At 43.1% G+C, this 144,179-nt stretch overlaps 1 long non-coding RNA gene across 1 annotated transcript; it reads right to left on the bottom strand.

Annotated features, from left to right (window-relative positions):
• Positions 1-110,572: 110,572 nt before the first annotated feature.
• On the bottom strand, positions 110,573-111,247 carry LOC142660311 (uncharacterized). Its single transcript, XR_012850457.1, has 3 exons — positions 111,013-111,247; positions 110,834-110,900; positions 110,573-110,616 (listed from the first exon to the last, which is right to left on the bottom strand). It is a non-coding gene; the product is annotated as an uncharacterized LOC142660311 (long non-coding RNA).
• Positions 111,248-144,179: the final 32,932 nt, after the last annotated feature.

Below are 144,179 nucleotides of genomic sequence, written 5' to 3' on the forward strand. Positions count from 1 at the left end.
GTATAAATAGACAGAGGGCGAGAGCTAGCTCCATCTGGCCAGGCTGTGGTAGGCTCTCCCACTCCTAAGCCTGCCATCCTGAGTGGTGGAAGATGGAGTCAGTCTCACAGACATAGAAGCAGGTGCAGACTGATTACCTATGGGCGTTGACACAGAAGCTGTGCCTGGCAGATCCTTTACAGAATCACACAGGAACTATTATCCACAAGATATATACAGTGAAGGAAATAAGTATTTGATCCCTTGCTGATTTTGTAAGTTTGCCCAGTGTCAAAGACATGAACAGTCTAGAATTTTTAGGCTAGGTTACTTTTACCAGTGAGAGATAGATTATATATGAAAAAAAAAAGAAAATCACATAGTCAAAATTATATATATTTATTTGCATTGTGCACAGAGAAATAAGTATTTGATCCCCTACCAACCATTAAGAGTTCAGCCTCCTCCAGACCAGTTACACGCTCCAAATCAACTTGGTGCCTGCATTAAAGACAGCTGTCTTAAATGGTCACCTGTATAAAAGACTCCTGTCCACAGACTCAATTAATCAGTCTGACTCTAACCTCTACAACATGGGCAAGACCAAAGAGCTTTCTAAGGATGTCAGGGACAAGATCATAGACCTGCACAAGGCTGGAATGGGCTACAAAACCATAAGTAAGACGCTGGGTGAGAAGGAGACAACTGTTGGTGCAATAGTAAGAAAATGGAAGACATACAAAATGACTGTCAATCGACATCGATCTGGGGCTCCATGCAAAATCTCACCTCGTGGGGTATCCTTGATCCTGAGGAAGGTGAGAGCTCAGCCGAAAACTACACGGGGGGAACTTGTTAATGATCTCAAGGCAGCTGGGACCACAGTCACCAAGAAAACCATTGGTAACACATTACACCGTAATGGATTAAAATCCTGCAGTGCCCACAAGGTCCCCCTGCTCAAGAAGGCACATGTACAGGCCCGTCTGAAGTTTGCAAATGAACATCTGGATGATTCTGAGAGTGATTGGGAGAAGGTGCTGTGGTCAGATGAGACTAAAATTGAGCTCTTTGGCATTAACTCAACTCGCCGTGTTTGGAGGAAGAGAAATGCTGCCTATGACCCAAAGAACACCGTCCCCACTGTCAAGCATGGAGGTGGAAACATTATGTTTTGGGGGTATTTCTCTGCTAAGGGCACAGGACTACTTCACCGCATCAATGGGAGAATGGATGGAGCAATGTACCGTCAAATCCTGAGTGACAACCTCCTTCCCTCCACCAGGACATTAAAAATGTCTCGTGGCTGGGTCTTCCAGCACGACAATGACCCGAAACAAACAGCCAAGGCAACAAAGGAGTGGCTAAAAAAGAAGCACATTAAGGTCATGGAGTGGCCTAGCCAGTCTCCAGACCTTAATCCCATCGAAAACTTATGGAGGGAGCTGAAGAGCCGAGTTGCCAAGTGACAGCCTCGAAATCTTAATGATTTACAGATGATCTGCAAAGAGGAGTGGGCCAGAATTCCATCTAACATGTGTGCAAACCTCATCATCAACCACAAAAAAAGTCTGACTGCTGTGCTTGCCAACAAGGGTTTTGCCACCAAGTCTTGTTTGCCAAAGGGATCAAATACTTATTTCTCTGTGCACAATGCAAATAAATATATATAATTTTGACAATTTGATTTTCTGTCTTTTTGTTAATATAATCTATCTCTCACTGGTAAAATTAACCTAGCCTAAAAATTCTAGACTGTTCATGTCTTTGACAGTGGGCAAACGTACAAAATCAGCAAGGGATCAAATACTTATTTCCTTCACTGTATATCTTTATTAGAAAATCATACAATTAAAAGCGGTCACATTACTCATAAAAAAGTGGATCCCCACATAAGTCGGGTCAAAACCTCAATATAATAAAGTGTAAATAATGCAAAAAAGTGGACTGATAACTATATTGAAAGCTGAGTATGGATGAAGGATCATCCAAAAATATGAGGCATAAACAGAAACACAGTCCAATAGTAAGGAGGTATACAGACCAGAGCTATGAGGGGATCCGACCCCAACACGTGTTTCACACGTAGCTTCTTCCAGGGGGCTATACCAAAAGGTCAGAGTAGGTGAGCAATATAAAGACCAGCTCACCAATAGGAGACATGACATACAGCTGGTAACAATAAGCATTACAAATTAACCTCAGTCCTATAGATTGCCATATAACGTGTGAGTAACCTCTTCATTATCATATATGGCTCCATGCCAAGTTAATGACGTGTGCTTGTTCATGATAGCGCAAACATGGGAAATCATCATCATCAACTGCCCATGCCTGAGCGTTGTTAGTTTTCCCATGTCAGTCTTGCAAATGGTCCCTTAGTGTTATCCTGTTCCTGTTATTATCCTGTATCCCCTGCTGTGTTCTTGTTCCTGAGCCTGTTAGTGTTGGAGCCGTGTCCTATTGCACCTGCTGTCGTCTGTCACGTCCAGTGTCGTCTGCCACGTCCAGTGTCATCTGCCACCTCCAGTGTCATCTGCCATGTCCAGTGTTATCCGCCACGTCTGGCGCAGCATGCTGCACCTGCTGTCATCCACCACGTCTGGCGTAACCTGCTGCACCCACCTCCATCCGTGCTAAAGCCTCGGCCACAGTCTGGACTATTCAGGTACCCTAGTGCGGGACCTTGTATTGCTTGGGTGATCTGTTGTTTGGTCAGCTGCCTCCCCGCTACAGTGGTGCGGCCTAGTGGGTCCACACACCCACAGACTAACCATACGGTCAGGCACTGGACCCCACTTGTCAACCTGAGGCCTTGATGACACAAGCCATGCTGGTAGAGATGCAAGATCTTCAGTCACGGCAAGACCAACTGCTCCTGTCGGTAAACACCACGGCACATGCTCTAGCCACAGTTGTCACCGCACCTATTCCTGCTGTTCCTCCTGCTACACGTCCTGTCTGTGCCAGTGCTGACCCCCTATGCTTCCTGCCGCTACCTCCTCGCTATGACGGAGACAAGAGGACCTGCAGGGGATTTCTGAATCAGTGCCAGATCCACTTCAGACTACATGCCAGGGCCCTCTTTTCTGATGACACCAGGATCGCCTTCATAATCTCTCTCCTTACTGGCAAAGCCCTGACATGGGCAAAATCTCTGTGGGAACATCCGGGACCAGAGACCTGTGACTTGCAGTGCTATTTACGGACGTTCCGTTTGATATTTGAAGAACCTGGCAGATTTTTTTCTGCTGCTGCATCCCTGCTGACCCTATACCAGGGAGACCTCTCCGTGGGCGAGTATGCCATACAATTTTGTACCTGAATTAACTTGGAACAATGAGGCTTTGGTGGCCACATTCTGGCAGGGACTGTCTTCTGGGATTAAAGACGAGCTGGCTGCTCGTGATCTGCCACCTACCCTGGACGATCTCATCCTACTAGCCACGCATGTTAACATGAGTATCCAGGAGTGTTCCCAAGAGGTTCTCCGGGAGAGGACTTCCTAGGCTGGCTTCTACATTCCAGCAATCCCTACTATCCTCTCCAGTTGTCCTACCAGATGGACCGATCCAAATTTTCTACCCAGGAGAGACCACGCAGACGCACTTCTGGACTTTGTACTTCGGCCTCGGAGGCCATATTGTGCGTTTGTGTACCCAGAGGCCATAGAAACCCCAGTGCCTAGGATTGGTTGGAGAGACAACCATAGGCAGAATGGTACCAAATAAAGAATTCAGTTCCAAGTTGACCATTCCTGTGACCATGGTATCCTTTGAGAAGACGCACTGGGTTTCTGCCTATCTGGACTCCGGGTCTGCAGCAAACTTCATCCAAAAGGAGCTAGTGGATCATCTCCAGTTGCCCACAATTCCCCTGGAGACATCTTTGGCTGTTGCCTCGGTGAATGAACTGCCTCTCCCCGATCCGATTTTATCTAAGACCAAGCCGCTGAAGCACCAAGTTGGAGCCCTTCATTCGGAACAAATGTTTTTGTTTGTTTTGCCTAAAGCCAACAATCCTGTTCTGCTGGGCCTGCCTTGGCTTCGACTGCATGCCCCAGTCCTGGACTAGAGTTCCGGAGAGGTTCTCCAATGGGGCTCCAAATGCCTTGGTCACTGTCTGTTGCAGATCCATCCTGTCCAGCCTCCTCTGCCTCAGTCATTGGCAGGATTGCCCCCCCCCCCATTTCTCTCAGTTTGCGGATGTCTTCAGCAAGAGGGACGCTGAGACGCTGCCTCCACATCGGACTTATGACTGCCCCATTGAACTGGTTCCAAATGCCTCTCTTCCCCTTGGATAGGTATATCAAGGAGAATTTGGGGTTTGATACGAAAGTCTCCCTCTCCGGCCGGGGCCAGGTTCTTCTTCGTTAAAAAGAAAGACGGATCTCTTCGACCCTGCATTGACTACCGTGGTCTCAACCAAATGACGGTCAAGAACAAAGAACCGTTGTCACTTATTTCCGAACTGTTTGACCGTATACGAGGAGCCAGGATTTTTTCAAAAGTAGACTTAAGTGGTGCTTATAATTTGATCCGAATCCGTCAAGGGGACGAGCGGAAGATGGCGTTCAACACCCGAGACGGGCACTACGAATACCTGGTGATGCCCTTCGGACTGTGTAATTCGTCAATGATATCCTCCGAGATCTCCTCTATGTCTGTGTTGTATATATCTCGATGATATTTTTATTTTCTGCCCAGATCCCACAACTCATTTGAGGCATGTCCGTCAGGTTCTACTGCGATTAAGGCGGGATTCACACGACCGGGTCGTTCCCGAGCCTGAGTGTCGGCCGGTAAAATCGGCCATTTTCCCGGCCGGTTTGCATTAAGTTTTGCATCCGTGCCGGGCAGGGCAGATCTGGACAGTGACATCAGCGGCAACTCCTGAAGGGGAATCCCCATGTGTTCGGGGTTTCCGCTTCAGGAGTTTCCCCTGATGTCATTGCCCAGATATGGACAGAGACATCAAGCGCTCTGTCCAGGAGCGGAATCCCCGAAAACACTGGGATTCCGCTCCTTCAAGGAGCTAAAGTGCGGCTAGCACATAGCAGAGCGGGGAGATACCTCCCTGCTCTGCTATAGTGGCGTCGCTACAGTAGTAGCAGCCGCAGCAGCCTCAGCTGCAGCTGCTAGCGGCGCCATCGAAGGTGTCGCCGGGCCAGGGTGCTTTTAAAACAAGCAGGGGAAGGGAGCCAGCGCAGCGCTCCCTTCCACCTGCTGTACACCCCGGCCCTGCTACACAGTGTACAGCGATGCCATTCGTCAGAATGGCATCAACTCCTCCTCCTCACATGCACTCTGCGCTGTGAGGAGGAGGAGATAGAGCGCAAGCTCCAGAAAACCCGGCCATCACTCGGGACACATCCCGGTGATGGCCGTGTATTACCCGGCCCCATAGACTTCTATGAGAGCCGGGCGGCCGGGTACCCGGGCGAAGATAGAGCATGTCCTATTTTTTGACGGCCGGTTCTCCCGGCCGTCAAAAAATCGGTCGTGTGAATAGCCCCATTAGGGGTCTATTATTCCTAATGCAGCCGGGTGCCGGCCGATTTATGAACGGCCGGCACCCGGCCGGGAAACCCTGCCGTGTGAATGAGGCCTAAGGGAGAATCGTTTATATGCCAAGCTGGAGAAGTGCGTCTTTGAAAAGAATTCTCTGCCCTTCCTGGGCTACATCATCTCGGATCAAGGTCTCAAGATGGATCCTGAGAAAGTAAAGTCTGTCCTGGAATGGCCACGTCCTCAAGGCCTGAGGTCCATACAGCATTTCCTGGTATTCGCCAATTTCTACCGGCAGTTTATCCCAAACTTCTCATCACGGACTGCTTCCATCTCTACCCTTACCAAGAAGAATGTGAACGCCAAGGTGTGGACTCCAGAGGCATATAGTTACATAGTTACATAGTTACATAGTTAGTACGGCTGAAAAAAGACACATGTCCATCAAGTTCAACCAAGGGAAGGGAAAAGGGAAGGAAAAATTTCTACACATAGGAGCTAATACTTTTTTGTTCTAGGAAATTATCTAACCCTTTTTTAAAGCCATCTACTGTCCCTGCTGTGACCAGCTCCTGCGGTAGGCTATTCCATAAATTCACAGTTCTCACTGTAAAGAAGCCTTGTCGCCTCTGCAGCTTGAACCTTTTTTTCTCCAGACGGAGGGAGTGCCCCCTTGTTTTTTGAGGGGGTTTTACAAGGAACAGGATTTCACCATATTTTTTGTATGTGCCATTAATATATTTATATAAGTTAATCATGTCCCCCCTTAGTCTTCTTTTTTCAAGGCTAAATAGGTTTAATTCTTTCAATCTTTCCTCATAACTTAAATTCTCCATGCCCCTTATTAGCTTCGTTGCTCTTCTTTGTATTTTTTCCAACTCCAGGGCATCCTTTCTATGAACTGGAGCCCAGAACTGAACTGCATATTCTAGATGAGGCCTCACTAATGCTTTGTAAAGTGGCATTATTACATCCCTGTCCCGCGAGTCCATGCCTCTTTTAATACACGACAATATCCTGCTGGCCTTTGAAGCAGCTGATTGACACTGCATGCTGTTATTGAGTTTATGATTTACAAGTACACCCAGATCCTTCTCAACAAGTGAATCCGCCAGTGTAGCGCCCCCTAGGACATATGATGCATGCAGGTTGTTGGTACCAAGATGCATAACTTTACATTTATCTACATTAAACTTCATTTGCCAAGTGGACGCCCAAACACTTAGTTTGTTTAAATCTGCCTGTAATTCATGAACATCTTCCATAGTCTGAACTATATTACATAGCTTGGTGTCATCTGCAAAAATGGAAATAGTGCTATTAATCCCTTCCTCTATATCATTAATAAATAAGTTGAATAATAGTGGTCCCAGCACTGAACCCTGGGGTACACCACTTATAACCGGGGACCATTCAGAGAAGGAATCATTGACCACAACCCTCTGGATACGGTCCTTGAGCCAATTCTCAATCCAATTACAAACTATATTTTCTAAACCTATAGTCCTTAATTTACCCATTAGGCGTCTATGGGGGACAGTGTCAAATGCCTTTGCAAAGTCCAAAAACACTAAATCCACAGCGGCCCCTCTGTCTAGACTTCTGCTCACCTCTTCATAAAAACAGATTAGGTTAGTTTGACAACTTCTGTCCTTAGTAAAACCGTGCTGGCTGTCACTTATAATGCTATTTATTGTCACATAATCCTGTATATAGTCCCTCAATAGCCCCTCAAACATTTTCCCCACGATGTTAAGCTTACTGGTCTATAATTACCCGGGGAAGACCTAGAGCCCTTTTTGAAAATAGGCACCACATTTGCCCTGCGCCAGTCCCTTGGCACTATACCAGTCACTAGAGATTCTCTGAATATTATGAAAAGGGGGACAGAAATAACTGAACTAAGCTCTTTAAGAATTCTAGGGTGTAACCCATCTGGTCCCAGAGCCTTGTGCACATTTATTTTATTTAATTTAGCTTGGACCATATCTACATTCATCCAATTCAGTATATCAACTGATATATTAACAGCACTGGCACCGGCTACATCAGCTGCTCTTTCTTCTGTTGTATATACAGAGCTAAAGAACCCATTTAGTAACTCTGCCTTCTCTTGATCCCCTGTGACCAACTCCCCATTACCATTATCTAGGGGTCCTACATGTTCAGACCTTGGCTTTTTTGCATTTATATGCTTGAAGAATTTTTTAGGATTTGTTTTACTATCCTTGGCCACCTGCCTTTCATTTTGTATTTTTGCTAATTTTATTCCATTTTTACAGATTTTATTAAGCTCTTTATATTTTACAAAGGCTACAGCTGTACCCTCAGATTTGTATTTTTTAAATGCCCTTTTTTTGTCATGTATTGCCCCTTTCACAGAAGGTGTAAGCCATGTGGGGTTTAATTTGAGTCGTTTATACTTATTACCTGTAGGAATAAATTTTGCACTATAATAACTCAAAGTAGATTTGAAAATCTCCCATTTATCATTTGTTCCATTATTTGACATTAGTTCTTCCCAGTCTATATCCTGAATTGCAGCCCTCATCCTGGGGAAATTGGCTTTCTTAAAATTAAATGTTTTTGCCCTCCCAGCCTGCGTTTGTTTTTTACAGTATAGGTAAAATGTAACTATATTATGATCACTGTTACCGAGGTTTTCACGAACATTGACATTCCCAACAAGATCTGCATTATTAGAAATGACCAGATCCAACAGAGCTTCACCTCTAGTCGGGTCTTCCACAAACTGGCCCATAAAATTTTCCTGCAACAGGTTGAGGAAATGTCTCCCCTTTGCAGTTGAAGCCGAACCATGACACCAATTAATATCCCGGAAATTAAAATCTCCCATTATCACTACAGTACCCGCCTGTGCAGCCCGCTCCATCTGTTTATATATCTGACCTTCCATCTCCTCAGTTATATTGGGGGGTCTATAGATTACACCAAAAGTAATTTTTTCAGTGTTTACCTCCCTTTCTAGTTCCACCCACAAGGTTTCAACCTCCTCACAGTCTTCACCCACTATTTCACACTCGCCTTCATATCACTTCTCACATACAGACATACACCACCACCTTTCCTATTTGTCCTGTCTTTACGAAAAAGTGTAAAACCCTGTAGATTTACAGCCCAGTCATGTGAAGAGTCCAGCCATGTTTCAGCAACACCAACTATATCTATATTTTCTTCCAGTATCAAGGCCTCCAGCTCCCCCATTTTGCTTGCTAGACTTCTGGCATTTGTGAACATACACTTTAACTTGCCTGTCAGTTTTTCACTTTTATTATCAGAAATGTGATTTGACATTAATCGGTCCTTTTTATTTACACTGATGTTTTGTAACGAAAGGATCTCCTTATCTTGTTGTCTAGTCCTCTCCCCACATTCTGTTTCTCCCCCCACCAATATAGTCTGACCCCTCTCTAACCTGGCTACCCCTTTTTTTTCTACATTGACCTCCCTCCTCAGCCCTAGTTTAAATACTCCGCCACCCCAGCTAGAATTCTCTCCCCCAGAATCTGCATTTATTAGCCTCAAGAAAGCCTTCACTTCAGCCATGATCCTCCATCATCCTGACGTGTCTCGGCAGTTCTCATTGGAGGTGGATGCTTCTTCTGGTGGTGCAGGTGCACTTCAGTTCCAGAGGAGCTCCAAAAGGAAAGGCAGTAGTATGTGGCTATTACTTGAGACTTTTTTCTTCTGCAGAGCGCAACTACTCTATTAGGGATCGGGAGCTACTGGCCATCAAATTGGCTCTGGAGGAGTGGAGACATCTGCTAGAGGGCACAGCTCACCCCATCCTGATCTAGACCGACCACGAGAACCTCGCCTATCTCCAGTCGGCTCAACGACCACACCCCCGTCAAGTCAGGTGGTCGCTGTTCTTCACCCGTCTCTAATTTGTGCTCCACTACTGTCCCGCTGACAAGAATGCGAGGGCCAATGCCCTGCCCAGGTCATTTGAGACGGATGACACGGTGAAGTCCCTTTAAAGTATCATAGACCTGTCCTGCATTGTCACTGCCAATCCTTTACAGGTTAAAGACATCCCTCCTTGTTCATTTGTCAGACAGGAGAATAATTCTCTGCTGGGGACACAGCTCTAAACTGGCTGGGCACGCTAGAGTTCGTAAGACCCGAGACCTGATTACTCGGCCCACGCTATGCAAAGATGCTGTGGACTTTGTTTCTTCCTGCACGGTGTGTGCTTCGAACAACGTTGCTCACTCCAAGCCTGCCGGCCTGCTCCAGCCTCTGCCTGTAACCAATGTCCCCTGGCAGCACATTGCGATGGACTTTGTCACATACCTTCCTCCCTCAGCAGGATGCAACACTGTCTGGGTGGTGGTGGACCGGTTCTCGAAGATGGCACATTTTATCCCGCTGACCGGCCTACCTTCTGCTCCCCGACTGGCAAGTCTCTTCATTCAGCACATCTTCCGCTTGCATGGCTTTCCCCTTCACATTGGGTCCGATCAGTTTACCTCAAAGTTCTGGAGAGCCCTCTGTAAGCTCCTGGATGTGGGATTGGACTTTTCCTCAGCCTATCACCCCCAGTCCAATGGGCAAGTCGAAAGGATTGACCAGATCATGGAGAATTATTTCCGCCACTTCATCTCCTTGCAGCATGATACCTGGGTACAGCTTCTTCCATGGGCCAAGTTCTCGTATAACAACCACACAAGTGAGTCCACCACTTCCACACCATTCTACATTGTGTACAGTCAACATCCTAGAGTCCCTCTTCCTGTGTCGACTACATCTCATGTACCCCCTGCTAAGTCTGCATTTGGGGATTTTCTGCAAACCTGGCAACAGACCCGGTCCTCTATTTTGCTGGCAGTCGATCGCATGCAGCGAAAAGCGGATATAAAAAGCAGAGAGCCTCCACAGTATCTTCCAGGTACTAAAGTCTGGCTGTCCTCACGGAACATTTGTTTAAAGGTGACTTCATACAAGTTTGCTCCCAGGTTCCTCGGACCTTTTGAGATATTGCAATTGATAAACTCTGTCTCCTATAAGCTTCGCCAGCCTCCTACCCCCAGAATCCCCAACTCCTTTAATGTGTCCCTCCTGAAACCAGTGGTCCTGAACCGATACAGTAAGACTTCCAGCTCCATAGTTGCTACCAGTGCTTCATCTGATGTGTTTGAGGTGAGGGAGATCCTGGACTGCAAAAGGGTAGGAGGAAGGACTTTCTATTTGGTGGACTGGAGAGGGTTTGGTCCTGAGGAGAGGTCCTGGGAGCCCCTGCTCTCATTAAAAAGTTCCTCTCTTGCTATGGCCCCAATAAGAGAGGGCCTAAGAGGGGTGATACTGTAGCGTCCATGGCCGTGGACCATCGGTTTTACTCACCTCCCGGCGCCCGCAGCCATGGATCTGTGAGCGCTGGCTCGCATCTCCTTCCCAGGAGACGCCAGTGCTCACTTCCACTCCGGTACGCTTTGTCCCGTAGGGTGCACGCGCACGCTCATGCCTTGCCTTAAAGGGCCAGCGCGCACACATGGGAAATCATCATCATCATCAACTGCCCATACTTTCCTGGACTATAAGAAGGGCCCCGCCCCCTTGCTTGTTGCCTGAGCGATGTTAGTTTTCCCATGTGAGTATTGCAAATGGTCCCTTAGTATTATCCTGTTCTTGTTGTTACCCGTGCCCTGTTACCTGTATCCCGTGCTGTGTTCTTGTTCCTGAGCCTGTTAGTGTTGGAGCCATGTCCTATTGCACCTGCTGTCGTGTGCCACGTCCAGTGTCGTCTGCCACGTCCAGTGTCGTCTGCCACGTCCAGTGTCGTCTGCCACGTCCAGTGTCATCCGCCACGTCTGACGCAACCTGCTGCACCTGCTTGTCATCCGCCACGTCTGCCGTAACCTGCTGCACCCACCTCCATCCGTGCTAAAGCCTCGGACACTGTCTGGACTATTCAGGTACCCTAGTGCGGGACTTTATATTGCTTGTTTGGCTAGCTGCCTCCCTGGTACGGCTAGTGGGTTCACACACCAACAGACCGTGACAGATTCATTGTATAGGCGTTGATAGTTCTAGTCACACAGTTCAAAGTAATTTTGCTATATGCATATATTGGCTCATTTGTCTTAGTAGGTGTAGTTCTATGCATTGTTTAGTTAACCCCTTGGCAATATTTCATGTTCTGTTACATCTTTGCCATCAAGGAGTTAGCGTATTGTCACGTAAATGTACGTGACAGTGATGGGGCTGGCTGAGAAGGTGAGCCCGCACCATCAGCAGCAGCAACATCAGCAGCGGGTGTCAGCTGTATATTACAGCTGACACTCTGCTGTAACAGCAGGAAACAGCACACGGTCCGGTTCCCTCCTATTAACACTTTAGATGCCGCAGTCATTAGCATCTGGGACATCTAGGTGGTTTGCAGCCAATCGGCACCCTCGTGACGCAATCGCGGGGGTGCCGATAATTGCTATGGCAACCGGAGGCCTAGCAATGGCCTCCTGGTCTGCCAAGTATGGAAGCCTATTAGTCCCTGCAAAAGGCAGGACCTAATAGGCTTGCTGTCAGTGTATAACTGACAGCTCCAATACATTGCACTACGTAGGTAGTGCAATGTACTAGAGTAGTGATCCGGACTTCATAACTTCAAGTCCCCTAGTGGGACAAAAAATGTTAAAAAAAGTTAATAAAAATGTATAAAAATTAGAATAATAAAGTTTCAAGGCAAGAAAACAGGAAACGCCTTTTTTCCCATAAAAAAAGCCCAAAATGGTACCAATAAAAATGACAGCTCATCCCACAAAAAGCAAGCCCCTACATAGCCTTGTCGACACACAAATAAAGTTATGGCTCTTAGAAAATGGCTACACAAAATAGAAATGATTTTTTTAAAAAGTGATTTTATTGTGCAAATGCTGTAAAACAAAAAAAAAACAACTATATACATATGGTATCGCCGTAATCGTATCAATCGGCAGAATAAAGTTAAGATGTCATTTATAGCGCACGGTGAAGGCCGTAAAAATAAGAATAAAAAATAATGCCAGAATTGCTGTTTTTTGGTCGCATTGCTTCTCAAAAAATTTAATAAAAAGTGATCAAGTAGTCGCATGTACCCCAAAATGGTACCAATGAAAATGACAAATTATCCCGCAAAAAAATAAACCCTCACATAGCTCTGTCGATGAAAAAATATAAAAAGTTATGTCTTTGAGAATATGGTGACACAAAAGGTGCAGAATGTGTTCCAAAAGGGAGATAAGATTGGGCACTATTTATCAGTGTGACACTGGCCACACATCTATAGATTATTATTTATTTATCCCATTACAATACCACCTTATTATGTCGTGATGTAGTCTGCCAAGCTTACTTATGCCCCAGCATTATAAACTGAAATACTAGTAAAACCCTAAACAAAGCTACTACCAAGCAAAATCCACGCTCCAGAAGCCAAATGGCGCTCCCTCCATTCTGAACCCTACAGCATGCCCAAACAGCAGTTTACACATATATGTCATCACCATACCCAGTAGAACATGCTTAACAGTTTATGAGCTATTTTTCTTCAGTGGCACAAACTGGGCACAGAAAATTGTGCACTAAAATGGCATCTTAGTGGTATATTGCAATTTTCACTTTACACCATCTGCTGCGCATTAATTTCTGGTAAAAAGCACCTGTATGGAAATAATGCTCACTACCCTTCTTGATGAATGCCTTGACTCTTGAGGATGTGATTTCCAAAATGGGGCCACTTCTTGGGAGTTTCTTTTATTATTTTACCTCAGAGCCTCTGTAATTGTTGACCAATGCTGCGTAAATCGCCAAAATTACTTCAAATGCGTATGGTGCTTTTTTACTCCTGAACCCTGTCGTATATCCAGACAAAAGATTAGGGCCACATGTAGGGTGTATTCAAATCCAGGAAATACGGTATAATAATAATTAGAAGCTGTCTTTTCATAGTAGAACAAGCTGGGCATCACATTTTGGATGCTGAAATGACATGTGTGGAAAAATTAAAAATGTTTGCTTTGCTCCATCTGCTGTGTATTAATTTCTAATAAAAAAAAAAACTTCTGTGGTGTTAAAATGCCTTGAGAGGGTGTATTTTCCAAAATGGGGTCACTTCTGGGGGGTTTGTTTCACTATTTGACCTCGAAGCCCTGCAGTTGTCGACCAATGCTGTGAAAATCCCCAAAAGAGGCCACGAATGGGCATGGTGCTCTTTCACTTCTGAATCCTGTTATATGTCCAGGCAAATGATATATCTTTGAGGGATGTAGTTTCCAAAATTGGGTAATTTCTCAGGGGTTTCCACTGGACACTGGTACCTCAGGGGCTTTACAAATGTGACATGGTGCTCGAACAACAATCCAGCAAAATCTGGGCTCCAAAAGCCAAATTGTGCCCTATCCTTTCTGAGCCCTGCAATGTGCCAAAACAGCAGTTTAGGATTACATATGTATAAAATCTATGGGGTGTAGTTTCCAAAATGGAGTCACTACTCAGGGATATGTACTGTACTCGTACCTCAGAGGCTCTGCAAATGCGACATGGAACCCAAAAAACAATCCAGCAAAATCTACATGCCAAATATTGCTCCTGCCATTCTAAGCCCTGGCGTGTATCCAAACAGCCGTTTATGACCTCATATGGGGTATTGCCGTACTTGCGAGAAATTGCTTTACAAATGTTGGGGTGCTTTTTCTCCTTTATCATTTGTAAAAATGTAGATTTTAATTTTCACTGCCTAATTCCAATAAATTCTGCAAAATATGTGTGGGGTCTAAATGCTCACTACACTCCTAGATAGATTCCTTAACCCCTTAAGGACGCAGCCTAGTTTGGGCCTTAAGGCTCAGAGCCCATTTTTCAAATCTGACATATTTCAATTTATGTGGTAATAACGTCGGAATGCTTAAACCTATCCAAGCGATTCTGAGATTGTTTTCTCGTGACACATTGGGCTTCATGTTCGTGGTAAAATTTGGTCGATATATTCAGTGTTTATTGGTGAAAAATTGCAAAATTTAGAGAAAATGTAGAAAAAATAGCATTTTTCAGAATTTAAATGCATCTGCTTGTAAAACAGACGGTTATACCACCCAAAATAGTTACTAGTTCACATTTCCCATATGTCTACTTTAGATTGGCATCGTTTTTTGAACATTCTTTTATTTTTCTTGGACGTTACAAGGCTTAGAACATAAACAGCAATTTCTCATATTTTTAAGAAAATTTCAAAAGCCTTTTTTTTAAGGTACCTCTTGAGTTCTGAAGTGGCTTTGAGGGGCCTATGTATTAGAAACCCTGATAAAACATCCCATTTTACAAACTAGACCCCTCAAAGTATTCAAAACAGCATTTAGAAAGTTTTTTAACCCTTCAGGCATTTCACAGGAATTAAAGCAAAGTGGAGGTGAAATTTGCAAATTTCATTTTTCTTGCTGAATTTCAATTGCATTCAATTTTTTTTCTGTAACACAGAAGGTTTTACCAGAGAAACACTACTAAATCCGTATTTTCCAGATTCTGCAGTTTTTAGAAATGTCCCACATGTGCCCCTACTGCGCTCGTGGAATAAAACACAAGCCCTAGAAGCAAAGAAGCACTTAGTGCATTTTGAGGCCTCTTTTTTATTAGAATATATTTTAGGCAGCATGCCAGGTTTGTGTAAAGGATCTGCCAGGTACTACGTCTGTGGATACTCCCAGGATTAATCAATCAATCGACACCTGAGGCCAGACCTCTTAGACTGACACCGGCTCCCACCAATCAGGGTGGTAGGCTCAGGAGTGGGAGAGCCTATCGCGGCCTGGTCAGTCGGAGTTAGCTCCGCCCCCTGTCCATTTATACCTGCCGTTTTCTCTTCCTCATTGCTTGTGATTCTTCTTGGTTTCCTGGCCCCACTGCTGCCTTGCTCCAGCCTGCTTCTGCCGTGCTTCAGCCTTGCTTCAGTTCCCGCTTATCCTGCTTCACTCTGCCCCTGGCTTGCTTCCTGCTCCGTGCTCTGCATTTGCATACTTCATTACATCCTGATCCTGACTGCTCGTTCACCACTCTGTTCCCTCACGGTGTTCCGTGGGCTACTGCCCCTTCCCTTGCTTGTTCCCTGTTTGTATCCCCTTGCACTTAGTCAGCGTAGGGACCGCCGCCAAGTTGTACCCCGTCGCCTAGGGCGGGTCGTTGCAAGTAGGCAGGGACAGGGCGGTGGGTAGATTAGGGCTCACTTGTTCCCTTCACCTCCTTCCGCCATTACATATTATTGTGGAGGTGGTCAGTCGGTCTGGCTCATTACAGTTTGAAAAGGTGTTGAGGTGCCAAAACAGTAGGAATCCCCCAATAGTGACCCCATTTTGGAAACTACACCCCTCAAGGAATTCATTTATGGTTGTTGTTACCATTTTGACCGCACAGTTTTTTCACAGCACGTATTTAAATTGGGCTGTGAAATGAAAAAAATGAAATTTTTTCCAACAAAATTTAATTTGTGATAATAATTTCTTATTTTCACAGGGAACAAAATACTCCATTTTGTTGCCCAATTTGTCCTTAGTGCGACAATACCCCATTTGTGGTGATAAACTGCCGTTTAGGCCTATGGGAGGGCTCAGAAGGAAAGGAGCGCTATGTGTTTGTTGGAGTCCAGATTTTGCTGCATTGTTTTGCGGGTGCCATGTCGCATTTGCAGAGCCTCAGAGGTATCAAAGCAATGGAAACCCACCAGAAGTGACCCCATTTTGGAAACTACACCCCTCAAGGAATTCAAATATGGTTGTTGTTACAATTTTGACCGCACAGTTTTTTCACAGCACCTATTTGTATTGGGCTGTGAAATGAAAAAAATGTCATTTTTTCCAATAAGATGTCATTTTTTAGCAAAATTTCTTATTTTTACAGGGAACAAAATACCCCATTTTGTTGCCCAATTGCTCCTGAGTGCAGCAATACCCCATTTGTGGCGATAAACTGCTGTTTGGGCCCATGGGAGGCCTCAGAAGGGAAGGAGCACTGTGTGTTCTTTGGAGTGCAGATTTTGCTGGTTTGGTTTTCGGGTGCCGTGCCATTTGCAGAGCCCCAGAGGTATCAAAGAAATGGAAACCCACCAGAAGTGACCCCATTTTGGAAACTGCACCCCTCAAGGAATTCATTTATGGGTAATGTGACCATTTAGACCCCATAGTTTCTTCACAGAACTTATTTGAATTTGGCTGGGAATTAAAAATATATATATTTATTCCAATAATATGTCGTTTTAGCTCAAAAATTCTTATTTTCACAAGAAATAAAATACTCCATTTTGTTGCCCAATTTGTCCTGAGTGCGGCAATACCCCATTTGTGGTGATAAACTGCCGTTTGGGCCCATGGGAGGGCTCAGAAAGAAAGGAGCGCTATTTGTTCTTTGGAGTCCAGATTTTGCTGGATTGGTTTTCGGGTGCCATGTCGCATTTGCAGAGCCCCAGAGGTATCAAAGCAATGGAAACCCACCAGAAGTGACCACATTTTGGAAACTACACCCCTCAAGGAATTCATTTATGGGTGTTGTGACCATTTTGACCCCATAGTTTTTTCACAGAACTTATTTGAATTGGGCTGGGAATTAAAACAAAATTATTTTTTTCAAATAATATGTAGTTTTGGCTGAAAATTTCTTATTTTCACAAGAAACAAAATACCCCATTCTGTTGCGCAATTTGTTCTGAGTGCAGCAATACCCCATTTGTGGTGATAAACTGCCGTTTGGGCCCATGGGAGGGCTCAGAAGGAAAGGACCACCATTTGGCCTACTGGGGATTTTCTAGTGCGAAGTCATGTATGCAGAAGCCCCTGAGGTACCAGTACAGTTGAAACGCGCAAGAAGTGACCCCGTTTTAAAAACTACACCCTTGAGGCATTCATCTAGAGGTGTAGTGAGCATTTTGACCGGAGACCTACACCCCATAAACTGTAATGTGTGTTCTCCCGGGTATGGCAATACCCTACATGTGGCTGTTATCACCTGCCTGGGCACACAGCAGGGCTCAGAAGGGAAAGACGAGGGGGGAAAAGCTGTGCGGAGTGCATCAGGGTAAGTAAAATTGGGGTAAATTATAAACCAAGGGATGTATGATAAATTTTAAAACACTCTTTCATACAGAGCTCTGGTTATTCGGGACACGTGTCACATTGATATATTGTGTCATCCCTTATCCCCCTCTTATAACAGACTTTGCACCTCTTTTGACTTTTTCCCTTCTTGCCAGTTTGGGGAACTTCTCCTGGAAAGTGTTGCCCTGGTACGATGTGTGTGGCCCCGCTTCCAGAAGTACTGGGTGCCCCCCCCTTCTTGGTCCCTAAAGATTAGGTTCTTGATAACCACCTCTTGAAATTCCAGGAAAGTTCCCCTCTGGCCTGTACATCGATGTAGCACGTACGCATTGTACAATGCCATCTGTATGATGTGCCCGGCCAACTTCTTATACCACACCGCATGGCGCTGTAGGGCTTGATCTGACAAGTCCCCCCCTCCCATGTACCTATTGTAGTCCAGGATGCAGTCTGGTTTGGGGGTGGCCTTTCCTTCATATATCCTAAACCTGTAGGTATACCCTGATGCTCTCTCGCACAGCTTATACATCTTCACGCCATACCTTGCCCTCTTACCCGGCAGGTACTCGCGGAATTGAACCCTCCCTTTAAAATGTACCAGGGACTCATCAATAGAAATACACTTCTCGGGGGTGTATGCTTGGGAAAACCGGGCACTGAAACGGTCTAATAGGGGTCTCCGTTTATACATACGGTTAAAACTGGGGTCATCACGGGGTGGGCACGGCTCATTATCAGTATAATGTAAGAAGCAAAGTATTGCCTAATTGATTTATTTTTTTAGGTTACAGTTCAGTTCTGAAGTTGCTTTGAGGGGCCCATATATTAGAAACCCCTATGAAATACCCCATTTTAGAAACTAGACCCCTCAAAGTATTCACAACAGCATTTAGAAAGTTTATGAACCCTTTAGGTGTTTCACAGAAATTTAGAGCAAAGTAGAGGTGAAATTTAAATTTTTTTTTGTCAGAAAATCCTCTTTATACCATTTTTTTTATAACCCAAAAGGATTTATCAGAGAAACGCAACTTAATCCGTATTGCCCAGATTCTGCAGTTTTGAAAAATATCCCACATGTGGCCCTAGCGCGGTAATGGACTGAAGCACCGGCCTCCGAAGCAAAGGCGCACCTAGTGGATTATGAGGCCTCCTTTTTATTAGGCACCATGTCCCGTTTGAAGAGGTCTTGTGGTGCCAAAACATTGGCAACCCCCCAAAAGTGACCCCAATTTGGAAACTAGACCCCTTGAGGAATCCATTGTAGTTTTCTTGGGGTGCATGCGGCTTTTTGATCAGTTTTATTCTATTTTTAGGTGGCGTGGTGACTAAAAAACAGCAATTCTACTATTGTTTTCTTATTCTATTTTTTTTACAGGATTCACCGTGCGCTATAAATGACATATTCACTTTATTCTGCGGGGCGATACGATTACGGCGATACCAGATGTTTATAGGTTTTTTTTATGTCTTATGGCGTTTGCACAATAAAATAAGTTTTGTAAAAAATCATTCACTTTTTGTGTTACCTTATTCTAAGCGCCAGAATTTTTTTATTTTTCAATCAATAAAGCCGTGCGAGGACTTATTTTTTGCGTAACGAACTGTAGTTTCGTTCAGTACCATTTTTAGGTACATGCGACTTTTTGATCTCTTTTTATTCCATTTTTTGGGAGGTGAAGTGACCAAACAATTGTGATTGTGGTACGGTTTATTATTATTTTCTTTTACGGCGTTCACCGTGCGGAATAAATAACGAAATAATTTTGTAGCTCAGGCCGTTACGGACGCGGCGATACCAATTATGTATAGTTTATTTGTTTGTTTATATGTTTTTATTAATAATAAATGACTGATAAGGGAAAAAGGGGTATTTTTACTTTTAATACTTTTAAACCTTTTATTTTCTTATTTTTACACATCTTTTTTTCACTTTTTTTTCACTTTATTACTTTGTCCCACTAGGGGACTTGAGGGCAGGAGACCCTGATCGCTATTCTAATACACTGCACTACATGTGTAGTGCAGTGTATTAGAACTGTCAGCTACTCACTGACAGCAAGCATAGTGGGTCCTGACTTAGCCGGACGCCATTGTTTGGTGTCCGGTTGCCATAGTCACCATCGCCGGCCGCTGTCGTGTAGCATGCTGGCGATGGCAGTTTAACCCCTAAAAAGCCGCGATCTCTATAGAACGCGGCTTTTAAGGGGTTAATCAGCGGGGGCACAGCGATCGGTCCCCGCTGTAGGAGCTGTGACAGCTGCTGTACGAGACAGCAGCTGTCACAGCTCCTGTATGTGTCGGGAGGACGGCCGTAACAGCCGTTACTCCCGAGACGTACTATTAGGTCATGGAGCGCGAACGATACAGCTGCCATGACCTAATAGTACATCCAGGAGCGGGAAGGGGTGTAGCTTCCCAAATGGAGTCACTTTTGGGGATTTCAACTGTTTCGGTCCTTCAGGAGCTCTGCAGATGCGACATGGCACCTGAAAACCATTCCAGAAAATTGTGCCCCTTCCCTTCAGCACCCTGCCATGTGTCCAAACAGCAGTTTACGACCGTGTATTGCCATACTCGGAAGAAATTACTTTACAAATGTTCGGGTGCTATTTCTCCTTATTTTTCCTTGTGTAAAATGAAACATTTCTCATTTTTCTCATTTCTCAATTTTTCATTTTCACTGCCTAATTCAAATGAATTCAGTGAAAAACCTGTGGGGTCAACATGTTCACTATACCCCTATATGAGTTAAATGGTGTAATTTGCCAATTGGAGTCACTTTTGGGGGTTTACACGGTTTTGGTATCTCAGGGCTTTGCAAATGTGACATGGCATCCGAAAACCATTCCAGCAAAATTTAAGCTTCAAAAGACAAATTACCTTCCTTTCTGAGCTCCACTGTGTGTCCAAACAGCAGTTTATGACCACATATGGGGTATTGCCATACTTGGGTGAAAATTTCTTTACAAATGTTGGGGTGCTTTTTATTCTTTATTACTTATGAAAATGAGCTAAAACTTCATTTTATGAGAAAAAAATATATATTTTGATTTTCACTGCCTAAGTCTAATAAATTTAGCAAAAAAAAAAAAAACTGGGGGGTAAAATTGCTCACTATACGCCTAGATCAATTCCTTGGGGGTCTAGTTTCCAAAATAGTGTTTTTTTGGGTGTGTTTCCTATGTTTTGGCACCACAAGACCTCTTCAAACTTGACATGGTGTCTAAATTATATTCTAATAAAAAGGAGGACCCAAAATCCGCTAGGTGCTTCTATGAATCTGATGCCTGTGTTTCAGTCCAATAGCAGACTAGGGCCACATGTGGGATATTTCTAAAAACTGCATAATCTGGGCAATACATATTGAGTTGTGTTTCTCTGGTTAAACCTTCTGTGTTATAGAAAGTAATGGATTGAAATTGAAATAGTCAATTTTACCTCCACTTTGCTTTAAATCCTGTGAAACACCTAAAGGATTAAGAAACTTTTTAAATACTGTTTTAAAGTATGCAGTTTTTAAAATTGGGTGATTTCTGGGGGGGTTCTAGTATATAGGCCCCTCAAAGTCACTTCAGAGCTGAACTGATCCCTACAAAAATAGGTTTTGGAAATCTTGAAAATTTGAGAAATTGCTGCTAAAGTTATAAGCCTTGTAACGTTCTAGAAAAATAAAAGGATATTCAAAAAACTATGCCAACATAAAGTAGACATCGTAAACGTAAACTAGTAATTATTTTGTGTGGTATTATTATCTGTCTTACAAGCAGATAAAGTTCAATTTAGAAAATGCTAATTTTTCAAAATTTTCTCCAAATGTTTGTATTTTTCACAAATAAACACTGAATGTGTTGACCAAATTTTACCAGTAACATAAAGTACAATGTGTCATGAGAAAAAAAAAATCTCAGAATCGCTTGGATAAGTAAAACCATTCCAAAGTTAATACCACATAAAGTGACACGTCAGATTTGAAATAATTGGCTGTGTCCACAAGACCAAAATTGTCTGTGCCTCCAAGGGGTTAAATGGTACACATAGCATCCAGATAAATATTGTCATATATTGACTAATCAAATAGTATCATACAGCAAACAGATAAAAATGCCATACATGCTCATTTAAATAGTGTAACACAGTAACCAGATAAAGTGTACACATTTCCCGGTAAATAGTGTCATATAGCATCCAGTAGTATAGTGCCATTTAAACAGTGTAACATGCTCAAGATAATGACTGACCTCTGACTAAAGAAACTGCTGAATTCATCCGGATGAATAGTGAACTCAGCGTCCAGATAAATAGTGTATACAGAAACAAAAAAAAAAAGAGTTTCATATAGTGTCCATATAAATAGTACATACAGCATACAGATATATAGTGTTGAATAGCGTCCATATAAATATTGCTGCAACTCTCTAGTACTGGGCATTTCAATTCCTCTTCATTTTCAAGATATTTTATGTGGTCAGTGGATGGAAATAACCCTGTTTACATTTAGAACCATCATTGTTTGCACAGTACACTTTGTTACAATGTATCAATATAGGCAAATTAAATCTGTCTGGCGTTCAGGGCAGGAGAGAAATTTGTGCCGATGTTGTATTTAGCTCACAGAAATGTAGCATTGAAGTACTTTGAAAGTGGAAGTTTGAGACTGCAACCAGTTTGGCGGTGACTAAAGCTTGGGACCGCCACAAGGAGGTTTGGATTTAGCCGGTTGGAACACCAGCTCAAAGTTTTCGGTGTAATCACTAGTTTGCAGCAAGAAGTAGACTGTCAGAACTCGAGAGTAGACAGATGAAGCTGTGGGACAGAACCAGAAGATCAATCAGATACGGCAATCTAGAAGGAGCAAACAAAGGCATAGTCAGAATTCAGGCCATGGTTCAAAACCAGGACATACACAGAAAAGCTTAAATCCGAAGGGAAAGGCAGTAGAAAAAGTCCAGGAACAGAGCAGGATGAGAACACAGGGGTCAATATGGAATCAAGCAGGCTAGAGGCAGTGGCCAGGCATGAAATAATGATGCTCAGACAATGGCCTCTTTCACATTGTATTATTTTGATCAGGATTTGCTTCAGTATTTGTAAGCCAAAACTAGGAGTGGAACCTTAACAGAGAAAAAAGTATAATGAAAAGACTTGCACCTTGTCCCTATATCAGACTCACTCCTGGCCTTGGCTTACAAATACTAATGCAAAATACTAGCCAACATACTGTCAGGTGAAAGTGGCCAATGAGTAAAAGACCTGACTGGCTTTAAATAGCAAGACTTAAAGGGCACCTGTCACTAGATTTTAGGGTGCTAAACCACCAGCAGTTTAGTATTCTAAACATTCCCCTCTCATAACAGTCCATTCTAGCTTTTTGTAAAAAAAAAAAAAAAAAGATTTAATACAGCGTATTCTGTATGTAAATTACCAGAGAGGAATTCTAAGATGATTGATGGTGTACTGGCCTTGGCTTCATCTGGGCATGTGCAGGATGCCGTTGGATTAATCTCTACCCTGGTAACTTATATACAGTTTACGCTGTATTATGACTTCTTTTTAGACAAAATGCTAAAATGGACAATATTGAGAGGGGCATGTTCAGAACGCTAAGCAGCAGTATAATGACATGCTGGTGGTTTAGTGCCCTAAAATCTAGTGAGAGCTTCCTTTTAATGGCATCCTTAGAAGTGGCCGAGGAATAGGTATTCTGTTGCATATAAACTGAACCAAGTAACAGGTGGCGATAGAAAACACTAAAGTAGATTTACTGTTCAAAAGGCGCCAGAATTCTGGCCCAAATTGAGACAGAAATCTGGCGTGTATGTCGTGCGGCACATTTATTAACTGTTTTACACACATATTTTGGCATGCTCAGTGGTTAAGGGGTGTGATATAGCAGAAAGTAGATGTGGCTTAAAATGCAACACCGTGCACCAAAATTTTGCCGCAAAAAAGTGGCACAAACTAAGAGATGGTATGAGGAAGAAAAAAGTGTTTAGCAAGTCTAGATAGATGCGCCAAATTTATCATACAGCATGCACCCCCTTGTTAAATTTGGCACATATCCTGACTGTCTTGTCAAAGCTTACACTGTCTAAAATGTAGACCGTATTAGTAAATATGCCCCACTATTTTGCTGCAGCAGTATGAAGCGATTTTGCAATAGAGACAGAATGACAGGATCCTGGGGAGGTATATAACTAGAAGATTGTCTACACTTACATTGTAAGGAACCCTCAGCTTTGAGACAGAAAAGATCAGGAAGATTTTTAGCCTCTGAATGTAAACAAGAATGTTCCGGTTTACTGTGAGAGACATAACACTTTTGGAAAGGTTGAGGAAGAAACGCCAAATATAGTATACTAAAAAGTTGCATAACTTTTTACTATATGACGTTTAAGCTTTATTTACAAAGAGTAAACAACACCCTTTAAATTGTGGTCACATTATTGCAACCTTAAAGGGTTATTCCCTTCTACATAAATCTAGCTCTTAAGCTCACCCTTCTAAAGATATTAATTTTTGTAATTTTATCCCAGCGATGAAGTTTTCTGGATATTATTTCTTCAAGTTGCTGTCAGTTCCTCTTTGTTTATAGCTCGTTATCTAGCGATTCGGCCACCACTATTTACCTTTAGCGGTGGCCGCGCTTGCGCAATGATATCCTCTCCGTCCTTAGGAGAGGATGTCATTTCTATCATGAACGTGCATATCGGCGCATGCGCATTAGATGCCGGGCCGGCCACCAGTCGTGAGGAGAAATCAGCGGTCCGCTCAAGGTACTACTGCATGTTAGACATGCACCACTGTATATTATGCTCAAATATTACATACAGTGGACAGTTTGAAAAACATCAGCTGTTCGGTGTATGTAAGCAGATAAAATGTCATGCTTAGATACATTTGCCAATGTGTGAAATATTATCAAGGCAAGTGTATCTAAGTATGAAAGCTTATACGCTTCCATACACGACCTGATTATCTGTTTTTGGGCCAATGGTGGCACACCTTTATCTTATAACCTGCTCTAACGTGTGTATGTGTGTGTGTGTGTGTGTGTGTATATATATATGTGTGTCTGTATATGTGTGTGTGTAAATGTGTGTGTATGTGTATATATATATATATATATGTGTGTATATATGTGTTTGTGTAAATATATGTGTACGAGTATGTATGTGTGTGTGTGTGTGTGTGTATATATATGTGTGTGTGTGTTATAAGGGGATTAGGTACGGGACAGTCGTCTCCTGGGGTAGACGGGCACTCGGTATCAAACACGCCAGTAAATTTCAGTCCGCACAGCAAAGATGTGGTACTACTGGCCTCAGCCATTTTTATTTACAGGTTGTACATGAATAAAAATAAAAAAAATAAAAGAAAACTCTATGCCTGTCCGGCACTAACTATACAATCAGGTATCCAAACTAACACAGTGCAGGCCTAATGCCTGGCACCATAAACCATGCAGACCATACAACCTGTTATGAATGCGGTCGGTTTGCTCTCACAAGCTCCTCTCCCCAGGCTGAGAGAAAGTGTGACTGAACTGCAGCCTTTTTAAAGGGCTATCACACCTGACCCCTGATTAATAGCTAGACAGCCCAAGACCAGGACTGTGTGGATGGAGTGAGGACCCACCCATCTCTCCACACTCCAACAACCAGGCCCTTTTCCAGGTTTTAGATAAAACATATTGTAGAGGGAGAACCACATTCGCTGCTGAATTTAGTCCCTGGCTGTTTTGAGATAGCAGAAGACAGAAATCTTGGGGAAAAATAGACCCCATCCACAACGTCTCCACTTGGTCTATCACAGTGTATATACACTACCGTTCAAAAGTTTAGGGTCACTTAGAAATGTCCTTATTTTTGCAAGAAAAGCACCGGTTTTTTTCAATGAAGAGAACATTAAATTAATCAGAAATACACTCTATACATTGTTAATGTGCTAAATGACTATTCTAGCTGCAAACGTCTGGTTTTTAATGCAATATCTACATAGGTGTATAGAGGCCCATTTCCAGCAACCATCACTCCAGTGTTCTAATGGTACATTGTGTTTACTAACTGTGTTAGAATGCTAATGGTAGATTAGAAAACACTTGAAAACCCTTGTGCAATTATGTTAGCACCGTTGTACACAGTTTTGCTGTTTAGAGGAGCTATAAAACTGACCTTCCTTTGAGCTGGTTGAGAATCTGGAGCATTACAATTGTGGGTTCGATTAAACTCTCAAAATGGCTAGAAAAAGAGAGCTTTCATGTGAAACTCGACAGTCTATTCTTGTTCTTAGAAACGAAGGCTATTCCATGCGAGAAATTGCCAAGAAACTGAAGATTTCCTACAACGGTGCGTACTACTCCCTTCAGAGGACAGCACAAACAGGCTCTAACCAGAGTAGAAAGAGAAGTGGGAGGCCCCGCTGCACAACTGAGCAACAAGACTAGTACATTAGAGTCTCTAGTTTGAGAAATAGACGTCTCACAGGCCCTCAACTGGCAGCTTCATTAAATAGTACCCGCAAAACGCCAGTGTCAACGTCTACAGTGAAGAGGCGACTCCGGGATGCTGGCCTTCAGGGCAGAGTGGCAAAGAAAAAGCCATATCTGAGACTGGCTAATAAAAGGAAAAGATTAATATGGGCAAAAGCACACAGACATTGGACAGAGGAAGATTGGAAAAAAATGTTATGGACAGACGAATCGAAGTTTGAGGTGTTTGGATCACACAGAAGAACATTTGTGAGATGCAGAACAGTAGAAAATATGCTGGAAGAGTGCCTGACGCCATCTGTCAAGCATGGTGGAGGTAATGTGATGGTCTGGGGTTGCTTTGGTGCTGGTAAAGTGGGAGATTTGTACAAGGTAAAAGGGATTTTGAATAAGGAAGGCTATCACTCCATTTTGCAACGCCATGCCATACCCTGTGGACAGCGCTTGATTGGAGCCAATTTCATCCTACAACAGGACAATGACCCAAAGCACACCTCCAAATTATGCAAGAACTATTTAGGGAAGAAGCAGGCAGCTGGTATTCTATCTGTAATGGAGTGGCCAAAGCAGTCACCAGATCTCAACCCCATAGGGCTGTTGTGGGAGCAGCTTGACCGTATGGTACGCAAGAAGTCCCCATCAAGCCAATCCAACTTGTGGGAGGGGCTTCTGGAAGCATGGGGTGAAATTTCTCCCGATTACCTCAGCAAATTAACAGCTAGAATGCCAAAGGTCTGCAATGCTGTGATTGCTGCAAATGGAGCATTCTTTGACGAAAGCAAAGTTTGAAGGAGAAAATTATTATTTCAAATAAAAATCATTATTTCTAACCTTGTCAATGTCTTGACTATATTTTCTAGTCATTTTGCAACTCATTTGATAAATATAAGTGTGAGTTTTCATGGAAAACAAAAAATTGTCTGGGTGACCCCAAACTTTTCAACGGTAGCGTATATATGTATATATATATATATATATATATATATATATATACACACACACACACACGCACATAGATGTATATCAGAGCTGTGTGTGCAGTGTGTGCAGTGTGCACGTGCATCGCTGATCCTTCAAAGCCGCTTATCAGCTGTTTTGAATATTCAGTGGCGAGCACCCCCCCACACACACCCGAATCCCCCTAAACATTCAACTGCGCAACACAAAACCCATCCCCCAAACACAATCCCCCACTCACAACCCCAACACCCTACATACCCTTCCCCTTTGGGAGTGTGTTGTGTGCCGGGTGCTTGGGTGGTGTCTGTGAGTGGGGGTTGTATGCAGGCTGCTTTTAGGGTGTGTGTGTGTGTGGGGGGGGTGTTGTGTAATGTTTTTCGTAGCCGTGTGTATGTGGGGGGGGGGTGTAAGTTGCTTGTTGGGATCTCTAGTGTTTATTGTGGCACATGGAGAAGACAGAAGTCGCGTCGTTGAGTATAAGTATTGGTATTTTTCACATTGCTAACTTTATTTTTATCTTGTTGCAGATTCCGCTAAACCGATTGGTCTACATCGTAGATTCGTTGGATTACTGCATAAATGTATAAAAAAATGTGTGTGTGTATATATATATATATATGTGTGCGTTTGTATATGTGTGTGTGTGTGTATATATGTCTGTGTGTGTGTGTGTGTGTGTGTGTGAATGATTGTGTATGTGTGTGTGTTGGTGTATGAATGTATGTATGTATGTGTGTGTGTGTGTATATATATATATATGTGTGTGTGTGTGTGTGTGTGTATATTTGCGTATGTGTGTATGTATGGGAGTGTGTGTGTGTGTGTGTGTGTGTGTATGAATGTGTATTTGTGTTTGTGTGTATCTGTGTGTATTTGTGTGTGTGTTTATATGTATGTGTGTGTGTGTGTGTTTGTATAGATGTGTGTTTGTATGTGTGTGTGTGTGTTTTTTGTCTGTGTGTGTGTGCGTAGCAGAGCTGTGTGTGCGTAGCAGTGCTGTGTGTGTGTGCGTGCGTAGCAGAGCTGTGTGTGTGCGTGCGTAGCAGAGCTTTGTGTGTGCATGCGTATTATAACGGTTCTCACCAGTTTGTTCGTGGATCCTCTGTGTCGTCTGTGAGATGGTGCTTGGAACCAAGGCAACACTTGGCACAGCGGGTAGAGGCGGTCGGATGGATAAGCAGAAGTCAGGACAGGCAGCAGACGTCGTAACGGGTATGGCAGCAATAGGTCAAGGCAGGCGGCAGACGTCGTAACGGGTATGGCAGCAATAGGTCAAGGCAGGCGGCAGACAAGGATAGTCAAGTTCAAGCAGAGGTCAGTAACGGGAAATCCAGAAAAAAGGCAGAAGGAACGGAATCAGGGAACTAGGGTACAGGGAACTCACGGGGAACTTGGTTGAACAAGCAGGGATGGAAGGGAGGAGGAACCTTAAATAGGAAGTTCTAGGAATTAAGGCGCGCGCTGACTCGTCCTGCCATAAAGGGCCAGCGCGAGCCTTAATTCCTAGAACTTCGGACCGGGTAAGTGGAGCTCGGGATGAGCAGCTGATGAGGGAGGGCGCCGGAACCGGAGCAGAGGCCGTGGGAACGGCGGGGAACGGCGCGGCAGCCGTTACACGTATCAGCTGTTTTGAATATTCAGCGGAGAACACCCCCACACACCCAAATCCCCCCCCAAACATGCAACTGCGCCACACAAAATCCACCCCCTATACACAATCCCCCCCACCCACACACAACCCCAACACTCTTAATACCCTTCCCCTTTGGGAGTGTGTTGTGTGCCCGGTGCTTGGGTGGTGTCTGTGAGTGGGTGTTGTGTGCAGGCTGTTGGCCAGCTGTCTTACCGCCAAGGCGGTACGGCCCAGTGGGTCCACAGACCCTTCGTGACAGTACGCTCAGGCCAAAGACCCCGCTGGTCGTTTTAAGACCATGACAGCGTCACAGGAGATGCGAGAGGATATGCTGGAACTCCGGTCTCGACAGGACCAACTCCTCCAGGCGTTAAACATCCTTGCACGTCGGCTGGAGGCACAAGCTGCTGTTCCACCTACTACACGTCCTGGCAGTGTTGATCCTCAGACTACACCTCTTGGCAGTGTTAACCCGCGTGTTTCTTTGCCACTTCCTGACCGCTATAATGGAGAAGCAAGTACCTGTCGTGGATTTCTTAATCAATGCCAGATAAACTTCAGCCTGCATAGTAGGACATTTTCGTCTGATGGCGCAAGGGTCGCTTTCATCATTTCTCTCCTCACTGGCAAGGCTCTTGCATGGGCGAACCCTATCTGGGAGAGACAAGGTCCAGAAACCTGTGACTTCCAATCCTTCCTCCGGACTTTTCGCATGGTGTTTGAGGAGCCTGGATGGGTCTCATCTGCAGCGGCATCTTTGATTAACCTATGCCAAGGAGACACCTCCGTGAGTGAGTACGCCATCCACTTCGAAACCCTGGCGGGAGAGCTGTTATGGAACAATGAGGCTCTGGTGGCTGCATTCTGGCATGGACTGGCTTCTAAAATTAAGGACGAACTTGCCACTCGAGATCTGCCGTCTACCCTGGACGACCTCATCCTTCTGTCTGCCCGGCTTAATAGACGGATCCGAGAACGCCTCCTACTTTGCAGCAACCCCTGCTGTCCACAGATGTCAATTCTCCTAAGGAGTCTGTGATAATGGACCAGTGTACGTTATCCACCCAGGAGAGACAACGCAGACGCACATCTGGACTCTGTCTTTATTGCGGCCTCGGTGGCCATCTTGTGAGTCTGTGTCCCTAAAGATCCCAAAACCTAGGGTTGCCAAGAGTGACAACCTTGGGTAAGAATGGACTTCCGTCTAGATTGTCCATACCTGTGACCATAGTGCCCGGCGAGAAAACGCATCAGGTCTCTGCGTATCTAGACTCTGGATCCGCTGCTAATTTCATCCGTAGAAACCTGGTGGACCTTCTGTAATTACCCACCACCCATCTGGAGAACACCTTGACAGTTGCTTCAGTGAATGGACTACCTCTGCCAGACCCAGTTATAGCTGTGACCAAGCCGCTGAGCCTCCAAGTCGGAGCCCTTCACTCTGAACTTCTGTCTATCTATGTGCTATCCAAAGCTGTTAACCCTGTGTTGCTGGGCCTGCCTTGGCTCCGACTGAATGCCCCAGTTCTGGACTGAAATTCTAGAGAGGTTCTCCAGTGGGGCCCTGAGTATCAAGGTCGTTGCCTGGTGCAAATTCGGTCGGCTCAGCCTTCACTGTCTCGGTCAGTGGCAGGATTGCCGAGTCATTACGCTGCATTTTCGGACGTCTGCAGCAAGAGGGAGGCGGAGACATTGCCTCCACATCGGGCATATGACTGCCCTATCGAGCTAATTCCTGGTGCATCCCTTCCCCGTGGTAGGGTATATCCTCTCTCCTTGCCAGAGACTATGTCCATGTCCGCCTATGTGAAAGAGAACTTGGAGAGGGGCTTCATACGAAAGGCTTCCTCCCCAGCAGGAGCCGGGTTCTTCTTCGTCAAAAAGAAAAATGGCTCTCTTCATCCTTGTATCAACTACCGAGGTCTCAACCAGATCACGGTGAAGAATAAATATCCGTTGCCACTGATCTCTGAACTGTTTGATCGTATACGTGATGCCAAGATTTTTTCTAAACTAGACCTGCGTGGGGCTTACAACCTAGTCCGGATTCGCCAGGGTGATGAATGGAAGACTGCATTTAACACCCGTGATGGACACTATGAGTATCTAGTAATGCCCTTCGGCTGTGTAATGCTCCCGCGGTCTTCCAGGAGTATGGGAATTAAATTTTCCGTGACCTCCTCTATGTTTGTTTAGTAGTCTACCTTGACAACATCTGGATTTTTTCTCCAGATCCTATAACGCACCAGAGACATGTCCGTCAAGTTCTGCTATGGTTAAGGGAGAATCGTCTGTATGCCAAGCTGGAGAAGTGCGTGTTTGACAAAGATGCTCTACCCTTCCTGGGGTTACATCGTCTCGAACCGAGGTCTCGAGATGGATCCTGAGAAGATAAAGTCTGTTCTGGAGTGGCCACGCCCTCAAGACTTGAGGGCCATACAGCGCTTTCTGGGATTCACTAATTTTTACGGGCAGTTTTTTCCACACTTCTCACTTCTCCCATCTCTAACCTTACTAAAAAGGGTATGAACGCCAAAGTCTGGACTCCCGAGGCAGAGTCCGCATTCAATAGCCTCAAGAGTGCCTTCACGTCAGCCTCTATCCTCCATCATCCGGTTGTCTCTCTGCATTTCTCGTTGGAGGTGGACGCATCCTCTGTCGGTGCTGGTGCACTCCTGTTCCAGAGAGGTCCGAGGGCAAGTCAAGGGTATGTGGATACTTTTCTAAGCTCTTCTCTTCCGCAGAACGCAACTACTCGATTGGGGATCGGGAGTTACTGGCCATCAAATTGGCCCTGTAAGAATAGAGAAATATACTAGAGGGTGCTGCTCATCCCACCCCTGATTTTTACAGACCACAAGAATCTGACCTACCTCCAGACGGCCCAACGGCAGAACCTTCGTCAGGCCTGGTGGTCACTGTTCTTTACAAGGTTCCAGTTTGAGCTCCATTATCTCCCGGCCGACAAGAATGTGAGGGCCGATGCCTTGTCCAGCTCTTTCGAGACGGAAGACACCTTGGAGAGTCCACAGAATATTATTGATCCGTCTTGCATTATCTCTGTCAATCCCCTGCAAGTTGGGGACATTCCGCCAGGGAAGACTTTTGTGCGCCTGGCTGATCGTGGAAGAATCCTCCACTGGGGACACTCCTCTAGACTGGCAGGTCACGTGGGGGTCCGTAAGACCCGGGATCTGATAGCTCGTCATTTCTGGTGGCCCACGCTGCCCAAGGATATTATGGACTTCGTATCTTCCTGTTCTGTATGTGCAGCCAATAAGGCCGCTCATTCCAGTACTGCTGGTCTGCTCCAGCCATTGCCTGTGCCCAATGTTCCCTGGCAGAATATAGCTATGGATTTTATTACGGATCTGCCTCTCTCTGTTGGATGCAGTGCTGTCTGGGTGGTGGTGGACCGATTTTCGAAGATGGCCCACTTCGTTCCTCTGACCGGTCTTCATTCTGCTCCTCAGCTGGCCAAGCTGTTCATCCAGCACATCTTCTGCCTGCACGGCTTGCGGCAGCATATTGTGTCTGATCGGGGGGTTCAGTTTACCTCGAAGTTCTGGAGAGCCCTCTGCGGACTCCTCGGTGTGAAGTTGGACTTTTCATCAGCCTACTATACTCAGTCCAATAGTCAGGTCGGGAGGATCAATCAGATTTTGGAGAACTACCTACGCCACTTCATTTCCAAGCAGCATGATGACTGGGTGCAGTTGCTCCCATGGGAAGAATTCTCCTACAATAATCACACCAGCGAGTCCACAAGGAATACGCCATTCTTCATTGTTTACGGCCAGCACCCACGAATTCCTCTCCCGGTGCCCGATACTTCCGAGGTTCCAGCGGCCGACTCCACCTTTAGAGACTTCCCACAGTTCTGGCAGCAAACTCGATCCCCCATCTTGATGGCAGTTGACCGCATGAAACGGAAGGCTGACACAAGGAGAAGAGAACCTCCTCAGTTTCTTCCTGGCACGAGGATCTGGCTGTCTTCCAGGAATATCCGACTAAGAGTGCCATCATGCAAATTTGCTCCCAGGTTCCTCGGACCCTTCGAGATCCTACAGCAGATCAACCCTGATGTCTATAAGATTCGACTGCCTTCTACCCTCAAGATCCCCAACTCCTTCCATGTCTCCCTCCTGAAGCCGGTGGTCCTGAACCGCTACACCAAGACTCCTAGCCGTGTGCTTGCCTCCAGCGGCCTTTCAGACACCTTTGAGGTTCAGGAAATCCTGGACACCAAAAAAGTGAGAGGAAAGACCTGAAGAAAGGTCTTGGGAGCCGGAGGAAAACCTCAATGCTCCTGCTCTTCTGAAGAAGTTTATCTCTCGCTCTGGTCCCAAGAAGAGGGGGCGTAAGTGGGGGGGATACTGTAATGTCCAGGGCTGCGGGCTGTTAGCTCCAATCCCCTCCTGACAGCAGCAGCCACGAGTCGGCAAGCGCTGGCCCCAGCCTCCTCTTCAGGAGACGCCAGCGCTCGCGTCCACTCACCTCAGCCGGATCCCGTGCACCGGACCTTTTGATGAACTTTGACCCGTGAGTACCCTGGACTATAAGAGGGATCCAGCCCCCGTGATGTTTCCTAGTTTGTCTATGTGATGGCCTCCTAGTGTTTCCTGTTCCTGTACCTGTTCCAGTTCCTGTTCCTGTACCTTTTCCTGTTCCTTGCATTCCATACCATCCTGGTCGAGTACTGTGCTGTGCCAAAGTCGTGTCGTGCTGTATCCACGCCTGACCTGCTTTACCTCGCCTGATGTCTACCTGCTGCCTAGTCCCAGCCGAGCCTGCCCTACTGCTGTCTCAGCTGCCACAGGTACCTATATGAACTATAGACTTTCACCTGCTCCCTGTTGGCCAGCTGCCTTACTGCCAAGGCGGTACAGCCCAGTGGGTCCACAGACCCTTCGTGACAATGCGCTAATAAAGTATTAAAAAACATAGATACAAAAAAGATTTTTTATTTCAATAAATACTCCCCCACACAGTCCTCTCTAACCATTTTATTTCAACAAAAAGCGTAGATCATCGCAGCAGACTAGAATCTACGACATAGTACAATAGGTCCAGCATAACCTGATAAAAAAAAATGAATTAGGCCTCAAGCATTTTTCTGTGAAATGCTTCCTTGTGCTAACACTTTTTTTAAAGCTTTTTTTTCAGAATACAGCAAAAAACTTAAAAAATATTTTTAACAAATCTTAGTTATGTAACAAAAAAAATTCACGACACTTACCCTTTAGAAACAAAAATGGCATCACTAAAGTAGTCCTCAAATCCAACTTAGTCAAGCAACCACACCATTCTAAAAACACAAACACACACAAATACAATATTTCTAACACATGGGGTAGGCTTACATACAGGGTACATGGGCGACACTGTCTGTTATATCAAGTATCTAAGCCAACAAAAAGTTAGGCTTAGATACAGGTGCACAGCAGACATAAATCTTATACTGTCTAACATTACTGTCTGCTGTGCCCCATTACATAAGGCTACTAAGGGGTATGTATGCCCCCCATACAATATAATGCCCAACATAGCTGCCCCATACACTATAATGCCCCATACAGTATAATGCCCCCAATAGCTGCCCTATATTGTATAATGCTCTCCATAGCTGCCCTATACTGTATAATTCTCTCCATAGCTGGCCCATACAGTATAATGCCCCCTATAGGTGCCCCATACAGTATTATTCCCCCATAGCTGCCACACAGTATAATGCCCTCCATAGCTGCCCCATACAGTATAATGCCCCCTATAGCTGCCCCATACAGTATTATGCCCCCATAGCTGCCACATACAGTATAATGTTCCCCTTAGCTGTCCTATACAGTATAATGCCCCCATATGTATGTACCTAATAGAAAAATAATAACATTACTTATTTATTCCCATTCCCACGACGGGTGGAGGATGCTTCTCCTCCTCTGCACTGTCCCGTGAGTGACTAAATGCAGACTGGCGCGATGACGTCACTATATCACGCCTGCCTGCGCCGAGCCATCATTGCAGAGTGAATGCTGGAGCGAGGCTCCAGCATTCAACCCAACTGAATCTGCGCCCTCAGGCTTTGGGGTTCCGGTCGCAACCACAACCGTTGTGACCCCTATAGATACACCACTCTCCACAGCGGCAGTTAGCAGCGTTGGAGCACTGCATAGTTTTTTAAGATTATGTGCGGTTTGGGCAGCCATGGGACTGCCCGAACAGCCCATATGATGATCCGCCATTGCATCTAGCTATACCATGTGTTACACTTAGATACAGGGTCGATGTGTGCTAACGTGTTAGACGCTGTATCTATGGCTACCCCAAGGCTTGCTCAGATAGAGGACCCTAGCAGACAGTAATATTACAGTTACCCTCCTCTGCATTGGCTGTAGGTGCAGTGGATGTCCTGACACCATGCAGCATTTTTACTTTGTGCATGGCGCACAGCGTCATGGCTTTTTGACAGAATTTACCGTTATAATTTGTATATAAAATATACTCTTCTTACATACATATCCCATTATATGGTTTGACACATTGGCACTATATTTGACATCTGCTCAGGTTAGTTACATTTATCAGCATATTGTTTCTCAACAGTCCACTATGTCTATGCCTTACATTTTCTTTGATTAGTTACACCAAAAAAAAATAATACATTTTGTTATAACCAATTTATAACTTCTACTTATAATTTTGTTCCATAATTTTTTTTCTTTTTCTCTAATAAGATGCCTTCGTGTATTATTAGAGAACGTGGAATGGAAGAACAAAGATAAAAATGTTATTATGCACGTTTTTTAAAAAAAACCTTCTCTCATAAGACGTTGGCTTGAACAAGCAGCAGGACATTTTCCAAACATAGATGAATGGGTTGAAAAAAAGTGAACATTATCGAATGTTCTCCAAAATTTTGATAATCTGCCATATCACCATGATGGCAAAAAACGAAAGCTACGTTTTGATGCTTTGCCAAGTATTTTTCCTAGTGTTTTGAGTAGCCATTCGCAAACAACATCAAGCGAAACGAATCTGCTAGCCAGTAACGAGGTAACAGATTCTAATCTTGATTTGATCAACACTTTTTGTGAAAGTAGAGCCCTAAAAAGAAAGAGACTGAGTGAGCATTCAGAATCTACAGTTAGAGAAGCCACTAGTAATAGTTTGGATACAATTTTTCTTCAACAAAGGGAGACAAGTAGGGTAGGAGACAGAATCATCAGAAATATTGTGTCCTATGACAAAATCACGAAAGATTCTAAGACGCTTACTAACAAGAAAGACATTGGAATAAACACGGATGTATTCACTGGCAAAAAACATCAAGCTATTTTGACGGATTCAAACTTAGGAAAGAAAAGTTTTGGAATACAAACAATGAAGCCAAGATGTAACACTAAAGGAATACAGTGTGACTTACTGAAAGACTCTCATATAATTAGCTCAGTTGTTTCGTCAGCTAACTTAGAGTCTGATATTTCATCTTTGCTAAGTAAACATATTTCAAATGAAGAAAAAAGTCAAAGCAATAATGAAGAAATACTACATTAAATTGGTATTTTGAATCAACCATCAGTATCTACTAATTTGGATAGAAATCTAATTACACCATCTAAATTTAATTTCAGTCCAGAATTCATGTCCCCAATAACCCCAAGCACTGTTGAAAGATCAATTTTCTTTTCACTACTTCCACGCCAATAATGAATTTGCAAAAAGAGTGTTCCCAAAAAAAAAAAAAAAGGATTGATTTAACAATGTCATCTAAGCAACAAACAGCTTGTAAAAAATTGTCTTTGGACAATAACATTACTGAGGAAGACTCAATGGAAGAATCAGAAGACAATGAAGAATCAGAATATATTCCTTTTGAATCAGAGGAGGAAGAGGATGAAGATTTAGACTCTATTCTAAATGAGATAGAATAGGATGTTGAGCCAGTTGTTGACGTTCCAATAGTTGCGGACAAATATAAAGAAATTTCAGGCCTCTGTGAAATTTCAATTGAAGATCCAAAATTTATAGTTTTTCCATCTTGTTTGGAAATACTCATATCTATGATACCTTGCCAATACCGTCATTTATGTCTGAAAAAATTGACTCATCAACAGATTAGGCAATATGGTACTGCTATCAATGTGTATGTCAAACGTGAGGATGGACATTCACAAAAACTGTGGTCAAATCAGCCAAAAGTAAACAAGATTCAAGCGGGTAACTTGATAATATCTAGTGGAAAAGTACTAAGCGGGAATAATTTCTTGAAAATAAAAAATTTCTTTGAGATCATAAATATGTTCATGATTTCTAAATCTGCACATTACCGAAATTAACCAAAATATGTCTTTCCGATGATATACGATCATTGGAAACAAGAAAAGAGGGAAATGATTTTGTCTATTGGTGCTAGTGCAATATGCTTGGCGGGGGATGGACAATCGGACAGCCCAGGTTTCTTGGCAAAATACTGCATATACACAATGATGGAATCTGAAGGCCAAAAAATTATAGATTTTATAGTGGAACAAATAATTTGACCCGCTACTTCAATAAGCCTTGTGAAAACCGCATTAAAAAAAACACTGGATAACATTTTAGAATCTAATGTCAATGTACGGATTATTACAACTGATCGACATGTAGGTATTCGAAAAATTGTCAAGAAGGAATATCCACAAATTAATCATCAGTTTGATGTGTGGCACCTTGCAAAGTCTGTTGAAATGAAAAAAATTGAATACACTTGTAACAATATAACAGAAATTATTATTTATTGGCAGACATCAATTCAAATTTAGAAACTAGAAATTGAAATCAAAGTTACTATTTGTAAGAGGAATATCCTGATAATATTGGAATCCAGTATACCTCCCATTTGGATCTGGAAATTTTTCTCCGATTTTTAAAACAACACAGGATGGTATAGTTATTCTATTATGTTTTCCAAGAAAACTGTAAACCCATGTAGTAAACACACGGTACGCTGCGAGTCTTAGACATCTGAATGACAAAAATAAAATAAAATGTTAGCTTATAGTAATTTGTTCAAATATAAATAATATAATGAACCTAAAAAATGTTTGAATTACTTTTACAATTTATTATTTATTTGGCTATATTTCAAAATTTTCATTTGCTACATTTTCTTCATTTATACATATTTATTATTTTAAAATTACATTATTTTTTTTAATACCAAACCATGGGTTAGAGTGATCCAAGGAACGAGCAGTATAGTTGGTAGTAATAGTTAGGATTCGAATGAGATTGACCTCATCAAGGCAAATAGAGTCAAAATTGTTATTTTGTGTTATGCATTCAAGATTTGTTTCCATCAAATCTTGTAAAACATCCACTTCACAACAACATAAACTTTCCGTAACAGTGTTCATTTGTCTGCAATTATGACAAGTACACCTTGATAAGTTGGTAAGCCTGTTTTCCGGATCTGGTTCAGAAGTTGGCCTTTATTCTCCTGGTGCCCATGTTGGATCATTCTGGAAATAATAATCCTCACCAGGATGGGCTTCTCTAACATGTTCTCTCAGCCTTTGTCTTAGTTCATGTATTTCCTATAAATTTTATTTTAGAAGATATATAATATCTTGATATAATTCAATTTAAAAAATATATCAAATAGCATTCTTCACTAGATTCTAAATAATGAAATAACTAATAAAGAAAATGAAAAATTTCAGTAAACACTACAATTCTAAAAAAAATTTTGGGGGGATTCTAAAAAAAAAACATACCTCATCATCGTGCTCCAATGATTCGATATCTAAACTCTCATCCTCTTCAATTTCCTCATTTGCAGAAATCTTTGTTTGGAGAAAATTAAAGAAAACTATTTTTGTTTCAACAATAATAAAGAAATATATTTTAGTAATAAAAAAATAATACCTGTAATGAGGACATTGTCTCGTCCAAATCCTGTAAATAATTTTCAAAATGTTCTTCATTGTAGTCTATTGAAGTAGGCTTTTAAAAAATAACAAATAAGAAACAATTCATTTTATTTTATTTAGATCATTTATAACATTTTAAAACAAAATCTTTCTTTAGATAGATAGATAGATAGATAGATAGATAGATAGATAGATAGATAGATAGATAGATAGATAGATATGAGATACATATCAGATACAGGACATATATGAGATTGATAGATATCTAATAGATAGATAGCTTGATAGATAGATATACTTGATAGATAGATATATTACATAGATAGATTAGATAGATGGATAGAAGGATAATAGATAGATAGATATCTTAGATAGATAGATGAAAGAGGTAGATAGTAAGACGCAAGTTGGGGCGGGTGTTTGTCAAAATTGGGAGGATGATGGTGTACCACGAGGGCAGAGGGAAACAAGGGGTTTACAAAGGGTTGTGGGGCAGGAGGTTGCAAAGAGGGGTGGCATTGTTGCAGCGCGACGGGTATTAGGAACTGATCAAGAGGGGGGGCAGTCAGGGGCGGCTCAAAGTTTATGTGGGCCCTTGGGCAACAGAAGTGGACCCCTTTGCGGTGCAACTCGAGCGGCGGCAGTATAAAGGCAGAAACATAATGCCAGAAGGATGTAACCATGAATAAATTACCATTCTCATGTAAGTCATGGGCCAAAGATTCCAGATAGTGCAGTTTCTGCGATGTGTGAATCTTGATGTAGCTTTTACACAGAGGTTGTGATTTCTGGAAGACCTGGTATCTGCAGGCTTCAGTATTTCAGTACCTGTAGGAATTAGAGGTAAACGTTACGTTAATAAACTGCCTCTACCAATACCACATATACTGTCCCTTACAGGGCGCGAAACACCCAAATAAAGTTTTAGTGCCACCTTTCAACGTTCAACCTCCCTATGTGCTCTCATAAAGTAGTAATGTCCCTCTTTTGCCCCTAAAGAATAGTAGTTTTCTTTCATGCCCCATATATTAGTTTTGTCAGTATATATTAGGAAGACACCATTTGTGTCCCTAGATATTGTTTAGGTCTCATTTGTTCCCCCCATATATTAGTTAGGCCCAGGGGCGCTGGTAGGGTCTTAAAACATCAGGAGCACAAACCTTGAGACATATATCCCCCCCCTAAAATATATAAACTTTTACATACATATCAGAGATAGTATATCTATAAGACTAAGGCTCCTATAGCTACACCACTGGATAGAATTGGATGCATTGTCTCCGCATACAGTATCATACATGATAGGCTTAGATACATGGCCCCAGCAGACAGTATCACACATGATAGACTTACACACAGAGCCCCGGCAGTAAGTATCCTTGTACTAACATATGTCCACCCACCAGAAAAATGTGCATGTACATATGTATGTATATATATATAATATAATGTGTATACATCTATGTGTGTGTGTATATATATACACTACCGTTGAAAAGATTGGTGGTTGCTTGACAACGGTGGACGATTTGCGAGGGAGGTGCTCGGGGCGGAGAATGCGTTGTCATCACTGCGCTCCTGAAGCATCCTGTTGCATGGCGACGTAAAACTTCCGGTCTTCCAACTGGATGTCGGCAACATATACACACACCCACATATTTTACAATACCACGCTTTGTGTACTGATTGCTGCTATATACATAGCCTGTACGCGATTTGGATGATGAAGGTTCTGAAGCTCTGATTGGTGAGGGGAACTAACGTGATTAGTTCTGACACAACTGTTGTATATATGATTATGTTGTAATCACGTATTGTTGCATGTTTATTATGCGATATTGTTGTTTATTATATATGTATTTGCACTTGCACTTTATGTATCAATGTCTTGACTGTATTTGATACCATTCATACACATAATGCTTTGTAATTTTGGCACTTTGCACTTTATTTGTATTTTAATGAGATAAATTATGTAAATGCTCTTTTGCTCTTTCCCATTTTAAATTTTTATTGATTTTTTCAGAAATACAGAATAAAGAAATAAGAACAACAGAACAAAATATATATATCAGTCCTTATCTACATTAGGTCCACGCAGGGACCTCCAAACCCATAAAACACTTATGTTAATAGCATATTTTGGACCACTAGTCCCATGACATTATATAAAAAGATGAATGCAAAGTGACTCAACAACCCCATGTCTCCTCCATTAAACAGCTATGCAAATATGTAGACATATTATATTGGAGCCTTATGTTGTCCAATTGATCCCTTGACATTAGTGGACCTGAGGGGAAGGTGTCCCTCCCCGAGATAATGCCAATCACATATATATAAATATTCCCCTTCCTCTTGTGAAGGAGGATTAGCAATCCCCATCATGCTCTTCATATTATTATATTCCATTTACCTGCAAAGAGTTACATCAATACCACTGAAATTACCTATACCATAAGTCATATCATACATCAAAGGAACATCTGATAGTACCCATGGCATGAGACTAGTAACCTAATTTAAGGACTCTAAGTATTAGTACCTTGTCCAATTTCTTCAAGTGACCTTTGAAATAAGAGGGAGCAAATGAACTCCTTGTGCAGAAGTGGACAGGTACCTGATCCATGGTTCCCACAATGTAAGGACGTGGGGAAGTCTATGAGATCTCAGAGCATACATGCGTTCCATGGTATAAGAAACATTAACCTGGTTGATCAATTCTGAAATGGAGAACTGATTGGGTAATTTCCAGTATTTAGCTAAAAGTAAACGTGTCGCTATAATAATATGGCTGGACACCACTTGAGAGGAGCTCGGGATATTGTGCATATTGAGAAAACATAAGGCCAGTGCCGGATCTGGTTTAACCATACAGGACGAAATTTGGGAAATGATATCAAATACCTGTCTCCAGAACTCATAGACTTCCGGACATTGCCACCACATATGAAAGTACGACCCTTTGCAACCGCACCCCTTCCAACAAACCTCCGGGTTAGAGTTGTCAGATTTCGCAAAATGTAAAGGTGTTAAGTACCAGCGTAGCAATAGTTTTTGGGAAGCTTCCCAATGTTTAACTCCCTTAGAAATTTTTTTGGGCCATGCAAAGGCTTTCTGCCACTCCATCAGAGAAAAGGAAGAGTTAAAATCTTCCTCCCATTTAGCGCAATAAGAAGGTATGTTGGGAAGAAGGTGTTCGCACAGATTTCCATAAAATTTTGAGATACCCTGTTTCCTACTTTCAGGATCAAAATATTGCTGGCGGGCCATGGAGGGGAATACTGAAGCGCTGACGTCTAAAGACGTGAATAAGTGTCTTATACATAAATATTTGTAGAAGTCTCTATTGGAGATACCATAAGTCTTCACTAATTCTGTAAAGGCTAGTAATGTGTGGCCATTAAATAGCAAGTGGATATGGGAGATCCCTGAATTTATCCAGTTATCCAACGATATCTCAGGTAAAAAGGTAAGTAAATATCGTAAGGGCAAATTTTTAAGTGGAGTGAGGGCCAAGGAGGGAAGCCGGTTGGCGTAATTTTTCCATACTTTCAGAGAGGCCGCGACAGTGGGGGACACGCAGTTATAGGTATTTGGAGAAGAATGTGAACCAACCCCTAACAATGAAATAAGCGGTCGACCTACCATTGCCTGTTCAATATGTATCCACCTCTTTGAGGTGAGGCGTGCACACCAATACTTCAGTTGGTCTAGTGACACTGCCCAATAGTACTTTTGGACATCTGGCATTCCCATACCACCCTGTCTCCAGTGTCGAAATAATGTATGCATCCTCACTCTAGGCTTTTTGTGCGCCCATATGAAATTATTAAGTATTCTTTGGAGACTCCTCAAAAAGGAACTAGGAAGAGGGATTATCAGTGCACGTATCATGTACAAAATAATCGGCAAAACCATCATTTTAATGATTGCTATTTTCCCCGCCCAGGAAGTACAAACTCCGCTATAGGTAGATAGCAGTTGGGGAATACTGGTTAAGAGAGGAGCAAAATTATGTTTGAATAGGAGATTCGTTGAGTTAGTGAGTTGTATACCCAGGTACGAAATTTTTAATGAGTTCCATTGGAAAGGGAAGGAGTTACGGATTGTATTCCTAACTTGCTCCGATATTCCCACCTCTAACAAATGCGATTTACTAGCATTAATTTTGTAGTAAGCCACTTTCCCAAATGAGTCTAAGGTGTGTTGCACTGCCGATAGGGACCTTAAAGGATTAGAGAGTGTGAGGATGACATCATCGGCATATAACCCTATCTTATGTTGAAGGGAGCCAATCGTGATACCTGTGATGGATGGGTTCTGCCTAATAGACATAGCTAGGGGTTCCATAACCATTGCAAAGATCAGGGGTGATAACGGGCACCCCTGACGGGTGCCATTGGAAATAGAAAATGATGCAGACATGAACCCAGAGGCCAATACTCTAGCTGACGGATTCGAATACAGTGCCATAATAGCGGATTTTATCCATCCATCAAATCCAAATTTGCTCAAATCAGCCTCCAGGTATCCCCAATGGACCCGGTCGAATGCCTTCTCCGCATCCAAAGCAAGAAGCACGGAAGGCACTCGACGGGTCCTCGCCCAATGAACCAGGTTTATCAGCCTTCTGGTGCCGTCCGGTGCCTGCCGTCCGGCAATAAATCCCACCTGGTCTTCATGTATCAATTCAGGAAGTAATGTATCTAACCGACCAGCCAATATTTTAGCATAAATTTTAACATCAGTATTCAAAAGAGATATTGGGCGAAAATTAGCAGGAGAATCAGGCGTTTTCCCAGGTTTCGGCAAAGTGACTACTGTGGCAGCAAGCATTTCCTGCGGAAAGGACCCCATCCCTGCAGCTTCAGTAAACACTTTAACTAAGTATGGAGCTAGAATCGTGTCATATCTTTTATAATATTGATTAGTAAATCCGTCTGGACCTGGGGCTTTGCCTGGCTTTAAACTTTTAATAGCTTGTGATACTTCAAGTATCGTAAAGGGGGATTGTAATTGAATACTATCTTCTACAGACAGGGAAGGAAGGTTCAGACCACTCAGGAAGTTATTAATGTCCGAAACTGAAGGTTGGTAGGTGGCTTTATCTTCTTTAAGGTTATACAGATTATGATAGAAACTCCGGAATTGCTCACTAATTTCTTGGGGGTGAGTAACTTTATTGCCATTTTTGTCCATCAAAAATGCTGTTCTCTGTTTAGCACTTTTCTTTTTGAGCATTTTAGCTAAGAGTGCTCCTGGTCTATTACCATGTAGATAAAATCCGAATTGTAATTTTTTAAATAAGGCCATATGTCCAGACATCAGCACCGCCTGCAGTTGGTCCCTAAGAACTTTGATTTTTTGCGAAGTGTCCGGAGTCACCTTAGATTTATTAAGGGATTCTAGATTATGTAATTGAGTGAGGATATCCTTTGTAGTTTTTTCCTTATCTTTTTTTAATCTGGAGGCAGCCTGAATCCCCATCCCCCGCATATATGCCTTATGGGCATTCCATAAAGAAAAGCAATTGGTTGAGGAAGGGGCATTAATTTCAAAGTATGTTTGGACGTGTGTATCCATCAAATCTTTTGTGAGAGGATGTTCTAATACTAGATCATTCAGTCTCCATGAGGAAAAAGGAGGTGTTGGCAATTGATCTAGGACCTTTATAGATATAGGAGCATGATCTGACCATGATATGTCCCCAATAGTGGATGTGGAGATGCATCGGAGACCAGGTTTACTCACCAGAAACATATCTATGCGAGAGTATACTTTGTGTGGTGCAGAAAAGTATGTAAAATCACGCTCATTCCCATGTTGACAACGCCACACATCATAAAGCTCTTCTAAGTGTACTGTGTGGTGTAGATTGGAGTGAGGTCTATGGGCATTTGAAGAATCAATTGAGGGATGCATGACTTCATTAAAATCCCCTCCTATAATCAACAACCCCTTCCTCACCTTATTTACCTTTCGGAGGATCTTGTGAAAGGCCTTAAGCTGATGTGAATTAGGGAGATAGATGTTAACCAACGTAAAAGTAATATTGTTTATATCACATATGAGTATCACAAATCTACCTTGTGGGTCTAACATGACCTGATGCATATGGAAGGCAACCGAATCCTTTATCGCAATCAATACACCCTTGGATTTACTGGAATGAGATGCTTGAAATATGTGGGGAAATCTAAAATGCGTACATTTCGGTGGATGAAGAGAGGAGAAGTGGGTCTCCTGGGCAAAGAGAACATCACTGTGAAGAGCCAAGGCTTCCTTCCACATCTGTCTCCTTTTAAAAGGGCTATTGAGCCCCTTTACATTTAAAGAGGATATATTAATCGGCATGAGGCAGTATAAAAGAACATACTATGTCTGACTGGGTAAGGAGCATGAATTCGAAACAGAGATATAGGATCTTGTGGACCATAAAATGTACAGAACCATATTACTAAATACAGAAATATTAACATAAGAACAGTGCAAAAAAGAAAAACATGGCGCCTACACTGCGCCGTACAGACCTCCGTGGGGGAGAGAGAATAAAGGTAACCACAACAAATAGCATTATTACATGACCATACTACCAGCAGAAAAATCAGGTGGCAGAGTGTCCCTGTGCCAATTCCCATTCCGGATGAAGACGTCTCGGTGGCTTGTTAGCTCACTCTGTTCCCAAAGACTGGACGGGAATATTCCACTTGCGTAGCAAATCAATCCCAGCAGAAGGAGTAGGGATCACATGTGTGGAACCATTCCTAGAGACCACTAACTTGACCGGGAAACCCCACTTTTATCTCAGATTCTGCTCCCTAAGAGCCAAAGTGATCGGGTGGAATTGCTTTCTTAGCATCAAGGTGGAAGCTGACAGATCCGGGTATATTGAAATATGAGCATATGGGGATGGGAGTTTCCCCAACTTTCTGGACTCCTGAAGGATACGATCCTTGGCTTGGTAAAAGTGTACCCTCGAGAGAACATCTCTGGGAGCATTTTCCGGAGCAGCCCTAGATTTAGGAATTCTGTGTGATCTGTCCAAAGTTATATCCAGTGGAGCAAACATTGGAACCAAGGCTTTAAACATGGTCTGCAGAAAATTGGGTAATTCAGAGGGTGAGATTTCTTCAGGGATCCCTCTGATTTTTAGATTATTTCGCCTCGACCTATCTTCTTGATCCATGAGCTTGTCTTTTAGCCATTTCACCTCATCCTTAAGCTCAGCATGTGCGTCGATAAGATCATTGTGGGCCTTGGCATGGTCTCCCATGCTGCGTTCTAAATGGTCCGTGCGGTATCCTAGATCATCCACCGTCGCATGTATTTGTGCCAGTACCCGATCCAGCACTCCAGAAATGGAAGTCTGCAATGTATGCATTAACCCCTTCATGACGGCAGTGGTCAGGGGAGCATCATCTGAAATCTCAGACAATCCGGACATATCAGAAGTCATGAGGTGAGTATCCTGTGATGGCAAGCTGTGAGGGAAGAGCGCCTTTTTAATAGCAGGGCCTTTACTGTTGGGCGAGGATGGGCCCGATCCAGTCGCTCCCCGTTTACCGGGGCCTGACACTTCTTCCATCCTGCCCTGTGTGTCTCCCTCTGCAGACTGACCTGATGCAGCCGATAGCTGCTTGTGATTTTGCCGCGCGTCCGGCTCGGACAGGGAGTCGGCGCCATCTTGTGACCGGCTCGTCGCAGAGAAATAATCCGGGAGTTTTTTGGGCTCCGCTTTGACCTGTCGTCTCCTGGTCATGTTCCACATCGATGTCGGCTGTATCAGGGATCTGGTCCGGTAAGTAAGACTTCCGTAGCAGGTCTTATGCCGCTGTGAGCCGCTATAATGCTATTGCTGAAGCGGGAGAAAGTGCACTACACCGCCATTCCAGTCAGCGGCTAGCTCCGCCCCCATGCTCTTTTGCTCTTTATAAACTGTTATCACTCAGTATGTCACCATGCTTGATAAAGGTCCTATTGTAGGACAGAAACATCGCTGTTTGTTGGCTGAATAAACCACTTATTTTTCACATTTTGGAGTGCTGCAAGATTTCTACTTTTATATACTACTTTGTCCTTGGATCTGGACGACTTGCTTGGCACCTACACATTTGTTTCTAGTGAGTGCTGCTGCTTTCTATTGTTATATATATTATATAGACACTACCGTTGAAAAGTTTGGGGTCACCCAGACAATTTTTTGTTTTCCATGAAAACTCACACTTATATTTATCGAATGAGTTGCAAAATGACTAGAAAATATAGTCAAGACATTGACAAGGTTAGAAATAATGATTTTTATTTGAAATAATAATTTTCTCCTTCAAACTTTGCTTTCGTCAAAGAATGCGCCATTTGCAGCAATTACAGCATTGCAGACCTTTGGCATTCTGGCCACTCCATTACAGATAGAATACCAGCTGCCTGCTTCTTCCCTAAATAGTTCTTGCATAATTTGGAGGTGTGCTTTGGGTCATTGTCCTGTTGTAGGATGAAATTGGCTCCAATCAAGCGCTGTCCGCAGGGTATGGCATGGCATTGCAAAATGGAGTGATAGCCTTCCTTATTCAAAATCCCTTTTACCTTGTACAAATCTCCCACTTTACCAGCACCAAAGCAACCCCAGACCATCACATTACCTCCACCATGCTTGGCAGATGGCGTCAGGCACTCTTCCAGCATCTTTTTAGTTGTTCTGCGTCTCACAAATGTTCTTCTGTGTGATCCAAACACCTCAAACTTCGATTCGTCTGTCCATAACACTTTTTTCCAATCTTCCTCTGTCCAATGTCTGTGTGCTTTTGCCCATATTAATCTTTTCCTTTTATTAGCCAGTCTCAGATATGGCTTTTTCTTTGCCACTCTGCCCTGAAGGCCAGCATCCTGGAGTCGCCTCTTCACTGTAGACATTGACACTGGCGTTTTGCGGGTACTATTTAATGAAGCTACCAGTTGAGGACCTGTGAGGCGTCTATTTCTCAAACTAGATACTCTAATGTACTTGTCTTGTTGCTCAGTTGTGCAGCGGGGCCTCCCACTTCTCTTTCTACTCTCTTTCTACTGGTTAGAGCCTGTGTGTGCTGTCCTCTGAAGGGAGTAGTACACACCGTTGTAGGAAATCTTCAGTTTCTTGGCAATTTCTCGCATGGAATAGCCTTCATTTCTAAGAACAAGAATAGACTGTCGAGTTTCACATGAAAGCTCTCTTTTCTAGCCATTTTGAGAGTTTAATTGAACCCACAAATGTAATGCTCCAGATTCTCAACTAGCTCAAAGGAAGGTCAGTTTTATAGCTCCTCTAAACAGCAAAACTGTTTACAGCGGTGCTAACATAATTGCACAAGGGTTTTCAAGTGTTTTCTAATCATCCATTAGCCTTCTAACACAGTTAGCAAACACAATGTACCATTAGAACACTGAAGTGATGGTTGCTGGAAATGGGCCTCTATACACCTATGTAGATATTGCATTAAAAACCAGACGCTTGCAGCTAGAATAGTCATTTAGCACATTAACAATGTATAGAGTGTATTTCTGATTAATTTAATGTTATCTTCATTGAAAAAAACTGTGCTTTTCTTTCAAAAATAAGGAAATTTCTAAGTGACCCTAAACTGTTGAACGGTAGTGTGTGTGTGTGTGTGTGTGTGTGTGTGTGTGTGTGTATATATATATGTATATATATATATATATATATATATATATATATATGTGTGTATATATGAGACAGCATACCTGTAGCACTCTGACCCTATAGCTATGGCTAGGATTGCTTAGATATAGGGTCCAGCTCGATGACATTGCGGCTCCAGTGCTGGACCCAGTAAAGGTAAGATAAAAGTATTTTCCTTTTTTTATAAGTTACAAATAGTTTTTTTTGTTTTATTTTACAGGTTCAGTTGTTGGACTACGTTGGATTCGAAGACTACTTAGATTACGGTGCTTTCTTCTAAAATAAAATGGTTAATAAGGGTTGGTTCGGGGGTGCTTTATTTAAATAAAATATTTTAACTATATCTTTGTATTTTCTTTCAAACTTTTATTACTACCACTTTAGTAATTGCCGCTGGCTGATTGACAACGTCCTTTACTAGGGCGGGACTTAGTGTTAGCTGGTGCAGAGGCTAAGACTAACCCCCATTATTACCCCGGTACTTACCGCCAACAGTGTTGCTTGGAAGAGATGAGTACGATCCAGTACCCCACCATCTGTAGCAATGGTTAGGAACTGGGGCGGCCGCAGGCTGGTATTATTAGACTGGGAAAAGAAAAAAACAGTGGACCTTCCCACCCTTGTAATGCTAGGCTGCTGCTGCTGTTTTGCATCTGGCTGGTTATGAGAAATTGGGTGGAACCCCACGGCTTTTTTTTTTTAATATTTAAAAATAAATAAATAATAAAAAAAAATTACATGGGGTCCCCCCCTTTTTCATAACCAGCCAGATACAACACAGCAGCAGCAGCAGCCTAGCATTACAAGGGTGGGAAGAGCCACTTTTTCTGGCCCTTCCCAGCCTAATAATACCAGCCTGCGGCCGAACCCAGTGCCCGACCATCACAGCAGATGGTCGGGTACTGGATCATACCTGGCTCTTCCCGACACCCCTGGTGGTGGTGGGTACTGGGGTAATAATGGGGGTTAGTGTTAGCCTCTGCACCAGATAACACTAAGCCCCGCCTTAGTAATGGACGTTGTCAATCAGACAGCAGCCATTACTAAAGCGGTAGTAATAAAAGTTTAAAAGAAAATACAAAGATATAGATAAAATATTTTATTGAAATAAAGCCCCCCTGAACACAATACTCATTAACCATTTTAGAAAAAAAAGAAAAGAATAGAAAAAAAGCCGTCATCGAAGTAGTCCTCGAAACCGACGTAGTCCAACGACCAAACCTCTAAAAAAAACACAAACACAAAAAAAGTGAGTAAAACATGTGTAAAGGATCTGCCAGACACAGCTTCTGTGTCGATGCCCGTGGTTAGTCAGTCTGCACCTGCTCCTAAGTCTGATAGAGTGACTCCTTCTTCTACCACTCAGGCTGGGAGGCTGAGGAGTGGGAGAGCCTATCACAGCCTGGCCAGACGGAGCTAGCTCCCGCTCTCTGTATATTTATACCTTCATTTCCTGCTTCTCCTTTGCCTGTGATTCTCCTTGTTTCCTGGCTCTGCTGCTGCTGCTTGTACTATTTGTCCTCTGCTTCATATTGACCCTGGCTTTACTGACTACTCTCTTGCTCTGCGTTTGGTACCTCGTACACTCCTGGTTTGACTCGACTCGTTCACTACTCTTGTAGCTCACGGTGTTGCCGTGGGCATCTGCCCCTTTTCCCTTAGCTTCTTTGTACCCTTGTCTGTCTGTCTGTCATGCACATAGTGAGAGTAGGGACCGTCGCCCAGTTGTACTCCGTCGCCTAGGACGGGCCGTTGCAAGTAGGCAGGGACTGAGTGGCGGGTAGATTAGGGCTCACCTGTCTGTCTCCCTACCCCGGCATTACAACATGTGGTAGGCTTAGATATAGGCCCATGTGTGATACTGACTGTGAGACCATGTATCGAAGCCTACCACAAGGTTGGCTTAGATACATAGCCCCCAGCATACACTAATCTTATACTGTATAACATCATAGTTTGTGCCCCCCAGGTTTGGTGCCTTCGCTCCAATAATTTTTTTTTTTTTTAAAAACTCACTTAAGATGTTCCCACGAATATCTGAACGGTCCTGTCACTTTCCTTCTTACTACTACTTGGCGCCACTCGCATCCACAATAACAAAGTGGTGGGCGCAGATGACGTAATCACGTCATGATTACGTCATCTGCGCCACAACGCATTGTTATTGTGGATGCAAGCGGCGCCAAGTAGCAGTAAGATGGAAAGTGACGGGACCGTTCAGATCTCCGTGGGAACGACTCAGGTGAGTTTTTTTTAAAATCATTTTTGTCGTCCGCCGGGTGCTTATGCCGAACCGGTGCGGCGACTACACATATTGCATGTGGGGGGGAGTGTTGCAACGAGTGGGGTTGCAGCTTAGCGAGTGGAGGAGAAGTGGCATGCCGCAAGGGGGGGGGGAATGTTGCAGAGAAGGGTGCTGTGGTGTTGCAATTCACAGTGTGTTCGTCTCAACCATGCTTACCATGCCTGGTTGAGATGAACATTCTCCCGATGCTGCTAGAACTACATTAGCTAGCAACGTCGAGAGCGAGCACACTGCAGAGCGGCTTGATTGACATCGAGCCGCTCTCGCCCCTTTTTATAAAAGATAACCAGCACTAGCTGAGTTATCAAGTTTTAAAAAAAAGGTAGTTAGGGAATGATTTTTTGAAAATTTTTAACAGCAATTGATTTTTAATTTCATTTCAGCTTCCAAAAAAACAAATTGGACTCAACTTGGGAATAACCCTTTAAGTTGTAATCACAAAACCTGGTATAAGTTTAAGAAGGCAAATGCTGTTTGCGTTTCATTATTGAGATAGGAAAAACAAGCCAATACAGTTTTTACATCATTAAAGTTCATGTTAAAATCAAAATAATTTTTATCATTGTAAATCTCTGCTAGATGAGCTTTTTTTTCTAACAGCAGTGCAGCAGTGCCTTGTAAACAATTTCCATACTGAAACTCCTTGCGTTGTTCCAATAGCAAACAAAGTATTATATTTAGGAGTGCCAATCCAAACGAAGCAGAACATCAAAGCTTTAAAAAAAATTCATAAGGTTCTCAAAGTCATTAAAGTTTTGCCAGACAAACAACACATTTATTTAGTGAACTGACATCTAGACATATTTAATCTGGCAGCACGTCCTGTCTTTCTGGCTTTCCTGCCTTAAGTTATAGTGCCTCTCTTTAGAGCTAGCCCTCAAGGCTGCTGGTTCTGGTAGTTTGTCAACATTTCTGGGAAACAGTAGAATCTGACTTCATTGTATGTAATTTTGAAGGGGGGTTATTTCACAATTTACAACATATGGAAAGTCACAAACAGCACAATAAATGGCCCCTGTCTATTAAATTAAATGGGCTGTCAGTTCAACAATGGGTCTGCTTTTTATTCCAGATTACAGCACCACTCTTGTCCATATGTTATGTCTGCCGCATTCTTCTTCATAGTATTAGGGTATGTTCACATGGCTTATTTTCAGGCGTATATCAGAGCATAAAACGCTTGTATTACCCTCCAAAATACACTTGAAATATGCCTGCCACAGTTTCCCATTGATTTCAATGGGAAATACACTGTCTAGTTCATATGAGGGGTATTTTTATGCTGCTGAATTCATAAAACGCCTCGTAAAAAAAGAAGCTGCATGTCACTACTTGAGGCATTTTTGGAGCTGATTTTCCATTAAGGCTGGGTTCACACGACCTATTTTCAGACGTATTATGCCTCGTTTTACGTCTGAAAATACGGCTCCAATACGTCAGCAAACATCTGCCCATTCATTTGAATGGGTTTGCCGACGTATTGTGCAGACGACCTGTAATTTACGCGTCGTCGTTTGACAGCTGTCAAACGACGACGCGTAAATTGACTGCCTCGGCAAAGAAGTGCAGGACACTTCTTTGCCACGTAATTTGAGCTGTTCTTCATTGAACTCAATGAAGCACAGCTCAAGATTTACGAGCGTCTCAGACGGCTCGCAAAATGCGAGGAGGAGCTTTTACGTGTGAAACGAGGCAGCTGTTAACAGTCTGTCTTTTCACACGTAAATGCCTCTCATCGTGTGAACATACCCTGACACTACAAAAAAAATGCATAGAAAAATGCACCTCAATATACAGTAGACCTCAAAAGAAACTTTAAAATATGCTTGCAAACACTAAAAAACACTTTCAAAATCAGCTCCAAAAACGCATGGATTCAGAGGCTGTTTTCTCTTTAAGGGTATGTTCACACGATGAGAGGCATTTACGTGTGAAAAGACAGACTGTTAACAGCTGCCTTGTTTCACACGTAAATGCTCCTCCTCGCATTTTGCGAGCCGTCTGAGACGCTCGTAAATCTTGAGCTGTGCTTCATTGAGTTCAATGAAGAACAGCTCAAATTACGTGGCAAAGAAGTGTCCTGCACTTCTTTGCCGAGGCAGTCCATTTTCGCGTCGTCGTTTGACAGCTGTCAAACGACGACGCGTAAATTACAAGTCGTCTGCACAATACGTCGGCAAACCCATTCAAATGAATGGGCAGATGTTTGCCGACGTATTGTAGCCCTATTTTCAGGCGTAAAACGAGGCATAATACGCCTCGTTTACGTCTGAAAATAGGTCGTGTGAACCCAGCCTGAATCAGTCTCGTATTTTTCTGCCTCAAACATTTGCCGTGTGAATATACCCTGAAAGATTGGAGTGGATGTGCCATCGTTGAGCCTGCCCTGCATGCATGTAAGATATCCGTGCAGTTGATGCAGATTTTTTTGTTGCAACTAAAGAGGGATATAACCAAATCCAAATAATACGGTGTATAATGTCTAGAGGTCCGAGTCATATAAATGGGCAATCTCGCAGCTCGCTTTTCATGTATTTATTTAATTATTTCATAAGTCAAATTCAGTAGTAACTAGTAAATACTGTAACACAGTTCATCATTGAATCATAAAAATATAATTAATTCTAATAATTATAATAATAATAATGATCTTTATATAGCACCAACATATTCTGCAATACTTTACAATTTAGAGGGAACTTGAACAGACAACATCAGACATTACATATTGACAAAAATGTACAATTCAATCAAGAGGAGTGACGACCCCCCCCCCCCCCCCATTGCTCGTAAAAGCTTACAATCTATGAGGAAATAAGGGAGACGCAAAATGTAAGAAATTGTTTGTTCAGTGCAACGGCCATCTTTCATACATATGGGGTAGTACACATAAAGCTGCATGAGCTGGTCAACAGCCAGTATCTGTATGTGACAGACATAAAGTGCATTAGGGACCAAGGAGAGTGGGGATACTGCTAAATGAGGGGGTGAAGTCCTCATGACTAATGTAAAAGGGGGGCCAGGGAAAGAAGTTAGATTAGGGAATGTAATAGGCCTGTCTAAAAATGTGTTTTCAGGGCACGTTTAAAACTGTGGGTGTTGGGAATTAATCTGATTGTCTTGGGTAGCACGTTCCAGAGAACTGGTGCAGCACGAAAAAAAATCTTGGAGACGGGAGTGGGAGGTTCAGATTATGAAAGATGTTAATCTAAGGTGTAATCTATAGACACCCCAATATAACTGAAGAGATGGAAGTTCAGCTATATAAACAGATGGAGCGGGCTGCACAGGTGTGTACAGTAGTGATAATAGGAAATTTTAATTACCAGGATATTAATTGGGGTCATGGTTCGAGCTTCAACTGCAAAGGGGAGACATTTCCTCAACCTGTTGCAGGAAAATTTTATGGGCCAGTTTGTGGAAGACCCGACTAGAGGTGAAGCACTGTTGGATCTGGTCATTTCTAATAATGCAGAGCTTGTTCGGAATGTCAATGTTCGTGAAAACCTCGCTAACAGTGATCACAATATAGTTACATTTTACCTATACTGTAAAAAACAAACACAGGCTGGGAGGGCAAAAACACTTAATTTTAAGAAAGCCAATTTCTCCAGGTTGAAGACTGCAATTCAAGATATAGACTTGGAAGAACTAATGTCAAATAATGGTACAAATGATAAATGGGAGATTTTCAAATCTACTTTGGGTAATTATAGTGCAAAATTTATTCCTATAGGTAACAAGTATAAACTACTAAAATTAAACCCCCCATGGCTTACACCTTCTGTAAAAAGGGCAATACATGACAAAAAAAGGGCATTTGAAAAATACAAATGTGAGGGTACAGCTGTAGCCTTTGTAAATTATAAACTGCTTAATAAAATTTGTAAAAAGGTAATAAAATCAGCAAAAATACAAAATGAAAGGCAGGTGGCCAAGGATAGTAAAACAAATCCCAAAAAATTCTTCAAGTATATAAATGCAAAAAAGCCAAGGTGTAATGACGGGGGTAGGGAAACGAACAAGTGAGCCCTAATCTACCCGCCACTCTGTCCCTGCCTACTTGCAATGACCCGCCCTAGGCGACGGGGTACAACTGGGCGGCGGTCCCTATGCTCAGTAAGTGCACGAGACAAACATACAAGGGAATACAAAGCAAAGGGAAAGGGGCAGTTGCCCACGGCAACACTGTGAGCAACCAGAGTGGTGAACGAGCCAAGTCAAACCAGGAGAGCACGAGGTACCAAACGCCGAGTAGGACAGTAGTCAGTAAGCCAGGGTCAGTATGGAGCAGGATCAAATAGTTAGGAGCTGTAGCTGGGCCAGGAAACCACACGAGAAGAATCACAAGCAAAGGAGGAACAGGAAAGGCAGGTATAAATAGACAGAGGGCGGGAGCTAGCTCCGTCTGGCCAGGCTGCGATAGGCTCTCCCACTCCTAAGCCTGCCATCCTGAGTGGTGGAAGATGGAGTCAGTCTCAGAGACGTAGATTCAGGTGCAGACTGATTACCTATGGGAGTTAACCCCGAAGCTGTGCCTGGCAGATCCTTTACACAAGGTCTGAACATGTAGGACCCCTACATAGTAGTAATTGGGAGTTGGTCACAGGGGATCAAGAGAAGGCGGAGTTACTAAATGGGTTTTTCAGCTCTGTATATACAACAGAAGAAAGAGCAGCTGATGTAGCCGGTGCCATTGCTGTTAATTTATCAGTTTATATATTGAATTGGAAGAATGTAGGTATGGTCCAAGCTAAATTAAACAAAATAAATGTACATAAGGCCCCGGGACCAGATGGGTTACGTCCTGGAGTTCTTAAAGAGCTTAGTTCAGTTATTTCTGTCCCCCTCTTCACAATATTTAGAGATTCTCTAGTGACTGGTATAGTGCCAAGGGATTCGCGCAGGGCAAATGTGGTGCCTATTTTCAAAAAAGGGCTCTAGGTCTTCCCCGGGTAATTATAGACCAGTAAGCTTAACATCCATCGTGGGGAAAATGTTTGAGGGGCTATTGACTATATACAGGATTATGTGACAAAAAATAGTATTACAAGTGACAGCCAGCACGGTTTTACTAAGTACAGAAGCTGTCAAACCAACCTGATTTGTTTTTATGAAGAGGTGAGCAGAAGCCTAGACAGAGGGGCCACTGTGGATATAGTGTTTTTGGACTTTGAAAAGGCATTTGACACTGACCCTCATAGACGTCTAATGGGTAAATTAAGGACTATAGGTTTAGAAAGTATCATTTGTAATTGGATTGAGAATTGGCTCAAGGACCGTATCCAGAGAGTTGTGGTCAATGATTCCTACTCTGAATGGTCCCCCGTTATGAGTGGTGTACCCCAGGGTTCCGTGCTGGGACCACTATTATTCAACTTATTTATTAATGATATAGAGGATAGAATTAATAGCACTATTTCTATTTTTGCAGATGACACCAAGCTATGTAGTAATGTTCAGTGTCACTTAATGGGTTAGTGGACCCACTAGGCCGTACCGCCTTAGCGGGGAGGCAGCTGGCCAAACAACAGGAAACCCCAGCAATACAATGTCCCGCACAAGGGTACCTGGATAGTGCAGACAGTGGCCGCATCTCTGGTAGAGATGGAGATGGGTGCAGCAGGTAACGCCAAACGTGGCGGATGACACAGGTGCCGCAGGTTGTGCCAGATGTGGCGAATTCCTCCGGATGTGGCAGATGACACAGGATGTGGCGGATTCCTCCAGACGTGGCAAATGACACAAGACGTGACACGACTCCGACACTAATAGGCACAGGAACAAGAACAGCACGGGATACAGGAACAGGTAACCAGGCATGGGTAACAACTGGAACGGGAAACACTAAGGGACCATTTGCAAGACAGACAGGGAAAACTAACAACGCTCAGGCAAGCATCAGAAGGCCTGGAGCCTTCTTATAGACCAGGAAATCGTGGCAGTTGATGATGATGACGATTTCCTTTGTGCGCGCGCTGGCCCTTTAAGGCCGGGCACAGCAGGCCGGAGCGGAAGTGAGCACTGGCATCTCCTAGGAAGGAGATGGGGACCAGCGCTCACGGATCCATGGCTGCGGGCGTCGGGAGGTGAGTAAACCCGACGGCCCGTGGCCATGGACGCTACATTCAGTCTATGGAAGATGTTTGTGAATTGCAAGCGGATTTAAACAAGTTAAGTGTTTGGGCGTCCACTTGGCAAATGAGGTTGAATGCAGATAAATGTAAAGTTATGCACCTGGGTATGAACAACCTGCGTGCATCATATGTCCTAGGAGGAGCTACACTGGGGTAGTCACTTGTTGAGAAGGATCTGTGTGTACTTGTAAATCATAAACTAAATAACAGCATGCACTGTCAATCAGCTGCTTCAAAGGCCAGCAAGATTGTCGGGTATTAAAAGAAGCATGGACACGTGGGACAGGGATGTAATATTACCACTTTACAAATCATTAGTGAGGTCTCATCTAGAATATGCAGTTCAGTTCTGGGCTCCAGTTCATAGAAAAGATGCCCCGGAGTTAGAAAAAATACAAAGAAGAGCAACACAGCTAATAAGGGACATGGAGAATCTAAGATATGAGGAAAGATTAAAATAACTAAACCTATTTAGCCCTGAAAAATACGTCTAAGAGGGGACATGATTAACTTATATAAATATATTAATGGCACATACAGAAAATATGGTGAAATCCAGTTCAATGTAAAACCCCCTCAAAAAAGAACGGCTCACTCCCTCCGTCTGGAAAAAAAAAGGTTCAACCTGCAGAGGCGACAAGCCTTCTTCACTGTGAGAACTGTGAATCTATGGAATAGGCACCGCAGGAGCTGGTCACAGGGACAGAAGATGGCTTTTAAAAAGGCATAGATCATTTCCTAGAACAAAAAAATATAAGCTCTTATGTGTAGAATTTTTTTTTTACTTTCCTTTTCCCATCCCTTGGTTGAACTTGATGGACATGTGTCTTTTTTCAACCGTACGAACTATGTAATACTATGTAATACTATGTATGTAAAGGTCATTGGCAGAACGTAGAGCATGGGGACGGTGGTAGACAGAGATGAGGGAGGAGATTTAAGGAGGTGCAGCACTGTGGAGACCTTTGTGGGTGAGAGTAATAAGTTTGAATTTAATTCTGAACGGTTTGGGCTACCAGTGCAGTGACTGGCACAGGGTAGAGACATTAGTGTAGCGGTTGGTCTGAAAGATGAGCCTGGCTGCTGCATTAAGGATATATTGTAGAGAGTTTAGTGAGTGGAAGACCGATTAGTAATGAGTTATAGTAGTCAAGACGAGAGTGAATCGGAGCAACAATGAGAGATTTGGCTGTTTCCAGAGTAAGAAAAGGGCGGATTCTGGAGATGTTTTTGAGGTAAAAGTGACAGGAGCGTGTAAGTGATTGAATGTGCAAAGTAAAGGAAAGATCTGAGTCAAAAATAACCCAGAGACAGCGGGCGTGCAGCCTAGGAGTTATGGTAGTGCCGCACGCTGTGATGGAGACATCAGGTTGTCACGTTGGGTTCGTGGATCCACTGGGCCGTACCGCCTTGATGGTATGGCAGCTAGCAAACAAGGCGCAGGTCACAGTCTATAGTCCGTATAGTATACCTATGGCAGCTCGGACAGTAGCAAGGCAGGCTCGGCTGGGACTAGGCAGCAGGCAGACCTCAGGCGTGGTGTAGCAGGATAGGCGTGGTATACAGCAGAGCACGACTACAGCTCAGCACAGCACTTGACCAGGATAGCACGGGATATAGGATACAGGTACGGGGACACTGGGAACTGGAAAACACTAGGAGACAATTTGCATAGACAAACTAGGATATGACAAACAACGCTCAGGCATTGCAGGGAGGGGCACAGCCCTTGTTATAGCCCAGGGTGCTCTGGGAGCAATTAGTTCAGTCTCCCACCTGCGTGCACTTTGGCTTCTTAAGTCTGGACTGAGCTCGCGAGCACACCCTGGTGGTCACTGTGGAACAGGACGGCCGTATGTGCAGACATCTCTGGAGAGAAGGGCGTCGACTGGTTGGAAAGAGTTCGTGGTCAGCGATTAGGTTAAAAAAAACTCTATGCGCTCTCTCAATTCCCACCTCGTTTTTCCGTCTTTCCCCAGTAATTCATTAAAGATCTGGCTAAGAACAGTAGAGATTTCTTTGTTTCTCCTTGACCTGTTTTCGAGGTGATCAATATGGAGCTTTTGTAAATAGACTTCTCTTTATTTACTCAGCAGAATGTCCGAAACTTTTTCAGAGTGTGAGATAATTTGAGAACAGGTATCTTCTAGCTTTTGAATTCTATTAAAAGCTTGGTTAACGTCATTTCGGATTCCGGTCAATTCTTCTTTCAAAGTTTGTGTAAATTCCTTGAACATATTTCAGATGCATTCTGTTGTGGGCAGAGCTTGAATGTATTTTTTAAGGTCAGGTGGGTGTTGTTGTGTAGGTTCATCATCCTCACTTTCCGACCATGTCCCAGAAAAAAAATTCTCATATAGTATATCAGTTTTTGGATTTTCGTTTGAGCAGAGTCCTTTGGTTCATTCAAAGGACAGTTTTTGATGTGATTTTCCCAATTGCTGACTTTTCTTAGGTGTTTTACTGCCTTTGGCTTGGTCGTCACCCAAATTCTTGGAAGGTTTACCCATTTTGTCCTGTTTCTTCATATAACTTGTTGAGAGGTTTTATTTGTTTTTATGTCATTCACAGTATTTCTACATTTGGGGTTTGAAAAAGAGGTGGCTAGGAGCTAATAAAATAAAAGCATTCTGTGTAGATCGTGAGGGAAGCAGTTTCTTTTATCTTAGTAATTGAAGGAGTGTTTATAGTGGACCGCTGGTGGTCTTAAGAAATTGGAGTAGTACTCTTTGTCTTAGTATTTAACCCCTTAATGACCGGGCCATTTTGCACGTTAATGACCAAGGATTATTTTTTGTTTTTTCACGGTCGCATTCCAAGAGTCGTAACTTTTTTTTTATTCCGTCGACATAGCCGTATAAGGGCTTGTTTTTTGCGGGACGAGTTGTATTTTGTAATTGTACCATTTTTAGATGCTTATAACATATTGATTAACTTTTATTAACTTTATTTTAGGAGAGAATTGAAAATAAGCAGCTATTCCAGCATTAATTTTCACGTTATAAATTTACACCGTTTACTATGCAGCGTAAATAACATGTTAACTTTATTCTATGGGTCGGCACGATTACGGGGATACCAAATATGTAAAGGTTTTATATGTTTTTTCTACGTTTGCACAATAAAAAGCCTTTTAGAAAAAAATTACTTGTTTTTGCATCGCCGCATTCCAAGAGCCGTAACGTTTTTATTTTTCCGTCGATGTGGTCGTATGTGGGCTTGATTTTGCGGGACAATGTGTAGTTTTCATTAGTACTATTTTGGGGTACATAGGACTTATAGATTAACTTTTATTTTATTTTTTATGGGGGGAATGGGAGAAAAGAGAGAATTTTGACGTTGTTTTTTGCGTTTTCTTTGGACGCCGTTCATCCGGCGGTTTAATTAATATGTTCATTTTATTGGTCAAGATGTTACGATCGCGGGGATACCATATATGTGTATGTGTGATTTGTTTTGACCGTTTTACTAAATAAAACCACTTTTTGGGCCAAAAAAGTAGTTTTATTTGACTTTGACTGTAATTTTTATTTTATTTTTTTTCACAAACTTTATTTAACTGTTTTACATTTTTTTTTTAGTCCCACCAGGGGACTTCACTATGCGATGTGCCGATCGCATATATAATGCTTTGGTATACTTCGTATACCAAAGCATTATTGCCTGTCAGTGTAAAACTGACAGGCAACCTGTTAGGTCATGCCTCCGGCATCGCCTAACAGGCAGATGCTGAAGACAGACCTGGGGGTCTTTGTTAGACCCCCGGCTGTCATGGAAACCCGACGGCGACCCGCGATTTGTTTGCGGGGGCGCCGATCGGGTGACAGAGGGAGCTCCCCCCTCTGTCAAACACATTAAATGCCGCTGTCACTATTGACAGCGGCATTTAATGGGTTAAACTGCCGGAATCGGCGCGCGCTTCGATTCCGGCAGTTGCAGCAGGAGCCAGGCTGTGTATAACAGCCGTGCTCCTGCCGCTGATCGCGTGGGTACAGTGTCAGTACCCGCGCGATCACAGGACGGATATATCCGTCCTCCTGCGCGAACTAGCAGCTGCTGAGGACGGATATATCCGTCCTTCGGCGTTAAGGAGTTAAAGAAATATTCATAGTAAACGATTGGCAGTCTTAAATAATTTTGGATGTGCCCTTTATCCGGGTAGCGTGGTGTTATGCAGAGAAACTGTGCGTGCTCTCCTTTAACCCCTTCCCGACATCCGCCGTACATGTACGGCGCTGTCGGGAGGTGCTTCCCGCAAAGCGCCGTATAGGTACTGCGCAGCGGGAAACGGTCATCGGTGCTAATTGCACCGTGACAAAGTAAAGATGGCTGCTGTCCATGACAGCAGGCCATCTCTACTACTAGCCCAGGGTGCAGTTTTGGCCCCCCCGCATTGGCGATCGCTGCTATTGGCCAGTCAATTCTGACCGGCCAATAGCAGGGATTTTTGTTAAAACTGCGCCCTGGAGTCACAGGGCACAGTTAGACAGTGGCGATTGGTGCTGTCTAAGACAACACCCATCGCCACCAACGTCACCTAGGGAGGTGGCAGTGATGCCACCTCCAGGAGCGATCTGATTGGTCGGTCTGTAATGACCGACCAATCAGTGCACCAGGCAGTGTGGTGAACATCGACACTGCTCTGCACGCCGCCATTCCAGTTTGAGGCAGCGTGCAGAGCGGTTGAGAGAGTGTCTGCTGCGGACACCCCCTGAGGAAGCGACATACGCGAAACGCGCGTCGGGGTGCCTCTGAACACTAGGCGGATCCTCTTACTTCTAAGTCCTCCATGGGTAAGCTGCCATTCCTTATGTACTGGTGTCTGTTATGCGGACTTTGGTTCTTTTGTTATATCGGGTCACTTTGGGTTACGTTTATTCCCTGTCCGGTATCCAAGACCATGCATTAAGCTGAGTTAGACGCTATCTTACTGTGACTATCCTATATGTGTCTTTTGGTGATGGGACCACGCACATGCTGTTGCAGTTATTCAGCATTGTCTGTATGGGACAGCGGTGCGTTTTCCCTTCCCCTATTTACTCTCAGCTAAACAGAACCGCTCTTTAGATAGTATCTTCAGCATACCTATGTGGAGGTGTTTTGGATGATTGATCCGCTGGCTTACTCTCAGTTTTAATACCTCGTTGTGTTTTTATACTTTGTGTGTTTGATGTAATAATAAAATTATATATTTTTTGTGTACTTTTGGCTTACGACTCCTTTTTCTCATGTTTCTTATGCAATTTTGGAGTTTCGCTAGTTTCTAGTGATATTCTTGGAGGTGTCTCAACACCACTGCGTGGGTGACATCTAGCCTAATTAATATACCTGTGAGACATTTTTTGTTAATTATAAAATATAATAGTAGTTAGGTGTAGCTAGTAGGTAGGGCGTTAGGGTAGCATACGCCAGCGTTAGAAACTTTCATTTAGTTTTAGACCTAGATAGATATATCTAGCAACTTTTTTCTGCAGTTTTAGTAGAAATTTACCGTAGTTCAGTTAGACTACAGTTTTTTTAGTAATAGATAGCGTCAGTTACTGACGGACGTTCAGTTGTTTTTTTACTGACGTTTGTCCAGTAAATTTTTAGAGCCTAATTTTACTGTAGCAAGTTAGTTATACTACAGGTTTTTTTTAGTAATACATAGCGTCAGTTACTGACGGACGTTCAGTTGTTTTTTTTACTGACGTTTGTCCAGTAAATTTTTAGAGCCTAATTTTACTGTAGCACGTTAGTTAGAATACAGGTTTTTTTTTAGTAATACATAGCGTCAGTTACTGACGGATGTTCAGTTGTTTTTTTACTGACGTTTGTCCAGTAAATTTTTAGAGCCTAATTTTACTGTAGCACGTTAGTTAGACTACAGGTTTTTTTTAGTAATACATAGCGTCAGTTACTGACGGACGTTCAGTTGTTTTTTTACTGACGTTTGTCCAGTAAATTTTTAGAGCCTAATTTTACTGTAGCACGTTAGTTAGACTACAGGTTTTTTTTAGTAATACATAGCGTCAGTTACTGACGGACGTTCAGTTGTTTTTTTACTGACGTTCGCCAAGTAAATTTTTAGAACCTAATTTTACTCTAGCACGTTAGTTAGACTACAGGTTTTTTTTAGTAATAGATAGCGTCAGTTACTGACGGACGTTCAGTTGTTTTTTTACTGACGTTCGCCAAGTAAATTTTTAGAACCTAATTTTTCTGTAGCACGTTAGTTAGACTACAGTTTTTTTTTAGTAATAGATAGCGTCAGTTACTGACGGACGTTCAGTTGTTTTGTTACTGACGTTCGTCCAGTAAATTTTTAGAACCTAGTTTTGCTGTAGCAAGTTAGTTAGACTACAGGTTTTTTTAGTAATAGATAGCGTCAGTTACTGACGGACGTTCAGTTGTTTTCTTCTAACTGACGATCGTACAGTAAATTCTATTATTTATTTTTTTTCCTTTCCTTTTCTTCTCTTCTTTCTTATCTTCTCATTTCTGTTCACTATACACGTGTAAAAACACCACACATACACACACCCCCCTGTGTAAAAATAAAAGTTGATTACACGTGTAAAAACACTACACGACCCCCTGTGATAAATCAAAATGTCTCAATCGTCCAGAAGGATGTATTCAGTCGAGGAGGCATATGCCATCATTGCCTCTGACACTGAGTCGGCCAGCGAGGGAGAGGAGGAAAATGCCCCACTCCTTTTAGTTTCCTCCTCTTCCTCCTCCTCCAGTGATGAGGAACCCCCCCAAAGGCGACCCAGGAGAGCAGCTGAGCCAACCCCAATTATTGATCCCATGTGGACTCCACTCCCTGAAAATGATGTGCCTCAAGTTCCTGATTTTATAGGCAGCTCAGGAATTCAGTTTGAGACTGAAGGCCTCACAGAAATGGACTTTTTCAAGGTCTTTTTCTCTGAGGAGTTTGTAAATTTAATGGTGGCCCAGACGAATCTGTTCGCCCAACAATTTTTAACCAGAAACCCCACTTCATCATTTGTTAGGTGGACCCCAGTAGATGCAGCGGAGATGATGACATTTTGGGGCCTTGTGCTGCATATGGGACTAGTGAGGAAGCCAGAGGTTAGGCAATTCTGGAGTGCGGATATTTTGTACAACACCCCAATTTACCGCATGGCCATGACCCGGACTCGCTTTGAAGCCATTTTAAAATTCTTGCATTATAATGATAATGCACAGTGCCCGCCCCAGGACGACCCCACATTTCACCGTCTTTTTAAAATCAGGCCACTCATTGATCATTTCTCCACCAAGTTTTCACAAGTGTACACCCCCGATAAATATATTTCCATAGACGAGTCCCTTGTTCATTTTAAGGGGAGGCTTAAATTCCGCCAATACCTGCCCAATAAGAGGGCAAGGTATGGAATTAAATTGTACAAACTGTGTGAGAGTACATCTGGGTATACACACAGGTTTAGGGTTTACGAAGGGAAGGACTCTATTATTGAACCCCCAGAATACCCCCCCACCCCGTCCTGGGAGTTAGTGGGAAAATAGTGTGGGATTTGATGCACCCATTGCTGGACAAGGGTTATCACCTTTACGTCGATAACTTCTATACCAGCATCCCACTATTTAAGTGCCTTTCTGCCAGAAGTACTGTAGCATGCGGTACTGTGCGCAAAAATCAGAGAGGCCTCCCTAAAACACTGCTTAGCCAAAGCCTCAGAAGGGGTGAGAGCAGGGAACTATGCAGCGAGAACATGCTGTTCGTCAAATATAAGGACAAGAGGGATGTCCTTATATTGACCACAATTGATAGCAGCGGCAGCACCCCTGTCCCTGAACGAGGTACCACCACAGTGACCCAGAAGCCAAATTGCATCCTGGGCTACAATAAGTACATGGGCGGGGTTAATCTCTCTGATCAAGTACTGAAGCCTTATAGTGCCCTACAGAAAACAAAGACATGGTACAAAAAGCTGGCCGTGCACAATGTACAGATGGCATTATATAACGCTTACGTACTATCCCGATGTGCAGGCCGGACAGGGACATTCCTTAACGTCCAAGAGGTGGTGATCAAGGCACTTCTATTTGGGAACCAGGCAGGGGAGGGCCCAAGCACATCTGCTGGTAGCGATACTCCACGTATTGTACCAGGGCAACATTTCCCCAATGAAGTGCCCCAAATTGCAAAGAAGCGAAGGACACAAAAAAGGTGCAGAGTGTGTTCCAAAAGGGGAATAAGAAAAGACACTATTTACCACTGTGAAACCTGCCCCGAAAAACCAGGCCTGTGTATCAAGGACTGCTTCAAAGTGTACCATACATCCATAAATTAGTAATTTCATGATTCATTAACCCCTTTATTATGCCAAAAGCAACAATGCGTCCACACACATATCCAGCTACATCCTAGTCCCAAAAGTCAAATGGAGCTTCTGAACCCTGCCGTGTGTCCAAACAGCCATTTATGACCACATGTGGGGTATTGTTTTACTCGGGAGAAATTGCTTTACAAATGTTGTGGAGCTTTTTCTCCTTTAGTCCTCGTGGAAATGAGAAAAAATTTGCTAAACCTACATTTTCTTTTAAAAAATGTAGATTTTCATTTTCACTGCCTACTTCCAGAAATTTCTGCAAATAACCTGTGGGGTCAAAATGCTCACTATACCCCTAGATAATGTCCTCAAGGGGTGTAGTTTCCAAAATGGGGTCACTTGTGGGGAGTTTCCACTGTTTTGGCCCCTCAGGTTCTTTGCACATGTGACATGGCCTCTGCTAACTATTCCTGCTAAATTTGAGCTCCAAATGGCGCACTTTCTCTTCTGACCCCTACCGTGTGTCCAAACAGCCATTTATGACCACATGTGGGGTACTGTTTTACTCGGGAGAAATTGCTTTACAAATGTTGTGGAGCTTTTTCTCCTTTAGTCCTCGTGGAAATGAGAAAAAAATAGCTAAACCTACATTTTCTTTGAAAAAATGTAGATTTTCATTTTCACTGCCTACTTCCAGAAATTTCTGCAAAAAACCTGTGGGGTCAAAATGCTCACTATACCCCTAGATAATTTCCTCAAGGGGTGTAGTTTCCAAAATGGCATCACTTGTGGGGGGGTTTTCACTGTTTTGGCCCCTCAGGTTCTTTGCACATGTGACATGGCCTCCCAAAACCAACCCTGTCAAATTTGAGCTCCAAATGGCGCTCTTTCTCTTCTGAGCCCTGCCGTGTGTCCAAACAGCCGTTTATGACCACATGTGGGGTACTGTTTTACTCGGGAGAAATTGCTTTACAAATGTTGTGGAACTTTTTCTCCTTTAGTCCTCGTGGAAATTAGAAAAAAATTGCTAAACCTACATTTTCTTTGAAAAAATGTAGATTTTCATTTTCACTGCCTAATTCCAGAAATTTCTGCAAAAAAACTGTGGCGTCAAAATGCTCACTATACCCCTAGATAATTTCCTCAAGGGGTGTAGTTTCCAAAATGGCATCACTTGTGGGGGGTTTCCACTGTTTTGGCCCCTCAGGTTCTTTGCACATGTGACATGGCCTACCAAAACCAACCCTGTCAAATTTGAGCTCCAAATGGTGCTCTTTCTCTTCTGAGCCCTGCCCTGTGTCCAAACAGCCGTTTATGACCACATGTGGGGTACTGTTTTACTCAAGAGAAATTGCTTTACAAATTTTGTTGAGCTTTTTCTCCTTTAGTCCTCGTGGAAATGAGAATAAAATAGCTAAACCTACATTTTCTTTGAAAAAATGTACATTTTCATTTTCACTGCCTACTTTCAGAAATTTCTGCAAAAAAACTGTGGGGTCAAAATGCTCACTATACCCCTAGATAATTTCCTCAAGGGGTGTAGTTTCCAAAATGGGGTCACTTGTAGGGGGTTTCCACTGTTTTGGCCCCTCAGGGGCTTTGCAAATGCGACATGGCCTCTGCTAACTATTCCTGCTAAATTTGAGCTCCAAAAGCCAAATGGCGCTCTTTCCCTTCTGAGCCCTGATGTGTGTCCAAACAGCCGTTTATGAGCACATGTGGGGTATTGTTTTACTCGGGAGAAATTGCTTTACAAATTTGGTGGAGCTTTTTCTCCTTTAGTCCTTGTGGAAATGAGAAAAAATAAGCTAAACCTACATTTTCTTTGAAAAAATGTAGATTTTCATGTTCACTGCCTACTTCCAATTGTTTCTGCAAAAAATCTGTGGGGTCAAAATGCTCACTATACCCCTAGATAATTTCCGCAAGGGGTGTAGTTTCCAAAATGGGGTCACTTGTGGGGGGTTTCCACTGTTTTGGCCCCTCAGGGGCTTTGCAAATGCGACATGGCCTCTGCTAACTATTCCTGCTAAATTTGAGCTCCAAAAGCCAAATGGCGCTCTTTCCCTTCTGAGCCCTGCTGTGTGTCCAAACAGCCGTTTATGACCACATGTGGGGTATTGTTTTACTCGGGAGAAATTGCTTTACAAATTTGGTGGAGCTTTTTCTCTTTTAGTCATCGTGGAATTGAGAAAAAATAAGCTAAACCTACATTTTCTTTTAAAAAATGTAGATTTTCATGTTCACTGCCTACTTCCAATTGTTTCTGCAAAAAATCTGTGGGGTCAAAATGCTCACTATACCCCTAGATAATTTCCTCAAGGGGTGTAGTTTCCAAAATGGCATCACTTGTGGGGGGTTTCCACTGTTTTGGCCCCTCAGGGGCTTTGCGAATGCGACATGGCCTCTGCTAACTATTCCTGCTAAATTTGAGCTCCAAAAGCCAAATGGCGCTCTTTCCCTTCTGAGCCCTGCTGTGTGTCCAAACAGCCGTTTATGAGCACATGTGGGGTATTGTTTTACTTGGGAGAAATTGCTTTACAAATTTGGTGGAGCTTTTTCTCCTTTAGTCCTCGTGGAAATGAGAAAAAATAAGCTAAACCTACATTTTCTTTGAAAAAATGTAGATTTTCATGTTCACTGCCTACTTCCAATTGTTTCTGCAAATAACCTGTGGGGTCAAAATGCTCACTATACCCCTAGATAATTTCCTCAAGGGGTGTAGTTTCCAAAATAGTGCCACTTGTGGGGGGTTTCCACTATTTTGGCACCGCAAGAGCCCTACAAACTTGACATGGTGCCTAAAATATTTTCTAATAAAAAGGAGGCCCCAAAATCCACTAGGTTCTCCTTTACTTCTGAGGCCTGTGCTTCAGTCCATAAGCACACCAGGGCCACATGTGGGATATTTCCTAAATCTGCAGAACCTGGGCAACAAATATTGAGTTGCGTTTCTCTGGTAAAACCTTCTGTGTTACAAAAAAAAGGGAATAAAAATGAATTTCTGCAAAAAAAAAAATTTTTTGTCAATTTCACCTCTACTTTGCTTTAATTCCTGTGAAACGTCTAAAGGGTTGGTAAACTTTCTAAATGCTGTTTTGAATACTTTGAGGGGTGCAGTTTTTAAAATGGGGTGACTTGGAGGGGTTTGTATTGTTTAGGCCCCTCAAAACCACATCAGAACTGAACTGTCCCCTGTAAAAATAGCCTTTTGAAATTTTCTTGAAAATGTGAGAAATTGCTGCTAAAGTTCTAAGCCTTGTAACGTCCTAGAAAATAAAAGGATGTTCAAAAAACGATGCCAATCTAAAGTAGACATATGGGGGATGTTAGTTAGCAACAATTTTGTCTGTTATAACTGCCTGTCTTACAAGTAGATACATTTAAATTGAGAAAAAAGCAAATTTTTGCAATTTTTCGCTAAATTTTGGTGTTTTCACAATTAAATATTGAATGTCTCGAGCAAATTTTGCCAGTAACATAAAGGCCAATGTGTCACGAGAAAACAATCTCAGAATCGCTTGGATAGGTAAAAAGCATTCCGACGTTATTACCACATAAAGTGAAACATGTCAGATTTGAAAAATGAGGCTCTGTCAGGAAGGTCAAAAGTGCCCAAAGAGGGAAGGGGTTAAGAAGTTATGTTGTATGAGCCACTCCTGCTTAAAATAGGTATGAAATGCTTTATATGAAAATGAATCACAATGCTTTAATCTTGTAAATGTGATTTAAGCTGGTTTGCTTTATATAGTGCCTTTTGTATTATATAATGCTTTACTCTCTGTAGCAACCCTGGGCCCTTCACTTTACTTCTCCCTCAGGGGGACAGCCAGATGCACACACCAGGATGTCACAGCAATGCAATGTATACTTCTGATGGGTTGCTCTGAATGAGGGTGGAAAGCAGGAAGAAGGTATGTCCAGCAAGCTATATATGTGGCTTGTCCCTCACCTACGTTTGCAATGTCCAGTGCTCTCCGGTTGGCTTTTAAAATCGAGGCCGCGGCTCCAGCGGTGATAGTAGGCCGCAGGCTGTAACCTGCATCAAAGCGGCCCAAAGCTGTTCCAAAGTGCCTCCAGCTGTAGCGTACGACCTCTGATGACAGTCAGTGCCGTTTTTTGTAAAAGGTGGGGCGAGATGCTCGGCCGCTTGCGCGGCAGAAGTTGCAAATTGAGGCCCCGGCTTCAGTCCAAATACTAGGCCGCGATTATAAAAATTAACCGAGAGAGACGATTTTAGGCTCTAAATGCTCAGTTGGTGCTGCTGGGTGCAGAAATGTCTGAGACACTGGGGTATCTGCTGTATAAAGGTTTGGATGGCCCTGGAAGTGGCGTGAGACTCAGGAGCTCACCCCAGATGCGTCTGTCCGGATCCGTTGCTAGCCCCACCCCCTAAATAAGGTCTTTTAAATTCCATTCATACAATGTGTTGGAAAACCAGGTGGTTTTAGGACATGCTGGGTTTTTTGGGTTATGTTTTTTATAACAACATGCCCTAGTTCTCTGTGTGGTAGTTTTTTTTCCATTGACTTAAATTATTCTTAAAACTTGTTCTTTTTTTTTAGTTGAATCTTTGCATAACAAGCTGATAAATGATGAGTTTAATATGTTAGAAGGCTTTTGATATTATCCCAGCGAAAATTTGTTATTAGGATGCAGGTGACTATCTTTGAGAAACCGCTGCTCTGAGAAAAAGGAAGAATCACGTATATATCACTCAGATTTAAAACATGATGTAAATCTCTCCTGAGTATAGAAAAACCCTCTGTTAGTGGCTCATTATTCTCCCTTCCCCTTGCCCCTAATTGTAGGATTTGTCAAAATGTGGGTATTTTCTATATTTTTTTATGTGACGATATAAATTTTTATTTCCAATTTCACACTACATAAACAATTGATGGACCCAGGTAGCTGGTGGGCTAAATTTATGAACAATAGACCAAACTGCCAATGGCAAAAAAACATGCCTTTGTTTCCCAGGTACCTAACATATATTAGTGTATATCATAAAACTTAACTTTTAATTGTATTAGAGAACAAACGAAATACACATAGTGATTAAAAACGATCAATGCAGACTAATGGTCCTAGTAGTTGTATATATCGTATCGATTTGACAATATATCACTTCTAATTCTAAGTTCTATTAATAGAAAAGAAGAGACACCTCTATTGAGACATATTATGGCAGTACATGATGGTGACACAAGATCCCTTCAATTTTGGGGGATCACTTTGGTTAAGTCAGGCCCCAGAGGGGGCAATTTAGATCATAAGCTGCTACAAGAAGAGGCACGTTGGATTCACCAACTTAGCAGCCTGAGCCCCAATGGCTTAAATGAAGGCTTCACTTTTGTGGCTTTCTTATAGTGGAGACATTCATAAAATATCCACTGTGCTGTCCTGCTAGATATTTGTCAAGTGATTATTTAATTTGACAGATATATCTATTTATTCTCCATTCAAGAGAAAGACTATTACTGATATTCACATATATATCTTTTGGTGGCTGTGATAAACCAGTCTTTGAGGGATGTAATATTCTTAATTTTCAGGTTGTGAATCAATCTCCCATACCATCTATAAAAAGGGAGAGGTGTTATGAGTTATGTTTTAAAACCCAGGCATCAGGTAAATCTCCCTGACTGTGGGGAATAATCAGGATGTCCTTTTCCAGAGACATAATCAAATTAGTTTGCATGTCAAAACAATGATTAAATTTGTCTCTGTGGGGCTCCCATCACACCTGGGTGCTAATAACGTCAATGCTTTGGAAGCCAGACAGCCAGACTCCAGTACCCACATGTCTAAGGAATGGCTGTATTGGACCAAAGAAATATAATCCTTCAAAGCCCCCTGTCATAATTCATCTTGTATATAACCCAGCTAGGGTAATATGATCCAGGAACTCAGACGCTCCTTGGGTCTCAAGCGCAGGGATTCTCGGCCATGAGAAACCCCAGAACTGAATGTTGGTTACACGTATTAATATTTCATAGTCATGTTTGGTATGCCAAGGTTGGTAAATATATGCCCGGGAACTTGTCGGACATAGTATCTCGCTACGAGATTCATATAAGGAGTTATGACCGATTAGAATTGTGTCCGGCAACTTTCCCTGTTTTGCATGTAATTAGCCATCCTCCTCCCACCTGACCAGGAGGAGGAGGTTAGGGGTCTTGTTTGGACCATTTATAATGGCATACCAAGAAATACACAGTGTCAGACCACAGGAGATGCGACCACATTGCAGTTCTGTCCACCTTCAAGCTGTTCTCCTCAGTGGGATCTCTAAACTATCAAATACGTAAGAGGTCTGTTATTCTTTGGTATTGGTAACAATACCAGTTACCCAGTGAGCAATGGACCAGGTACCTAACCCTAGGGTTAAGAGGTAAAGCCCCGGAAGTCATTGCAGCTCTTCTCCGAGACCAGGATGGGGATTATGATGCAATTAAACAAGCTTTGATCTGGAAATATAACCTCACCCCTGAGGTGTATTGCACAAGATTCAGGACTTTACAACGTGGACCTGACGACAGCTACTCTGATGTGGTAGATGGCCTGAGAATCAACCTCCAGCAGTGGAACCGAGGAGTTTCCATCACTACCTTTGAGGGCCTGGAGGCTCTGATTATTAAAGATCAATTGTTGCACATTTGCCCTGTGGAAGTGCTACAGTTTCTATTGGATCGGGAGCCCAAGTATGCAGCCTAGGCAGCGCAGATTGCGGATGCCTATTTTGCCAACCGGGAACCAGCAGTGCGGAAACCTGCTATTGCCAACTGGAAAGGGGTTAAGCCAACTACAAACACATTTTTGTTTGCCAACCGACCCTTAGGGGTTCCTGGCCCTGTTCCCCACCCCACAGGCCTGCATTTGATTCCCACAGGTGTTTTGTGTGTAACAAATTGGGCCACCTCAGCACTACCTGCCTTGAGAAAAAGAAGAATGCCCCTCTGCCCAAGCCACCTGGTTCATCTCCAGCTGTTTTGTGTGTGGGTGGGGTTGAGGGGAAACCCAGTGACAATCTACAGTTGGTTATTGTGGGCAATACCGTCACTGTGGGGCTGAGAGACAGCGGCGCTGAGCTGACCCTGGTCCGCCCTGAACTTGTGTCTTCGGAGGACATTATTCCTGAAAAAAACTTGACTGTCACAGGAATTGAGGAAGTCAACCCCGCTTTGCCCATGGCATGGGTGTACCTTGATTGGTGTGCTGGGAGGGGGTTAAAAGAAGTTGGGGTATCTGAAAATATTCCAAATAATGTCTTATTCGGTACTGACCTGGGACGGTTAGTATCTCAGTATGTTGCTTCAGATGTTGCTGATGACCCCCCAACCTCTGTTGAAATGTGTGATGTTGATGCTAAGGTAATATGCTCCCCTCTTGATCTCTCTGAACCCTGCCATGTAGAACTGTCTAATGATGTTAATGTGATATGTGACTAGGTGGAACCCTGTAATGCCATACTATTGGGTGGGGCTGCTAAGGTAATCGGTAAGAGTCGTGTAACCAGTCATGCTCCAGCGATATGTCCTGATAACTGTAATATGGTATACACTCAGAGTGACCCCCAGACCCTAGCTAGCCAGAAGCGGACCTACATACAGTGAAGGAAATAAGTATTTGATCCCTTGCTGATTTTGTAAGTTTGCCCACTGTCAAAGACATGATCAGTCTAGAATTTTTAGGCTAGGTTAATTTTACCAGTGAGAGATAGATTATATTAAAAAAAAACAAACTGAAAATCACATAGTCAAAATGATATATATTTATTTGCATTGTGCACAGAGAAATAAGTATTTGATCCCTTTGGCAAACAAGACTTAATACTTGGTGGCAAAACCCTTGTTGGCAAGCACAGCAGTCAGACGTTTTTTGTAGTTGATGATGAGGTTTGCACACATGTTAGATGGAATTTTGGCCCACTCCTCTTTGCAGATCATCTGTAAATCATTAAGATTTCGAGGCTCTTCAGCTCCCTTCATAAGTTTTCGATGGGATTAAGGTCTGGAGACTGGCTAGGCCACTCCATGACCTTAATGTGCTTCTTTTTGAGCCACTCATTTGTTGCCTTGGCTGTATGTTTCGGGTCATTGTCGTGCTGGAAGACCCAGCCACGAGCCATTTTTAATGTCCTGTGGAGGGAAGGAGGTTGTCACTCAGAATTTGACGGTATATGGCTCCATCCATTCTCCCATTGATGCGGTGAAGTAGTCCTGTGCCCTTAGCAGAGAAACACCCCCAAAACATAATGTTTCCACCTCCATGCTTGACAGTGGGGACGGTGTTCTTTGGGTCATAGGCAGCATTTCTCTTCCTCCAAACACGGCGAGTTGAGTTAATGCCAAAGAGCTCAATTTTAGTCTCATCTGACCACAGCACCCTCTCCCAATCACTCTCAGAATCATCCAGATGTTAATTTGCAAACTTCAGACGGGCCTGTACATGTGCCTTCTTGAGCAGGGGGACCTTGCTGCCACTGCAGGATTTTAATCCATTACGGCGTAATGTGTTACCAATGGTTTTCTTGGTGACTGTGGTCCCAGCTGCCTTGAGATCATTAACAAGTTCCCCCCGTGTAGTTTTCGGCTGAGCTCTCACCTTCCTCAGGATCAAGGATACCCACAAGGTGAGATTTTGCATGAAGCCCCAGATCGATGTCGATTGACAGTCATTTTGTATGTCTTCCATTTTCTTACTATTGCACCAACAGTTGTCTCCTTCTCACCCAGCGTCTTACTTATGGTTTTGTAGCCCATTCCAGCCTTGTGCAGGTCTATGATCTTGTCCCTGACATCCTTAGAAAGCTCTTTGGTCTTGCCCATGTTGTAGAGGTTAGAGTCAGACTGATTATTTGAGTCTGTGGACAGTAGTCTTTTATACAGGTGACCATTTAAGACAGCTGTCTTTAATGCAGGCACCAAGTTGATTTGGAGCGTGTAACTGGCCTGGAGGAGGCTGAACTCTTAATGGTTGGTAGGGGATCAAATACTTATTTCTCTGTGCACAATGCAAATAATTATATATAATTTTGACTATGTGATTTTCTGTTTGTTTTTTTTTATATAATCTATCTCTCACTGGTAAAATTAACCTAGCCTAAAAATTCTAGACTGTTCATGACTTTGACAGTGGGCAAACTTACAAAATCAGCAAGGGATCAAATACTTATTTCCTTCACTGTATCAGGCGTGACTTGCAGTCAAAATAGCCATAACTTAAGAGATCTGTCGGCCAGCTAACAGCCCAGAAAGTGTTGCAGAGGAGCCCAGCAAGACTGTCACTTTTACTTCCCTCCTAGCTACCCAGAGCCAAGAGTTCCAGGCCACTTTACATGATGATGCCAGCTTAGACAAGCTAAGGGACCTTGCTGGAAAAACACATGATGAATCTGACAAGGAGAGGATATTCTGGGATCAAGGCAGGCTGTATAGGAAGACTATTCCCTGTGATCACCAACAGGCATGGTTAAAAGAGCAACAGCTCATAGTACCCCACCGGTTTTGTAAACAATTAATGAGGGTTGCCCATGAGATCCCCCTAGCTGGACATTTAGGGGTACAGAAGACAAAAGCCAGGCTTGCTCATAACTTTTATTGGCCTAAAATGGGAACCGACATAGCAAACTACTGCCGTTCTTGTGTGACATGCCAGAGTGTGGGAAAGTCGGGATATATCCAAAAAGCACCATTAGCCCCTTTGCCAATCATTGATGAGCCCTTCCAGAGAATCGCTGTGGATATCAATGGGCCTCTAGCCATACCCAGCAGTTCCGGGAAATGCTTCATCTTAACGGTGGTAGATTATGCTACTTGGTAACCAGAAGCCATAGCCTCCATTCGGCCCGACACTACACTACAAGAAATACCCCCAGGTAATCTCTTAAAATCTCATTTATGAAATTCTGGAAGACCGCGGGAGCATTACACAACCCAAAGGGCATGACGAGGTATTCGAAATGACCTTCGGGCGTGTTAAACGCAGTCTTCCACTCATCCCCCTCTTTGATGCGGATAAGGTTATACGCCCCCCGTAGATCAAACTTAGAGAACCATTGGGCCCCCTGAACCTAATTAAAGAGATCAGGAATCAAAGGAAGGGGATACTGGTTCCTTACAGTGACCTTATTCAAGTTACGGTAGTCAATGCATGGCCTAAGACCACCATCCTTCTTCCCTACGAAGAAGAAGCCAGCACCTACCGGAGAAGTAGAGGGGCGAATGTAACCCTTGTCCAGGCATTCCCGGATATACTCTCTCATGGCTTCACGTTCGGGACAAGAGAGATTAAATATCCTACCCTTAGGGAGCTTAGCTCCTGGTACCAAATCGTATTCTCTATGAGGAGGTAATACTTCGGAGGCCTCCTTAGAGAAAACATCAGCGAAGTCCTGAACAAACTCAGGTAGCGTGTTCACCTCCTCAGGGGGAGAAATAGAATTAACAGAAAAACATGACGTCAAGCATTCATTACCCCATTTGGTAAGCTCCCCAGTATTCCAGTCAAACGTGGGATTATGCAACTGCAACCAGGGAAGGCCTTAAACCAAATCGGACGATAATCCCTGCATCAACAGTACAGAGCACTGCTCCAAATGCATGGAGCCAACAAGGAGTTCAAAAACAGGGGTATGCTGTGTAAAATAACCATTAGCAAGAGGAGTGGAGTCGATACCCTCTACCGGGACAGGTTTATGCAAATCAATCAAAGGCATAGCTAGAGACCTAGCAAATTCCACAGACATGATATTAGCAGAAGACCCTGAATCCACGAAGGCACTGCCGGTAGCAAACCTACCACCAAAAGAGACCTGAAAGGGAAGCAAGATTTTATTACGTTTCATATTTACGGGAAATACCTGTGCGCCCAAGTGACCTCCCCGATGATCACTTAGGCGTGGAAGTTTTCCGGCTGCTTATTCTTACGCCTAGGACAGGTGTTCACTTGATGCTTGTCATCCCCACAATAGAAGCAGAGACCATTCTTCCTGCGGAACTCTCTACGTTGTCGGGGGGACACGGAGGCCCCGAGTTGCATAGGTACCTCCGAGTCTTCCGTGGAAGAGCGAAGCAACGGGACCCCGGGAGGCATCATGGGGGAGTCAGAGGGGAAAACACAAAAACTTTCAAGTTGTCGTTCCCTGAGACGTCGGTCAAGTCGTACCGCTAAAGCCATAACCTGGTCTAGGGAGTCAAAAGAGGGATAGCTAACTAGCAGGTCTTTCAGGGCGTTCGACAGACCCAACCTAAACTGGCACCTTAAGGCAGGGTCATTCCACCGAGAAGCTACGCACCACTTCCTAAAGTCAGAACAATACTCCTCAACAGGTCTCTTACCCTGACGTAAGGTCAACAGCTGACTCTCGGCAAAGGCAATCCTGTCAGTCTCGTCATAAATGAGTCCGAGAGCAGTAAAGAAAAGATCAACGGAGGAAAGTTCAGGAGTGTCAGGAGCCAAGGAGAAGGCCCATTCTTGGGGCCCTTCCTGGAGCCGGGACATAATTATACCCACCCGCTGGCTCTCAGAACCTGAGGAGTGAGGCTTTAAGCGAAAGTAGAGCCTACAACTCTCCCGAAAGGAGAGAAAAGTCCTCCGGTCCCCTGAGAACCGGTCAGGCAACTTGAGGTGGGGTTCAAGAGGTGAGGTGAGGGGCACTACCATGGTAGCGTCAGGCTGGTTGACCCTCTGAGCCAGGGCCTGGACCTGTAGGGAGAGACCCTTCATTTGCTGAGTCAGGGTCTCAAGGGGGTCCATAGTAGTGTGAGGGACCAGGGTAGCCTAGGTATATGGGCTTGTGATTATGTAATGATGGGGGTAGGGAAACAGACAAGTGAGCCCTAATCTACCCGCCACTCAGTCCCTGCCTACTTGCAACGACCCGTCCTAGGCGACGGGGTACAACTGGGCGACGGTCCCTACGCTCAGTAAGTGCATGACAGACAAGCAGACAAGGGTACACAAAGCTAAGGGAAATGGGGCAGTTACCCACGGCAACACCGTGAGCAACAAGAGTGGTGAACGAGCCGAGTAAACCAGGAGTGTACGAGGTACCAAACGCTGAGCAGGAGAGTAGTGAACAAGCCGAGTCAAACCAGGAGTGTACGAGGTACCAAACGCAGGGCAGGAGAGTAGTCAGTAAGCCAGGGTCAGTATGAAGCAGGGTCAAATAGTTCAGAGCTGCAGCAGGGCCAGGAAACCACACGAGAAGAATCACAAGCAAGGAGGAACAGGAAAGGCAGGTATAAATAGACAGAGGGCGGGAGCTAGCTCCATCTGGCAAGGCTGTGATAGGCTCTCCCACTCCTAAGCCTGCCATCCTGAGTGGTGGAAGATGGAGTCAGTCTCACAGACATAGAAGCTGGTGCAGACTGATTACCTATGGGCGTATACACAGATGCTGTGCCTGGCAGATCCTTTACACTTATAAAATATTTCACGGACTTCCCGTGCTCTAAATTGATAATCCTATGCGTTTCACAGTATCTTAAATTATGAGATACATCATCAGGGATTACACTATCCTTTGGCCGGTTTGCACTGTTGTTGTGCTTGTTTGGTCTCCCGGCGTGTGTACGACTCTAATGTTTTGGCCGCATGTTTTGGCCTCCCACTGATTGATGTCATTTCGGCATCCGCCAATTCTGATTCAGAACGTCATTGATGACGTCCCCGGATGGCGGCCAAGCCTCCGTTGTGACCGCCAATCAGTGCACCATGACGACGAAGCGTCCTTTGTAAAACACAGGGGAGCTTCAAGTGGTTTCTAAGCATCACACCATCATAAACACAGCGGTGGATGTTAACGATGCTTATACAAATAGAGCCCCTTAGTTGGCATACATTTAATCGTAGCCAAACCTCTCATAGAATATGAGAATTAATTGATAGTCTATTTCCATAGGCCGGAACATCGGGAACTCACGCAGATAAACGGTACATGCCACCCATCTCACCCTACACTGAATTTAGACACAAATATGGGTGCAGGGTAAAGGAAAAGTATAATCGCTAGGAGTTTTTAAGAAATGAATAGGCATGTAATTGTGGATCATAGAAAGCAAGTATATGAGATTTGTTCATTTAGACCGTGGGGATTAATTGTCCGCATACGGAAAATCCACTGTGCTTCCTTCTGCAGAATTCTCTTGTCCAAATCCCCACCTCTCACTGATGGTCTAATTTGTTCAATTCCTTGAAATTTGAGGATCCTTGCATACCCCCTAACTAGTTCCCACACATGACGTGACACCGGGGTATCCACTTTTCTCCTGATGTCTCCTATGTGGTCCCGAAACCTTTACCTGAATTCCCTACTTGTCTTTCCAATGTATTGTAACTGACATTCACATGTAATTAGGTATACAATCCCCTTAGTTTTACAGTTGATATATTACCAGTTGTCAAAAGTCGCGCCAGTCTTTGAGCTCTTGAACTCTTTGCTACACAAAATGGAGTTGCAGGCTCTACAAGAGCCACATCTGAAGGTTCCTTTAAGTCCACTTCTTAACCAGGTGGTGGGTTTGACCTGTGGATTAAAGTAACTGTGTACCAGTCGATCTTTTATATTAAGTCCCCTCCTGTATGTAATCAAGGGGGATTCCCCTACCAAGTCGCCTACATCCGGGTCCACTCTTAATATCCCCCAGTATTATTGTAGGATTTCCCTGATCTCTCTATTTGCCAAGTCATAGGTCCCTATGACCTGGATACCTTCCTCACTCGGTTTCTTTGGTTTAGGATTCAACAGTTAATTTCTATTGCACCCATGGGCATTGTGGTACGCCCCCTTCAGAATCCCATGAGTATATCCCCTGCGCTTGAATCTGTCTCTTAATTCTCGTGCGGAGTGCTTAAAATCAGAGATGGTGGAGCAGTTGCGACGCGCCCTGAGGTATTGACACTTGGGTATACCTCGCCTCAGAGCCATCGGATGCCAACTTTCCCACCGTAACAGACTGTTGGTCACTCTATTCTTGCGATAAATATTCGTTTGAATAAGTCCTGTATCGGTTTTAGAGATACTAACATCCAAAAATCTGATGTTGTTTTCGTGAATTTTAGACGTGAGGAACAGCCCCATCTCGTTAACATTGAGAATGCCCACAAACTCATCAAAGTCCCCTTTCGTTCCTTTCCATAGGATCAGAACGTAATCAATAAATCTGATCCATAGGAGGATATGAGATGTCCACTTTTCCATAGTCTCATTGAAGACATACTCTTTCTTCAACCAGCCCAAATACAGGTTGGCATAGGTAGGAGAATTCAGTGTAGTTCACGCCTTGTTGGCTAACTACAGAGAATTACCATATTGAGCGCCTAAAGTACGGAGCATCATTACTCAGGAACGGGGGAGCAGAACAAAAAGAAAAACAGCGTTGGAAACAGGGAGGGAGCAGGCTAAAGGTAATATATGTGAGTTGGATGTTAGGACCTTGTGTCAGGTCCTCTAAGTCTAGTCTGGGATTAAATTAGTGGTCCAGTTTTGGGGTCTGATTTAATTTTGCAGAAGTGCTGGGTCAAAGATGTCTCGGCAGCAAACTCTGCAGTCAACAGGAGACAACGTCACAGCGGCCTGAACAGGATGAAGAATAAACGTAAAGAGAACGCCTCAGAAAAAAACGTCACCTGTTAGTCACTGAATGTAATAGGTATGAATTCTGTCTGTGAGTGCAGTTTTGGGTCCGTATTATGTTACACGGTTCCACACAGATCACCACAGAACTGATCAGACCCCATAAGGGCATGTTCAGACTTGGCGGAAATTTGCCACTACCTGGCCACAAAGGAATTCCGTAGCAAATCCGATAAGTCTAAACATGCCCTAATAAGAAATCAGGAAAACCACCCCAAATTACAAGTTTTGGGAAAGGCTGTCCTGCATACCTCTGATGGGTTATCAAGCTGTTTTTGATATAAAGTATACAGCATTTAGGCTGAGCAACAATACAATAGAGTGGAATACAGTCGTAATAAGATGTCAGGGGGAGTCAGGGGTCCATATGCTATAAATGAAAACTGCCAATAAATGAGATTGTACTATATGAGGAAAATATTTATATAAAACAAAATTTGGTTTTTAAACCATACCTCTTGCGTTGTGAAAAAATTATGAAAAATACTTTATTGAACTCTAAATAATTTTTAGAATATTAATATATGAAAAGGGAAAAGGACACAGTTATTAAAAAAATCTCCTGGCCAGGAAACAACCATATGTTCAATTATAAATTACCTCCTATACACTTGTTCTATAACTTGCAAGATAAATAATATATATATATATATATATCTCCCTAACAATAAGGTGAACTTTATAGATATATATATATACAGGGCCGCCATCAGGAATTTCAGGGCCCCCTACAGCTAAATTTTCTGGGCCCCCCTACCGTGGCACCGCCTGTTAACGGTACTCCGTCCAGCACTATATCATGGTACCCAGGGCCGCCATCAGGGGGGGTATTAGGGGTACTGATGTGAGCGGCCCGGCCAAACCTAATTGAAAGGGGGGCCCGGCAAACCGCCACGACTTGCCTTTGGTAGAAAAAAAACAGGCCCCTGCAATGGGGCCCGTTTTTTTCACCAAAAGAATGTCGTGAGCTGCGTGCCCCCCTTTCAATTAGGTTTGGCCGGGCCTCTCACATCAGTACCCCTAATACCCCCCCTGATGGCGGCCCTGGGTAGCATGGGGGTCGTCAAACACCGCTGCCCGTGCTTCCGATCGCGCGCACCCGCAAACTCCCGCGCATGCGCACCGGCGACCGCCTGGAACCGCGCACCGAATTTTGAGGCAGATTTTGACCTGCCCACACTATCTTGCCGCGTTTTTTGCCTGCGGCGATTGAGGACAGCAGACAAAAAACGCAGCGAATAATGCATTTTCTGCCTCCCATTGATTTAGATGGGAGGTCAGAGGCGGAACCGCGGCAAGAAAGGACGTGCTGCTTTTTATTTTTTCCGCGACTGGCTCCCATTGATTTCAGATTAAATCAATGGGAGGCGGTTTCGGAAGTTTTTTGGTGCTGATTCTGACGCAGTGTCCGAGTCAATATCAAGGCCCAAAAACTCTGTGAACTGGGCCTTATTGTTAGGGCTTATTCAGACGAACATGTAATACATCCGTGCAACGTGCGTGATTTTCACGCGCCTCGCACGGACCTATGTTACTCAGTGATTTTTACGCAGCGTGAGTCCGCTGCGTAAAACTCACGACATGTCCGATATTTGTGCATTGTTCGCGCATCACGCACCCATTGAAGTCAATGGGTGCATGAAAATCATGGCCAGCACTTCCGCAGCAGTATAAACTATGAATGAAAACAGAAAAGCACCACGAGCTACAAATATACAAACAGAGTGTCATAATGATGGCGGCTGCGCGAAAATCACACAGCCACGCATCATACGCTGCTGACACACGGAGCTGTTATGGACCTTTTGCATGCACAAAACGCCACGTTTTTTGCGCGCGCAAAAAGCACACGCTCGTGTGAATCCGGCCTTAGGGTAGGAACACACTAGGCATGAACACTGCGGATTTTATGCAACACATTTTATTGTGGACAATCCGCAGCGTATTACAGTCGCAGCCGAGTGGATGAGATTTGAACAAATCTCATCCACACTCTGCAAAAAAAAATGGACCAGCAGTGTGGCTTTTTAAGCCGTTAGAATTAGGCCGTGAAAATTAATATCAACATTATTTCCACTAAAATGTTGCATTTTTTCAATTTCACAAAGGATAAAGGAGAAAATGCACCCCAACATTTGTAAAGCAATTTCTCCTGAGTACGGCTATACCCCACATGTGGTCATAAATGTTTTTTCATTAGAAAGTAATTAACCCTTTCCAAACTGATACATGTTTTGCTTTTTCTTTTTCGTTTTTCCTCCCCGCTTTCCAAGAGCCACAAATTTTTTATTTTTCCGTCAATAGAGTGGTGTGAGGGCTTATTTTTTGCGGGATGAGCTGTAGTTTTTATTGGTAACATTTTTTGGTACATAAGACTTTTTGAGCACTTTTTATTACATTTTTTGGTAAAGCCAAGGTGACCAAAAAACTGCGATTTTGCCGTTTTAAATTCTTTATTTTTCACGGCGTTCACTGTGTGAATGAAATAATGGTATATTGTAACAGTTTGGACTTTTACAGACGCAGCGATACCAATTTTGTGTATTTATTTTTTTTTACATTACTTTAGAGAAAAAATTTGAAAAGGTTTTTTGTTTTTACTTTAAATATTTATTACATTTTTTCCACTAATAACTATTTACTTTTGTGATTACACATTTTATTAGTCCCCATAGGAGACGTGAACCAGCAATCATTAGATCACTGGTACAATACACTGCAATACTAATGTATTGCAGTATATTGTCATTTTTACAGGCTCCTGTAACAGCGCGATCGCGGTTTCTGTCCATTAGTCCCAGGTGTCAGCTGTAATACACAGCTGACACCCGCAGCGTATGGCACGGGCTCAGTGCGAGAGACGCTCCATACATCACCCCCACCACCACGACATGCTATTAAGTCATGGTGCGCGAAAGGTTTCATGCGCAGCGGATGGTGCAAAGTGAAAATTTAAATTTTCGATTAATGTGCCGTTTTAGTGCACTATATGTTGTGCCCAGTTTGTGCCACAAATACCTCATAAAATATTAACCGGGTTCTCCCGGGTATGGCGATGCCATATCAGTGGACGTAAACTGCTGTTTGGGCACGCTGTAGGACTCAGAATGGAGGGAGTGGCATTTGGCTTTAGGGAGCGTAGATTTTGCTTGGTAGTAGCTCTGGTGTTTTGCTGGTATTTCAGTTTATAATATGGGGGCAAATGTAATCTGTGAGGTGTACATCAGGGCATAATAAGAGGGTATAATAATGGGGTAAATAAATAATAATCCACAGATATGTGGCCAGTGTCGCACTTATAAATGGCGCCCGATCTTATCCGCTTTTGGAACACTGCACATTTTGCATCGTCATATTCTGGGAGCCAGAACTTTTTCATTTTTTTCACCACCGGAGCTGTGTGAGGGCTTATTCTTTGCGGGACAATCTGTAGTTTTCATTAGTACCATTTTGGGGTACATGCGATTGTTTTGATCACTTTTTATTTAATTTTTCGGCAAGCAAGGTGACCAAAAACCATAAATTCTGACAATGTTTTTTATTTATTTTTTACGGCGTTCACCCTGGGCTATAAATGACCATTATACTTTATTCTGCGGGTCGATATGATTACGGCAATACCATATGTATATAGTTTTTTTTACATTTTTTTACATTTTGCAGCGTTTGCGGAATAAAATCACTTATAAAATAAAACTATTTTTTGTGTCACCATGTTCTGAGAGCCATAACTTTTTTATTTTTCAGTCAAAAAAGCTGTGTAAGGGCTTGTCTTTTGCAGGACGGGTTGTGATTTGTAATGGTACCATTTTGGCGTACATGCGACTTTTTGATCCGATGGGCCGCTGATCGGCAATGGGGAATGCAGGGCAGACACCCTGCACTGTTAACCGCCACTGCAGTGTAGTGCCGTCAGGCGGTTAACTGTCAAAGCACAGACGTAACTGCACGTCAAGGAGCGCGAACTTACTGCACACATCGACATGCAGTTACGTCAAGGTGCGGGAAGGGGTTAAGGCCTAAAATAGGCTGGTCACTAAGGGGTTATCCAGGAAGTGAATTTTTTTCCTTAATTGCTGCAAATGAAATAAATAAAACAAAAAAGCAATACGTACCTATCCTTGCCCCCTGCGATCCAGCTAATCAGAGGGCTCAGTGGGGCTTTCTGGTGACGTGGCATAATTCCAAAAATACAACATATGGTGTCTGAGCCTTCTGATTGGCTGCAGCAGTCACTTGGTACATGCATGTAAACAACCACCGGGAAACCACCAGAAAAAGGGTGTAAATTATAGTGGAAACCTATGCCATCTCCCAGCTAGCATAGATTTCAATCTATGGGGTGTAGCATGTAGGCCAGCGCTGGGCCTTAATTCGTGCCCCCCCCCCACCTGATCAGACTAACCCCGCCACCCCATTGGACAGCTAAATAATTGTAAAAAAAATCTGACAAAAATTTTTATATTCACCCGCTCCTCTTCTCTCTTCCAAGTCCTAATCACGTTTGCACGTCTCATGACGTACAAGTGCTGTGTTGCATATAAGGCCCTTGTATGATTAGGTCTGCTGTGATCAGGGGGAGTAGAGGAGCGGTGAGGTGAGTATGTGTTTTTTTATGTTGTAGGAGACGTGGAGGAGGGTATGGTACATGGCCGCACGGCTTGACAGGAGGATGCAACAAATTTGTTAAGAGGTCTTTGCCTCATAATAAATGTGTCGCACTTTACTCCAATTTTTCTTTCTGTTAAGACTGGCGTATAAAACGCCATTCTTAATAAATTCCCCCAATAATGCTGCACAGCACTTATTGCACTATAGTAGATTGACAGTGTCAGCAAGTGAGGGAAATGAAGGGGAATCAGCGCTCGTATGAGCACTGCACCCCTTCAAAACAGCTGATGGGCGGAGGTCCCGGGAGTCGGACCCCAACCCGTCAGCTATTGATGGCCTATCCTGAGGATAGGCCATCAATGTTTAGGGACTGGACAACCCCTTTAACGTGTGTTAGGCTTAGATACAGGGCCCCAGCAGACAGTAATCTTATACTGTATAAGATTACTGTCTGCTGGACCCTGTATCTAAGCCTACGTTAGGCTTAGATACAGGGTCCAACAAACAGTATCACACATGCACATGGGCCCTGTATCTAAGTCCCTGTTCACATCACCGCTGCCCTTCTTTGAGGGGCCCTGTCGGGTTAACCCCTCAATGGAGAGGCAAACGGAAACCTTAGCTTCTGTTTGCATCATCATTGAAACTTTGCTAATGGTTTCCGTTTGTTCCGTTGTTTTGGTGGAATATATAGCACAGTCGACAATGCAAAATATCTGAATCCTGTCACAGAGGTGACAAACGGAAACCTTTAGCAGCGTTTCATTCACCATTGAGATCAATGGTGAGGGAAACGGAAGCGGAGGTTTCAGTTTGCCTCTCTGTTGAGGGGTTAACCCAACGGAACCCCTCAACGGAAGGGCAGCGGTGATGTGAAGAGGCCCTTACTAATATTTTTTTGTGGTTTTTTTACAGGTTCGGCAATTGAACTACGTCGGATTCGAGGACTACTTCGATGACGCCATTTTTATTCTCAATAAAATGATTAATGTGGGTTTTGTGTTTTTTTTTTTTATTTCAATATATCAATGTTTTGTATGTCTTTGTATTTTTTTTAAACTTTTTCGCTACCACCTTACTAATAATAATAATCTTTATTTATATAGCGCCAACATATTACGCAGCACTTTACAATTTAGAGGGAACATGAAACAAACAATATCAGACATTACATAGTGACAAAGTTAATTTACAATTCAAACCTGAGGAGTGAGGACCCGGCTCGCAAGAGCTTACAATCTATGAGGAAATAAGGGAGACACAAAGTGTAACAGTGTTTGTTCTGTACAATATTCCGGCCATTTTTATACACATGGGGTGGTAACATAAAGCTGCATGAGCCGGTCACCAGCCAGTATCCGTGTATGACGGACATGAAGAGAAGGAGTGTGAGGGAATCTTATTTTGATGACTAATCTAAAAGGAGGGCCATGGAAAGGAGTCAGATTAGGGAATGTTATAGGATTGTCTAAATAGATGTGTTTTCAGGGCACGTTTAAAACTGTGGATATTGGGAATGAATCTGATTGTCTGGGGTAGCGCATTCCAGAGGACTGATGCAGCTTGAGAAAAATCTCGGAGACGGGAGTGGGAAGTTCGGATTATAGAGAATTTTAATCTAAGGTCGTTGGCAGAACGTAGAGCCCGAGTAGGGTGGTAGACAGAGATGAGGGAGGAGATGTAAGGAGGTGCAGCAAAGTGGAGAGCTTTGTGGGTGAGAGTAATAAATTTGAATTTTATTCTGAAGGGGATGGGCAACCAGTGCAGTGACTGGCACCACAGATTAGAGGCGTTGGTGTAGCGGTTGGTCATAAATATGAGCCTGGCTGCTGCATTGAGGATAGATTGGAGAGGGGACAGTTTGGTGAGGGGAAGACCGACTAGTAATGAGTTACAGTAGTCATGACAAGAGTGAATCAGAGCAACAATGAGAGTTTTGGCGGTTTCCTCCTTAAGAAAAGGGCAGATTCTGGAGATGATTTGAGGTGAAAATGACAGGAGCGTGAAAGTGATTGAATGTGAGGAGTAAAGGAAAGATCTGAGTCAAAAATAACCAGAGACAGTGGGCGTGCTGCTTAGGAGTTATGATAGTGCCACATACAGAGAAGGAGACATTAGGTTTACGGAGGTTAGTAGATGGTGGGAACACAAGGAGCTCAGTTTTAGAAAGATTCCGTTTCAGATAGAGAGAGGACATGATGTTAGAGACAGCGGACAGACAATCACTGGTGTTTTGTATTAGAGCAGGGGTGATGTCATGGGAAGATGCATATAATTGAGTGTCATCAGCGTAGAGATGGTACTGGAAGCCAAATCTGCTGATGGTTTGTCCAATAGGAGCTGTGTAGGGAGAAAAGAGGAGCGGACCTAGGACTGAACCCTGAGGAACCCTGATAGTAAGGGGAAGAGGACAAGAAGTGGAACCTGCAAATGACACACTGAACGAGCGGTCAGAGAGATAGGAGGAAAGCCAAGAGAGAGCCGCGTCCTTGAAGCCAATAGAGTGGAGCATGTTAAGTAGGAGTTTGTGGTCTACAGTGTCAAAGGCTGCAGAGAGATCCAGAAGAATCAGTAGAGAGTATTTGCCGTTAGATTTAGCCGCCAAGAGATCATTTGAGACTTTAGTAAGGGCAGTTTCTGTGGAGTGTAGAGTGCGGAAACCAGATTGTAAGGGGTCTAGAATGGAGTTGGCAGAGGGAAAGCGAATAAGGCGGGAGTAGACCAAGCGTTCCAGGAGTTTGGAGATGAAGGGCAGATTAGAGACTGGTCGGTAGTTAGCAGGGCTGGATGGGTCAAGCGTTGGTTTTTCAGTAATGGGTATATAACAGCATGTTTAAAAGAGGAGGGAAAGATACCAGAGGAAAGAGAGAGGTTAAATATTTTAGTCAGGTGACCAGTGACAGCTGGGGAGAGGGACTGGAGGAAGTTTGAGGGGATAGGATCACTAGGACAGGTAGTAGGAAGAGAAGAAGAGAGGAGCCTAGAGACTTCTTCTTCTGTTATTGGGTCAAATGCTGAAAGTGAAGAAGAGGGAGTGTGGGAGGGAAGGGGATCGATGTTACTAGGGGACTGGGGGATAATATCATGGCGGATGTTGTCAATTTTAACTTTAAAATAAGTGGCCAGGTCTTCAGCACTGAGATCTGTGATTGGCGTCTGCACTTTAGGACTAAGGAGGGAGTGAAAAATATCAAAGAGGCATTTTGGATCATTAGATAGTGTGGAGATGAGAGAAGTGAAATAGACTTGTTTGGTGCAGTGAAGGGCAGAGTTGTAAGTTCTCAGCATAAATTTGTAATGGAGGAAATCGGCATCCAAATGCGATTTTCTCCACAGTCGTTCGGCACATCTCAAGCACCGCTGAAGAAAGCGGGATTGAGGCGTGTGCCAGGGTTGTCGTCATCTTTGTCGAGTGGTTCGGAGTATAGGGGGGGGGTTGCTTCATCCAATGCATTCTTGAGAGTGTTATTGTAAAGTTTGGCAGCCAGATTGGGACAGGAGAGGGAAGAAATAGGGGACAATGAGGACTGTAGATGGACTATGAGTTTCTGAGTGTTAATGGCATGTAGATTTCTGTATGTCTGATACGTAGGGATGACCTGAGAAGGCAGAGAATATTTGATAGTAAAGGAGAGAAGATTGTGGTCAGAGAGCGGGAGAGGAGAGTTAATAAATTCAGAAACTGAGCAGAGACGGAATAAGACCAGGTCAAGTGAATGCCCGTCTTCATGTGTAGGAGAGTTAGTAAGTTGTGACAGACCTAGGGATAAGGTTAAAGATAGAAACTGGGAGGCAGATGGGGAGATTGGGTTATCAATGGGGATGTTGAAGTCACCCATAATGAGAGTGGGTGTTTCAGAGGATAGAAATTGTGGAAGCCAGGCAGCAAAATGATCCAGGAATTGGCGGGGTGAGCCCCGGGGGAGGTAGACAACTGCCACTCGGAGGGAAAAAGGGTGAAAGAGTCTGAGGGTGTGGACTTCAAAAGAGGGAAATGTGAGTGAGGGGACTGGGGGAATGACCTGAAAAGTGCAGTGTGGGGAAAGAAGTATACCTACTCCTTCACCCTGCCTGTTCTCAGGTCTGGGGGCATGAGAGAACTGTAGACCACCATAAGATAGAGCAGCAGAGGAACCAGTTAAAAGAGACAGGAGAAGACGTACAAGGAATGGTAAGAAGATTTGCAAGGTTTCTATGTGTGGCAGGTAAGTGGTTGAGCTTGGCAGAAGAAAAGGGAGGACCAGGGTTGGGAGAGATGTCCCCTGCAGCTAGTAGCAGGAGAATGGACAGAGACAGCAGATGGTTCTGTGATTTATGAGAGCGTTTTTTATGTTGGGCAGTGGGATGAGATGGGTTAAGTTGACTGAGGAAAGTGAATAGTGCATGGGAGCTGTACATGGGCAAGGCAGGGATAGAGGGACTGATGTGGGCTGTTTTTTGCCAAGGCCTAAATGGGCAATAGGATTGTAAACCAAGAGCAGCTATAATGATGAGAGCGGTAGTGAACATGTTTGTTTGTAAATAGGTTAAAGATTGACTCTAATAATTAGAATGTGTGCTAGTTTGTTTGCTTTTGCAGCTTACCTGTCACTTACCCTGTCTAAGTGCCATGTATAACTGCCAGGACACTTTGACAATATGACACTTGGACAGAGATTACTTCTGCCTTTGTGCCCCCCTGCACGAGTGCCTTCCCCATATGCTACATCTAGATTTATAGGGGAGTAGATGCTCAGATCTAGGCCTAATTAAGCTAGTTCAGCTATTAATCAAATCAACTAGACACATAAGGTGAAAAGCTATGCAGAGATAAATAAACAAACTAGCTGGTCTGGATGAACATAAAACTTAACGACGATCAAACCCTTTGACAAAAGTTAGAGATAACATTAGACTATATAGGAAGACAGGAAAGCAGAGTACCATAAAATAAAAGTTTCAGCTTTTTGAAATGCAGGTACAGCAGAGATGTAGTTCATGCAGGAATGAAATGGATTATATACCATAAAATAAAAGTTTCAGCTTTTTGAAATGCAGGTACAGCAGAGATGTAGTTCATGAAGGAATGAAATGGATTATATACCATAAAATAAAAGTTTCAGCTTTTCGAAATGCAGATACAGCAGAGATGTAGATGTAGTTCATACAGGAATGAAATGGATTATATACCTGTATGAAGAGAAGAGAGATGGATGTTAGATCTGTGCCATGTATAACTGCCAGGACCCTTTGACAATATGACACTTGGACAGAGATGACTTCTGCCGTCGTGCCCCCCTGCACCAGTACTAATGGCCGCTGACTGATTTAACCCGGTACCCACCGCCACCAGGGGTGCCAAGAAGAGCCGGGTACGATCCAGTACCCGACCATCTGCAGTGATGGTCGGGCACTGGGGCGGCAGCAGGCTGGTATTATTAGGCTGGGAAAGGCCAAAAACAGCAGCCCTTCCCACCCTGGTAATGATAGGCTGCTGCTGCATTGTATCTGGCTGGTTAGGAAAAATGGGGGGGGCCCCACGTCATTTTTTTTTATAAATAATTGAACAGCACAATGTGGGGTTCCCCCATTTTTATAACCAGACAGATACAACACAGCAGCAGCAGGCTAGTATTACCAGGGTGGGAAGGGCCACTGAGTTTGGGCTTTCCCAGCCTCGTGATACCAGCCTGCGGCCGCCCCGGTGCCCCTCCGTCAATACAGATGGTCGGGTACTGCATCGTACCCGGCTCTTCCCGGTACCCCTGGTGGCAGTGGATACCAGGGTAATAATGGTGGTTAGTGTTAGCCTCTACATGTCTAACATTAAAGACCAGCCTTAGTAATGGGCGTTGTCAATCAGCCAGCAGTCATTACTAAGGTGATAGTAATAAAGTTTCAAAAAATACAAAGACATAGAAAAAATACTTTATTGAAATAAAAATCCCACACACAACCCTCGTTATCCATTTTATTGAGAATAAAAAAAACGCAGTTATCATAGTCCTCGAATCCAAAACAACAACCGAACTTGTAAAAAAACACAAACACAAAAATAATTAGTAACACATAAAAAAGGAAAATAATTCTTATATTTACCTTTCCTAGGTCCAGCGCTTGAGCTACAATGTCAGCGAGCTGGGCCCTATATCTAATCCTATCATGTGTGATACAGTCTGCTGGGCCACTGTATCTAATCATATAATGTGTGATACTGTCTACTGAGCCGCTGTATGTAATCCTATCCATAGCTATAGGGTCGTATTGCTATATGTCACGGAGCGGGTTAGTGGACCCACTAGGCCGTACCGCCGCAGCGGGGAGGCAGCTGGCCAAACAACAGGACACCCCAGAAATACAATGTCCCGCACAAGGGTACCTGAATAGTCCAGATGGTGGCCGCAGCTCTGGCACAGATGAGATGGGTGCAGCAGATGGCGCCACATGTGGTGGAGGACACAGGAGCCGCAAGTTGCGCCAGACGTGGCGGATTCCTCCGGACGTGGCAGATAACACAGGACGTGGCGGATTCCTCCAGACGTGGAGATGACACAGGACGTGGCGGATTCCTCTGGACGTGGCAGATTCCTCTGGACGTGGCAGATGACACAGGACGTGGCGGATTCCTCCAGACATGGCAGATGACACAGGACGTGGCGGATTCCTCCAGACGTGGCGGATTCCTCCAGACGTGGCAGATGACACAGGACGTGGCAGATTCCTCCGGACGTGGCAGATGACACAGGATGTGGCAGATTCCTCTGGACGTGGCAGATGACACAGGACGTGGCACGACTTGAAACTAGGGCAAAGCACGGGAAACAGGAACGGGGAACAAGGTACGGGTAACAACAGGAACGGGAAACACTAAGGGATCATTTGCAAGACAGACTCGGAAAACTAACAACGCTCAGACATCGAACTAGGGGGCTGGACCCCTCTTATAGCCCAGGGTACTCACGGGCCAAAGGTCGTTCAAGATGTCCGGTGCGCGCGCTGCCCCTTTAAGAGCGGGGACGAGCGTGCGTGCGCACCCTGCGGGCTCCGGCGGAGGTGAGTGGATGCAAGCGCTGGCGTCTCCTGAGGAGGAGGCTGGGGCCAGCGCTTGCCGACTCATGGCTGCGGCTGTCAGCGGGAGGCTGGAGCTGACAGCCCGCAGCCACGGACATTACACTATAGATATGCTGTCTCATATATATGTATGTATATATATATATATATATATATATATATATATATATATATATATATACATATATATACATATATTCGTGTATATATACACAATTAGTTTATGCTAAAATGACAAAACAATGTAACAAATGTAACCACATTTAGATGGTAATATATACAATACATCCTTTGAGATACAAAACACAGTGAATTTTGCTCTAGCTTCAAGGGAAAACGACAAGGAATTTGTTTTTTATAGTGAATTATTTGCTAAAGAAATTGTTTCTGTGCATTGAGAAATATGGCAGCTTTTTTATCTAAAGATATTAATACACAACAATGGTTGACTGATGCCAAAGAGGTTTTTTCGGATAATATGACCTTAACCAATACAAGTGCCCCTACTCTCAAGTCAGCATTTAATACCTTATCAAACACCTATAAGGATAATATTAGATCCTGGTGGGAGGTCCAAAGCCTGTAAAACTAGATACAATATAACATAGACCCCAATTGCTTAAGAATAAACATTATTCCAGCTAGAAGAGCTAGATCACCAGAATTATTGGAGAAATGGGTAATGGAGGCAACTGCAAGGTCAATACGCTTCATGTGAATCCTTTTGAAGCAAGAAAATAAAACTCTAGAGAAATCATCTGTATCTTTAAAAGAACAGATAGAAAAATTTTTAATCTTTAAGAATGAGGTAGCCTTCGAACAGCAGGAGGCTCAATTGCAACAGACAATAGAGAAGCTACAAATATCAATTAAGGAAAGGAAGCATGCCCAATTCACCAGGGATTTACAGGCATTTAGAGAACACAGAGCCTACAACCTTGAGGGCCCAATCCAAGGCGCAGATTCCAATTCGGAGAGATCCTCTTTGGATATGGAACAATCAGATTCGGATAGTGCAATCAAAACAAATGGGGCCAAGCTATCGTAATCAACGATTTGGATCTACATATAGGGGCCCTATGCAGGGGAGAGGTAGGCGCCCTAGGAGAGGCTACCCCAATAACAGGGATTTTTTAGGGACCAACTACCTGACAACCAACTATACCTTACGGACCAGATCCAAACAATAATGAACAATAAATGTGTTAAAGGGACATCACCTCCCCAGATAGAGGTTGCTGATTCAAACACTAATATATCAGACAGAAGTAACGTTGATGATATCCAAACCATTAATCATTAATCTCTGATATATATCTCAAGTAAACCGGTAGAGGACATTACACTACTTACTAAAGGATTATCGTATGTCCCTACTACACGTTTTGAATAATTTTACTGGATTAAGAATCTTAACCTGTTTGCGCGGTAGCTGAAATGGGTTAAGTTCTATAAAAATCATGACCTCAAACAGTGCAGAGAATTGGGAATAGAGGAGTCAGATTATCCTGACTTCCTAAACCTGATGGACCTACTGAAAGAAAATGAAGGTGAAGAGTACGAAGTCCGTACCTTTATCAGACACACATAATATTGATTTGTTTGTAGATCTGGTGATAAAACCAGCGGACACATCAGCATATAAGATCATGTGCCAACGTATACTACTCGACAGGGAGACATACTGTAAGTTTGACAATAATCCACTTATGGAAGATGCAACTGAGCTTAATAACATTTTACTTAAAGCTCTGAGAGAGAAACTCATTAGTACTCAGGAATATGAGCTTATGTGCCCCAGGTACCCGCAGATCCCCACCTTCTATAGTGTACCCACAATTCACAAAGGGATGAGCCCCCTGAAGGGACGGCCGATAGTATCAGGCATCGACAGTCTATATTTACATAGACAATATTCTACGAAACTTCGTGGAGGGGCTCCCATCGTATGTTCAGGACACAACAGACGTTCTGAAGAGAATAGAAGGGATCGAGATTCCGCCAGGAGCACTATTGGCAAGTCTTGACGTGGAGGCCCTGTACAGCTCCATACCCCGCGATCGAGTGTGTGAAGCTGTACGGTGCTTCGTGGAAACGAGAGGGACCCAATATGGGGCACATAACGAGTTAACTCTAACTCTTTTAAAATTTGTCCTGTCTAGAAATGTCTTCCTATTTGGAGGCCAACGCTTCCACCAGCTGAAGGGAACGGCGATGGGGAGCCCATGTGCCCCAAGCTATGCTAACTTATACCTAGGCTGGTGGGAAGATCAAGTCGTCTTTTCAGATGGTCTTGCATCATATACCTCGCCCATATTGTTGTGGGCGAGGTATATAGATTATATTTTGATCATCTGGGACGACTCTATAAAGCGGTTCAACCAATTTGTCAGGGTCCTGAATATCAATGGATTGGGGTTGTATTTCACCTCAGAGATCCACCAGACATCCATCAACTTTTTGGACATAACCATCACCAAGACAGAACTGGGAAATTTGACAACATCCCTATTTCGTAAACTAACGACGACAAATAGTCTCCTGGCATGGGATAGTCATCAACCGACGAGCTTAAAAAGAGGAATCCCTAAGGGACAATATCTTACACTTAGGAGGAATTGCTTGAACCTAGGAGACTTTATGGATAAGTCCAAACATCTACGTCAAAGGTTTGGAAGGAGGGGATACCCTGACAAGGTGCTAAGGGAGGCATATCATCATGCACTCTCTGAAAATAGAACCGGTCTATTAGTACCAGATAAGACCAAAGAGACAGATACATCTACCTCTATGAGAATTGTGGGAACCTATGGCAATAGATAGAGATGAGCGAACCGGGACAACCGAACCCGGTTTCGGTCCGAACTTCCGGAAAAGTTCGGTTCGCAGCGAATCCGAACTTCACCGGGTTCGGCCGAACCCGTTTTGACCGAACCCGGTCAAAAATATTATACAAATCGGCAGCCACTTGTCTCTATCAATCACTGATAGAGAAAAGAGGCTGCTGATTAAAAATAAAATAAAAAGATTTCATACATACCTGGTCGTTGTCTTGGTGACGAGTCCCTCTTCTTCCTCCAGTCCGACCTTCTTTTCTGACGCGGCAGCATGTGATTGGATGCAGAGGCCTCTGCAGCCTGTGATTGGCTGCTGCGCTCACATGGGCTGCATCGTCATCAAGGAATGTCGGGCCGGATGTCGAGAGGGACGCGTCACCAAGGCAACGGCCAGGAGACCGGACTGGAGGAAGCAGAAAGTTCTCGGTAAGTATGAACGTCTTTTTTTTTTACAGGTTACTCTATATTGTGATCGGTAGTCACTGTCCAGGGTGCTGAAACAGTTACTGCCGATCAGTTAACTCTTTCAGCACCCTGGACAGTGACTACTTACTGACGTCGCCTAGCAACGCTGCCGTAATGACGGGTGCACACACGTAGTCACCCATCATTACGGGACCTCATGCACACGACCGTAAAAACACACGTTATTACGGGTCGTAATTACGACCCTAAATAGCGGGCCCATAGACTTCTGTTAGCCACGGGTACCTTCCCGTTTTTTCACGGGAAGGTGCCCACGCCGTTAAAAAGATAGAACATGTTCTATTTTTTTATTTTACGGGCCGTGCTCGTAATTACGACTCGTAATTACGATCACGGCCAGGCACGGCCGGCCACGGGCAGCCGGTCGCTTTTGCGAGCCGTGCTGTCATTATAATTATAGCAGCACGGGCCGTAAAATAGAAAAATAGAACATGTTCTATTTTTTTAACGGCACGGGCACCTTCCCGTGAGAAAACGGGAAGGTACCCGTGGGTAACAGAAGTCTATGAGCCCGTTATTGCGGGTCGTAATTACGACCCGCAATAACGGGTGTTTTTACGGTCGTGTGCATAATGGGAGCACGGCTCGGAAAAACTACCGGCTGCCCGTGGCCGGCCGTGCTCATCTCCTGAAATACTCTGTGCTGCCTTAAACTCTGTGGACAGGTCAGGATCCTGTTTCTTTTAAATGCTGCTAGGGAACCCGCTCGATCCACTATATAAGGCTGCGCTACAGTGCAGCATTTAAAAGAAACAGGATCCTGACCTGTCCACAGAGTTTAAGGCAGCACAGAGTATTTCAGGAGATGAGCGTGCAGATTCAGTGCTGCTGTGAACTCTGCTCTTACCATTACGTAGCTCTCAGTCTGTTACCTCTCCTCCACTACTGTCCTCAATAACACCTTCATGATTGGCAAGTCACCACGTAACGGTAAGAGCAGAGTTCACAGCAGCACAGAGTATTTCAGGAGATGAGCGTGCGGATCTTGTGCGCGGTGGTGACTTGCCAATCATGTGAAGGTGTTATTGAGGACAGGAGTGGAGGAGAGGTAACAGACTGAGTTACGTAATGTTAAGAACAGAGTTCACAGCAGCACAGAGTATTTCAGGAGATGAGCGTGCAGATTCAGTGCTGCTGTGAACTCTGCTCTTACCATTACGTAGCTCTCAGTCTGTTACCTCTCCTCCACTCCTGTCCTCAATAACACCTTCACATGATTGTTAAGTCACCACGTAATGGTAAGAGCAGAGTTCACAGCAGCACAGAGTATTTCAGGAGATGAGCGTGCGGATCTTGTGCGGGGTGGTGACTTGCCAATCATGTGAAGGTGTTCTTGAGGACAGGAGTGGAGGAGAGGTAACAGACTGAGAGCTACGTAATGGTAAGAGCAGAGTTCACAGCAGCACAGAATATTTCAGGAGAGGAGCGTGCAGATTCTGTGCTGCTGTGAACTCTGCTCTTACCATTACGTAGCTCAGTCTGTTACCTCTCCTCCACTCCTGTCCTCAATAACACCTTCACATGATTGGCAAGTCACCACCCCACCCAAGATCCGCACGCTCATCTCCTGAAATACTCTGTGCTGCTGTGAACTCTGCTCTTACCATTACGTGGTGACTTGCCAATCATGTGAAGGTGTTCTTGAGGACAGGAGTGGAGGAGAGGTAACAGACTGAGAGCTACGTAATGGTAAGAGCAGAGTTCACAGCAGCACTGAATCTGCACGCTCATCTCCTGAAATACTCTGTGCTGCCTTAAACTCTATGGACAGGTCAGGATCCTGTTTCTTTTAAATGCTGCACTGTAGCGCAGCCTTATATAGTGGATCGAGCGGGTTCCCCAGCAGCATTTAAAAGAAACAGTGTGTGTGTTTGTGTATGTGTGTGTTTGTGTATATATGTGTGTTTGGGTATGTGTCTTTATCTGTTTTTGTTTTTATATGTGTGTTTGTGTATATGTGTGTGTGTGTTTATGTGTGTTTGTGTATATATGGGTGTGTTTGTGTATATGTGTTTGTGTATATGTTTGTGTATATGTGGGTGTATATATGGGTGTATTTGTGTATATGTTTGTTTGTAGATGTTTGTGTGTGTGTGTTTTTGTATATGTGTGTGTTTGTGTATATGTGTGTGTGTTTGTGTATATATGGATGTGTTTGTGTATATGTGTTTGTGTATATGTGTGTGTCTGTGTTTATGTGTGTGTTTGGGTATGTGTGTTTTTGTTTGTATATGTGTTTGTGTATATGTGTTAGTTCGTGTATATCTTGTTGTGTTTGTGTATAACTGTGTATATGTGTTTGTGTGTGTGTTTGTGTATATGTGTGTGTTCGTGTATATGTGTGTGTTTGGATATGTGTGTTTGTGTTTGTATATGTGTGAGTTCGTGTATATGTGTGTGTTTGTCTGTTTATGTGTGTGTGTGTGTGTGTGTGTGTGTGTATATCTTGTTGTGTTTGTGTATATATGTGTGTGTTTGTGTATGGTTGTTTGTTTGTGTGTGCGTGTATATATGTGTGTAGGTGAGTAGAAGTATTGGTATTGTTCACATTGATAACTGTTTTTTTATGTTGTTGCAGATTTTGATGTACCGATTGGACTACATCTTCGATTCGTTGGACTACTGCGTGGATCTACGTTTTTTCAAATTTTAATAAAATGGTTAACGAGGGTTTTGTTGGGGATTTCTTATTTCAATAAAAAAGAATTGTCTTTGTGTTTTTTTTAAAACTTTATTAGTGCCTAGATAATGGCAGTTGGCTGATTGACAGCATCCATTATTAAGGCGGTACTTAGTGTTAGCCGGTGCAGAGGCTAGCACTAACCACCCATTATTACCCCGGTACCCACCACCACCAGGGGTGCCGGGAAGAGCTTGGTACGATCCAGTACCCGACCATCTGTTGTGATGGTCGTGTACTGGGGCGGCCGTAGCCTGGTATTATGAGGCTGGGAAGGGCCAAAAACAGTGGACCTTCCCACCCTTGTAATGCTAGGCTGCTGCTGCTGTGTTGTATCGGGCTGGTTATAAAAATGGGGGGGACCCCCACGTCGTTTTTTTTTTAAATTTAACAAATTTAACAATAGACGGGTCCCCCACATTTTTAATAACCAGCCATATACAAGGCCGCAGCAGGCTAACAACACTGTGTTGTATGTGGCTAATTATGATAAATTGGGTGGAACCCCATGTCTTTTTTAAAAAAAATAAAAAATTAATAAATAAATAATTTAAAAAAATGACGTGGGGTCCCCCCCACTTTTATAACCAGCCAGATACAACACAGCAGCAGCAGCCTAGCATTACAAGGGTGGGAAGGTCCACTGTTTTTGGCCCTTCCCAGCCTCATAATACCAGCCTGCGGCCGCCCCAGAGCCGGCACCCCTGGTGGTGATGGGTACCGGGGTAAAAATGGTGGTTAGTGTTAGCCTCTGCACCGGCTAACACTAAGCCTCGCCTTAGTAATGGATGTTGACACTCAGACAGCGGCCATTACTAAAGTGGTAGTAATAAAATTTGAAAAGAAAAAGACAAAGATATAGATAAAATATTTTATTGAAATAAAGCACCCCCAACACAACCCTCATTAACCATTTTATTGTAGAAAAAAAACCGTCATCTAAGTAGTCCTCGAAACCGACGTAGTCAAAACACCAAACCTGTAAAAAAATAAATTAAAAAAAAATGAAATAAAACATGTCGTAGGCTTAGATTCAGTTTAATGTGTGATACTGACTGTTATACCATGTATAGAAGCCTGCCGCGAAGTTGACTTAGATACAGGGCGCCAGCAGACAGTATCATACATGGCCATACAGACATATATACAAACAAACAAACAAACAAACATACATGCAAACATACATACATACATAGATACATACATACATATATACAAACATACATACATATATACAAGCATGCACATATATACATGCAAATATACATACATGTAAACATACACACATACATACATGCAAACTATCATACATACATACATGCATACACACACACACATGAAAACATACATACAAACAAACATGCAAAGATACATACATACATATATATAAGCATGCACAAATATACATGCAAACATAAATACATGCAAACATAATTACATACATGCACATATATATAAACATACATGCAAACATACATGCAAAAATAAAAACATGCAAACATACATACATGCACATATATACATACATGCCAACATACATACATGCCAACATACATGCAAACATACATACATGCAAACATACATACATACAAACATACATGCAAACATACATACATACATACATACATGCAAATGTATACATGCAAATATATACATGCAAATATACATACAAACATGCACATATATACATACATGCCAACATACATGCAAACATACATGCACATATATACATACATACATACATGACAACATACATACATACATACATACATGCAAACTATCATACATACATACATGCATACACACACACACACATGAAAACATACATACAAACAAACATGCAAAGATACATACATACATATATATAAGCATGCACAAATATACATGCAAACATAAATACATGCAAACATAATTACATACATGCACATATATATAAACATACATGCAAACATACATGCAAAAATAAAAACATGCAAACATACATACATGCACATATATACATACATGCCAACATACATACATGCCAACATACATGCAAACATACATACATGCAAACATACATACATACATACAAACATACATGCAAACATACATACATACATACATGCAAATGTATACATGCAAATATATACATGCAAATATACATACAAACATGCACATATATACATACATGCCAACATACATGCAAACATACATGCACATATATACATACATACATACATGACAACATACATACATACATACATGCCAACATACATACATGCAAACATACATACATGCAAACATACATACAAACATACATACATGCAAACATACATACATACATGCAAATATATACATGCAAATATATACATGCAAATATACATACAAACATGCACATATATACATACATGCCAACATACATGCAAACATACATGCACATATATACATACATACATACATGACTACATACATAAATACATACATACATACATGCCAACATACATACATGCAAACATACATACATGCAAACATACATACAAACATACATACATGCAAACATACATACATACATGCAAATATATACATGCAAATATATACATACATGCCAACATACATGCAAACATACATGCACATACATACATACATACATACATACATACATGACAACATACATACATACATGACAACATACATACATGCCAACATACATACATGCAAACATACATGCACATATACACATACATACATGACAACATACATACATGACAACATACATACATACATACATGACTACATACATGCAAACATACATACATGCAAACATACATACATAAATAAACTCACCTAAGACGTTCCCACGAAGATTTGTAATGTAGTGTAATGTAGTGTAGTGTAGTGTAGTGTAGAGTGCGCTGCAGCCTGTGATTGGCTGCAGAGGCGGTCACGTGGGATCAAGCGTCATCCCTGGAGGCCGGCCTTCTGACGTCATCCTGACGTGCGTGACCGCCACTACAGCCTGTCATTGGCTGCAGCGGCGAAAGGGATGAAACGTCATCGCTGGAGGCCGGACAGGAGGAAAATAAGTATGAACGTATTATTATTATTTTTTTATTACATTAAAATTGTATTTTCCGCGCGCCGAGCATGTACTGTCAAGGTTGCTGAAAGAGTTAGTGCAGCCCATTAACTCTATCAGCACCCTGGACAGTACTATGCTCGGCGCACGGAAATGACAGGTTCGGTCCGAATCGAACTTTTCAGTGAAATTCGGCGAACTAGCCGAACCGAACTTTTGATGAGTTCGCTCATCTCTAGCAATAGACATAGGGAGATCAGAAACATCTTCCAAAAGTTCTGGGGAATACTCACGGCAGATACGGATATGGATAAGGCTGTTTCCCCGTATCCATTAATTACCTTCAGAAGGGGTAGGAACCTCAAGGACCGCCTAGTCCACAGCCATTTTGACGAGTGTATACCACTGTCAGGTTGGCTCCCTGATGTACCACCGGGGACATATAAATGTGGCTCATGCAGCACATGTAAATATGTTGTTAAAAGTAAGACCTTTCAGAGTGCAAAGACGGCAAATTTTCAAAAACAGAGAATTTGCAAACTGTAAATCAAGAGGCGTTATTTATATGGCCACATGTACTTGCCCACTGAATTATGTGGGGAAAACCATTAGGGAGTTTCGGAGGAGGATCTTTGAGCATATTGGCAATATCAGAAGAGAGGAGGACACATGCCTAGCGAGACATATGCGAAAAATACATAACAACAGAATGATTGAGGTCACTTTTCAGACTATTGAAGTAATAAGATCGACAAATCGTGCGGGCAATATAGATAGACTGCTGCTTCAAAAAGAATGCAGGTGGATCTATCGACTTAAAACACTGCATCCGGCTTGCATTAATGACTATATCTCATTTACAAGTTTCATTTAGAAGTCCTCGTAAATCATTATCCCTGATATATAGCTTAATAATATCTATAATTTTGAGCCGAATAGTCTCAGGAACCCGCATATACCTAATGCCTAATTTATATACATGGGCACTAGGTTTCCCCATCATTGTGTTTCGAATTGAAGTCCACGTAAGTCATTATCTCTGATATACAGCTTAATAATATCTATAATTTTGAGCCGAATAGTCTCAGGAACCCGCATATACCTAATGCCTAATTTATATACATGGGCACTAGGTTTCCCCATCATTGTGTTTCGAATTGAAGTCCACGTAAGTCATTATCTCTGATATACAGCTTAATAATATCTATAATTTTGAGCCGAATAGTCTCAGGAACCCGCATATACCTAATGCCTAATTTATATACATGGGCACTAGGTTTCCCCATCATTGTGTTTCGAATTGAAGTCCACGTAAGTCATTATCTCTGATATACAGCTTAATAATATCTATAATTTTGAGCCGAATAGTCTCAGGAACCCGCATATACCTAATGCCTAATTTATATACATGGGCACTAGGTTTCTCCATCATTGTGTTTCGAATTGAAGTCCACGTAAGTCATTATCTCTGATATATAGCTTAATAATATCTATAATTTTGAGCCAAATAGTCTCAGGAATACGCATATACCTAATGCCTAATTTATATACATGGGCACTAGGTTTCCCAATCAATGTGTTTCGAATTGAAGTCCACGTAAGTCTTTATCTCTGATATATAGCTTAATAATATCTATAATTTTGAGCCGAATAGTCCCAGGAACCCGCATATACCTAATGCCTAATTTATATACATGGGCACTAGGTTCCCCATCACCGTATTTTGAATTCCTTTGTCAACTCATCAGGTGGATCATATCATCGCAATGCATTATTTCTTAGACCAGCTAAAAGATTATGTATAGTGTCCCTGCTATGGTTACATGATGGATGTGAGTCTTATCTTTCTGATTACCAGGCACCTGTCTGTATCAAGGTTCCCCACTTTATGTACATTAGTTCACTAGATGACTAAGATGGGGGATTTTGGTTGCGAACACTGTTAGGGATTTTTCCCTAAACCACTAAGGCATTGGTCTGTCTAACAAACAGAACCTGCTCACACCGATATATATATTTGTAATACATCCCCTCCAAATAGCACACTGAGACGGTAATCCAAGGTTTGGGAGCCGCCTCAGTGCAATCCTGGATGTGCCCGGACTTCTCATTTTCCACTACTCTGGGGCGAAGATGATGTACGTGCAATCCTATCTGAGCCGAACACAGGAGCAGTACACAGTCAACGGTGCAGTCTAGCTCCTGTGTTTACTTCCCTATGTCATCAAGGGAGGGTGGGTGGGTGTCGGATCGCAGGTCGGCTTCCCATTCGCTCAGACGGATGAGCCCGTTTCCAACTGGGCGAGACAAACCCTCTGGGCGGCGTCTCCCATTGGCTGTAGCTGACAGTGATGCTGGAAGGGGGTGGAGACTTCACCTATGTAAGATGGTGGCTGGCATTGTTACTCCACGCCACATTTTTTCAGTACATTGCACTTCTAGAATGCTAGAAGCTATAACATTATGACTCTGCAAGCCCCTGACGATTTACAACAGAAAAATAACTTCGTAAAGAAACGCGTAGGGCTAGTAGTAGGTAGATAGGGATAACTCTGCCTGAATGCAGGAGTGTTATATTTCCTGAGCTCAGCCACCTCTGAGGATAAGCATCAGAAAGGCTGATAGAAGGTAGACAGGGATAACACTTCCTGAATGCAGGAGTGTTAGGGCATGACCACACATGGCGGAATTCCTCCGCAACTGTCCGCATCGATGCCGCACAGAATCTGCGTTGCAGATTCTGCAGCGGATCTGCACAAAATGTGCAGTACATTGATGCGGACTAGCTGCTGCAGACTGCGGGAAAAGTGCTTCCCTTCTCCCTATCAGTGCAGGATAGAGAGAAGGGACAGCACTTTCCCTAGTGAAAGTAAACGATTTTCATACTTACCGGCCGTTGTCTTGGTGACGCGTCCCTCTTTCGGCATCCAGCCCGACCTCCCTGGATGACGCGCCAGTCCATGTGACCGCTGCAGCCTGTGCTTGGCCTGTGATTGGCTGCAGCCGTCACTTACACTGAAACGTCATCCTGGGAGGCCGGACTGGAGACAGACGAAGGGAGTTCTCGGTAAGTATGAACTTATATGTTTTTTTACAGATACATGTATATTGGGATCGGTAGTCACTGTCCCGGGTGCAGAAACAGTTACTGCCGATCGCTTAACTCTTTCAGCACCCTGGACAGTGACTATTTACAGACGTCTCCTAGCAACGCTCCCGTCATTACGGGAGCCCCATTGACTTCCTCAGTCTGGCTGTAGACCTAGAAATACCTAGGTCCAGCCAGAATGAAGAAATGTCAAGTTAAAAAAGCAAGACGCATCCGCAGCACACATGACATGTGCATGACAGCTGCGGACTTCATTGCGGAACTTAGAATCTCCATTGAAGTCAATGGAGAAATTCCGCCATGAGTCCGCCACTGCTCCGCAACAGACAGAGCATGCTGCGGACACCAAATTCCGCTCCGCAGCCTATGCTCCGCAGCGGAATTGTACGCATCGTGTAAACGAACACTGCTAAATTAAAGTGAAAGTCAATGGAGAAACGGCTCCGCTGCGGATTAACGCTGCGGAGTGTCCGCAGCGGAATTTAAGTGGAATTCCGCCATGTGTGAACCCGCCCTTATACTTCCTGATCTCAGTTACCTCTGATTGATAAGCATCAGAAACGGAGTGGAAGAAACAGATATATCCACTACACTGACATAAGTTCACCTAATAATAATAAATAATTAAAAAAATATATATATACACTACCGTTCAAAAGTTTAGGGTCACTTAGAAATGTCCTTATTTTTGAAAGAAAAGCACAGTTTTTTTCAATGAAGATAACATTAAATTAATCATAAATACACTCTATACATTGTTAATGTGCTAAATGACTATTCTAGCTGTAAAAGTCTGGTTTTTAATGCAATATCAACATAGGTGTATAGAGGCCCATTTCCAGCAACCATCACTCTAGTGTTCTAATGGTACATTGTGTTTGCTAACTGTGTTAGAAGGCTAATGGATGATTAGAAAACACTTGAAACCCTTGTGCAATTATGTTAGCACCGCTGTAAACAGTTTTGCTGTTTAGAGGAGCTATAAAACTGACCTTCCTTTGAGCTAGTTGAGAATCTGGAGCATTACATTTGTGGGTTCGATTAAACTCTCAAAATGGCTAGAAAAAGAGAGCTTTCATGTGAAACTCGACAGTCTATTCTTGTTCTTAGAAATGAAGGCTATTCCATGTGAGAAATTGCCAAGAAACTGAAGATTTCCTACAACGGTGTGTACTACTCCCTTCAGAGGACAGCACAAACAGGCTCTTTTTCCAGAGTAGAAAGAGAAGTGGGAGGCCCCGCTGCACAACTGAGCAACAAGACAAGTACATTAGAGTCTCTAGTTTGAGAAATAGACACCTCACAGGTCCTCAACTGGCAGCTTCATTAAATAGTACCCGCAAAACGCCAGTGTGAACGTCTACAGTGAAGAGGCGACTCCGGGATGCTGGCCTTCAGGGCAGAGTGGCAAAGAAAAAGCCATATCTGAGACTGGCTAATAAAAGGAAAAGATCAATATGGGCAAAAGCACACAGACATTGGATAGAGGAAGATTGGAAAAAAGTGTTATGGACAGACGAATCGAAGTTTGAGGTGTTTGGATCACACAGAAGAACATTTGTGAGACGCAGAACAACAGAAAAGATGCTGGAAGAGTGCCTGACGCCATCTGTCAAGCATGGTGGAGGTAATGTGATGGTCTGGGGTTGCTTTGGTGCTGGTAAAGTGGGAGATTTGTACAAGGTGAAAGGGATTTTGAATAAGGAAGGCTATCACTCCATTTTGCAACGCCATGCCATACCCTGTGGACAGCGCTTGATTGGAGCCAATTTCATCCTACAACAGGATAATGACCCAAAGCACACCTCCAAATTATGCAAGAACTATTTAGGGAAGAAGCAGGCAGCTGGTATTCTATCTGTAATGGAGTGGCCAGCGCAGTCACCAGATCTCAACCCCATAGAGCTGTTGTGGGAGCAGCTTGACCGTATGGTAGGCAAGAAGTGCCCATCAAGCGAATCCAACTTGTGGGAGGGCCTTCTGGAAGCATGGGGAGAAATTTCTCCCGATTACCTCAGCAAATTAACAGCTAGAATGCCAAAGATCTGCAATGCTGTAATTGCTGCAAATGTAGCATTCTTTGACGAAAGCATAGTTTGAAGGAGAAAATTATTATTTCAAATAAAAATCATTATTTCTAACCTTGTCAATGTCTTGACTATATTTTCTAGTCATTTTGCAACTCATTTGATAAATATAAGTGTGAGTTTTTATGGAAAACACAAAATTGTCTGGGAGACCCCAAACTTTTGAACGGTAGTATATATATATATATATATATATATATATATATATATATATATATATATATATATATATATAAATAACAAAAACTAAAATATCAAGAATATAATAACAATATCAAAATAAAAATATTAAAAGCGTGAAAAAGAAAAGTATGAAAATCTAAAAAAATAAGAATGAAAACTGGGAGGAGGAAAAAATAGAAATATTATATAGAGATGCTTGCATCCGCATAGGTAGTATCTGTATTCCTTACCTACCGCACTACATCTAAGGCCGGATACACACGAGCGTGTGCGTTTTGAGCGCGCAAACAACGCAGCGTTTTGCGCGCGCAAAAGGTCCATAAAAGCTCCGTGTGTCAGCAGCATATGATGCATAGCTGCGTGATTTTCGCGCAGCCGCCATCATTATGACACTCTGTTTTTATGTTTGTAAACAGAAAAGCACGTGGTGTTTTCTATTTTCATTCATAGTTTTGACTACTGTAGTGCGCATCACGCGCGGCACACGGAACTTAAATGGGTGCGTGATGCACGAAAAACGGGCAAATATAGGACATGTTGCGAGTTCAATGCAGCGGACATACGTTGCGTGAAAATCACGGACAGTCTGAATGGCCCCATTGACTAACAGGTCTGTGCGACGCGCGTGATTTTCACGGACGTATTATACTTTCGTCTGAATAAGCCCTAAGGTGTTAATGTAATGTGCACAGGCACTAGTTAAATAAGGCAGATTGTTGCCACAATTCAGCCCAAGGGTACACAGAAAGTCCAAATCACAAAGCTAGTGGATATCAGGGATTGCAGAGGTCAAAATCAGACAGGAGCAGAAAGTCCAAATCAGTAAGCAAAGGGTAATCCAGAGAAAAACGGAGGTCCAGTTCCAAAAGTGCATATAGTCAAAGGTACAGGGTATAGACAGTAGCTTGATCAAACACATGGAAACAAGGAAAATCACAAGCAAGGAAAACAGAACCAACCCAGATTTAAATATTCCACCCTTCAATCTGATAGGAAGAAAGACAGAGAAGTGGAATAGGCTCAACAACTAAAACCAGAACTGCCCAAAACCAAGACTAGTAGTCATAGTAATCTTAAAGGGACAGATGTTTCCTAACAGTACCCCCCTTGCTACGAGGGGCAACCGGACCCTTAAACCACGGTCTAGGTTTCAAAGGAAACTTCAAATGAAAGACTTTAATTAAACGGTTTGCATGTACTGAATAGTCAGGAACCCAAGTTCGTTCTTTTGGCCCATACCCCTTCCAGTGTACCAAGTACTGGAGAGTACCCCTGACCCTTCTGAAATCCGCAATCCTCTGTACCTCAAACTCAATATCTCCTTGGAAACAATATTTTCCGGAATACCATGCAGATGGACTACATGATCAATAAATAATTTAGACAGAGTTTTGTAATCAGGAAGTTGAAGCAAAGGAATGAAATGGCACATTTTACTGAACCAGTCCACCACAACCCAAATGACAGTTTCCCCTTCAGAGGGAGGCCAATCGGTGATAAAATCCATAGACTGATGAGACCAAGGTTTCTGCGGAACAGACAATGGAAGTAGTTCACCCACAGGACGAACTCGAGAAGTCTTAGCGCGAGCGCAGACATCACAAATAGAAACATAGGAACTCACATTACAAGACAAAGATGGCCACCAGTACCAGTTATCCCTGGATGACCACACAAAACCGAATCATGTAACTTATTGAGCAAACTAAATCTGAACTGAGGAGGGACAAATAATCTTCCAAGCAGGAATGTTTTGCAGAGCGAGTTGCTCACATCATATATCAGGCGATATTGCAGAAACCACTATCTCCTTAGATAAAATAGTTTCAGGATGAATGTCGGGGACTGTGAGGAACAGAAACTTCAAGATAAGACGGCGGCCCTGACATTTTTAGACCCAGGTCTGTAGGTTACAATAAAGTCAAATTTGGTAAAGAACAAGGCCCACCTAGCCTGCCCTACTGCTTTTGTAATCACACGTATCCGAGCATGCCCTGTCAAAATTTAGCCTGGAATAATAACCACTTTTGCGGTCATTGCATGCGTGTTGTTGCAGTGTTACAACAAACGGCGTCACCAAGATTGATTTTAAAAAGTTGTGTCTATCTAAATTTTGTTCCCAATACTTTTAATTTATTTGACAATGCAGATGCCAAAGTAAATGAAAATTTTTATATTTTAGTTAGATTGGTTGAAACTACGACTTCAGTCTAAATATGGAACCATGGATGACTCCGGAGTTTGTTTTCCTCAGGATCCTCTTCAAGAAATTAGAACGGAAGATATGGATGAATGTGATGGCACTGAAAGAATTTCGAATTCAACTTGTTGTTTGTGCAACTACTGCATTGCTATGCCAACTAATATAGAGAGCATCTGCTGCAAAGAAATTAAAAATGTGGAACCATTTATGGACAACATTACATGCATTACTGGCCATGATTACTTTCAACAGTTCTGTGGGGACAGAGAACATGTTCACATCTCCATGCGTGCCATTGGGGAAATTAGGCTTCCACCTCCTGACAAGGATTTGAATAGGTATGTTTTTATAAAAGAAAAAATAAATGAAGAATGCACTCCGTACATTCTATTTAATTACAATCCCTTTTGGTGGTTCTACAGACTTTTACGAAAAACAGCATATCGAGGATTCATTTCTTGGATACATGGGTACCTGGGTAAGGGGAACAGGAGACCCATACCCTCTTGCGCAGTTAAAATGATAAGGGACGTCTTCTCTGATCCAGTAGACGAATATTGTGGATTTCTAATGTTCAGGAAAGCACCTGCGGAATATTTGGCCTTGGACTAGTGTTTTGAAAATTTATGATATATCAATTGAAGATTAAAAGTGGAGTTACAAATTTGAGTCTTATCATTTATTTTAAAATAAAATATAACTTTCTATCTTGCCTTGAGATATGTAATAACGCAGCTTCAGTTTGCTACCAAAATCTAGTAACGCTGCATTCACACGACTGATAAACTGCCTTGTGGTGGTGACACACGACCTATTTTCAGGCGTAATGGAGGCGTTTTACGCCTCTAATTACGCCTGAAAACACTGCTCCAATACATCGTCAAACATCTGCCCATTCATTTCAATGGGTTTGTCGATGGGTTTGTCAAAAGACGGCGCGTAAAATAACAGCCTCGTCAAATAAGTGCAGGACACTTCTTGGGACATAATAGGAGCCGTTTTTCATTGAATCCAATGAACAGCTCCAAATTATAACCGTAATTGACGCCTCGCAAAACGCGAGTACGAGCAATTACGTCTGAAATGCAGGAGCTGTTTTCTAATGAAAACAGCTCTGTAATTTCAGCCATAATTGACGTTATCGTGTGCACATACCCTTACAGAACATTGATGTTTTATGTTTGTATTCACACGGACGTGAATATTGGCCGTCAAAAAATAGGACATGTCCTATTTTTTCAGACGGCCACCATAAAAGCCAATGTGTACGTTTGTAACAGCTGTCAATACATGTATAACAGTTAAACTGATCTGTGACATTGGGAGTGGAAATGGAACTACTGTTTTCCTTGTCGGCTCGATGATCTACTCCATCGATGCAATGCCGTCTTCTTCTGGTGTGCTTGCAAATACCGCAAAGATGAGACAACATGTGAACACGAGTGGTGGTGAAGCATCTTTCAGTGTGATGCCGTCGCATTCGCAGAAGTGAAGACAAGACACCTTACCTGAAAGACCACACTGCATTGTTGAGTATGTAGGGCATTAATGTTTGGCTGTGTGGCGTCATCTTAATCGGGGCCTGTGTGGTAGAATATACAGGAGGGCTGGGTTTCATCATATATAAGGACAGGAAAGCCATGGCAAATGGAATCCTATTATTTTTTTGGGATGGAAATCCAAAACTTGATGTCAAAGGACTGTTTTGAAGACACACTGATGCAAAATGGCAATTAAAAAAATTATAGTTCAGCATTTATTAATGGCCATTATTCACGGTGAATATTGTGTGATTCTTTCCAAAATAGGTATTGCACTATTTGTAATTTTTGATTTAAAAAAAAAGTATATTCAAATAAAAACACTTTTATTTAGCATACAAAGATTACACAAATAAAAAAATCAAATCATAAGTTAGGAACATCATGACACCTGGAATATATCATCCATTAGATCATCATAAATTGATATAGTTGACTTTGTTAAAAAAAATTTACAATATCTCAAATAATATTTCATTGTCTCCAGCGTTATCACTATATTAAAAAGGCCTCCTCCAAATCCCCTAATAGCCTTTTCCAGTCCTCGCACTTTAGGTAACATATTTTTCAGACTATACAAGTGTTTAGTTATGATAGCAACTACATGTAATGTACCACCGATTTATAAAATGGTTATTTATATATTTTTAGGCGCATAAACAACTTGGAAAAGTACAGTAAAAACAAATGTACAGTAATATATATGGTAGATGGAGGGTTTTATTTTCTCAAAGCGCAAAAATTAGCTAACTTCACTTTCCTTTATGGAAAAAGTGTCAGCAGTGTCCTATTGAGTTAAATGTAATTTGGTTACAACGCCGCTTCAATGCATGCCAGTAAATATCTATATTCAGTAATATATTTCAGCATTGCCAAAACTCTAGAGTGCACAGGCCCTTAGTGAACCTGACATCTTCACCTACTATATGTATTTATAAATCATACCAAAGTTGTATAGTCTGAAAGATACATTATATTTTTATAAATAGAAAACATAAATAGTTTTTAATCGATTATGCTGGTTTAACAAAAGGTTGACACAAATTATTTACATCTTATACATTTCAATATACTTTTGAGTAACTTTAAAAACTCTTACATATATATACAGTTGGTATAAAACTACAATAATGTGGGAAAAAGAAAGAACAGTCTAACATGCGGAGAACAAAGGACTCCTGTGAAGAAAAAAGAAATAAAATTCAGCAAGCACACATCACAATAGAAGACTCATAACTTATCCAGCAGGAAGCATCAACCGTCAAACGTGGGGAATGGAGTGTCTGTGGATACAAAGTAGGAAATGTCGACAAGTAGGAGTAGACTGCGACTACTGTGTACCATGAGCACACTAAACAGTAGAAGACTCATTACATTGACAGTGTCAACACTTACCCTGCAAAGAAGCAGTCCTCCTTATCCAGCAGGAAGCATCAACCGTCAAACGTGGGGAATGGAGTGTCTGTGGATACAAAGTAGGAAATGTCGACAAGTAGGAGTAGACTGCGACTACTGTGTACCATGAGCACACTAAACAGTAGAAGACTCATTACATTGACAGTGTCAAAACTTACCCTGCAAAGAAGCAATCCTCCTTATCCAGCAGGAAGCATCAACCGTCAAACAGGGACTAGTGAGCCTGTTGAGCAAAGGTGAGTAATGTATGAGAATCTACATATGAGGTTGGGTCTACACTGTGCTTGCCGTTTCGTCTTACCCACGAAGACTTACACAACTGTAATCGAGGAACATCTGAGTAGACCCGCGTAGCGACTTTTTCTTCAAAGTGTCCTGTAATTTCTTGTGAAAAAAACTCAAAACTGCCAAACTAACAAACCACTTACAGCTCTATAGCAATATAAACAATTTTTTTAACATTTTGACAAGAAAAGCATTAATCATATCACTTTCCAAACCTAGTCCAGTGCTCCTCCAAAACATCTTGTTTGCTTGGCCTTTCAACATTGGCAATGTTGGGTGGAAGCGTTGGAGCTCTGCTTTGCCAAGTATGACTTACCTCACCCAGTGCGATTTTTATACAATCATCCAGTATTTTATCTGTATGTTCATTGCTCATGGGTTCAAACACATTTTTGATCACCCACCTCTTCTTCCCTTTTGGTAGGATTAACTTTGTTCTTTCAGTACCAATAGAGTCACAATGTGGCTTTTGCACATGAACAACAGCTTTTTTTCTACCTACATTGTTATTATGCGCCAATATAGCAAATGTGGTCCGAGCCTCCATTCCATCAATGCCAAAGTGAATGCGTTTTGATCTATATTTCAAGACTAAACTCTGGAAGGCCTCCAACGGTCCACTGTGGCAATTTCTGATGAGGTGTGGAATATCCTTCAAGAGCTGTGGATTGCAGACAACTTCTTCCACTCTTTGATAAGCAATGCTCCAGTCCCAAGGGTAAGCCACAGCACTGAAGTTTGTTGTGAGGTGGACAATTCTTGATGAGTACATTTTTGGAAGTGAACGCCATCTTCCCATTGGTGACAGTTGATGATGTGCTTCAGGACAGACTTCCAACGTTCCTTGAAAAACTCCTCATTGTGATCGCATGTCTTTACACTCCACCAGAAATGGTTCACAATTTGGTCAATCCATGGTATGATGGGTCTTCCGGGGATTCCACTACTTACCTTCAGCAGTTTCTTTCGAAGTGTCTTCGCATAATGCCAGATGTCATAGTGATGGTCTATGTCAGGGTACACCTCACGAAGCAATTTTTGGATGCTGACATGACGGTCAGAGGCAAAAATGCAAACATCAAATCCTTGTGTCAAAATTCGATCCATAACTATTGAAAATCCGAATTTCTCCATTGCAACGGAAGAAGTACACTGGCTCCTCTGTACAACTTCAAAATCCATGATTTTTTCGGTGAACAAATCCATTACTGTGTATGTACAGTATTTCGCAGAGTGTCCAGGACTGTCACACTGGCCATCTCCAGCCAAATAGATCGGAATAGTTGATAGTTCGTTTTCAAGTTTATTCTGCTCTTCAAGCCAAGCAATTTGAATAGCAGGAAAAATAAATGAGGACTGTACCTGTAGAAGGTCTTCTCGGAAAAAATTGCAAGCCGTAAAATCTTAGAAAGCTCTGCAACTTTGTGGAAATTGAGCCCACTGCACAAAATGGAAGAGGCCAACAAAATATTTCCACTGTAGAATCTGCCGGCTTTGGGTTGAGTATTCCAAAGCAGCGAATTATGTCCTTGTTTGCATCTTCAACGAATGATTAAGGAGTTTCCTTTTCTTTCCTTGACAATTGTGGTTACAGTGAAAGGGCATCCATCTTTTTCTTGGCACTTCACTTTCCGGATTAGGACATATAGGCAATTTTCAAAAACTATGAATTTAATCTGATCTAACATGGCTGCGGAATCTAAGCTATACAAAAAGGAAGACGAGTCAACAAGGGATTCATTGATGGAGCGCGTGTCAGTATTTTGCAAAGAGCACTCACTTACCAGGAATGGATTGTATGAGGCATCCTTTGAATTGTAAACGGCTCCATCATCCTCATACACCACGCATGAAGCATGGTTGGACTCTTCTTCTAGACTGTCAACTGTGAAAGGCAAAACACCACTTACCTTGTCTTCCTCTAGATCAGGGGTCTCAAACTCGGCCGGGTAAGTGGGCCGCATATAGAAAATATGGGAAGTTGACGGGCCGCATTACTTTCAAATTTGATACAATACAAAATTATTGTTCATCAATTAGTTATTTGAACTACTATAACACTATATTACTAGAATAATAATACTACATTACTATAATAATAGCACTAGGTTTAAAATTTGAGATATTTCTCCACGTGCTTATTTCAACAATCCAGCTTTCCAGTTTAAGTGTCGCTAAATGCAGTCCGGCGGCTCAGTTAGCACACATGTCAAGATTGGGCAGCCCCTTTTTAGATAGTGCCGCAGTGCCCTCTGTGGATGCTGCCACAGTGCCCTCTGTGGATAATGCAACACACCCTAGATAAGGACACAGTGCCCTCTGTAGATAAGGCCACAGTGCCCTCTGTAGATAAGGCCACAGTGCCCTCTGTAGATAAGGCCACAGTGCCCTCTGTAGATAAGGCCACAGTGCCCTCTGTAGATAAGGCCACAGTGCCCTCTGTAGATAAGGCCACAGTGCCCTCTGTAGATAAGGCCACAGTGCCCTCTGTAGATAATGCAACACACCCCTAGATAATGCCAGTGTCCTCTTCAGATACTGTCACACACCCACTTGTAGATAACGCCACAGTGCCCTCTGTAGAGGCTGCCGCAGTGCCCTCTGTAGAGGCTGCCACAGTGCCCTCTGTAGAGGCTGCCACAGTGCCCTCTGCATAGGCTGCCACAGTGCCCTCTGTAGAGGCTGCCCCAGTGCCCTCTGTAGAGGCTGCCCCAGTGCCCTCTGTAGAGGCTGCCCCAGTGCCCTCTGTAGAGGCTGCCCCAGTGCCCTCTGTAGAGGCTGCCCCAGTGATGTCAGGGGCTTGCCCAGAGCTGGAGTCCCAGGCAGAGCGCTAGTAGGCTCTTCCTGGGACTCCAGCTGTGCTCCTGACATCACTGGGACTCCTGCTCTGGGGAAGCCCCTGACATCATTGTCGATGTATGGACAGCGATGTCAGAAGCTTCCCCAGAGTCCCGGAGCAGAGCCGATAATAGCGCTCTGCCCGGGACTCCGCTCTGGGGAAGACCCTGACACACTGTCCATATATGGGCAGCGATGTCAGGGAATTCCACAGAGTCCCGGAGCAGAGCCGACACCAGCGCTCTGCTCGGGACTCCGGCTCTGGGGAAGCCCCAGACATCGCTGTTCATATGTGGACAGCGATGTCAGGGAATTCCACAGAGTCCAGGAGCAGAGCCGACACCAGCGCTCTGCTCCGCTCTGGGGAAGACCCTGACACACTGTCCATATATAGGCAGCGATGTCAGGGAATTCCACAGAGTCCCGGAGCAGAGCCGACACCAGCGCTCTGCTCGGGACTCCAGCTCTGGGGAAGCCCCAGACATCGCTGTTCATATGTGGACAGCGATGTCAGGGAATTCCACAGAGTCCAGGAGCAGAGCCGACACCAGCGCTCTGCTCCGCTCTGGGCAAGACCCTGACACACTGTCCATATATGGGCAGCGATGTCAGGGAATTCCACAGAGTCCAAGGAGCAGAGCCGACACCAACGCTCTGCTCGGGACTCCGGCTCTGGGGAAGCCCCAGACATCGCTGTTCATATGTGGACAGCGATGTCAGGGAATTCCACAGAGTCCAGGAGCAGAGCCGACACCAGCGCTCTGCTCCGCTCTGGGGAAGACCCTGACACACTGTCCATATATGGGCAGCGATGTCAGGGAATTCCACAGAGTCCCGGAGCAGAGCCGACACCAGCGCTCTGCTCGGGACTCCAGCTCTGGGGAAGCCCCAGACATCGCTGTTCATATGTGGACAGCGATGTCAGGGAATTCCACAGAGTCCAGGAGCAGAGCCGACACCAGCGCTCTGCTCCGCTCTGGGCAAGACCCTGACACACTGTCCATATATGGGCAGCGATGTCAGGGAATTCCACAGAGTCCCGGAGCAGAGCCGACGCTCCGCTCTGGGCAAGACCCTGACACACTGTCCATATATGGGCAGCGATGTCAGGGAATTCCACAGAGTCCCGGAGCAGAGCCGACACCAACGCTCTGCTCGGGACTCCGGCTCTGGGGAAGCCCCAGACATTGCTGTTCATATGAGGACAGCGATGTCAGGGAATTCCACAGAGTCCAGGAGCAGAGCCGACACCAGCGCTCTGCTCCGCTCTGGGGAAGACCCTGACACACTGTCCATATATGGGCAGCGATGTCAGGGAGTTCCACAGAGTCCCGGAGCAGAGCCGACACCAGCGCTCTGCTCGGGACTCCGGCTCTGGGGAAGCCCCAGACATCGCTGTTCATATGTGGACAGCGATGTCAGGGAATTCCAGAGTCTCGGAGCAGAGCCGATACTAGCAGCTCTGTGTCCCGCGGGCCGCAGATGACAGCCCCAGGGGCCGCATGCGGCCCGCGGGCCGCGTGCTTGAGACCCCTGCTCTAGATCTTCAAGTTCAGTCAAATTTTCGCAGGGCAATTGAACACTTTGGATGGGAGAAGGGAATGGCTCCACATTTTCTCTACCTTCGGTTGAAAAATCTGCTGCCTGATGGAATGGAGTGGAATGTAATACTTTTGTAATTTCTGTTTGCTGAACATTACCTTTATTTATTATTGAATGGTATTCTTCATTGGAAAGGATCACCAAGGAATTTCCAATAGTGAAGTCTGTCTGCGTCTCCACATCTCGGAATGATTTCAAGCCAATAATCATTAATGATTCTGAAGTATTGTTTTCTCTTGAAGTAGAACTGGATGCATGTGGTGTTGAGAAGGAAGTAGTTGTGTTGTTGTCAGGAGTAGACATGGCTTCTAACACAATCTCCTGATTTGGGTTTTCTGATGTAGCTGTTCTTCTCTTCTTCCTCGATAAAGATTCATCAACAATAGATGAAGAATTGGATGAATTTTGAAATAATGTTGGAACTGCATTTTGACGCAGAACACGGCCTGTTGCGTTAACAATAAAACTGTCATCCGTGAAATGAAGAGAACAAAGTCTACACTTGTTTCTTTTGTGGTTTTTTTCCCTCCAAAATTTTTTGACCTAGCAGCTCGATATTTTCAAATTGATGGCCCATATGTTGAAGCCATTCTATAATCTTGGCTAAGGAATTTGGAAAACAGTGCAATTTTAATTCATGTTCGTTCTGAAAACGTCCTGGAGTAAACCAGCATCCAGAAACCCAGCATACAGGCATTCTTGCCAAATCTGGGAAAAGAACAACAAAATACATCATTGATCTCTGCAAAGCACTTTGATTGATTAAAACTAATATAAACCAAAACAAACTCACCTCTAACTAGAAAATTGTTCAACGTGAACAAAAACTTTAACTGTTGAACTTGAAGAAACACCATTGCAACGGCAAATGGAAACCTTGAACTTGAAAAACTGAAACGTAAACGCCCTTCTCCTCAGATCATGGAACCTGTATGGGTCACTTACCTGTAGTCTACTTACCAAAGCACAAAATAGAATATAGAAAAAATAGCTGCAAAACAAACAAAAGTAAATATATGCAACTTATATGCTCGTTGTCAATGGGGTATGGGCAATGCTGCTAATATGCCCCTTATATGGTCGTTGTCAGGGGGTATGGGCAATGCTGCTAATAAGCCCCTTTTATGCTCGTTGTCAAGGGGATATGGGCAATGCTGCTAATATGCCCCTTATATGCACGTTGTCAGGGGGTATGGGCAATGCTGCTAATATGCCCCTTATATGGTCGTTGTCAAGGGGGTATGGGCAATGCTGCTAATATGCCCCTTATATGGTCGTTGTCAAGGGGGTATGGGCAATGCTGCTAATATGCCCCTTATATGGTCGCTGTCAGGGGGTATGGGCAATGCTGCTAATATGCCCCTTTTATGCTCGTTGTCAGGGGGTATGGGCAATGCTGCTAATAAGCCCCTTTTATGCTCGTTGTCAAGGGGGTATGGGCAATGCTGCTAATAAGCCCCTTATATGGTCGTTGTCAGGGGGTATGGGCAATGCTGCTAATATGCCCCTTATATGCTCGTTGTCAGGGGGTATGGGCAATGCTGCTGTGAAGGATGATTTATTTGCTTATATTCTCTGTATGAAATTACATTGTGAATTATCAAGCAGGATGCCGAATTACTAAGATATGTATTACGTGAAAGTGATTCTAATAATGTTTAAATGATTTCGTTTCGTGCAGCAGTCATCTTGTCTGGAGTTCCCATCTTGGTTTTATTGTAGTGAATAGAAAAGTCATGGTTCCTTTAATACAAGTAATGTTGATTTCGAATGTTTTATCTTTGACCTTGGTTCCCATGCGAAGTTGGTAGAGAATGGACAGGGAGTAAGAAGGGAGGGTGGCAAGTATGCGTGAAGAAAGGTCTCCCCCCCCCCATATCCACGAGAACATTCTGTCCAAAAGAGATAAGGCCACCTGCAAACCTAATGTGTGAAGAATTATAATGATGTATCTGGGATGTATTTTATTGTATGCTTTTTACTGAATAACAAATATTGTTATATTGTCTCTGATTGGTTAACCTCAAGCCTACACCCCTTCTGAATTTCAGTTTAACAGTTTGAGTTTGGTAATAAATCCTTCAGAGGAGTATTTTTTAACATATCAGCAGCGTCTGTGTGTTTTCTTCTCCTCTCTCGATATATATCGGTGAAATATCCTAATTAGGATACTGACTAATGGGGTATGGCCTTGAGAGTCTGTTTGGACTCGTATAAATTTCAGTCTAATATATTTTGAGCGATGGATTTCCACGACACTGCTAATATGCCCCTTATATGCTCGTTGTCAGGGGGTATGGGCAATGCTGCTAATATGCCCCTTATATGCTCGTTGTCAAGGGGGTATGGGCAATGCTGCTAATATGCCCCTTATATGGTCGTTGTCAGGGGGTATGGGCAATGCTGCTAATAAGCCCCTTATATGGTCGTTGTCAGGGTATGGGCAATGCTGCTAATAAGCCGCTTATATGGTCGTTGTCAGGGGGTATGGGCAATGTTGCTAATAAGCCCCTTATATGGTCGTTGTCAGGGGGTATGGGCAAAGCTGCTAATAAGCCCCTTTTATGCTCGTTGTCAAGGGGGTATGGGCAATGCTGCTAATAAGCCCCTTTTATGCTCGTTGTCAAGGGGGTATGGGCAATGCTGTTAATATGACCCTTATATGCTCGTTGTCAATGGGGTATGGGCAATGCTGCTAATATGCCCCTTATATGGTCGTTGTCAAGGGGGTATGGGCAATGCTGCTAATAAGCCCCTTTTATGCTCGTTGTCAAGGGGGTATGGGCAATGCTGTTAATATGACCCTTATATGCTCGTTGTCAATGGGGTATGGGCAATGCTGCTAATATGCCACTTATATGGTCGTTGTCAGGGGGTATGGGCAATGCTACTAATATGCCCCTTATATGGTGGTTGTCAAGGGGGTATGGGCAAAGCTGCTAATATGCCCCTTTTATGCTCATTGTCAAGGGGGTATGGGCAATGCTGCTAATAAGCCCCTTTTATGCTCATTGTCAGGGGGTATGGGCAATGCTGCTAATAAGCCCGTTTTATGCTCGTTGTCAGGGGGTATGGGCAATGCTGATAATAATGGCCACCATTTATGCTCGTTGTCATGGGGGTTCTGGGCAATGCTGGTAATAATGGCCACCTTGTATGCTCGTTGCCAAGGGGGTAATGCTACTCACGCATGTGGCATGCTCGTTGCCGAAGGGTGATGTCCGGTCTTTTCAATAAAAATGCAATGCTCGTTGCAAATCGGGGACACCATTAACAAAAAGAATATGCTCGTCTCTGGGGAGTTCACTAGGCTTACCTGCAAACGGCGATGCTGCTGCAGATTCAACTGTAGCCTCTGACTCCTGGTGCCGATGTGTCCTCACTCGTCCGACGCGATGAAGGACCTGTGGCAGGAAGTGATGTCACAGCTTGATCTCGCGAGAACACGCTGTGTGTCTGTGCACTGCCAGAAGCCGGGTGGTAACGAAGAGAAGTGTATGATGCTGATTCGTCAGCATCATACACTTCTATTCACAACGCCCAGCTAGTAAAACAAGTAAACACGCCCAGATGTAACAAACACAATACACGCCCAGTTGGAAATAACAGTAAACACGCCCAGTTGTCCATTAGAAAGGCTAATTTGCATAAATATAAAATTGCTCATAACTTGGGCAAAAATGCTCGTTAAAAAAAAAACAAAAAAAACTTTACTGTTATCTACATTGCAGCTCCGATCACATGCAATAGGAGATAGGGATTTGATAATCTGGTGACAGAGCCTCTTTAAATCCTTCCAGAACTTCACTTGGTCAAACGCCTTTTCCTGGCTCACGTGCGATGTCGTGTTGCTGTACTCTTGTATCCCCCACGATCTCGCATGTTATGCTGTTCAATTTCATCTCAATAAATATAATACCTATACTTCACAATTACAGGAGTATTGATGTCCATAGAATACCTGTTGAGTCACAATTTTTTCAGCTTTGACAATCAGTTTTTCATTCAAATCGAATTTTCCCCTTCCCTAGCCAATCTGTTCATGTCTTGGTGGGAAGAAAAATACATTTTCTTTGAAATTAACCCGTATAGCAAAGCAATCATGTGGTATGGACGCTATATTGACGACCTGCTTCTGGCCTGGGCTGGAGACACAATTTTAATACCACATTTCAGTAATGATAACAATTTGAACTTAAAATTTACTTACAATACTTCCAGTTCTAAAACTCTATTTTTGGATTTACTTCTAAGTGGGGATCAAAAAATAAATGTGTTTCTACTTCTTTATACCATAAAACCCTTAGCAGGAAATACTATTTTGCATGCATCTAGATGTCACCCTAGTCACACTGTGAAAGCGATACCTCTAGGTGAACTAGAAGAGCCTGTTCAGACAATCTTTCTTTTTCTATACAATGCAAGGATCTAGAGCAGAGACTCTCACATAGGGGCTACAAAAAGTGGATGTGGAGAAAAGGCTGGAATGTTGTTAAAAATAAATCACAACAATCCCTGTTGGATAACAGTAGGAAAATAGATTCCTCACCAACATCTCCTAAGGTCTTCACTACTGCACACAGCTCGAACAACACCCAGATCACTAATATCATTAAAAAATATATTCCTATGATAAATCAAGACAATATATTGTCAGAAATCTTGAACCAGGGCTGTAAATATGTGGCTAAAAAAGGCAAAAGTCTGGGTGACATACTTTCACCAAGCCATTTTTACTTCCAATATTACCAATAAGATATGGCTTTCTCAATAAGGTTTTTTCAAATGTGGTGGTAACAGATGTAATGTATACAAATATAGTATAAAAACGAAAGAATTTAATTTACCCAATAATAAAATCTAGCATATAAACTCTTTTATAAACTGTGATACACATCATGTAATTTACATCATTACATGCGTCTCGTGCAACCTCAAATATATAGGCTATACTACTAGAAAATTAAAAACACGCATTGCAGAACACATATCAGATATCTTAAAAATTTCTGTCAAAACATCTGGAGCAACCAAACACTTTATTGATGCACATAGCAGCTCTTTGGAATACTTCAGATTTTATGGTATAGAACAAGTAACAAGGCCAGTCAGAGGAGGTGATTGGAAAAATCATCTCCACAATAGGGAAGCCATTTGGATTCTCCAAATGGAAACTCGTTATCCAAAGGGATAAAACTGGAGGGGAGATCTTTTATATTTATATTGAGCTATTCTGTCCTTTAGCTACATTTTTCTTCTAGTTTTCCTAGTTTGTCCCTTTAGTTCAAGGTGTATAGATAGTCCCCAAATACACTATGAGCAAATGCATACACACATGCAGTGTTTATAATTTTAGTTTCAAATCATGTAAAGAAAATTACATAATTGCAGTTGTTCAACTATGATATACTGTATAAATGTGTGTACGTAGCGTTCCTGTACGCTGGTTTCATGAGGGACACATGAAAGGAGTTGGGGATTCTGAGGGTACGAGGCAGCCGAAGCTTATAGGAGACAGCGTTTATCTGTTGCAATATCTCAAAAGGTCCGATGAACCTGGGAGCAAACTTGTATGAAGGCACCTTTAAACAAATGTTTAGGACAGCCAAACTTTGGTACCTGGAAGATACTGAGGCAGCTCTCTTCTTTTTATATCCGCTTTTTGCTTCATGCAATTGACTGCAAGCAAAATAGAGGACCGGGTCTGTTTCCAGATTTGCAGAAAGTCACCAAATGCAAAGTCAGTAGCGGGTACCTGAGATGCAGTCGACACAGGAAGAGGGACTCTAGGATGTTGACTGTGCACAATGTGGAATCGTGTGGAAGTGGTGGACTCACTTGTGTGGTTGCTATACGAGAACTTGGCCCATGGAAGAAGCTGTACCCAGGTATCATGCTGCAAGGAGATGAAGTGGCGGAGATAACTCTCCATGATCTGGTTAATCCTCTCGATTTGCCCATTGGACTGGGCGTGATAGGCTGATGAAAAGTCCAATCTCACATCCAGGAGTTTACAGAGGGCTCTCCAGAACTTTGAGGTAAATTAAACCCCCTGATTGGACACGATGTGAAGGGGCAAGCAATGCAAGCGGAAGATTTGCTAAATGAAGAGATTTGCCAGTCGCGAGCAGAAGGTAGGCCGGTTAGCGGGATACAATGTGCCATCTCCGAGAACCGGTTCACCACCACACAAAAAGTGTTGTATCCTGCTGTGGGAGGAAGGTCTGTGACAAAGTCCATCACAATGTGCTGCCAGGGGACAATGGGTACAGGCAGAGGTTGGAGCAGGCCGGCAGGCTTGGTGTGAGCAACCTTGCTAGAAGCTCATACCGGCAGGGCTTAGTAGAGAAAGAGCGCCATTTGGCTTTTGGAGCTGAAATTTATCAGGAATGGTTTGCGGAGGCCATGTCGCATTTGCAGAGCCCCTGAGGGGACAAAACAATGAAAACGCCAAAAAAGTGACTCCATTTAGGAAACTACACCCCTTGAGGAATCCTTATATGTATAGTGATTATTTTGACCCCACAGGTATTTCATAGAATTTATTAGAATTGGGCAGTGAAAATAAAAACAATCCTTTTTCTTCAATAAGACGTAGGTTTAGCTCAAAATTTTTAATTTTCTCAACAAATAAAGGAAAAAAAGAACCCAACATTTGTAAAGCAAGTTCTCTGGAGTACGGCAATACCCCATATGTGGTCATAAACTGCTGTTTGGGCACATGGCAAGGATCAGAAGAGAAGAAGCAGCATTTGGCTTTTGGAGCACAGATTTTGCTGGATTGGTTTCTTGACACCATGTCGCTTTTACAAAGCCCCTAAGGTACCAGTAAAGTGTAAACTACCCAAAAAAAATCTCCATTTGTGATACTACACCCTTGAGGAATTAATTTAGGGGTGTAGTGACCCCACAGGTGTTTCATAGATTTTATTTGAATTGGGCAGTGAAAATAAAAATGAATTTTTTTCCAATAAGATGCAGCTTTAGCGCAAAATTTTTCATTTTATCAAAAAATAAAGCAGAAAAAGAATCCCAACATTTGTCAAGCAATTTCTCCCGAGTATGGCAATACCCCATATGTGGTTATAAACTCATTTTTGGGCACACGGCAGGGCTCAGAAGGGAAGAAGAGCCATTTGGCTTTCGGAGTACAGATTTTGCTGGATTGGTTTCTGGTCGCTATGTAGCATTTGCAAAACCCCTGTGGGACCAAAACTGTGCAAACCCCCTAAAAGTGACCCCATTTTGGAAACTACACCCCTCAAGGTATTCACCTAGGGGTGTAGTGAGCATGTTAACCCCGCAGGTGTTTTGCATAAATTAGTGTGCACTCGATATTGCAGCATGAAAATGGGACTTTTCAATATATATGCCAATATGTGGTGCCCAGCTTGTGCCACCATAACAAGACGGCTCTCTAAGGGTATGTGCACACGACCTCTTTTCAGACGTAATGGAGGCGTTTTACGCCTTCGAATTACGCCTGAAAAGACGGCTCCAATACGTTGGCAAACATCTGCCCATTGCTTGCAATGGGTCTTACGATGGTCTGTGCAGACGAGCTGTCATTGTACGTGTCGCTGTCAAAATACGGCGCGTAAAATGACAGCTCGTCAAAAGAAGTGCAGGACACTTCTTGGGACGTTTTTGGAGCCGTTTTCTCATTGAAAACAGCTCCAAAAACGGCCGTAAAAAACGCAGTGAAAAACGCAGCGAAAACTGCAGCGAAAAACACGAGTTGCTCAAAAAACGCGAGTTGCTCAAAAAACGTCTGAAAATCAGGAGCTGTTTTCCCCTGAAAACAGCTCCGTATTTTCAGACGTTTTTTGTTAACCCCTTCCCGCTATTGGGCGTAACTGTACGTCCGAAAACCAAGTGACTTGCCACAGACGGGCGTACAGTTACGCCCGGCAGATAAAGCGAGCACAGGAGCTGTGCGCGCTTTATCTTCAGCGGCTGTCAGCTGTTATACACAGCTGATATGCCGCTGCAATTGCTGCGATGGCTGTTACCGCCGATCGCAGCCATTTAACCCCTTCAATGCGGCTGTCAATGACGTCCGCCGCATTGAAGTGGTTGACATAGGGAGGGAGCTCCCTCTGTAACCCCTGGGCCCCCCCGCGATGGATCGCGGGTGGTGATTGTTGATATGGCAACCAGGAAGCCGTTACTAGGGTTCCTGGTTGCCAAGGTACGGTAGCCTATTAGGTCCTGCCCGAGGCAGGACCTAATCGGCTAACTGTCAAATGAAAAATGACAGTTACGATCCACTGCACTACATAAGTAGTACAGTGTATTGTACCGGGGATCAGAAGTCCCCAGGTCAGTGTAAAAGAAAAAGTAAAAAATGTAAAAAAAAAAATGTGAAAGAAAAATAAATAAATAAAAGTTAATAAATAATAAATAAATAATAAAAACAACACTTGCCCTGTTTCCCTGATCAACTCCTTTATTATTAGAAAAAAAATGAAAATATGAAAAAAAACTATACATAATAGGTATCGCCGCGTTCGTAACGGCCTGATCTATAAAAATATCACCGTAAATTTTTTTAATAAAAAACAATTACAGCATTTTATTTTTTGGTCATCTTGTCTCCCAAAAAAATTTCATAAAAAGTGATCAAAAAGTTGCAAGTAACGCAAAATGGTACCAATAGAAACTACAGTTCGTCACGCATAAAACAAGCCCTCCCGCAGCGATATCAACGGAAAAAAAAAAAGTTATGGCTGTCAGAAAATGGCGACACTAAAACATAATTTTTTTAGAAAAGAGTATTTTTATTGCAGGAACGTAGTGAAATGTAAAAAACGATATAAATTTGGTGTCGCTGTAATCGTATCGCCCCGCAGAATAAAGTTACCATGTTGTTTATACTGCACGGTGAACACTGTAAAAAAAACAAAAAGAAAACGTGCTGGAATGGCTGTGTTTTGGTTTCCTCATCTCCCAAAAAATGGAATAAATAGTGATAAAAAAAATTGCATGTACCCCAAAATGGAACCAATAAAAATTACATCTCGTTCCACAAAAAACGCGCCCTCACACAGCTCCGTCAACGGAAAAATAACACGTTATGACTCTCAAAACGCAATGATGCTAAATGATTCTAAATGATGGCCCAGACTAATTTTTTATATCCAGTAGAATTTCACTAAATACCCCACATCATCATTTGCTGGACCCCACAGGTGGACCCTGTAGATGCAGCGGAGATGAGGAAACTTTAGGGCCTTGTGTGGCTTATAGGGCTAGTGAAGAAGTCAAATATAAGGCAATACTGGAGCGCAGATATTCTGTATAATACCCAATAAACCCGGCCTGTGTATAAAGGATTGGTTCAAAGCGCACCACACCAATCCATGGATTATTCATTCACCCCATTATTACATCATCCTATTATGACCTGATGCACTCCGCCCAGTTTACATATACCCTGATGTACTCCGCCCAGATTACATATACCCTGATGTACTCCGCACAGTTTACATATACCCTGATGTACTCCGCCCAGCTTATATATACCCTGTTGCACTCCGCCCAGCTTACATATAGCCTGATGTACCCGCACATATTACATATACCCTGATGTACTCCGCCCAGCTTACATATACCCTGATGTACACGCACAGATTACATATACCCTGATGTACTCTGCCCAGCTTACATATACCCTGATGTACTCCTCACAGCTTACATATACCCTGATGTACTCCGCACATATTACATATACCCTGATGTACTCATAACATCTTACATATACCCTGATGTACTCCGCCCAGCTTACATATACCCTGATGTACTCCGCACAGCTTACATATAGCCTGATGTACCCGCACATATTACATATACCCCGATGTACTCCACACAGATTACATATACCCTGATGTACTCCTCACAGCTTACATATACCCTGATGTACTCCGCCCAGCTTACATATACCCTGATGTACTCCGCACAGCTTACATATACCCTGATGTACTCCGCACAGCTTACATATAGCCTGATGTACACGCACATATTACATATACCCTGATGTACTCCACACAGATTACATATACCCTGATGTACTCCTCACAGCTTACATATACCCTGATGTACTCCGCCCAGCTTACATATGCCCGGATGTACTCCTCACAGCTTACATATACCCTGATGTGCTCCTCACATATTACATATACCCTGATGTACTCCGCAGAGCTTACATATAGCCTGATGTACATGCACATATTACATATACCCTGATGTATTCCACACAGCTTACATATAGCCTGATGTACCCGCACATATTACATATACCCTGATGTACTCCTCACATATTACATATATCCTGATGTACCCGCGCATATTACATATATCCTGATGTACTCCGCCCAGCTTACATATACCCTGATGTACTCTGCCCAGTTTACATATAGCCTGATGTACTCCGCCCAGCTTACATATACCCTGATGTACTCCGCCCAGCTTACATATACCCTGATGTACTCCGCCCAGCTTACATATACCCTTGATGTACTCCGCCCAGCTCACATATGCCCCCACATTATAAGCTGAAATACCACTAATACACCAGGTAAAATCTGCCCTTCAAAAGCCAAATGGTGGTCCAACTGAGCCTGGCAGTGTACCCAAACGGCAATTTATGACCACATATGGGGTATTCTGGAGAACCCGCTTAACAATTTATGGGATGTGTGTCTACGGTGGTACAAGCTGGGCACAACACATTGGGCACTGAAATGGCATATTTGTTGAAAACAGCCATTTTCAATCTGCAACATCTATTGTTTACTCATTTGTGCAAAACACTTGTGCGGTCAAAATGCTCACTACACCCATAGATCAATTCTTTGAGGGATCTAGTTTCCAAAATGGGGTAATTTTTTTGGGGGTACCACTGTACTGGTACTATAGCTCAATGCAACATGGTGTCAAAAAACAAATCTTATAAAATCTCCACTCCAAATACTAAATGGCGCTCCTTCCCTTTAGAGCCTTGCTGTGTGTCCAAATAGCAGTTTATGACCACATGTGGGGTATTTCCGTACTCTGAAGATGTTGCTTTACAAATGTTATGGTGCTTTTTCTCCTTTATTGGTTGAGAAAATGAAAATTTTTTAACTAATGCTACGTCTTATTGGAAAATAATGTAATTTTTCATTTTCACTGCCCATTTCTAATAAAATCTATGAGACACCTGTGGGGTCAAAATGCTCACTACACCCCTAGATGAATTCCTCAATGGGTGTAGTTTGCCAAATGGAGTCACTTTTGGGTAGCTTCCACTGTACTGCTACCTAAGGGGCTTTGCAAATGCGACATGGTGCAGAAAAACCAATCCAGCAAAATCTGCTCTCCAAAAGCCAAATGGCACTCCTTCCCTTCTGAGCCCTGATGTGTATTCATACAGTACTTTATTACCACATATGGGGTATTTCCGTACTCTGGAGAAGTTGCTTTACAAATGTTACGGTGATTTTTCTCCTTTATTTAATGAGAAAATGAAACATTTTTACCTAAAGCTACGTCTTAGTGGAAAAAAAATGAAATTTTTCATGTTTACTGCCCAATTCTAATGAAATCTATGAAACACCTGGGGGGTCAAAATGCTCACTACACCCCTAGTTGAATTCCTCAAGGGGTGTAGTTTCCTAAATGGAGTCAATTTTGGGGGGTTTCCACTGTACTGGTACCTTAGGAGCTTTACAAATGCGACATGGTGCCGAGAAATCAAACCAGCAAAATCTGTACTTCAAAAGCTAAATGGCGTGCCTTCCCTTCTGAGTCCTGCTGCTTCCCCAAACAGCCGTTTATGACCACATGTTTGGTATTTCCGTACTCTGGAGAAGTTGCTTTACAAATGTTGGGGTGCTTTTCATCATTTATTTGTTGAAAAAAATAAAAATTTTGAGGTAAAGCTACATCTTATTGGAAAATAATGTAATTTTTCAATTTCACTGCCCAATTCTAATGAAATCTATGAAACACCTGTGGGGTCAAAATGCTCATTACACCCCTAGATGAATTCCTCAAGGGGTGTAGTTTCCTAAATGGAGTCACTTTTGGGGGGTTTCCACTGTACTGGTACCTTAGGAGCTTTACAAATGCGACATGGTGCAGAGAAATAAATCCAGCAAAATCAGCGCTCGAAAAGCTAAATGGCGTGCCTTCCCTTCTGAGTCCTGCCGCTTCCCCAAACAGCCGTTTATGACCACATGTTGGGTATTTCCGTACTCTGGAGAAGTTGCTTTACAAATGTTGGGGTGCTTTTCATAATTTATTTGTTGAAAAAATTACAAATTTTGAGGTAAAGCTACATGGTATTGGAAAATAATGTCATTTTTCATTTTCACTGCCCAATTCTAATGAAATCTATGAAACACCTGTGGGGTCAAAATGCTCACTACACCCCTAGATGAATTCCTCAAGGCGTGTAGTTTCCAAAATTGGGTATTTTTGGGGGTTTCCTTTGTTTCGGCACCACAAGACCTCTTCTAACCTGACATGGTGCCTGAAATATAATCTAAGAAAAGGAAGGCCCTAAAATCCTCTATGTGCTCCTTTGCTTCTGAGGCCGGTATTTCAGTCCAGTAGCGCACTAGGGCCACATGTGGAATATTTCTTTAAACTGCAGAATCAGGGCAATAAATATTCAGTTGTGCTTCTCCGGTAAAAACCTTCATTATTACAGGAAAAATGGATTAAAATGGAATTTCTGCAAAAAAAATGAAATTTGTAAATTTCCCCGCTACTTTGCTTTAATTCCTGTGAAATGCCTAAAGGGTTAAAAAAAACTTTCTGAATGCTGTTTTGAATACTTTGAGAGGTGCAGTTTTTAAAGTGGGTGATTTGTGGGGGTTTCTAATATATAAGGCCCTCAAAGCCACTTGACAACTGAACTGTTCCCTAAAAAAATGGGTTTTTGAAATTTTCTTGAAAATGTGAGAAATTGCTGCTAAACTTATAAGCCTTGTAACGTCCTAGAAAAATAAAAGCATGTTAAAAAAATGATGCCAATCTAAAGTAGACATATTGGAAAAGTTAGCTAGTAACTATTTTGTGTGGTATAACTATCTGTCTTACAAGCAGATACATTTGAATTTAGAAAATGCAAATTTTGTGCAAATTTTCTCTAAATTTTGTTTTTCACACAAAAATATTGAATATATCGACCAAATTTTTTCACTAACATAAAGTACAATATGTCACGAGAAAACAATCTCAGAATCGCTTGGATAGGTAAAAGCATTCCAGAGTTATTACCACATAAAGTGACACATGTCAGATTTAAAAAATGAGGCTCTGTCATTTGGTCCAAAAGTGGCTCAGTCCTGAAGGGGTTAAGCGTGTGAACATACCCTAATTATTATGCTGTGTTTCCCGGTTTTAGAACCACCCTACATGGGGCCCTAATCTTTTGTCTGAACATTTGACAGGGCTCAGGAATGAGAGAGTACCATGCGAAATTGAGGCCTAATTTGGCGATTTACACAGAATTGGTTCACAATTGCAGAGGCTCAGATGGAAAATAATAAAAGAAGCCCCTGAGAAGTGACCACATTTTAGAAACTACACCCCTTAAGGCATTTATTAAGGGGTGTAGTGAGCATTTTCACCCCACAGGTCTTTTTTTCCATAAATGAATGCGCTGCAGATGGTGCAAAGTAAAAATTAAAATTTTCCCCAGATATGCCAATTCAGTGGCAAGTATGTCATGCCCAGCTTATGCCACTGAAGACACACACCCCAAAATTTTTTAAAAGGGTTCTCCCGGGTATGGTGGTGTCATATATGTGGAAGTAAACTGTTGTTTGGGCACACTGTAGGGCTCAGATTTTGCTTGGTAGTTTTGTTTGAGTATTGCTGGTGTTTCCGTTTATAATGTGGGGGCATATGTAAACTGGGCAGAGTACATCAGGGGCATAGTCAGGTGGTATAATAATGGGGTAAACAATAAAATAATCCATAGATGTGTGTTACGCTGTGAAGCAATCCTTTCTGCACAGGATGGTGTCGCACTGATAAATGGTGTCTTTACTTATCCCCCTTTTGGTCAACACTCCGCACCTTTGCAGTTTGGGGAATTTTGCTAGGAAGTGTTGTCCTGGTATAATACTGGCACCGTCGCTTTTAGTAGATATTTTTGGGCCCTCCCCTTTCTGGTTCCATAATTATAGGGCCCCCGATAAATCGCCTCTTGAAAGAGAAGAAATGTTTCCCTCTGATCTGATCACAACTGCATATTTTATATTTCCTGACTTATGGAAGCCTTAACTAATTTTATTTTTTTCATAGACGTAGTGGTATAAGGGCTGTTTTGTTGCGGGACGAGCTGTAGTTATTATTGGTACCATTTTGAGGTACATGCGACTTTTTGATCACTTTTTATCCTATTTTTTGAAAGGCAAGGTGACCAAAAAAACAGCAATTCTGGCATAGTTTTTTTTAGGGGTTTTTATACAGCATTCACCATGCGTTATAAATGACATGTTAACTTTATTCTGCGAGTCAGTACGATAACGGCGATACCAAATTTATGGCACTTTTTAATGTTTTACAACTTTTTGCACAATAAAATTACTTTTGTAAAAATAATGTCTTTTTTCTTTCGCCATGTTGTGAGTACCATAACTTTTTTGTCGATGGAGCTGTATGAGGGCTTGTTTTTTGCGAGATGAGCTATAGTTTTTATAGCCACTTTTTTATCACTCTTTATTTCAATTTTTGTAGTGCAAAGTGACCAAAAACCAGAATATTTTTTTTTACGCCATTCACCACTCGGAATAAATAACATAATATTTTTATAGTTTAGGTTGTTACGGTTGCGGCGATACCAAATATGTATGGTTTATTTATTTTTTTCAATAATAAAGGACTTGATAAGGGAAAAAGGGCGATTGTGTTTTAATTTTATTACTAAAAATTTTAATTTAATTTTTTACAACTTTTTTTTCAAATTTTTTTTTTCTCTTTGATTTACACTTTACATTAGTCCCACTAGGGGACTTGAAAGTCCAACTGTCAGATTTTGTTTCTAATACATTGCACTACCTACGTAGTGCAATGTATTAGATCTGGCAGTCATTCACTGACAGCAAGCCAAATAGGCATCGCCTCCGAACGGGGCCTAATCGGCTTCCGTAATGGCAAACAGGAGGCAGTTGAGCGATTGCAGGGCACAGCTGGCGATCTGCTAGCAACCACAAAGATGCAGCGATCGCATCCGATCGCTGCATCTGAGGGGTTAATGGCAGGGCTAGCTCCGGTTCCTGCCGTTACAGGTGAATGTCAACTGTAACATACAGCTGATATCCACCGCTGATGACGCCGACTCATCTCCTGAGCCGGCGCCATCTTGCCGGCAGCCACGGAAGCCTTTCAGGCCCAGCCTCCGGGAGGGGGCTGGAAGGTTTCTGTGCTAGGCACACCGGGAGGCCAGTATTAGGCCTCCGGTTGCCATTGCAGCCACCGACACCCCGGCGATTTCATTGCTGGGGTGTCGATGAGCTGCAAACACCTTAAATGCAGCGATCGCTTTTGATGGCTGCATTTAAACGGTTAATGGCGGGGATCTTAGCTAACTTCAGTCCCCGCTGTTACAGCAGGATGTCAGCTGTATGATACAGCTGACATCCGCGGATCATGGCACCGACTCAGCTTCTGTCGTATACTTACGACATATTTCGGGAAGGGGTTAATGTATTTTATTCCCCCCTACAACGGTATATTGATTTTTTGATCTCCATTAGACACAATGAACTTGTAATAGCTGCGGTCTCGGACCATCGCCTTCCCTTACTTCCCGAAGGCCGTGACCACAGACCTCTGTCTACTCGCTAGCATCTCCCTCCCCGGAGATGCTAGCACACGTGGCCGTACTGCTCTGCAGTGTCCTCTAGGGTGGGCGCACGCCACATCTGGGTCATCTGCCACGTCAAGCATCATCTATGCCACGAACCATCTGTGCCAAAGCGTCTGCTACACCTCGTGTCTGTCTGGACTATTACAGGTACTCTTGTGCTATATACTTTTGCATAGACTGTTGTTTTGCCAGCTGCCACTCCGCTACGGCAGAGCAGCCTAGTGGGTCCACATACCCCAAGACCGTGACAGTACGTTCAAGCCATGGAACCCGCTGGCCAACCCAAGTCTGCTGTACAAGTTATGCAAACGGACATGCTTGACCTCCGTGTTATGGAATTGCAAGTTGAGCAATTCCCCAAATGCTGCTGGAGACTGCCGGGAGAAAACGTGCAAATAAATCCGCAACCTCAAATCTGTCACAACTCTGATTGGTAGAGACTAAGGCTACTCTAAGGTCTTTGCTAGAGCTGACCGCAAGGCAGGATGGTTTTTACTGCATAGAACCCAGGTTGTCTTAGCAGAATTCAGTGTTGGATAAGAGGTGCAATGCAGGCAAACCTGAACAGGAACCAGACAGCCAGAGGGTAAACAGAACGTCCAAAAGAGTAAGCAAGTGCATATCAGGTAAAGCGGAGGTAAAAACCATAAGGGAGCAAATAATCAAAATCGGTAAACAAAGGCTTATCCAAATACACACCAAGGTCAATTTCAAAGAAGTCCAGAAGTCAGGAGGTAAAGGGTGTAGGTAAGTAATTTGATCAACACACATGCAGAGAGAAAATTCACAAGCAAAGAACAGGTGGAGGAAGTCAGGTATAAATGCAAGCCTACACCTGATAGGTAGAAGGACAGAGAAAAGAGATAGGCTTAAAGTAAAACCAGCACCTCCCAGAAGCTGGAACAGTAGTCATGGTGCTCTTAAAGGAACAGTGTCAGCAAAAAAAAATTTTTTATATCAGTTTGATGTTAGTGTTTTATTAAAAACTTTTGTATTTATTTGTGTGTTTGTGTGTTACTTTTTTTTATTTTTTTACTTTTTCTTCCCTATGGGGGCTGCCATTTTTTTTTCCATTTCTGTATGTGTCGATTAACGACACATACAGACATGGAATACGGCAGCTACAGTCCCATAGTGAATGCGAACGGGGCCCGTTCCATCCACTATGGTGTACGCCGTCTGTGTGGGAACGGCGCATGCGCCGCTCCCACACAGTCCAAGTTGAACTGAGCGCCGTCCGGCGCCATTTTCCTGTAGACCGTAAGTCGCAGCCGGACAGTAAGATTACTACTTCCGGTCGCGGCTTCCGGACTTGTGCACTTGGAGCAGCGGCAGCAGACGGAGCGGACGGACCGGAGGGAGCGGCGGCGGCAGGAGCAGGTAAGTGATTTCTATGTATGTTCGTGTTTCAGTGTGTGTTTACTAGTGTATGTAAACCTTCTACACTGTGTGTTAGCTCAAAAAATGGCGACACACAGTGTAGGAGGTTAGACCGTTCAATCCCCTCGTTTCTCCCGGCACTAGCCAGGATAAAGGAGGGGGGGATTCTGAGAGCTCACTAGAGCGAGGGATTTTTTTCCAATTTTGCAGCATAAAGCAATGTGGTTGCTTTACCACATGCAATGCTGCAATTTTGGGAATTGCTCCATCTAGTGACCAGTGCTGTTAAATATTATAAATTAGAATCTAATTTATAATATTTCCTGACTCGTGAAAAAACTAAAAAAAATTAGAACAATGTTTAATCACCTACACACTAATTGTTTAACTAAAAAAAAAAGACATTTTTTGCTAGCAACACATTCCCTTTAAGGGAACAGGACACTTAAACCTTGGCCTAGGTTTCAAAGGAAACTTTGAATGAAAGATCTTAACTAGACGACTAGCATGTACTGAATGGGCAGGAACCCAAGTACGTTCTTCTGGCCCATACCCTTTCCAGTGCACCAAGTATTAGAGAGTACCCCTGACCCTTCTAGAATCCACAATCCTATGAACCTCAAACTCCATATCTCCTTCTACCTGAACTGAAGGAGGAGGTTTCCTGCTTGGACTTGATGGATGAAAAGCAATTTTTAGGAGAGATTTGTGAAAAACATCATGAACCTTAAAAGACGGAGGAGGAGCCAGACGAAAAGATATAGAGTTAATCATTTCAACAATTTCCTAGGGGCAAACTTGCGAGAAGGCACTTTCAGTCGCAGATTTTTAGTAGAAAGCTACACCTTTTGACCCACACTAAACACAGGACCCACCATACTTTTTTGTTAACATTTTTCTTTTGAATAATTTGGGAGTTCTTCAGGTACGATTGAACCTGAGCCCGAACTGTGCACTGTTTATTTGTTCAACTTCTACCTCAGGGTTATCACTAGAAGAGGCAGAAAATGAACTAAAACGAGGATGAAAACCATAATAACAGAAAAACGGCGAGGTGTCAAAAGACACATGGTGACAATTATTTATAGCAAACTCCGCTAAAGGAAGATATGAGACCCATTTAACCCTGGTTATCAGCAATATAACACCTAAGATATTGTTCCAAGGTTTGATTAAAATGCTTGGTTTGACCATTGGTCTCAGGGTGAAATGCCGAAGAAAAAGATAACTGTACACCAAGTTTCTTACAGAAAGTTCTCCAGAAGCTAGCCACAAATTGTACACCTCTATCTGAGACAATATTTACCGGAATATCATTTAATCCTTCTCACTATAGAACATCTACAGAAATCATTAAAAGAATCTGCTTAAAGAATACAGACACTTGAACAACAACTGAGCTTTCTCTACCCAACAGCGAGTGGGAAATTCTCAAAACCCGCACGGAGTGCCATAAAGGAACATTCTAAGGAAATCGAACTCAGGAAAAGGGAAAAATTTCAGAGGGATGCAAACGACTATCAGAACAACAGAGTTTATCGATGGCAAGATTCCTCAAACTTCTGGCGTTCCCGCAGAAACTACACTCCTGGGAACAGATCCAGCTCTGGAAGCGACACCTCAGCCGACAGACCAGCATTTCGCCAACAGCATTTTTTATGGAACCGCCGAGGAAGAGGTATCCCACCAGAAGGGCGGGGAGGGGAGGCACGAGGCCGCGAGACAGGGATACAAACAAGGTCCCAGGTAAGGACAACAACCTGGTAGTAAACATCTCCTCCTACTCCCTTAATCCCATAGGACTTTCAGTTCTCCAAAAAGGTCTATCCGTCTGACCCACTACATCACGCAATACCTTCACTTTAGAACAAGAGTTGAACAGGTTCTATAGAACATTTAGTTTAAAAATCCATTTAGGTTTATCTGAAAAAAACACAAACACCACGACAGAGACTACACCACAAACACAACTTTCCATTTCACGGTAAGGTTTACGCAATCAAAGCAATTTTTCGCCCCCCGAACCTATCATGCTACTGAAACAGCAATTGAACTAATCGAAAGAGACACCCGGAGTATTTTAGAGAAATACAAATTAGGCCTTTATCCACATTTAAATAATCTATCTAAGGATGAATACAAGGCCCTAACAACTTTAAGTTCAAACAAAAACATTATAATTAAATCAGCAGATAAAGGGGGAGCGATAGTTGTTTGGGATAAAATAGACTATATAGCTGAGATAGAGAGACAATTATCGGACAGTGTCACTTACAAGAAAATTCACAACGACCCCACTCCAACTATTCGTAAAAAGATCTTGACAATCCTTGAATGCTATCATAGTCTAGGTACAAAGCCCACCGGGCAGGCCCATAGTAGCATCCACAGATTCCATCCTCTCACCTCTCTCCATTTTCTTGGCGAAAATACTCACTTCTTTAATTAAAACTACAAAATACTTTATATTGGATACTGGCCATTTCCTTCAGAAAATTAAGACACATTCTGTGATAAATCCATCATGTATTCTAGCAACCTTTGACGTGAACAGCCTTTATACCTCAATCCAACATGATAAGGGCATACAAGCCACTACCCAACAGCTAGCATCCACCAACATGATTAATGAATCCATGACATTTTGCTTGAAACTACTAGAATTTAATACATGATAACTTTTTCATGTTTGGTGATGAACCCTACATACAAACCTGTGGCACGGCCATGGGATTGAATGTTGCACCACCATACGCCAAAGCCTTCATGGTATTATTTGAAGATGAATATGTCTACACCAATTTAGATTTTTTGCAGTACGCTAGATGTTGGTATCATTATATTGACGACATATTCTGCATTTGGGAATGTCCTCAACACTTTCTAAATAACTTTCTAGTCTACATGAACCAAGTGAGTGAGGAACTTAAATTCACACTGAACTTTGACACCAATAGCATTTGCTTCTTGGACACTACAATCATGAAAGACAGCGAAGGTCACTTGACTACAGATTTATATTCTAAACCCACCGACAGAAATAGTTTATTACACTACCAAAGTAACCATCCCAGGAACACTAAACACTTGCTTCCTAGATAACAATTTACAAGAATTTCTAGAATTGTGTCCAATGACAATATAAAAACAATTAGGCTAGAGCAAATGTCTAACAAATTCAAACACAGGGGATATCCTGAGACACTCCTCAAACAGGAACTACAGAGAACATTATCACCCACGAACAATATCAACAGGCCTGACAAACACCCACAGACGAGACTACCATTTGTTCATACATATCACCCAATAATCCCCAAACTACAACAAATGATTCGCAAACATTGGCCGATTTTACATACTGCCTATCCACAAATAGAGACTTTCACACATCCAGCCATGATGTGTTTAAAGAGACCAACCAATATCCGTGATTGTCTGATCAAAGCCGACATAGGTAGCATCACAAAGGTTACAAAGCAAACATTCCTACAAACCAAGCGTAAAGGCACATTTCCCTGCCTGCACTGCTCATGTTGTTCTAACATTATAAAAGGAGACACCATCCAGCACCCACACAGTGACAGAAACTTTCCAGTCAGGGAATATTTCACGTGTGATTCTAACTTTGTAGTTTACCCCATCAAATGCCCCTGCGGGTTAGTGTACGTGGGTGACACAACCCAACACATTAAAGACCGTTTATCTAGCCATAAATCCACAATTCGGTGCAAAAAAATATGTCTACCTTTAGCCGATCATTTCACAAAAATTAATCATCAGTTATCTCAACTGAGATTCCAGGTCATCGAACAGGTACCTAGACCGAGAAGAGGTGGTAATCATATACATCTGTTAAAAGTTAGAGAATTATTCTGGATACATAATCTGGGAACACTCGCACCTAAAGGTTTAAATAGGGAATATGACTTATTGTGCTAATGTCATGTTGCTGATTTGTTCATGTACTAATCACTCTTCATATCTGCTTTTTTCAGGCGCGGTAGAACAATATACCATCCATTGTGCGACCAGATGCAGGTACCATAAAACCGATTTTTCCTTTCCATCACTCTTTTTGCACTTTTTCCCCCCTTTTCCTCTCCCTCCCCACTTCCCCCTCCTCTCCCCCCACTCCCCCCCTCTTCCCCCTCCCTTTACTCCCCTTCCCCCCCTTTTTTTGTTTCTTCTTCTTATCTTTCTTTGTTATATTTTTCCTCTTATTTTTCCTTCTGTATTCCTTTTTTTCCCCTCTCTTTTCTCCTTTTCTTGTTTTCCTCTTTACCTCCCCTTCTATGTCTTTTTCCCTTTATTCCCTTTCATCCCCGCATATTAGATTTATTATCTTTATTGTCCCCAATTCCTATGTTTACTACATAGACTTACATCATTCATTCTATATCAGGGGTCTCAAGCACGTGGCACGCGGGCCGCATGCGGCCGCTGGGGCAGTCATCTGCGGCCCGAGAGACACAGAGCCGCTAGACACTGGAATTCCCTGACATCGCTGTCCACATATGAACAGCGATGTCTGGGGCTTCCCCAGAGCCGGAGTCCCGTGCAGAGCGCTAGTATCGGCTCTGCTCCGGGACTCTGTGGAATTCCCTGACATCGCTGTCCATATATGGACAGTGTGTCAGGGTCTCCCCAGAGCGGAGTCCCGAGCAGAGCGCTAGTACAGGCTCTGCTCCGGGACTCTGTGGAATTCCCTGACATCGCTGTCCATATATGGACAGTGTGTCACGGTCTTCCCCAGAGCGGAGTCCTGAGCAAAGCGCTAGTACAGGCTCTGCTCCGGGACTCTGTGGAATTCCCTGACATCGCTGTCCATATATGGACAGTGTGTCAGGGTCTTCCCCAGAGCGGAGTCCCGAGCAGAGCTCCAGTACAGGCTCTGCTCTGGGACTCTGTGGAATTCCCTGACATCGCTGTCCATTTATGGACAGTGTGTCAGGGTCTTCCCCAGAGCGGAGTCCCGAGCAGAGCGCTAATACAGGCTCTGCTCTGGGACTCTGTGGAATTCCCTGACATCGCTGTCCATATATGGACAGTGTGTCAGGGTCTTCCCCAGAGCGGAGTTCCGAGCAGAGCGCTAGTACAGGCTCTGCTCCGGGACTCTGTGGAATTCCCTGACATCGCTGTCCATATATGGACAGTGTGTCACGGTCTTCCCCAGAGCGGAGTCCTGAGCAAAGCGCTAGTACAGGCTCTGCTCCAGGACTCTGTGGAATTCCCTGACATCGCTGTCCATTTATGGACAGTGTGTCAGGGTCTTCCCCAGAGCGGAGTCCCGAGCAGAGCGCTAATACAGGCTCTGCTCTGGGACTCTGTGGAATTCCCTGACATCGCTGTCCATATATGGACAGTGTGTCAGGGTCTTCCCCAGAGAGTAGTCCCGAGCAGAGCGCTAGTACAGGCTCTGCTCCGGGACTCTGTGGAATTAATTGACATCGCTGTCCATATATGGACAGTGTGTCAGGGTCTTCCCCAGAGCGGAGTTCCGAGCAGAGCGCTAGTACAGGCTCTGCTCCGGGACTCTGTGGAATTCCCTGACATCGCTGTCCATATATGGACAGTGTGTCAGGGTCTTCCACAGAGCGAAGTCCCGAGCAGAGCGCTAGTACAGGCTCTGCTCCGGGACTCTGTGGAATTCCCTGACATCGCTGTCCATATATGGACAGTGTGTCAGGGTCTTTCCCAGAGCGGAGTCCCGAGCAGAGCGCTAGTATCATCTCTGCTCCGGGACTCTGTGGAATTCTCTGACATCGCTGTCCATATATGGACAGTGTGTCAGGGTCTTCCCCAGAGCGGAGACCCGGGCAGAGCGCTAGTATCGGCTCTGCTCCGGGACTCTGTGGAATTCCCCAGAGCAGGAGTCCCAGTGATGTCAGGACCACAGCTGGAGTCCCAGGAAGAGCCTACTATCGCTCTGCCCGGGACTCCAGCCCTGGGGTTGCCCCTGACATCTCTGTCCATATATGGACAGTGATGTCAGGAGCAGAGCTGGAATCCAATGCAGAGTGCTAGAAGCGGCTCTGCTCCGGGACTTCAGCTCTGGGCAAACCCCTGACATCACTGTTGCAGCATCTGCGGAGGGCACTGTGGCAGCACCTGCGGAGGGCACTGTGGCAGCATGTACGGGGTGCACTGTGGCAGCATCTACGGAGGGCACTGTGGCAGCATCTACGGAGGGCACTGTGGCAGCATCTACTGAGGGCACTGTGGCAACATCTACAGAGGGCACTATGGCAGCATCTACAGAGGGCACTGTGGCAGCATCTACAGAAGACTCTGCGGCAGCATCCACAGAGGGCACTGCGGAAGCATCCACAGAGGGCACTGCGGCAGCATCCAATGAGGGCACTGCGGCACTATCTAAAAAGGGGCTGCCCAATCTTGACATGTGTGTCTGCCAAACGCTGCCAACTTAGCCCCCGGACTGCATTTAGCGACACTTAAACTGGAAAACTGGATTGTTGAAATAAGCACGTGGAGAAATATCTCAAATTTTAAATCTAGCGGTATTATTATAGTAATGTAGTATTAATTTTATAGTAATGTAGTATTATTATTATTATTATTATTATTATAGTCATATAGTGTTATAGTAGTTCAAATAAGTAATTTATTAACAATAATTTTGTGTTGTATCAAATTTGAAAGTAATGCGGCCCGTCAACTTCCCATTTTTTCTATATGCGGCCCACTTACCCTGCAGAGTCTGAGACCCTGTTCTATATCCACGCAATTGCTCCATTCTAGTACTTACCAATAGTCTGTATATCGTCTTCTGCTGTCTTACTACATATTTAGCGTTAACATGCGTTCCACCGCCTAGCAACACTCGGCTTGCATTCCAGCGATATCTACGACGCCATGCGCATGCGCACCCGCAGTAGACTCACTAACGCAGTAACACTGACATCCGTCCAGTACTTATAACAGGCTCACCGCATCATCATTTAGAGCCTGCATAGAGCGTCCGGGAGACGCCGAATCCATTCATACATGATATCATTTCCAAACGGTTACTGAACTCCTTTTTAAACCATCATATCTTGTCTTTTCTCAATTTCCTCACTGCATAGCACTACCGGTGTCTTATGGTATGGTCCTGAGGGGTACTTTGACAATACCCCTCCAACATCTAAATAATGAACTATTTTTTAACTGCTCCTTTGTGGATTGTTCACTATATTCTATGATCACATTGATGACTATGTTCATTTAATTTGTTTGGCGTTTTTTATGAATGTTCTGCTTAAGCTTGTAACATCTACATATCTACTGGTATCTAATTTCTCTCAACCTCTGATATGTAGTTCTCCATAAACATAAATATAAATATATGTGTATATGTCATCTTTTTTTGTTTTTCATGTTTTTCAAGTGTACGTTTATTTTTTCCAGTTCATATTGTCTATATACTGTACGAGATTTACGCATATGTACTTTATTGTCTATGTATTGTTTATATTTTATCTTTTTCTTTTGTACACCAGTTAAGCGATTGTGACAAAGGCCTGGGATAGGCCGAAACGTCAAAATACATCGCCTGTTATAACTACTATTGTACCACTTCTACCAAGATAATACATATCTTGAAAAATTTGAAGAAAATAAAAAAATTTTAATCTTGGGAAATTTTGAAAGAACGAGAGATTTTTTTCACAAATTATTTTCATATTTGAGTGCTTGGGTTATTTCCTTTTGCACAAATTGTGGGTTGACCCGACCCGACCCGAACCCTCACAGCACCTACATATCTCAGCAAGGAGTGCAATCCATTATAATTTCTTCTATAGCTCCCTCTATAAAGTGGCACCACTCTGAAAACGCCAACTTAATAGCAAGAAGATTACGATTACCTATATCGTAATTATTTTCAGTGGAAGAATATTTGCGAGAAAAAAAAGCACAGGGACTCAAATTAGTAAATACGGAAGACCCTTGGGACAACACAGCCCCCACACATATTTCTGAGGCATCAACCTCAACAATAAAGGGACTAGAAAGGTCAGGTTGAACAAGTAAAGTGTCCCATAAAACACTGTTTTAAGGTTTCAAAGATGGAGATCGCACTAGGTTGCCAATTTACAAGATCAGAACCCACTTTCATAATATCCGTCAAAGGTTTGGCAACGGAGGAAAAATGATGAATACATTTTCGGTAATAATTGTCAAAACCCAAGAAACTCTGCAGAGCTTTTCGTGAAGTGGGTTGAACCCAATCAAGAATTGCCTGAACCTTAGCAGAGTTCATACGAAAATCATGTGGAGACAGCATATGTCCCAAGAAGTTAACTTCCTGAACTCCCAAAATATATTTTTCAAATTTCACGTAAAGACAATTTTCCCTCAGTACTTGAAGGACGGACCTTAAATGTTGAACATGAGAGGACCAATCGGAAGAAAACACAAGAATATCATCCAGATACACCACCACAAAGCGTCCAATAAAATTTGTAAAAAATCATTAACCAGGTTTTGAAAAACCGCTGGAGCATTACTTAAACCAAAAGGCATGACCAAATACTCATAATGACCATCTGAAGTATTGAATGCTGTCTTCCACTCATCCCCTTTGCAGATAAGGACCAAATTGTAGGCCCCACGTAAATCTAGTTTAGAGAACCATTTGGCTCCCGAGATCTGATTAAACAGCTCCGGGATGAGTGGAAGAGGATATTGATTCTTATCAGTAATCTTATTTAATTCACGATAGTCGATACAGGGTCTTAAACCGCCATCTTTTTTCAACAAATAAATAACCTGCACCCACTCGAGAAGTAGATGTCTCCTTACGGGGACTGTCTTTAATATAATCTTTCATGACCTTTCTTTCCGGAGCAGAAAGATTATAAATCCGCCCCTTGGGCAGTTTAGCATTAGGGAGAGGTATAATGGGGCAGTCGTATGGCCTATGATGAGGGAGGGATTCACAACCGATTTCAGAAAAGACATCCTCAAAATCTTGAATAAACTTAGGCAACGATGGTGCATTGCAAGATACGTTAGTAGTAGACAAAGATATGCAAGACTCATAACATTTAGAATTCCACTTAATCAAATCTGCTTTTACCCAATCAATAACTGGATTATGTGTCTGCAACCATGGAATACTCAATATTACTTCAGAAGGCAAATTTTCTAGAATTAAGAAAGTTATTTGTTCAGAGTGAAATGTACCCACTTCCAATGTAACAGGCGGAGTAGAGAACTTGACCGACCCCTGAGCTAGAGGTGTATTATCAATAGCAGAGACTTTGACTGGGGTAATCAACTGAACAAGGGGGATAGCCAATCACTTTGCAACCTGAAAATCTGAGAAATTAGCCACAGAACCACAAAAGCTAACCAGAAATACAAACATTATTAAAGCGTACCTCCAATGATATTGCCTAAAAATATTTTTTTGCACAGTTGAATAGAGCCTTTTACTACAATTCAAACAATACCTATATTATGCAGATAGCTACTTCCTAGCCCGTGATCCAGCCATAATAATTTTCAGACAGTAAATCTTGCCTTGCTGCTTCATGAAATGGGCGGGCACTTCCTAATTGCTAAGGCTCTATTCACACAGGGTTCGAGTGTCGGCCGATGAAAACTGCAGTTTTGGTCCATTTTTCCCGGCTGTTTTGCATCCGTTCCGTTTCTGTTCTGGGCCGTGTTTCCATTATTAACGACCGATTTTGACCCATTTTGCATCAGTATTTTCCCTCTACGTTTTAAAAACGGATGAATTCCATTTGTACATTTTTTGCCACACACTTTCTTCTGTAGATACTTTAGATAATGCCAGACACTGCCCTCTGTAGATACTGCCACGGCCCCCCTGTAGGTAGTGCCACACAGCCCCCCCTGTAGGTAATGCCACACAGCCCCCTGTAGGTAATGCCACACAGCCCCCTGTAGGTAATGCCACATAGCCAACTGTAGGTGATGCCACACAGCCCGCTGTAGGTAATGCCACACAGCCCCCGGTAGGTAATGCCACACAGCACCCTGTAGGTAATGCCACACAGCCCCCTGTAGGTAATGCCACACAGCCCCCTGTAGGTGATGCCACACAGCCCCCTGTAGGTAATGCCACACAGCCCCCTGTAGTTAATGCCACACAGCCCCTTGTAGATAATGCCACACAGCCCCCTGTAGGTGCTGCCACACAGCCCCCCTGTAGGTAGCTCTACACAGCACCCTTTTACATAGCACACGCCCCATAGATGGCACCTCCTGTAGATAGCACCACTGTAGGGGACTGTTCCAGGAGAAGTCCCTGACTTCAATGTACAAAGATGGCGGACATGGGGGCCTTCATCAGGCTCCCAAGCTGCCATGCCAACCAACAGCCACCCCGAAATCGTGTCAGGGAGGGGGCGTTGGAAAGTTACAGGGGGCCGCCCCTGTTTTGTAGTCATTTAAATGCCGCTATCGCTATTTACCGCGGCATCTAACAGGTTAAACAAGCGTGATCGGGCTGAATTGACGGCTGTAACACTTAGCCAATACGCTTGTTCTATGGAGCGGACTCAGCCTGTGAGCCCGCTCCATGGTACCCCATCACACATTCCCCCCCATATACATGCCAGATGTCAGGAAGCGGGTAGATATGTGCGTACATATATACATATGTACACACGTACACACATATATCATATATATATACACACTCGTACATATATATATATATATATATATATATACACACACACACACACATATATATATATATATATATATATATATACACACACACACACACTTATATATACATATATATACACACATACACTTTTATATATATATACACGCACACAGATAGATAGATAGATAGATAGATAGATAGATAGATAGATAGATAGATAGATAGATAGATAGATAGATAGATAGATAGATAGATAGATAGATAGATAGATAGATAGAAAAACGAAAAAGATCCAGCAGCACCGGTTAAAGGATGTGGGTGCAGGCCCCAGGGAGCAGACCAAGCTCTCAATATCAACAGAGATCCAAAAAATAGGCAGCACACCATAGAAATCAGTGAAAAAGAGGGTACTTTATTAACCCCAAGTGCGACGTTTCAGCTCTATCCACTAGAGCCTTTCTCAAGGCTTGAGAAAGGCTCTAGTGGATAGAGCTGAAACGTCGCACTTGGGGTTAATAAAGTACCTTCTTTTTCACTGATTTCTATGGTGTGCTGCCTATTTTTTGGATCTCTGTAGATAGATAGATAGATAGATAGATAGATAGATAGATAGATAGATAGATAGATAGATAGATAGATAGACACATCAGGGTTGTTGCTAGGGTGTTAAAAGTTTTTTATGTGTTACTAATGGGTTTTTTTTGTAT

Source organism: Rhinoderma darwinii, chromosome 9 (assembly GCF_050947455.1).
Source record: "Rhinoderma darwinii isolate aRhiDar2 chromosome 9, aRhiDar2.hap1, whole genome shotgun sequence".
In the NCBI taxonomy this organism is placed as follows: Eukaryota; Metazoa; Chordata; class Amphibia; order Anura; family Rhinodermatidae; genus Rhinoderma; species Rhinoderma darwinii.